At 43.4% G+C, this 142,597-nt stretch overlaps 2 protein-coding genes, 1 long non-coding RNA gene and 1 pseudogene across 10 annotated transcripts; 3 read left to right on the top strand and 1 right to left on the bottom strand.

Moving 5' to 3' along the window:
- Positions 1–2,584: 2,584 nt before the first annotated feature.
- Positions 2,585–9,841, bottom strand: LOC308057891. Its single transcript, XR_013925510.1, has 2 exons — positions 7,865–9,841; positions 2,585–4,794 (listed from the first exon to the last, which is right to left on the bottom strand). It is a non-coding gene; the product is annotated as an uncharacterized lncRNA (long non-coding RNA).
- A 41,457-nt stretch (positions 9,842–51,298) lies between these two features.
- LOC308057887 (ankyrin repeat domain-containing protein 26-like) lies at positions 51,299–55,851 on the top strand. Of its 4 annotated transcripts, XR_013925506.1 has the most exons (5): positions 51,299–51,557; positions 51,981–52,115; positions 53,184–53,322; positions 53,702–53,843; positions 55,348–55,851. XR_013925506.1 is itself a non-coding variant. In XM_080411911.1 (3 exons), exons 1-3 carry the CDS (start codon positions 51,405–51,407, stop codon positions 53,316–53,318), a joined length of 423 nt encoding a protein of 140 aa, XP_080268037.1. In that variant the 5' UTR covers positions 51,299–51,404; the 3' UTR covers positions 53,319–53,614. The 4 variants fall into 4 exon arrangements, 1 of the variants encoding a protein (XP_080268037.1); XR_013925504.1 differs by lacking the exon at positions 53,184–53,322 and having other exon boundaries at positions 53,714–53,843; XR_013925505.1 differs by lacking the exon at positions 53,184–53,322.
- Positions 55,852–57,126: 1,275 nt separating this feature from the next.
- On the top strand, positions 57,127–123,587 carry LOC308057883 (ankyrin repeat domain-containing protein 26-like; annotated as a pseudogene). The gene is made up of 12 exons: positions 57,127–57,332; positions 61,356–61,470; positions 61,698–61,871; positions 61,983–62,089; positions 71,248–71,832; positions 75,393–75,495; positions 115,394–116,383; positions 118,270–118,404; positions 119,483–119,595; positions 120,013–120,142; positions 121,986–122,267; positions 122,947–123,587. The product of its transcript is annotated as an ankyrin repeat domain-containing protein 26-like (transcript).
- Positions 95,911–109,800, top strand: LOC308057885 (uncharacterized protein). 4 transcript variants are annotated; one of them, XM_080411908.1, is made up of 4 exons: positions 95,911–97,473; positions 103,003–103,127; positions 106,512–106,738; positions 107,584–109,800. In XM_080411908.1, the coding sequence occupies exons 1-4, from the start codon at positions 97,434–97,436 to the stop codon at positions 107,753–107,755; spliced, it is 564 nt and encodes a 187-aa protein (XP_080268034.1). In that variant the 5' UTR covers positions 95,911–97,433; the 3' UTR covers positions 107,756–109,800. The 4 variants fall into 4 exon arrangements, with proteins under 4 accessions (XP_080268034.1, XP_080268035.1, XP_080268033.1 ...); XM_080411909.1 differs by having other exon boundaries at positions 95,917–97,473; positions 103,003–103,088; XM_080411907.1 differs by lacking the exon at positions 95,911–97,473 and adding an exon at positions 97,906–102,311 and having other exon boundaries at positions 103,003–103,088.
- Positions 123,588–142,597: the final 19,010 nt, after the last annotated feature.

Here is a 142,597-nt window from a genome sequence, read left to right as displayed (position 1 = left end):
GAAAAAGAAGGGCGAGTTAGACGAAACCCTTCTAACCCCCCCTCCTTACATTCCTCCTCCTGCTCCTGCAGAGGTCCCCAGAGCGCCCATTCCCCCACCAGAGTCGGAACAAGGGTCTCTCCCCCTCTTCCTAGACGCGTAACTGGAAGTCAAAAAGGGGCAGCTCAAATATACCCCCTAAGAGAAAAGCCCATGGGGGGGGACCTCAACCTGTGATCGGATATATTTCTGTGCCTCTAAATTCGGCTGACCTACGAGATTTTAAAAGGACCGAGATGGGAAACTTAATTGAGGACCCACTCGGAGTGGCAGAAAGATTAGATCAATTTCTGGGGCCAAACCTTTATACTTGGGATAAGATGCAATCTATCCTTTGTCAATTATTTGCTACCGAGGAAACCCAGGGACCCCAAGCAGATATTAAATGGCCACTCCAAAGACCTAACTGGGATAATCAGGATCCGGCGCATAGAACTCATATGCAGGACCTGAGAACTATAGTAATTCAGGGGATTAGAGAAGCAGTACCCTAATTGTTACTGTGATTTTGGCTATATTTTTTATAATAATAGTGAGCTCTTGGTGTTGCTGTAGAAAGATACCTGTGTGTTGCATTTTGTAAGTAGTAATTCTGTAAGTGATAAGTGTGTTCTGTGAGTGTAAGCTGGAATGTGGAGAAAAGTGGCCTTTTAATTAATAATTACAAGGTTATTAATAATTGTTATATTCTAAAGACCCCGGCCCACAATTTTTGGAAGAATCTGCACAAGCGTGAAAGACTGATAAGCTAATTAGCATACGAAGCGAGGGTAGGCGGGTTCAGGTAATGAATATGTATAGGCGTTAATGGAATATTCATTGTTTCAAGCTTATTTGCTGCAGTGTTGCTTATTTTGGTTACCGGATTTATGGAATGTGGAATTTGACTTTGATAATTGTTACTGTGATTTTGGCTATATTTTTGATAATAATAGTGAGCTCTTGGTGTTGTTGTAAAAAGATACCTGTGTGTTGCATTTTGTAAGTAGAAATTCTGTAAGTGATAAGTGTGTTCTGTGAGTGTAAGCTGGAAAAATGGGAAGAAAACAGAGTGGTGGGATTTTAAAGAAAAGCCCGTTAGGATGTGTTTTGAGTCACTGGAGGGATATTGGAGGATCCGCTGGTGGAAATGTGAATAGAAAAACATTGATAAAATATTGTAAAATGGTGGCCGCTTTATAAGTTGGAATGTGGAGAAAAGTGGCCTTTTAATTAATAATTACAAGGTTATTAATAATTGTTATACTCATTTATGCTGGAAATGTGAGAACATTTCTGTATTCAGTATATTACAAATGTTGGTATGTGGTTATTGTCTTGAACATCCGAGGGGTGAATGTGAACCTCTGTATGTTTTAAAGTGTATATGGTGTAAAGAATTATTATATGTATGGTGGCGACAAGAAATTGAATGCCCTGACTGTAAGGTTTGGACGCCTTGGGATAAGAGAGAGAGCTATGTAATGTGTTATAAATTGAGACCACAATTGATCATAATCCAATTAAAATTTTATTAATTATAGCAAGCAGAATATGAGCAAAGACAGCGCTGGACGGCAGGGGAGTCTGCGCTCCGCCAACTGCCGCCCTGAGCAGTTTAAACAGTCCTTTTTTATACTTTACTTTCGTGTTCATGAAGTAGTGGAGGTGTTAACCCCTTACTCATATATCTTTATATGGGGTCGTCTGTCTTGTTTCTGTCTGGCGGTTATCTTCTCTTTTACAAGCAGCATCCTGGATGTAGTGGAGGTGTTAACCCCTTACTCCTATATCTTTATATGGGGTCGTCTGTCTTGTTTCTGTCTGGCGGTTATCTTCTCTTTTACAAGCAACATCTGGCGGTTATCTTATTTTTCACAAGAGGCATTCTGGATATCTGGCGCCTAGTCTTTACATTATGCTTAACATAAATCTTAATAAACAATATCTTAGTCCATAGTTTCTTACAATCCCCCCTTTTTCTTTTTATCCTATTATTGTTTATTAGACACTACTTTCATTCTCGGCACTGCAAATAAACCTTTTTCCACAATCCCAACATTTATCATAACACTCACAAGGTAATACCTCACAATTACAATAGGCACAATTTTCACGTGGCATAACACATTCGCAACAATCTTCATCCTCATTAATAGATACACTCTTATATTTTTCCCTAGACTTCATAGTTAAAATAAGCAATTTAGCTATGTCAAATCGTTCTCTAATAAAGTGTAAAATATAGCGTAATATACAAGGCCCAAATATAAGTCCCAGAATCAATATAATAAGCGGTCCTGCTAAAGCAGACAACAAAGTAGTTAGCCAAGGTGAAACATTAAACCAGTTTTCATACCATGACCTGCTCACCTCACGATCTTTCTTACGTTGATCTAACCTTTTCCGGAGTTCAGACATGGTGTCCTGGACTACTCCCGTATGGTCAGCAAAAGAACAACATTCTTCATTAAGAGCTACACATAACCCTCCTTCCTTTAAAAACAATAGATCTAATCCTCTTCTATTTTGCAGCACTACTTCTGATAAAGACTTTACTGAAGTGGCTAAATTTTGGATAGATTGTTCTATTTTTGCTAAATCCTCATCTACAGCCATCTGCAAACTTTGTAATTCCTGACCTTTTACTAGGGAGGCTATGCCTGTACCTGCTCCAACTCCGCCCGCTATCAGCAGTGTAGCTAGGGTTACCACTGTAATTGGCTCTCGTTTTTGTCTATTCAGGACTCCTTCAAAGTGGCGTAACACCTCCTCAGAGGTGTGATAGATCAGACGAGGAACAATAATCACCTGTACACAAAACTGAGATTGATTAAACACGTTTAGGGATAGGCAAGGCGTTACTCCGATGTCTGAACAAACCCATTTAGCTCCTGGTGTTGGGATAGCCCATTTGTCATTTTGATTCTTATGTTTCTTTATGTTAACTTTAGTGATTGTTTGATTACACAAAGACTGATATTTTTCGGGCACTGTACCTATACATTTTCCTTGACCTGTTACTAATTGAATAGTAATTCCTTGCGTATGGTTCTTCTGGTCATCCCATGGACATTCTTGTGGGTTTGAACCACTAGACCATTGAATCCTATCTGGTATTCCGATTGCCTCAAAATATGGTGGTCTAACATTGTAACATAACCAGCATTCCTTAGTTAAATTTGGTTTGCTTTCATTAAGGGTACGATAAGAGGCTTGCATTAAATCCCATAAGGGGTCTTTGGATTCTGACACTCCTGAATCCCTAACTAAAGAGGACTCAGTCACTGTGTCATTAGTTGTTCTATCTGTTACTGATAGGGAATTTGGACGAGTGGTTGTAACACTTGTGGGGACAATCTTTTTCTTAGGAAAAGTGGGTGAATTCAATACTTTATTCGGCCCAACAGGGAGTGAATCATGTGGTATTTTAATTTTTCTTATGAGAAAATGCCCTCCCCAATCTTTAGGAATTCCTGCATAGACACGTATTCCCCATGTTCGTCCTACCAACCATTCGTCTTCTAGGGGATGCAATACTTGAAATTTGATGTGAGTACAGACTTTCTTGTTACGTGGAGCTACATAATCCACGTCACGCAGACCTGTAAGATCTACACCTGTTTGTTCAGGTACACATCCGTTAGGAGTCCAGGTTGCTTTTATATATTTATCAGGAGCCTTTACTGTCCAGCCCGAGGCTATTGTCTCACATCCCCAATAACCACAATAATAGTGTCCGGGATAATGACAGTAAGGCTGTCCAGAGGCCGGGCATAAATAAAATGGAGGTCCTTTTTCACAAGGTATTGGTACTAAATCACAAAGTTTCACTACGAATTCAGGTGGCCCTGGGTTGCTAAAAGTGGCTATTGTTTTCGTTCCTTCCCAAGATATTAGTTCCCACTTAAATGGTTCATGTGGGTTTCCCCCTTTTGCTTTGGTTATTATCAATAACAAAACTAACAGTATACCAGGAAAAAAGGTGTCTATCAATTTTGCCAATTTAAGTATATTTTTACCAGTCCTGGGGAAGTTCGGCCATTGTTGCTTTAGTGTCCCATTGTTCTGGTTCTTTTCTCCACAGTTTGTTCCTCCTCTGCCTTGCCCGTCGACTCGGTTGCTTCGAGCCACGGGGTGTATCATCTTCACGGCAGCAAGGGAATTCTTCAGGAGAACAGCTGCTTCAGGCTGTCTGCCTGTTTATATAGGCTTCCCACTTTGCAGCTTTTAACTAATGGGGCAAAGCAAAACACGGTTTGTACTTCCCTTCTGCATTTTATAGCCAAGATTTCAGCTATAAAGGGGAACTGGTTGGAGTGGTAACAATAATATTGAGGGTTTATTCCTTTAGCAAAAATTTCCCACCACTCTTGGGATTCCCGAATAATTTTTTTTTTTTTTTTTTTTTTTTAGACTCTAATTGTTTTAGTCTCCACTTAGTGAGAGCTCTTTGAATTTTTTCCAACACTGTGTGCAAACTCCTGCCGGAGAGTATCCGAATTCACAGTGTGTCCACCATTTACCCTGGCATACCTTACATTTAAAATAAGCAAATGGATAACAATTGCAGTTCAAATTATTACACCTAATTCGTATATCCAAAATGCATATATCATGTGGCTCCATGAGCTTAGCAATTACACTTCTTACATTTCCATATATAATAGATAAAAAGCGAGATAACTATAGCAAATATAAACAACAATACACACTTTATACCAAAAGGTAATGCGTCAAAATAATCAAGTAAAATCTCTATCATAACTTTATCTTCTCAATGTTATCTTGGTGTCACCTGGTGTACTAATTACTTTCCAGTGGGGTCTCGTCACTGGGCCTTTAATGTGACTGGCATGAGTCCATCCACGCTCAGCAGTCCGGACAGCTGTTTCTGTTGTAAGTAAAACAAGATAAGGTCCCTCCCAATTGGGTTTTAGGGTTTCTTCTTTCCACGTTTTAACCAATACCCAGTCCCCAGGTTTAAGATTATGAATTTTTAAGTCCAACGGGGGTCGTTGCACAATCAGTCCGCGTTCCCAAAGCTTGTTACGATGTTCTGCTAATTGTAAAACATATTCATTAATCACACGATCACGAATTAAAATATTTGTTTGTGGGCTTTCAATTCTATAGGGCATTCCATACACCATTTCGAATGCTGATATTCCCACATCCGCTCGGGGTCTAGTTCTGAGAATTAATAGTGCCATGGGTAGGCACTTAATCCATGATAATTTGGTTTCTATCATTAATTTAGTTAGAATAGTTTTGATTTCCCCATTCATCCTTTCAACTTTTCCCGAACTTTGTGGATGCCATGGCGTATGGTATTCCCACTTAATACCCAAGCTTTCTGTTAGATCTTTAACAATTTTTGACACAAAGTGTTTTCCTCTGTCTGAGTCGATTACCTCAGGTACTCCATATCGAGGTATAATGTGTTCAAGTAACACTTTAGTAACTTGGTTAGCTGTTGTCCTGGAGGTAGAAAAAGCCTCAACATAATGGGTTAAATGATCTACCAGTACTAAGAGATATTTGTAACGCCCTACCCTAGGTAATTCAGTAAAATCCACCTGCATGTGTGAAAAGGGTCTGTATGCTGGGGAACGTCCTCCAAGAGGTTTTTGCCTCATGTTGTTTCGGTTTACTTTTTGACAGGTCTCACAGGCTGCTGTAACTGCTTTTGCTACATTATATACACCTATACAGGCAAACAGTTGATTAAAATGATCAACTAACGCCTGGGTTCCCCAGTGTGTTTTACTGTGTATTTTTGAAAATATTTCGAGTGCTATACCCTTTGGTAAAACTTCTCTCCCATCTGGCAATATATACTTACCATCCTGTTCCTTAGCTCCCATTTGTTCTAGTTTTTCCTTTTCTGCAGACTCAAACCTCAAATTTTTACTAACAGGTATTTGTTGTATAGTTAAAATCGTACTATAATTGCCTGCCACTCGTTTTGCTTCTGTATCAGCTGCATTATTTCCCCTAACTTGGTAACTTGTACCTCGCTGGTGTCCCTTTATATGTACAACTGCTATTTTATTTGGCATTTTTAATGCCGCAGAACTCGCCGAATTAATTCTGGGTGTATCAGTTCTTTTCCCTGTGAGTTAACGAATCCTCTTTCCTCCCATATTTTCCCAAAAGTGTGTACTACTCCGTACGCATAGCGTGAGTCTGTATATATAGTTCCATCCTTTCCCTTCAGTGACTCTAATGCTTTCCACAATGCATACAGCTCACAGGCTTGAGCCGACCAGCTGGCACTTAGGGGGCCCGATTCTATTGTCTTAAATTCTCCTTTCTCTGATTTAATGATGGCATATCCAGACAATCGTTTACCTTCCACTATTCGTGATGACCCATCTATAAATAGTACTTCTCCACATTGTAGTTCTTCTTCTTCTAAGTCTGGTCTAATGCGTGTCTGTTGTTCAATTGTTTGAAGACAATTATGTACTAACTCAGTACTTTCCCCTGGGTATAAAAATTCTGCAGGGTTAACCGCTTTGATAGTCCTTAGGGATAGTTTTGGAGATTCTATGAGTATTCCCTCATACTTTAGCAGTCGGCTATCTGTAAGCCATTTTTCTGCTTTTTGTTGAAGCACCCCCCTTATATTATGAGGTGCATATAGGACAACTTCTCCATTAAAGGTAATACGATTCGTTTCTTCAAGTAATAAGGCAGCAGCAACAATAATTTGTAAACAACTCGGCCAACCCCTGCTCACAGGGTCTAACAGCTTTGATAAGTATGCCACCGGTTTCTTTTGTCCTGCCCATTTCTGAGTTAATACTCCGAATGCCGTTCCTTCATGTATGTTAACGAATAAATGGAATGGCCGCTTTAAATCTGGGAGGCTTAAAACCGGTGCTTGACTTAGCTCCCTTTTGAGACTGGCAAACTGCTCTTTATCCTGAGGGGTCCACTTGGGTATTTTGTCTTTAGACAGTTGTTCATATAAGAATTTAACTTTAAAGCTGTAGTTTTCTATCCATTGCCTACAATACCCAAATAGCCCTAATGCCTGCCGAATTTGCCTCTTAGTGACAGGCATAGGTAATTCCAGAATTCCTTTAATGCGCTCTGGATCTAATATCTTCTTGCCGTTAAACAAATAATGCCCCAAATATTTCACTTTTTCCTCCACAAATTGTAACTTTTCTTGCGATACCCGTAGGCCCTTTTGTGCAAGAAAATTTAGGAGTCGAATGCTTTCTTTTCTTACATCCTCCTTATTATTTCCTGCTATAAGCAGATCATCTACATACTGTAACAGCACGTTTCCCGTTTGTACCTGGTATTCTTTTAAGAGCTCTTCCAGGGCCTGTCCAAACAGATTAGGGGACTCAGTGAACCCTTGGGGGAGCACGGTCCATCTCAATTGCTGTCTACGGCCTGTCTCTATGTCTTCCCATTCAAAGGCAAAATAATCACGGCATTCTTCTGCCAGTGGACAGGCCCAAAAGGCATCCTTTAAATCAGCCACACTATACCAGGATTTATGGGGTCCTAGCTTACTTAGTAGGGTGTATGGATTTGCTACTACAGGGAACCGGGTGATAGTTCTTTTGTTTATTTCCCTTAAATCATGTACGAGCCGATAGTTCCCATTTGGTTTCTTTACAGGCAGAATGGGAGTGTTAAAGGGTGACATACAAGGCTCTAAGATTCCGTGTGCTAACAATCGATCAATTTCTGGTTTTAATCCCCTCCGTCCTTCTAGGGATATGGGATATTGCTTTACCCTCACAGGTATGTGGGGTTCGGAAATTTGGATTTTAATCGGTGGGATTTCCAGTCTACTAATTGTGTCCGGAGAGTACCAGACATCAGGGTTAATTTGTTTTTGATCATCCACTGTCAAAGGATAAGCAGATACTGTTAGCTCTTGATTTTTTACTTTAATTTCTAATTGCAATTCAACAATTAAATCTCGTCCTAACAGATTAAATTCTGCTTCAGGGACGAGCAAGAGTTCACCCATTCCAAATTTATTTTCAGTTTCGAATACCACATTTTTGATTTTGTTTACTTTAAAGGGTTCTCCTTTTGTCCCAATTACTTGTACTTTTTCAGGGGAAACTTTACATCCCTCAGGTATTTGCTTAATAGTTGATTTCTCAGCTCCAGTGTCTACTAAAAAGGTGAACTCTTGTTTATGGGGTCCTATTTTTAATTTTATCAAGGGCTCATGATGACTCCGGTCCCCTAAAATATAAAGCCCCTGACTCTCCTATTCCGTTTTCAATATTTCCTCATCCCTGATCCTTTCTCTGCAATTCTTTTTTATATGTCCCTTCTTTCCACAGTAGAAACAATATCTCTGTTCCTTTTTTACTATTACGTTCCCTTGTTTTGTTCCAGCGGATCTGTGTTCACCAGTTCGCCCTTTGTGATCCTCTCTGACTGCTGCTACTATCATTTTTATTTGTCGCTTGCTGCTCTCTTCTTCCCGCCTTACGTAGACTTTCTGAGCTTCCCTCAATAATTCATCCAACCCTCTATTCTGCCAGTCTTCTAACTTTTCAATCTTCTTTCTGATATCTTCCCATGATTTTGCCACAAACTGAGTTTTGAGGAGTGCTTGCCCTAAAGGGTCGTCTGGATTTACCCCAGAGTACAGCTGAAGGGCTTTCCTCAGTCGTTCCAGCCACTCAGTGGGGCTCTCATCTTTCTTTTGCATTTCATTAAATGCTTTATTGATATTTTGGCCATGGGGTACTGCTTCTCTAATCCCCTGAATTACTATAGTTCTCAGGTCCTGCATATGAGTTCTATGCGCCGGATCCTGGTTATCCCAATTAGGTTTTTGAAGTGGCCATTTAATATCTGCTTGGGGTCCCTGGGCATGCTGAGCATCCCACAGTCTCATTCCTGCTCGTCTAATCATATCTCTTTCCTCAGTAGTAAATAATTGACCAAGGATAGATTGCATCTCATCCCAAGTATAAAGATTTGGTCCCAAAAATTGATTTAATCTTTCTGCCACTCCGAGTGGGTCCTCAATTAAGTTTCCCATCTCGGTCCTTTTAAAATCTCGTAGGTCAGCCGAATTTAGAGGCACAGAAATATATCCGATCACAGGTTGAGGTCCCCCCATGGGCATTTCCCTTAGGGGGTACATCTGAGCTGCCCCTTTTTGACTTCCAGTTACGCGTCTAGGAAGAGGGGGAGACTCTTGTTCTGACTCTGGTGGGGGAGTGGGTGCTCTGGGGACCTCTGCAGGAGCAGGAGGAGGAATGTAAGGAGGGGGGGTTAGAAGGGTTTCGTCTAACTCTCCCTTCTTTTTCTTTTGTTTAGTTTTTATTTCATTCAGCGGGTAAAGTCTAGCTCCCGGTCTTTCTAGCCACACCTCCGCATATTGACTCTCCTCCGGGTTAAGGGGTTTTTTATTATTAACCCAGAGGTTTAATTGCTGTCTTATCCAATCTTCTTCTGACCCATAGACTGGCCAAAAGACATTTTTAGAAATCTTCTTCCCTCCCCATATCTTAGTACAATATTCTATCATTTTCTGCTTATCTTTCCCTAGGGTTCCAGGGAAATATCTCCAATTGTCTAAGATATATGCCAGAGGGGTATTCTTAGGTACAGTGGGTACCCTTCCCATGGGAGTCGAAGGCTTGCTGCCCTTCGCCCCCATCTTCTGGAATATCCACAAACACACACTCACTCGCTCCCCTTGTTCCTGGCCCAGTCCCTCGCGGGAGATGGGAAACGCAGTACTTAAGAGTCCACACTCGCTTGGTTCAGTATATCGAACCTCTCATTCGTTATATTCCAGGAAACCCAATCCCGCCCGAACGGCAAAACCCGCGAACAAATTCGCAATATACTTACGCGTCCTGCGTCTTCGTCCGGACTCCCGTGCACAGAATTTTTATGGGATTTTACCGGTTTCTCCTTTGCTCATTATTCTAGAATTTAGGTTCGTCGGTAAGGTTGGAGTAAGCTGTTGGTCGCGGGGCCGCGAAATGCCGCGGGGCGCCCCCCCGGAGGACCAAAGCCCACTGTTCCTTATCCGAGTCACGGCACCAGAAATTGTTATAAATTGAGACCACAATTGATCATAATCCAATTAAAATTTTATTAATTATAGCAAGTAGAATATGAGCAAAGACAGCGCTGGACGGCAGGGGAGTCTGCGCTCCGCCAACTGCCGCCCTGAGCAGTTTAAACAGTCCTTTTTTATACTTTACTTTCGTGTTCATGAAGTAGTGGAGGTGTTAACCCCTTACTCATATATCTTTATATGGGGTCTTCTGTCTTGTTTCTGTCTGGCGGTTATCTTCTCTTTTACAAGCAACATCTGGCGGTTATCTTATTTTTCACAAGAGGCATTCTGGATATCTGGCGCCTAGTCTTTACATTATGCTTAACATAAATCTTAATAAACAATATCCTAGTCCATAGTTTCTTACATAATGTATGCTGGTATGTTTTTCACTCTGAGGAATCACCCAGAGTGGCAAAAGAGTGTGGTATTAACCTAGCTCCACAAGATCCCTTAATATTAGCAATGGAAAAGGATCAGAGGGGAGGTTGTGGTTCCTTCTATGGAGCAACCAGAATGAAACACGTTGTAAGATAAAAAAACTTGTGCTAATGTATGTAAGATCTGAAGCCGGGGGGGGGGGGGTGGGGGGTGGGGGGGGGGGGTGTGTGGGGTGTGGAGAGTAAAAAAACCCTGTGAAAGTGTTAAAGTATTGGGGTGAGTTTGTACAAAGCCCCGTATCCCCTCGAAGGTGCGGCTGAGTCACGCTGGACGCATGGCAGGGTGTTTGCTGTTTGCCTGCGAAGGCTGATATGTAATAACACAGACTTAAAGCAACAAGTAACAGATTTGCATTCAGGGTAAGAAAGAGTTAAAACAGAAGTGCTGCTGCAGAGGCAGGCTTGTGTAACCTGCAGAGCAGGAACAGCATCTCCTGCCCCGAACCCTTCTGCTGGTGGGGAGGAGGGGGTTGCTGTTGCTGACGATTGAGCAGAAGGACCTGACAATGTCACCCCGATTGCTGCAGCATTTGCAGCACAACAGGACCGGTAACGGCCCCTCTAGGGCAGGCAGCGGGTCTGAGGAGAGTAAAGGTGAATCTCTGATGGGGAAATTTAGATGTTTGAAAGTCAGTTGTGAATAGGACTGGATAAAGGTTCGAGTTGATTTTTACTAAGGTAATCGTGATGTAGAAAAGTTGGTGAATACAAAACCAACTTATTTGGTGTTAAACTACAGTGAAAAGAATTTGTTACAGTTGTGGGAGCTGCTGGCCGCCAGGAAAATATCCTGAAACCTTTAAAGTACAAACTAAGAAAACAAATAAGAATGCCAAATTCACCAAAATCTTTGTTGAGAAGAGATTTATTAGAACATCTAGACGTTTAAAGAAGGGGAAATGAATCCAAAAGTTAAAATGATCAATTAACTAAAATGTTGAGCTTATCTTTAATTCAACAGAAAAGTGGAAGAGAAGACCTCCCTGAAGTAAAAGAAATCTTTAACCAAGTATATCTGAAAGTAAATTCCAAGTAAAGGGAAAAATGCTTTCCCTGTTACAGTAAAAATGATAAACAGGAGGCCTGCCTAGTTCAGGTAAAACAATATCCCTTGGTCAGCAAGGCTGTGGGGAATACTGCATAAAAAAAACTAAAATAAAATACACTCTGTAGTAGTTCTACTAATGTAAATCTGTGTTTTACCATGACTGTGACTTGTTATGGGATGTGCAAATGAAGCTTTGCATTGACAACAAAGTACAAAGAATAAGGCTGGTCAAGTGCCTCCTACCACAATCAAGGGCAAGACTGGGTTGGTCTCTGTGTTTGCCACCAAGAAGGATCTTGAGCTCTGCTGCTGGCTGCAACCCAGTAGGCGTTGAGCGGTGGGGACATATGCCATGCCAGACCTTGATGTGAGGAAGGGCCCCCTCTGTTATAAGAGGGTCGTCCAGGAAGGAAGAACATAAGATGGCCCATTAAGGCACTGATTTGGAAATTGGAAACCGCCTGGCCGACCATGAAGCCATACAAGTAGCAGAGGAGGTAGGAAAAGAGGAATTATCCTTAATACCAGGCGGTAAAATCCAAACTGTAAGTACAGATCAGGAGCCAAATTATTCTAACTTATTTGAGGGATGGTCGTATAGTGGTACCATCCAATTTAATATGGACCACAGCCGTAATAGAACATAATAAGATGCATTGGGGAGCTGATAATTTATATCAAAGTCTAAATCAGAAATTGATAGGGCAGAAATTGTTTACTGTAATAAAATAGGTGACTCAGCAATGTGAAATGTGTTTGAAAATTAGCCAGGGCAACAGTGGCAAGTTGATTTTTCCAGACTCCCAAGAATTGAGGGGGTACCAATATTTATTAAATGAATGGACACCCCAACGTATCATACAGTATTATGGACCTGCAACTTGGAATCCTAATGAACTTATTAACGGCGCTCGAGAACCTATCTACAATCTGAATCATATCATTCGTCTACAGGCTGTCTTGGAAATTATTATTAATCAAACAGCTAAAGCTTTTGATGTTAAATGCAATTTATCAACACAGGATGGTTCTGGACTACCTGCTAGCCAAAGAAAGAGGTGTTTGTGGTAAAGTAAATGTCTCCAATTGTTGTTTGAAAAGCGATGACAATGGTGAGGTAGTTAAACAAATCACATCAGAGACAGGGAAGTTAGCCCATGTTCCCGTCTGAACTTGGAAAGACGAATATTGACTTGTTTTCCTGCCTTCTCGGGAGTCCCTGGGTAAAACGAATCCTATTTTATTTGTTATGTGGATTAGCCACCTTATTGTTTTTGCCATGTGTTGTTCCATGTTTATAAGATTAATTCAACACGTTATAACTAACATGCAATTTGCTATTATGGTTTCACCCGATGGCGTTAAACAAATGCGAGTAGTATGACAAAATGTACACACAAAATAACATTTTAATAGCCAACAAGAATTTGGAAACAATTAACTCTTAACAATTCAGATAATAATGTAAGCTGAGTAAAAAAAAAAATAGAATAGCAATAAAAACAAGCGCCAGGAACACAAAGACGACGATATGGAAACGCCTTTTATACTTTTTCACCTCCACCATAAGTTCTTGACGTGAGACAACAGAAAAACGCACCCTCTGCCTAAACAGCAACAGGGAAAAAAAAAAAAAAAAAAGATATATATATAAAATTTTGATCTTCTTTCTAATGAACCATATAGGTTAAACGTTTTGAGAACACTCACCTTACAGAATGTTCAGAGGGCGAAATGTCCACTCTAGACCTTTCTTCTCTGGCAGGTGACGTGGTGGTCTGGTGGTGAAAAAAACCTTACATTGAAAACTGGGACCTGTCATTTGGCCATAGTGCCATGAATGTTACCATTAACAGACTTACCGGAGTGGTAAGCTCGGGAAAGGGGTTTGGGACTTCATCTGGGCACGCAGTAGCCATTGTTGATCACGCGAATGGTCCGTGTATACCTTTGAACATGCGCATGCGCGATTTTAAAGCCCCACAGAATGTGCTGGAAAAATCTGGAAAGACCGCGCATGCGAAATCCCTATAGTCTAGCCATGATAGTGACGCATTAAAAAAAAAAAAAAAAAAAAAAAAAAAGAACGTGTTAAGAAAAAGTGTTATTTTTAAGTTTTGGTTTTGTATGTTATTATTATATGTATTACCCAACTACGCCTATTGTAATTGTGACGTATTACCTTGTAAGTGTTATGATAAATGTTGGGATTGTGGAAAAAGGTTTATTTGCAGTGCCGAGAATGAAAGTAGCGTCTAATAAACAATAATAGGATAAAAAAGAAAAAGGGGGGATTGTAAGAAACTATGGACTAGGATATTGTTTATTAAGATTTATGTTAAGCATAATGTAAAGACTAGGCGCCAGATATCCAGGATGCCTCTTGTGAAAAATAAGATAACCGCCAGATGTCCAGGATGCTGCTTGTAAAAGAGAAGATAACCGCCAGACAGAAACAAGACAGACGACCCCATATAAAGATATAGGAGTAAGGGGTTAACACCTCCACTACATCCAGGATGCTGCTTGTAAAAGAGAAGATAACCGCCAGACAGAAACAAGACAGACAACCCCATATAAAGATATATGAGTAAGGGGTTAACACCTCCACTACTTCATAAACACGAAAGTAAAAAGTATAAAAAAGGACTGTTTAAACTGCTCAGGGCGGCAGTTGGCGGAGCGCAGACTCCCCTGCCGTCCAGCGCTGTCTTTGCTCATATTCTGCTTGCTATAATTAATAAAATTTTAATTGGATTATGATCAATTGTGGTCTCAATTTATAACAAACAGTATTTCCAAATTTCTACCTTCTGTAGAACGCAGCTTTTGAAGTTTTCGCCTTATGTCCCCTGCAGATTGACCCAGGAATAAAGAAACTAATTGCTGGATCCCTACCTCAGACCCAGGGTCCAGCGGCGTGTTACGGCGCATCACATCCCTCAGCCGATCCAGGAACTCAGACGGGGACTCAGAAGGAGTTTGCTTAACTCCATATAAAGCTGACCAGTTTATAGTTTTGGGAATTGCTCTCTCCATTCCCTTCGAAATCCATTCCTGATATTCCTGTAATCTTTGCATATGTGCCGATCTATTAGCATCCTACTTTGGGTCTTGGAGGGGGAAATGTTCCTTAACATCCCCTCCTGTAATTTTATAATGATCTTCGGCCAAATTTCCTGCTGTTTTCAAAACTAGCTGTTTTTCAGTTTCAGTCAAATATTCCAATACTAATTGTATATCATTCCAATCGGGATTGTGTTGTTTTACGATAAATTGGAAATGCCTGGCTACACTTATCAGGTCACTTCTATAATCCTTTGCAATCTTTCTCCACTCTCCCAAATCAGCAGTGGAGAAAGGCACTTTAATTAGCATTGTTCCACCATCTGGCCCCACCGCCTCTCGGAGGGGTGCTTGTAAAATAGTCAGGGCAAACTTCTGCCGAGTGTGGGAAGATACAGGGCTATCAGGAGGATTTGAAGCTCCTTCCGAGTCCGCATCCTGGTCCCGTGCCCGGGGGGGAGGTTTAAACAAGTCATTTAAGTCTTGTTCTGGGGCTTGGTGGACTTTGTCTGCCTTTGTACACCTCTGCTTAATGCTGCAGGAAGAACAGCATCTTTTTAGTTTACTTCTACCCCCTTTATTTTCTCTCTCCAATGCGAGTACCATAGGGTCCTGTGGGGGTGTTATCCCACAGTCCCTTTGCCACTCTGGATGGTTTCGCAGCGTGAAAAACATATCTGCATATGACACTTCATCCCATTTCCCTTCTCTTCTCAAGAACAGCATAAGCTGTAACTGCGGCGAATGAAGAGACGGGACGCAGCTTGATGCAAGCAAATGTCAATTTATTGTACAGAAGCACGAGGTTTTATAGACTTTCAGAAGCTGCGCGTTTTAAACTAATTGGTTTTGAAGCTAAGCATTGCATACTAGGCAATCCCTGATTGGTGGTTAACTGCCAGCAATTAACAGCAAGGTGTTACCTTTCCTTGGCGCCATCCATCTCCCACTCCCCTGTGCTCTGCAAACATGCCTCATCATGTTAATTGTTGTCTAGACAAGCTCGAGCACATTCCCCTCAGCTAACTGATTGCCACGCATGGTCCTAGTTTCCAGACCGCTCCTGCATCTCCCCCTTCCTGTTGCATAAAAAGAACCTTTGAAACCGAATGAGTAAAAACAAGGTATAAGTAATAGAACAAATAAAAAAGCAACTAAGACATATTATCAATGTCAAAATAACCCGCTGTCTCTGTTCTGTACAATTTTACAATTTCCCCTTTTTGTTTTTGAACAGCTAGGACCAGGTTTGCCATGTTCTGCAGGGCCCTTGCAAACATGACAGCAACCAAGGTAACAGCCAAGACTGCCAATTGAGTGAATGGATGCCAAAAAAGGCTGACATCTTCTCAGATTTTGATAACATGTTGCTGCAATAGGGCGCCTAAAATCCACCGCAGCACATACCATCAAAATCCTCACAGCCATGTCCTTGAACCAACAACAAAAAGCAGTGGCAATTTTGACTCACATGCTTAACTGCCTACCAAACAAGGTGATTTAACTCTTTAATGCTTTCCCTGCTGTTATTCCGGATAAGAGAAAAACCGCTGCGACACGTTCCCATCATAGCCTCCTACTAGATATAGCATCTACAGAAAGACAATGATCGACATTCAAAGTGTAAACAGTGTTATAAATTGAGACCACAATTGATCATAATCCAATTAAAATTTTATTAATTATAGCAAGCAGAATATGAGCAAAGACAGCGCTGGACGGCAGGGGAGTCTGCGCTCCGCCAACTGCCGCCCTGAGCAGTTTAAACAGTCCTTTTTTATACTTTTTACTTTCGTGTTTATGAAGTAGTGGAGGTGTTAACCCCTTACTCATATATCTTTATATGGGGTTGTCTGTCTTGTTTCTGTCTGGCGGTTATCTTCTCTTTTACAAGCAGCATCCTGGATGTAGTGGAGGTGTTAACCCCTTACTCCTATATCTTTATATGGGGTCGTCTGTCTTGTTTCTGTCTGGCGGTTATCTTCTCTTTTACAAGCAGCATCCTGGACATCTGGCGGTTATCTTATTTTTCACAAGAGGCATCCTGGATATCTGGCGCCTAGTCTTTACATTATGCTTAACATAAATCTTAATAAACAATATCCTAGTCCATAGTTTCTTACAATCCCCCCTTTTTCTTTTTTATCCTATTATTGTTTATTAGACGCTACTTTCATTCTCGGCACTGCAAATAAACCTTTTTTCCACAATCCCAACATTTATCATAACACTTACAAGGTAATACGTCACAATTACAATAGGCGTAGTTGGGTAATACATATAATAATAACATACAAAACCAAAACTTAAAAATAACACTTTTTCTTAACACGTTCTTTTTTTTTTTTTTTTTTTTTTTTTTTAATGCGTCACTATCATGGCTAGACTATAGGGATTTCGCATGCGCGGTCTTTCCAGATTTTTCCAGCACATTCTGTGGGGCTTTAAAATCGCGCATGCGCATGTTCAAAGGTATACACGGACCATTCGCGTGATCAACAATGGCTACTGCGTGCCCAGATGAAGTCCCAAACCCCTTTCCCGAGCTTACCACTCCGGTAAGTCTGTTAATGGTAACATTCATGGCACTATGGCCAAATGACAGGTCCCAGTTTTCAATGTAAGGTTTTTTTCACCACCAGACCACCACGTCACCTGCCAGAGAAGAAAGGTCTAGAGTGGACATTTCGCCCTCTGAACATTCTGTAAGGTGAGTGTTCTCAAAACGTTTAACCTATATGGTTCATTAGAAAGAAGATCAAAATTTTATATATATATCTTTTTTTTTTTTTTTTTTCCCTGTTGCTGTTTAGGCAGAGGGTGCGTTTTTCTGTTGTCTCACGTCAAGAACTTATGGTGGAGGTGAAAAAGTATAAAAGGCGTTTCCATATCGTCGTCTTTGTGTTCCTGGCGCTTGTTTTTATTGCTATTCTATTTTTTTTTTTACTCAGCTTACATTATTATCTGAATTGTTAAGAGTTAATTGTTTCCAAATTCTTGTTGGCTATTAAAATGTTATTTTGTGTGTACATTTTGTCATACTACTCGCATTTGTTTAACGCCATCGGGTGAAACCATAATAGCAAATTGCATGTTAGTTATAACGTGTTGAATTAATCTTATAAACATGGAACAACACATGGCAAAAACAATAAGGTGGCTAATCCACATAACAAATAAAATAGGATTCGTTTTACCCAGGGACTCCCGAGAAGGCAGGAAAACAAGTCAATATTCGTCTTTCCAAGTTCAGACGGGAACATGGGCTAACTTCCCTGTCTCTGATGTGATTTGTTTAACTACCTCACCATTGTCATCGCTTTTCAAACAACAATTGGAGACATTTACTTTACCACAAACACCTCTTTCTTTGGCTAGCAGGTAGTCCAGAACCATCCTGTGTTGATAAATTGCATTTAACATCAAAAGCTTTAGCTGTTTGATTAATAATAATTTCCAAGACAGCCTGTAGACGAATGATATGATTCAGATTGTAGATAGGTTCTCGAGCGCCGTTAATAAGTTCATTAGGATTCCAAGTTGCAGGTCCATAATACTGTATGATACGTTGGGGTGTCCATTCATTTAATAAATATTGGTACCCCCTCAATTCTTGGGAGTCTGGAAAAATCAACTTGCCACTGTTGCCCTGGCTAATTTTCAAACACATTTCACATTGCTGAGTCACCTATTTTATTACAGTAAACAATTTCTGCCCTATCAATTTCTGATTTAGACTTTGATATAAATTATCAGCTCCCCAATGCATCTTATTATGTTCTATTACGGCTGTGGTCCATATTAAATTGGATGGTACCACTATACGACCATCCCTCAAATAAGTTAGAATAATTTGGCTCCTGATCTGTACTTACAGTTTGGATTTTACCGCCTGGTATTAAGGATAATTCCTCTTTTCCTACCTCCTCTGCTACTTGTATGGCTTCATGGTCGGCCAGGCGGTTTCCAATTTCCAAATCAGTGCCTTAATGGGCCATCTTATGTTCTTCCTTCCTGGACGACCCTCTTATAACAGAGGGGGCCCTTCCTCACATCAAGGTCTGGCATGGCATATGTCCCCACCGCTCAACGCCTACTGGGTTGCAGCCAGCAGCAGAGCTCAAGATCCTTCTTGGTGGCAAACACAGAGACCAACCCAGTCTTGCCCTTGATTGTGGTAGGAGGCACTTGACCAGCCTTATTCTTTGTACTTTGTTGTCAATGCAAAGCTTCATTTGCACATCCCATAACAAGTCACAGTCATGGTAAAACACAGATTTACATTAGTAGAACTACTACAGAGTGTATTTTATTTTAGTTTTTTTTATGCAGTATTCCCCACAGCCTTGCTGACCAAGGGATATTGTTTTACCTGAACTAGGCAGGCCTCCTGTTTATCATTTTTACTGTAACAGGGAAAGCATTTTTCCCTTTACTTGGAATTTACTTTCAGATATACTTGGTTAAAGATTTCTTTTACTTCAGGGAGGTCTTCTCTTCCACTTTTCTGTTGAATTAAAGATAAGCTCAACATTTTAGTTAATTGATCATTTTAACTTTTGGATTCATTTCCCCTTCTTTAAACGTCTAGATGTTCTAATAAATCTCTTCTCAACAAAGATTTTGGTGAATTTGGCATTCTTATTTGTTTTCTTAGTTTGTACTTTAAAGGTTTCAGGATATTTTCCTGGCGGCCAGCAGCTCCCACAACTGTAACAAATTCTTTTCACTGTAGTTTAACACCAAATAAGTTGGTTTTGTATTCACCAACTTTTCTACATCACGATTACCTTAGTAAAAATCAACTCGAACCTTTATCCAGTCCTATTCACAACTGACTTTCAAACATCTAAATTTCCCCATCAGAGATTCACCTTTACTCTCCTCAGACCCGCTGCCTGCCCTAGAGGGGCCGTTACCGGTCCTGTTGTGCTGCAAATGCTGCAGCAATCGGGGTGACATTGTCAGGTCCTTCTGCTCAATCGTCAGCAACAGCAACCCCCTCCTCCCCACCAGCAGAAGGGTTCGGGGCAGGAGATGCTGTTCCTGCTCTGCAGGTTACACAAGCCTGCCTCTGCAGCAGCACTTCTGTTTTAACTCTTTCTTACCCTGAATGCAAATCTGTTACTTGTTGCTTTAAGTCTGTGTTATTACATATCAGCCTTCGCAGGCAAACAGCAAACACCCTGCCATGCGTCCAGCGTGACTCAGCCGCACCTTCGAGGGGATACGGGGCTTTGTACAAACTCACCCCAATACTTTAACACTTTCACAGGGTTTTTTTACTCTCCACACCCCACACACCCCCCCCCCCACCCCCCACCCCCCCCCCCCCGGCTTCAGATCTTACATACATTAGCACAAGTTTTTTTATCTTACAACGTGTTTCATTCTGGTTGCTCCATAGAAGGAACCACAACCTCCCCTCTGATCCTTTTCCATTGCTAATATTAAGGGATCTTGTGGAGCTAGGTTAATACCACACTCTTTTGCCACTCTGGGTGATTCCTCAGAGTGAAAAACATACCAGCATACATTATGTAAGAAACTATGGACTAGGATATTGTTTATTAAGATTTATGTTAAGCATAATGTAAAGACTAGGCGCCAGATATCCAGAATGCCTCTTGTGAAAAATAAGATAACCGCCAGATGTTGCTTGTAAAAGAGAAGATAACCGCCAGACAGAAACAAGACAGAAGACCCCATATAAAGATATATGAGTAAGGGGTTAACACCTCCACTACTTCATGAACACGAAAGTAAAGTATAAAAAAGGACTGTTTAAACTGCTCAGGGCGGCAGTTGGCGGAGCGCAGACTCCCCTGCCGTCCAGCGCTGTCTTTGCTCATATTCTACTTGCTATAATTAATAAAATTTTAATTGGATTATGATCAATTGTGGTCTCAATTTATAACAATTTCTGGTGCCGTGACTCGGATAAGGAACAGTGGGCTTTGGTCCTCCGGGGGGGCGCCCCGCGGCATTTCGCGGCCCCGCGACCAACAGCTTACTCCAACCTTACCGACGAACCTAAATTCTAGAATAATGAGCAAAGGAGAAACCGGTAAAATCCCATAAAAATTCTGTGCACGGGAGTCCGGACGAAGACGCAGGACGCGTAAGTATATTGCGAATTTGTTCGCGGGTTTTGCCGTTCGGGCGGGATTGGGTTTCCTGGAATATAACGAATGAGAGGTTCGATATACTGAACCAAGCGAGTGTGGACTCTTAAGTACTGCGTTTCCCATCTCCCGCGAGGGACTGGGCCAGGAACAAGGGGAGCGAGTGAGTGTGTGTTTGTGGATATTCCAGAAGATGGGGGCGAAGGGCAGCAAGCCTTCGACTCCCATGGGAAGGGTACCCACTGTACCTAAGAATACCCCTCTGGCATATATCTTAGACAATTGGAGATATTTCCCTGGAACCCTAGGGAAAGATAAGCAGAAAATGATAGAATATTGTACTAAGATATGGGGAGGGAAGAAGATTTCTAAAAATGTCTTTTGGCCAGTCTATGGGTCAGAAGAAGATTGGATAAGACAGCAATTAAACCTCTGGGTTAATAATAAAAAACCCCTTAACCCGGAGGAGAGTCAATATGCGGAGGTGTGGCTAGAAAGACCGGGAGCTAGACTTTACCCGCTGAATGAAATAAAAACTAAACAAAAGAAAAAGAAGGGAGAGTTAGACGAAACCCTTCTAACCCCCCCTCCTTACATTCCTCCTCCTGCTCCTGCAGAGGTCCCCAGAGCACCCACTCCCCCACCAGAGTCAGAACAAGAGTCTCCCCCTCTTCCTAGACGCGTAACTGGAAGTCAAAAAGGGGCAGCTCAGATGTACCCCCTAAGGGAAATGCCCATGGGGGGACCTCAACCTGTGATCGGATATATTTCTGTGCCTCTAAATTCGGCTGACCTACGAGATTTTAAAAGGACCGAGATGGGAAACTTAATTGAGGACCCACTCGGAGTGGCAGAAAGATTAAATCAATTTTTGGGACCAAATCTTTATACTTGGGATGAGATGCAATCTATCCTTGGTCAATTATTTACTACTGAGGAAAGAGATATGATTAGACGAGCAGGAATGAGACTGTGGGATGCTCAGCATGCCCAGGGACCCCAAGCAGATATTAAATGGCCACTTCAAAAACCTAATTGGGATAACCAGGATCCGGCGCATAGAACTCATATGCAGGACCTGAGAACTATAGTAATTCAGGGGATTAGAGAAGCAGTACCCCATGGCCAAAATATCAATAAAGCATTTAATGAAATGCAAAAGAAAGATGAGAGCCCCACTGAGTGGCTGGAACGACTGAGGAAAGCCCTTCAGCTGTACTCTGGGGTAAATCCAGACGACCCTTTAGGGCAAGCACTCCTCAAAACTCAGTTTGTGGCAAAATCATGGGAAGATATCAGAAAGAAGATTGAAAAGTTAGAAGACTGGCAGAATAGAGGGTTGGATGAATTATTGAGGGAAGCTCAGAAAGTCTACGTAAGGCGGGAAGAAGAGAGCAGCAAGCGACAAATAAAAATGATAGTAGCAGCAGTCAGAGAGGATCACAAAGGGCGAACTGGTGAACACAGATCCGCTGGAACAAAACAAGGGAACGTAATAGTAAAAAAGGAACAGAGATATTGTTTCTACTGTGGAAAGAAGGGACATATAAAAAAGAATTGCAGAGAAAGGATCAGGGATGAGGAAATATTGAAAACGGAATAGGAGAGTCAGGGGCTTTATATTTTAGGGGACCGGAGTCATCATGAGCCCTTGATAAAATTAAAAATAGGACCCCATAAACAAGAGTTCACCTTTTTAGTAGACACTGGAGCTGAGAAATCAACTATTAAGCAAATACCTGAGGGATGTAAAGTTTCCCCTGAAAAAGTACAAGTAATTGGGACAAAAGGAGAACCCTTTAAAGTAAACAAAATCAAAAATGTGGTATTCGAAACTGAAAATAAATTTGGAATGGGTGAACTCTTGCTCGTCCCTGAAGCAGAATTTAATCTGTTAGGACGAGATTTAATTGTTGAATTGCAATTAGAAATTAAAGTAAAAAATCAAGAGCTAACAGTATCTGCTTATCCTTTGACAGTGGATGATCAAAAACAAATTAACCCTGATGTCTGGTACTCTCCGGACACAATTAGTAGACTGGAAATCCCACCGATTAAAATCCAAATTTCCGAACCCCACATACCTGTGAGGGTAAAGCAATATCCCATATCCCTAGAAGGACGGAGGGGATTAAAACCAGAAATTGATCGATTGTTAGCACACGGAATCTTAGAGCCTTGTATGTCACCCTTTAACACTCCCATTCTGCCTGTAAAGAAACCAAATGGGAACTATCGGCTCGTACATGATTTAAGGGAAATAAACAAAAGAACTATCACCCGGTTCCCTGTAGTAGCAAATCCATACACCCTACTAAGTAAGCTAGGACCCCATAAATCCTGGTATAGTGTGGCTGATTTAAAGGATGCCTTTTGGGCCTGTCCACTGGCAGAAGAATGCCGTGATTATTTTGCCTTTGAATGGGAAGACATAGAGACAGGCCGTAGACAGCAATTGAGATGGACCGTGCTCCCCCAAGGGTTCACTGAGTCCCCTAATCTGTTTGGACAGGCCCTGGAAGAGCTCTTAAAAGAATACCAGGTACAAACGGGAAACGTGCTGTTACAGTATGTAGATGATCTGCTTATAGCAGGAAATAATAAGGAGGATGTAAGAAAAGAAAGCATTCGACTCCTAAATTTTCTTGCACAAAAGGGCCTACGGGTATCGCAAGAAAAGTTACAATTTGTGGAGGAAAAAGTGAAATATTTGGGGCATTATTTGTTTAACGGCAAGAAGATATTAGATCCAGAGCGCATTAAAGGAATTCTGGAATTACCTATGCCTGTCACTAAGAGGCAAATTCGGCAGGCATTAGGGCTATTTGGGTATTGTAGGCAATGGATAGAAAACTACAGCTTTAAAGTTAAATTCTTATATGAACAACTGTCTAAAGACAAAATACCCAAGTGGACCCCTCAGGATAAAGAGCAGTTTGCCAGTCTCAAAAGGGAGCTAAGTCAAGCACCGGTTTTAAGCCTCCCAGATTTAAAGCGGCCATTCCATTTATTCGTTAACATACATGAAGGAACGGCATTCGGAGTATTAACTCAGAAATGGGCAGGACAAAAGAAACCGGTGGCATACTTATCAAAGCTGTTAGACCCTGTGAGCAGGGGTTGGCCGAGTTGTTTACAAATTATTGTTGCTGCTGCCTTATTACTTGAAGAAACGAATCGTATTACCTTTAATGGAGAAGTTGTCCTATATGCACCTCATAATATAAGGGGGGTGCTTCAACAAAAAGCAGAAAAATGGCTTACAGATAGCCGACTGCTAAAGTATGAGGGAATACTCATAGAATCTCCAAAACTATCCCTAAGGACTATCAAAGCGGTTAACCCTGCAGAATTTTTATACCCAGGGGAAAGTACTGAGTTAGTACATAATTGTCTTCAAACAATTGAACAACAGACACGCATTAGACCAGACTTAGAAGAAGAAGAACTACAATGTGGAGAAGTACTATTTATAGATGGGTCATCACGAATAGTGGAAGGTAAACGATTGTCTGGATATGCCATCATTAAATCAGAGAAAGGAGAATTTAAGACAATAGAATCGGGCCCCCTAAGTGCCAGCTGGTCGGCTCAAGCCTGTGAGCTGTATGCATTGTGGAAAGCATTAGAGTCACTGAAGGGAAAGGATGGAACTATATATACAGACTCACGCTATGCGTACGGAGTAGTACACACTTTTGGGAAAATATGGGAGGAAAGAGGATTCGTTAACTCACAGGGAAAAGAACTGATACACCCAGAATTAATTCGGCGAGTTCTGCGGCATTAAAAATGCCAAATAAAATAGCAGTTGTACATATAAAGGGACACCAGCGAGGTACAAGTTACCAAGTTAGGGGAAATAATGCAGCTGATACAGAAGCAAAACGAGTGGCAGGCAATTATAGTACGATTTTAACTATACAACAAATACCTGTTAGTAAAAATTTGAGGTTTGAGTCTGCAGAAAAGGAAAAACTAGAACAAATGGGAGCTAAGGAACAGGATGGTAAGTATATATTGCCAGATGGGAGAGAAGTTTTACCAAAGGGTATAGCACTCGAAATATTTTCAAAAATACACAGTAAAACACACTGGGGAACCCAGGCGTTAGTTGATCATTTTAATCAACTGTTTGCCTGTATAGGTGTATATAATGTAGCAAAAGCAGTTACAGCAGCCTGTGAGACCTGTCAAAAAGTAAACCGAAACAACATGAGGCAAAAACCTCTTGGAGGACGTTCCCCAGCATACAGACCCTTTTCACACATGCAGGTGGATTTTACTGAATTACCTAGGGTAGGGCGTTACAAATATCTCTTAGTACTGGTAGATCATTTAACCCATTATGTTGAGGCTTTTTCTACCTCCAGGACAACAGCTAACCAAGTTACTAAAGTGTTACTTGAACACATTATACCTCGATATGGAGTACCTGAGGTAATCGACTCAGACAGAGGAAAACACTTTGTGTCAAAAATTGTTAAAGATCTAACAGAAAGCTTGGGTATTAAGTGGGAATACCATACGCCATGGCATCCACAAAGTTCGGGAAAAGTTGAAAGGATGAATGGGGAAATCAAAACTATTCTAACTAAATTAATGATAGAAACCAAATTATCATGGATTAAGTGCCTACCCATGGCACTATTAATTCTCAGAACTAGACCCCGAGCGGATGTGGGAATATCAGCATTCGAAATGGTGTATGGAATGCCCTATAGAATTGAAAGCCCACAAACAAATATTTTAATTCGTGATCGTGTGATTAATGAATATGTTTTACAATTAGCAGAACATCGTAACAAGCTTTGGGAACGCGGACTGATTGTGCAACGACCCCCGTTGGACTTAAAAATTCATAATCTTAAACCTGGGGACTGGGTATTGGTTAAAACGTGGAAAGAAGAAACCCTAAAACCCAATTGGGAGGGACCTTATCTTGTTTTACTTACAACAGAAACAGCTGTCCGGACTGCTGAGCGTGGATGGACTCATGCCAGTCGCATTAAAGGCCCAGTGACGAGACCCCACTGGAAAGTAATTAGTACACCAGGTGACACCAAGATAACATTGAGAAGATAAAGTTATGATAGAGATTTTACTTGATTATTTTGACGCATTACCTTTTGGTATAAAGTGTGTATTGTTGTTTATATTTGCTATAGTTATCTCGCTTTTTATCTATTATATATGGAAATGTAAGAAGTGTAATTGCTAAGCTCATGGAGCCACATGATATATGCATTTTGGATATACGAATTAGGTGTAATAATTTGAACTGCAATTGTTATCCATTTGCTTATTTTAAATGTAAGGTATGCCAGGGTAAATGGTGGACACACTGTGAATTCGGATACTCTCCGGCAGGAGTTTGCACACAGTGTTGGAAAAAATTCAAAGAGCTCTCACTAAGTGGAGACTAAAACAATTAGAGTCTAAAAAAAAAAAAAAAAAAAAAAATTATTCGGGAATCCCAAGAGTGGTGGGAAATTTTTGCTAAAGGAATAAACCCTCAATATTATTGTTACCACTCCAACCAGTTCCCCTTTATAGCTGAAATCTTGGCTATAAAATGCAGAAGGGAAGTACAAACCGTGTTTTGCTTTGCCCCATTAGTTAAAAGCTGCAAAGTGGGAAGCCTATATAAACAGGCAGACAGCCTGAAGCAGCTGTTCTCCTGAAGAATTCCCTTGCTGCCGTGAAGATGATACACCCCGTGGCTCGAAGCAACCGAGTCGACGGGCAAGGCAGAGGAGGAACAAACTGTGGAGAAAAGAACCAGAACAATGGGACACTAAAGCAACAATGGCCGAACTTCCCCAGGACTGGTAAAAATATACTTAAATTGGCAAAATTGATAGACACCTTTTTTCCTGGTATACTGTTAGTTTTGTTATTGATAATAACCAAAGCAAAAGGGGGAAACCCACATGAACCATTTAAGTGGGAACTAATATCTTGGGAAGGAACGAAAACAATAGCCACTTTTAGCAACCCAGGGCCACCTGAATTCGTAGTGAAACTTTGTGATTTAGTACCAATACCTTGTGAAAAAGGACCTCCATTTTATTTATGCCCGGCCTCTGGACAGCCTTACTGTCATTATCCCGGACACTATTATTGTGGTTATTGGGGATGTGAGACAATAGCCTCGGGCTGGACAGTAAAGGCTCCTGATAAATATATAAAAGCAACCTGGACTCCTAACGGATGTGTACCTGAACAAACAGGTGTAGATCTTACAGGTCTGCGTGACGTGGATTATGTAGCTCCACGTAACAAGAAAGTCTGTACTCACATCAAATTTCAAGTATTGCATCCCCTAGAAGACGAATGGTTGGTAGGACGAACATGGGGAATACGTGTCTATGCAGGAATTCCTAAAGATTGGGGAGGGCATTTTCTCATAAGAAAAATTAAAATACCACATGATTCACTCCCTGTTGGGCCGAATAAAGTATTGAATTCACCCACTTTTCCTAAGAAAAAGATTGTCCCCACAAGTGTTACAACCACTCGTCCAAATTCCCTATCAGTAACAGATAGAACAACTAATGACACAGTGACTGAGTCCTCTTTAGTTAGGGATTCAGGAGTGTCAGAATCCAAAGACCCCTTATGGGATTTAATGCAAGCCTCTTATCGTACCCTTAATGAAAGCAAACCAAATTTAACTAAGGAATGCTGGTTATGTTACAATGTTAGACCACCATATTTTGAGGCAATCGGAATACCAGATAGGATTCAATGGTCTAGTGGTTCAAACCCACAAGAATGTCCATGGGATGACCAGAAGAACCATACGCAAGGAATTACTATTCAATTAGTAACAGGTCAAGGAAAATGTATAGGTACAGTGCCCGAAAAATATCAGTCTTTGTGTAATCAAACAATCACTAAAGTTAACATAAAGAAACATAAGAATCAAAATGACAAATGGGCTATCCCAACACCAGGAGCTAAATGGGTTTGTTCAGACATCGGAGTAACGCCTTGCCTATCCCTAAACGTGTTTAATCAATCTCAGTTTTGTGTACAGGTGATTATTGTTCCTCGTCTGATCTATCACACCTCTGAGGAGGTGTTACGCCACTTTGAAGGAGTCCTGAATAGACAAAAACGAGAGCCAATTACAGTGGTAACCCTAGCTACACTGCTGATAGCGGGCGGAGTTGGAGCAGGTACAGGCATAGCCTCCCTAGTAAAAGGTCAGGAATTACAAAGTTTGCAGATGGCTGTAGATGAGGATTTAGCAAAAATAGAACAATCTATCCAAAATTTAGCCACTTCAGTAAAGTCTTTATCAGAAGTAGTGCTGCAAAATAGAAGAGGATTAGATCTATTGTTTTTAAAGGAAGGAGGGTTATGTGTAGCTCTTAATGAAGAATGTTGTTCTTTTGCTGACCATACGGGAGTAGTCCAGGACACCATGTCTGAACTCCGGAAAAGGTTAGATCAACGTAAGAAAGATCGTGAGGTGAGCAGGTCATGGTATGAAAACTGGTTTAATGTTTCACCTTGGCTAACTACTTTGTTGTCTGCTTTAGCAGGACCGCTTATTATATTGATTCTGGGACTTATATTTGGGCCTTGTATATTACGCTATATTTTACACTTTATTAGAGAACGATTTGACATAGCTAAATTGCTTATTTTAACTATGAAGTCTAGGGAAAAATATAAGAGTGTATCTATTAATGAGGATGAAGATTGTTGCGAATGTGTTATGCCACGTGAAAATTGTGCCTATTGTAATTGTGAGGTATTACCTTGTGAGTGTTATGATAAATGTTGGGATTGTGGAAAAAGGTTTATTTGCAGTGCCGAGAATGAAAGTAGTGTCTAATAAACAATAATAGGATAAAAAGAAAAAGGGGGGATTGTAAGAAACTATGGACTAAGATATTGTTTATTAAGATTTATGTTAAGCATAATGTAAAGACTAGGCGCCAGATATCCAGAATGCCTCTTGTGAAAAATAAGATAACCGCCAGATGTCCAGGATGCTGCTTGTAAAAGAGAAGATAACCGCCAGACAGAAACAAGACAGACGACCCCATATAAAGATATAGGAGTAAGGGGTTAACACCTCCACTACATCCAGGATGCTGCTTGTAAAAGAGAAGATAACCGCCAGACAGAAACAAGACAGACGACCCCATATAAAGATATATGAGTAAGGGGTTAACACCTCCACTACTTCATGAACACGAAAGTAAAGTATAAAAAAGGACTGTTTAAACTGCTCAGGGCGGCAGTTGGCGGAGCGCAGACTCCCCTGCCGTCCAGCGCTGTCTTTGCTCATATTCTGCTTGCTATAATTAATAAAATTTTAATTGGATTATGATCAATTGTGGTCTCAATTTATAACACATTACATAGCTCTCTCTCTTATCCCAAGGCGTCCAAACCTTACAGTCAGGGCATTCAATTTCTTGTCGCCACCATACATATAATAATTCTTTACACCATATACACTTTAAAACATACAGAGGTTCACATTCACCCCTCGGATGTTCAAGACAATAACCACATACCAACATTTGTAATATACTGAATACAGAAATGTTCTCACATTTCCAGCATAAATGAGTATAACAATTATTAATAACCTTGTAATTATTAATTAAAAGGCCACTTTTCTCCACATTCCAACTTATAAAGCGGCCACCATTTTACAATATTTTATCAATGTTTTTCTATTCACATTTCCACCAGCGGATCCTCCAATATCCCTCCAGTGACTCAAAACACATCCTAACGGGCTTTTCTTTAAAATCCCACCACTCTGTTTTCTTCCCATTTTTCCAGCTTACACTCACAGAACACACTTATCACTTACAGAATTTCTACTTACAAAATGCAACACACAGGTATCTTTTTACAACAACACCAAGAGCTCACTATTATTATCAAAAATATAGCCAAAATCACAGTAACAATTATCAAAGTCAAATTCCACATTCCATAAATCCGGTAACCAAAATAAGCAACACTGCAGCAAATAAGCTTGAAACAATGAATATTCCATTAACGCCTATACATATTCATTACCTGAACCCGCCTACCCTCGCTTCGTATGCTAATTAGCTTATCAGTCTTTCACGCTTGTGCAGATTCTTCCAAAAATTGTGGGCCGGGGTCTTTAGAATATAACAATTATTAATAACCTTGTAATTATTAATTAAAAGGCCACTTTTCTCCACATTCCAGCTTACACTCACAGAACACACTTATCACTTACAGAATTACTACTTACAAAATGCAACACACAGGTATCTTTCTACAGCAACACCAAGAGCTCACTATTATTATAAAAAATATAGCCAAAATCACAGTAACAATTAGGGTACTGCTTCTCTAATCCCCTGAATTACTATAGTTCTCAGGTCCTGCATATGAGTTCTATGCGCCGGATCCTGATTATCCCAGTTAGGTCTTTGGAGTGGCCATTTAATATCTGCTTGGGGTCCCTGGGTTTCCTCGGTAGTAAATAATTGACAAAGGATAGATTGCATCTTATCCCAAGTATAAAGGTTTGGCCCCAGAAATTGATCTAATCTTTCTGCCACTCCGAGTGGGTCCTCAATTAAGTTTCCCATCTCGGTCCTTTTAAAATCTCGTAGGTCAGCCGAATTTAGAGGCACAGAAATATATCCGATCACAGGTTGAGGTCCCCCCCCATGGGCTTTTCTCTTAGGGGGTATATTTGAGCTGCCCCTTTTTGACTTCCAGTTACGCGTCTAGGAAGAGGGGGAGAGACCCTTGTTCCGACTCTGGTGGGGGAATGGGCGCTCTGGGGACCTCTGCAGGAGCAGGAGGAGGAATGTAAGGAGGGGGGGTTAGAAGGGTTTCGTCTAACTCGCCCTTCTTTTTCTTTTGTTTAGTTTTTTTATTTCATTCAGCGGGTAAAGTCTAGCTCCCGGTTTTTTAGCCACACCTCCACATATTGACTCTCCTCCGGGTTAAGGGGTTTTTTTATTATTAACCCAGAGGTTTAATTGCTGTCTTACCCAATCTTCTTCTGACCCATAGACTGGCCAAAAGACATTTTTTGAAATCTTCTTCCCTCCCCATATCTTAGTACAATATTCTATCACTTTCTGCTTATCTTTCCCTAGGGTTCCAGGGAAATATCTCCAATTGTCCAAGATATATGCCAGAGGGGTATTCTTAGGTACAGTGGGTACCCTTCCCATGGGAGTCGAAGGCTTGCTGCCCTTCGCCCCCATCTTCTGGAATATCCACAAACATACACTCACTCGCTCCCCTTTTTCCTGGCCCAGTCCCTCGCGGGAGATGGGAGACGCAGTACTTAAGAGTCCACACTCGCTTGGTTCAGTATATCGAACCTCTCATTCGTTATATTCCAGGAAACCCAATCCCGCCCGAACGGCAAACCTTGCGAACAAATTCGCAATATACTTACGCGTCCTGCGTCTTCGTCCAGACTCCCGTGCACAGAATTTTTATGGGATTTTACCGGTTTCTCCTTTGCTCATTATTCTAGAATTTAGGTTCGTCGGTAAGGTTGGAGTAAGCTGTTGGTCGCGGGGCCGCGAAATGTCGCGGGGCGCCTCCCCGGAGGACCAAAGCCCACTGTTCCTTATCCGAGTCACGGCACCAGAAATTGTTATAAATTGAGACCACAACGGATCATAATCCAATTAAAATTTTATTAATTATAGCAAGTAGAATATGAGCAAAGACAGCGCTGGACGGCAGGGGAGTCTGCGCTCCGCCAACTGCCGCCCTGAGCAGTTTAAACAGTCCTTTTTTATACTTTTTACTTTCGTGTTTATGAAGTAGTGGAGGTGTTAACCCCTTACTCATATATCTTTATATGGGGTTGTCTGTCTTGTTTCTGTCTGGCGGTTATCTTCTCTTTTACAAGCAGCATGTAGTGGAGGTGTTAACCCCTTACTCCTATATCTTTATATGGGGTCGTCTGTCTTGTTTCTGTCTGGCGGTTATCTTCTCTTTTACAAGCAGCATCCTGGACATCTGGCGGTTATCTTATTTTTCACAAGAGGCATCCTGGATATCTGGCGCCTAGTCTTTACATTATGCTTAACATAAATCTTAATTAACAATATCCTAGTCCATAGTTTCTTACAAACAGTATCGTCTTCTTTTGGATTAACATTATACATAGGTGGAAGGGCACACCAAACAAGAACTGGTTCAGTCAAAAAGTTCGAAACATAGCATGCCTTCTCTGAACATACCTCTGGGGTCATTCCCTTCATTCCCTCTTTTTTTATGCAAAGAGAAACACTTTTACCATAACAGAGAAGCCCCTAGAAGCCCCTATTTACATCTCTGAGCCCGGACACAAACCGCAGCTGTGTGCTCCACCATGCTCAAGGCAGGAATCATTTATGCCGTTACACAGCTATGTATCTCTACAAGCGTGCAGACACCTATTAAACACTAGATAACCATGTTTATCTTTCCTATTCTCCTTCACAATACCTAGCTGTTCTCTCATCTCTTGTTAGGTCAAAATATTCTCCAGTTTCCTCTCCTAGCTCTCTCTTCAGACATTCTCTAACCTCTTTTTTGCTTGTTAATTGCGAGGAGGCAAAGGGGGTGTGTAGCTGGGTGACCATGACCTGCTTTATGTTACAGTCAACTAAACACTGAATACAGAAAAAAAAACCCCGTATGGGAGACATAAGGCAAACATCAATAAGGTGGTTAAAGATAATTATAATAAATCCTGTAATACTTTTGAGTCATGACCCAAAGTTTCCCAGCCGTGAGAAGAGACCAAAGGCATCCCGCCCCTGGCTCTGTTGCAGATCTTTGTTTTAAGGCTTTTGAGTTTTGTATACTTTTGTAAATTAATTCACAGTGATCACTCAGATTCACGTAACACATCCTATCAAAGTCTTCACACTTGTGTCCCTGTGCTAATAATAAAAATCAATAGCAACTCGGTTCTGTAGCAACGTATGATGGACAGAATCAACATCTGTTAATAAGCCAGAAAAAAAAAAAAGTATTTGTAGTATTACTTTGTTTAGCAAGCTAGCAGCCTAATTTACTAAGCAAGTTAAAAGCGTGTACTATTCTTACAGAAGAGATTAGAGAAGCAAAAATCTGTTATGCTGCATTCCAGAACTCAGCCTGAGAATTACAGTCTGCTGTGAGCTCTGCGTTACAACCATTTGACACATGTTGGGGTTGCGGTTGTGAAAGTTGCCTGTTTACAATTTTCATTGACATTATCACAGCTAGTTGTTTTAAAAGCAACCCTTGAGCTTCCTGATGTTCAACTTGCTGCAAAATATTCTGAAGCCAATCAATCAAGTTAGTATTAAAGTTAGTGACTCTCTAGGACCCGGCAAGACTGTGGCAAGACTCCCGCATCCGGACTGCCTTAATAGCCATTCCTTCATTTGCAAACAGTTGTCCCTGGGATACCTTGCCTGAGTCACAGAATCGGCACAATTAATTTCTCCAGCCAACTGCTCATAGTTAACAGCAATTCCCCGATTAAGGTTTTCAGTCAAGGCCACTACACATAGCTCACAAAAATCAGATAACCACATCATATACTGTATCAGTTAGTACCATACAAAGCAATGACTTCCAATCATGCAGTGTGAGTGTATAAGGCTCTGCCATCACTTCAAGAAGGAACATAGCAAATGTATTATGAATCCTCCCTTCCCGCACTGCTTTGCTTAACTCTTTAACAGCCTCGTATTGCACAGGCTGCCACTCTGCAGGTTGATTTGTCTGACAAAATACTGAACATGCCATAGCGACTCCCAAAACCCATCACTGAAGTGTTTCCCACTTGCATTCCTGTCACCAATCCCTCAGACTCCCTTTCACCCTCCCCAAAAATACAATCAATGCATCAGGAGAGACAAGGGGGTGGGGGAAAGGTCTAGCTCCTTTTCCAGATCTATAGGACCTGGATCAAAAGGTTTATCAGTGTCAATGGAATCATTGTCCGAGTTGTCCTGTTCCCGTGCTTGGTCCTGTGTTGTGAGGGTCACTGCAATCAGTGACAGAAGCTTTGGGGGCAGAGGAGGTGTGGACGGAATCGCCATCACTGACGGTGTCTTGAGAAGAGTCGCGCTGTCGGTGGAATTTACAGCTTCCTCTGGTTTAGCACCGTTAGTAGAATTAGTCCACACTTGGCAAAGAGTAGTCAGAATTTGCCACCAAGATGCTAAATGCATTCCCGACACGGAGCTCCCCTCCGCGGCAGCATCATACAATCGGCTGCTGTATGTACACACTTTCATTCTTTCAAAGTCTCTAAAGTTTCTTGGCTGCTCACCTGTCTCGATGAATACAGGTGTTATCCTCGGGGTTTAGGTTGCCCGCCTGGTCCAGCCAGCCAGACGACCGTTCAGCCAAGCCGTCTCCTCCGGAACACAGCCCTCTTCACGAGCTGTCTTTTTTATCGACCAGCTCCGTCCTTATTCTTCCAAGGCTTCGGAACACCACCATAGGGGTCACCATTTGAGGAGACTGAGGCACGGACTCCCTGATCTGACTAGAAGACCCTTCATGAGTCCATATACGTCTCTTTCTGGGGACGAAGCCTGATTCCCCATTACGGATTTCCCACAGCTCACCTCTCAGCTCCGGAGGGATTTCAGGCCGGCTCCTGCTTCCTTTCAGCAGATCATTCAAAGTTCTGTGGGATTTGCTGCATGTCGCTCAGATAGGCGATTCGAGAGCCCTTCACGTCAGATCCTTAAACGCATCACGTCGGGGTCACCAATTTGCGGCGAATGAAGAGACGGGACGCAGCTTGATGCAAGCAAATGTCAATTTATTGTACAGAAGCACGAGGTTTTATAGACTTTCAGAAGCTGCGCGTTTGAAACAGATTGGTTCTTGAAGCTAAGCCTTGCAGACTAGGCAATCCCTGATTGGTGGTTAACTGCCATCAATTAACAGCAAGGTGTTACCTTTCCTTGGCGCCATCCATCTCCCACTCCCCTGTGCTCTGCAAACATGCCTCATCATGTTAATTGTTGTCTAGACAAGCTCGAGCACATTCCCCTCAGCTAACCGATTGCCACGCATGGTCCTAGTTTCCGGACCGCTCCTGCATGTAACAAAGTATTATAATCCAATGTTCCATTAAATGGCCACTTAACTTCGCCCTCTAACTTATACAATGGCCACCACTGATTACAATATTTAATGAGGGTCTTTTTACTTTCTGTGCTTCCCTTCCCAACAATATCCTTCCAATGGGCGAGTATACAACCCAGAGGACTCTTTTTTAGTATCCCTCCTTGGGTGTTACCCATTTTCAATATACTCTTAAGGAATTTAAACTGACTTTTAAATTCTCTTTTCACGCCTGTCAGCCACACTCTCACTTATTCTCACTCAATTCCACTCTCACGGACGTCCATGCACTCAGAGAAAATCACACACACATCACTTCACACAAACACTATGGTTCGACAAATTCAAATCGGTAGTCTATTCCAAATGCCTTATTGCCATAACCAAAATCAATACCAAAAGAAATCTAACATAGCATCGCTCCAGTTAACAACTTTTAGCAGCTGGAAATATTTTGTGAATTACCAGAGGTCCGCTTACCCCTCTCCTGCTTCTCCTGGTTACCTCGAACTCAGTCGATCTATCCCCGAGATTGCTACCGGCCGCTCTATCGGCCAGCGAGTTTCCCAATTGCAGTCCCAAACCCTATAGGTACCCAACCCACGGGCACTATGCTGCATGCCAGACGTCTCTGCGCGATTTATCAGCAGCCCCGAATGTGCGTACGCTTAAGTCCCTTCGTTAAACATACCGTTAAATCTGCAGCTTCAAGAGGCTGTTGTCCACTCCCGCGGTGATCGGCCGGCAGCGGAGACTCCTCCGAGTAAAATGCTCGGGGCGCGCCTAGGAGCATCCGCTCCGCAGTCGGTCCCGCAGCCGAGTGGAGATCCTCCTGGCTGGCTCGCCAGAACTGACGTGCGGAAAGCAGACTCCACAATCAGTAAGATTGTGAAGTAGGTATGATTATTCAGCGCTGGGCAGCACGGGGGGTAGTCCCGCCAAAACCGTGTGCGCCTGACATGAAAACTTGCTCTGTTTTTATAAGGCATCTCATTACATATTCATAATGTGTTGCAATGCGCCTATACATATGCATTACCTATCCCCGCTTCGTATTAAAATTAGTTCTGCGAGCCATTTCCGTATTTTTTTCTCGACTGAGTTTGCGCAGTGTTCCCTGGTGGTGGTCGTCAGGGGTCCTGAGGATGAAGGCAGGCGAGTCTTCCTCATGACCTCCCACATCTGGCGCAGGCTCAGTAACGTCCTGGTTTTTGTCCAAACCGCAGAACTGGCTTTGGCTTGTTCTTGCAAGGTTTTTTTGCTTGTTCTTTTGACTTATATGGTCATAAAGCTGGACTTATAAGGTCATAAGGCTCTTTACTCCCGTATACCTTATCACAACACCCAAATAAACCATGTAAGATCTGGCAAACAGCTAAGCAGACTATTATAATCGTTAAAACTTTACCCTAAACGGCCAAGCAGACTATCATTACCCTAAACAGCTAAGCAGACTATCATAATAATCGTTAAACTTTACTCTGTCTCTTAACCCCCTTCTCTCTCAGACAGGTCGAGGAAAGGAGCACTTGTTCTTTACAGAGGATGAAGTAGCAGAAATAAATGTGTAAATAGGCATGACCATTAGGCCATTAGGGGTGTTTCTATGGGTATGTCTGCTATGCCCAGAATGGTGTAAGAACAGTAATCCGCTTTGCAAATTTGGCTGTATGACCATATCACTATGTTTAGAGGTGCAGGCATCAATAGATGCAAGTGTTTTCACAGAATTAAGAAAACCATCTTGTCCATGCAGTCCAGCCATAAATGATGCACAGAACAACAAATGATAGAAAAAAAATGTATTTTCAGATGCATATGAGTAAATAGAGTATTCTGTGCTGTCCTGCACACGCATGTGTGTACATGTATTCGTAGCCAGTGAGTCGTGGCTCCTAAGCCTGATTTAAAAACTGAATGAGTTCATTATAATCCCCTCCCCCCCTCAAAAAAAAAATAAAATATCTGAGGAATCAATCTAATCTGCTTTACTAAATAAACGTATGAAAATGCTTACCAGGGATAAACCTGGGGACTCTACATATTTCTCTCTTTTTCCTCCAACAGAATGAAATCACCTTTGAGACAATAAAGGAGTTGGAAGAGGAGCCAGTGTGTCCCATTCAGTGTTCTCTGTGTATCTGCGTGCACCGCTTCCCCTGTTTGGTTTCTGATCTAGACGGGAAGGACAGGGAGGGTGTAAGGACACTGCAACTCTCTCTCCAGAAGATTGGCTTTTGTGCTGGCTTCAGGCAGTTCTGAGCTCTTTGGGGCTTAAATCTCCCAGAATGGGTGTGATGTTGAGTTGTCTACTCCAGGGCAAATGGAGAGGAGGAGGGGCGCCTGGAGGGAGGACCACTGGCTCAGGGGACACCCTGAGCATCAGAAGTTGTTGGAACCACTGATGACTAGAGCTGTGACCAGGGGGGACCTCTCAGATTTCTCTGCATGTGGTACCCCAGTTGCTGGGACATACATTAAGCAGAGATTGTGCGGTGTGGTGGGAGGGTGACTTGGTTTGCAAAGGGGGAGCTCAGGCCAAACCCCTGCCAGGCAGGTAGAACTGCAGATCCTCCCTGTGCTTCGTGTTCACCTTGCCTATGACAACGTGCCACAGAAAAGCTGAGCACAGCCCTTTGCTGACGCCCAGCAGCTTGTGCTCCCTGCTGTGCCCCTCTGAAATGTTTTGGTTGATCGTCATTTCATGGAGAGCTTTATTGTCCCCGCAGCCAGGGCTACTGCAGCAGTAGCAAACCAGGGCTTCTAGTTACTCCCCGACACCTGCCTTCCTCCCCCTCTGCATCTCCCCAGCTCTCACAGAGGAGGGGTTGCCAGTGGTGCCTTCTTCAGGCAGGGCATGTCTGCAGCTTCCATTGAATACCCTCCTTTCCTTTGAAAGCCCTGCCTCCTTCTGGCAGGTGGGGTTTGCTCATTTCCATGGGCGCTTTTGCAGGTGGTGGTGACATGGGAAGGAAAGGGACATACAGTGCTGGAGGTAAAGAGCCTCTGCGCGTCTGTTTACACTGTGTTTGTACAGCTGAGGTGGATACAAATCGGGGGTGGCTTTGCTGGAGAACTTTGCCAGGGATATAACTGACTGCCTGTTTGGGAGTCCCAGAGCAGCACGTTCGGTACCAGGAGACCGCTGCACTGCCTGCCCTTGCCGTTGCTCTTGCGCATGCGGCAGTAAATACCTCCTCTGCACAAAACTGAGTCCGGGTAGAGTCCACGGAGACAGTTTTGGTAAGAATCCCAGGTGCTGCAGAAAAGCAGTCTGAGGTCTCAGCTGAGCTGTACTGCTTCAGAAGGGAGATTAGCCATAGATAGGTACGTGCTTTCTTTCTCAAAGAGGGGAAGGATGGTGTGGGATAGTCCTTTGCTCGGTGGTCCTGTGGGCATGTGTACTGGAGAGGAGCCATCACAGGCCACCTCTTCCTGAGCAAGCCACCACTGTGGGAGGCACTGAGATGCTCAGCAGAGGCAGTTTAGGAGCGACAGGGGTGGTCTGTCCTGCTGCTTGGAGGTAATCCCCTCCATACAACCCTGAGATGCAACGTACCCAGCTAGAAGGAATCCCAGTAGAGGTGGACAAAAAGATGAACACGTGCAGGTATTGCTCCCCAGCAACATGCGAAAAAATTCATCAGCAGTACATATCCTGGCATGTATCCGTTCATATGGAAGGTGAATATTTATGGTTTTTAGTGTAAGTCAAAAGTTGTTGGACAGTCTGGTTTGCCTTGGAACGAAACCATACAACTAAATTTCGCGAAGCAACCCGTGTTTCAAATCCGTGGACAAGGTGAAATGCCATGTGCATGAGAGCGTTTCTCATCAGCGCGGATCTTTGCTGTCTCTAAAGCAGTGCAGGCTGGGGCTGTGGGTGCTACTGGAGATACACAGCCCGCCTGCACTGCAGGAAGGTCATCCTGGTCTGACTGTCAGATGGAGCTGTATGTTGTACAATATTGTACGTGTTGTGCCAAGCTTTCTGCAGGTAAAGAAAGAAGCAGTCATGTGTTTGACAACAGCAATCATAGGTGATGCTGTGAAGAAATTCAGGGAAAATCTGCGGTGCATGGGATTTTGACTACAACCAAGCTGTAGTTCTGACTTGTCTTGGTCACTTTAATTAGTAATGTGTCATTAATTTAAAAATAACCGGTGCAGTTAAAGAGCATGGGTGTTGGTCAGAAATGCCTGGTTTCTCATGTGTAAATTCAGCAAGTCAGACGCACTGATGCAAGTGCCTGGATGAATCGGTAAAACAGGGCTGGGCTAGCCAGGGTTGGCACGGGCAGCGTGTGCAACATGTAGTTGTTTAGGCAATAGCTCTAATTCAGAGTTATGATGGAGGTGCTGAATGTGCTTGGTTTTGAAAGCACACAGTGTTCGTTAGCTTCAATGGAAACTGCAGGATCCTGCTGTCCAAATCAATGAAACTGTGAGATACAATCCACTGTTCAGGAAAGTCAGAATATGTTTTTAAGGAAGTCTCTGTTGGTAGGTAAAACCGCTGCTGAAGCGATAGCAGCGATGGAGCGTGTGTAAAAGAGCCTAGGGAGACCTGCAGCCTTCTGGAGCCAGGCAGAGTATTTCCTGTTCACTTTAGCTATTGGTCACGAAGGGAAGATGCTTCCTACAAATTAGGGTTTGTTCTAATGGAAATAGGTGACTTGTGAATAAAGAGGGCAGTGCAGAGTTGTCTTTTTTCCCCATTTTTGGAAAACAGAATGCATTATTGTTCCAGTTTAACAATAGGTTAAATGGTTCCAGTGCAAGTAGTTATCTCTTCATTGCCATAAAAAGAAATCCATAGAACTCTATCGGTTCTGATTCTGAATCAAAGAATGAAAATAGCTTCTGAACAGGGTCCTGACTAATAATTCATGTGCTGTGATATCTGCATGGTGTTTCTTCATTGCCTTTCACTAAAATTCCTCTTTCCTGTGAAACCAGTTGTGTTTGTGGGTTTGGGATCTTTTTTTCTTTCCTCCCCTTGTTCGCGAACTGCTTGATTTTTTTCTGGTGGTGTTACAACGAACATTGTGCAGTCCTCCTAACGCTTTGTCCATCAGTACTGTTTTCACTTTTTTCTTGTTCATGTTTTAAGAGACACTATTGTTTTCTTTCTAAGGGCTGTATTTTTGTTATGTCTTGCATCATGAGTGAATTCAAAGTACTTTCAATGGCATAATACACTTTGTAGTGTAGTTTTGTGAAAATGCTTCTCTATGAATTAAAAAAAAGATCATTTTATATTATTTCAGGGGTAAACCCTGAATTAATCAATCTTGGATGTGGTGTTTCTGTCTTCTAGAAATACGTGAAGCTTAACTTTATTTTTATAGGTTAAGAAGGAAAAAAGCAAACAAAGATGTTCAAAAGTGCAGGCCGTGGCAAAACAGGAATGTGTGGATAAATTAAATAACATCACTAATCGGCAAATGAAACAAAAGATTACTGTAAGGAAGAATGACTGTTTGAAAATGGAGAATGAAAACACGATAGAAGAAAAAGACAAAAAGATTTTTTCATCTGGGGAGAGCTCAAAATTGATTAAAATGCCAATGAAAGGGTAAGCTAAGGAAATAATCTCTAGCTCTTATTTGTAGTACTATGTAAGTGTCTTAGGTTTTCTGATACTGTGGTAGTTGAAGTAGTTTCCTCAGTGGTGAAAGCCATAGTGAGTAGTCCACTGCTTCTCAAAAAATGAAGAAAAATTCTTTTTAGACAAAATGAAGCGCACGATGGAGGTTCAAATTTATTGCCTGCTCTAAAAAAAGAAAAGGGGAAAACAAAAGAAAACGCCCACCTAAATTCCTGTGATTTCCATGTCAACACTGAGGTAAAATGCATCTTCAAAACCAGAACTGAAGACTGGAAAAAGCAGTTATTTTTGTAGGAAATGGCCACCTAGAAAAGAAAAGTAGGAACTTGGGGTTTGCTACTACTCCCTTTTCTAGGTGATTTTAGTGATCTCCGTGCAGTTGGTGTTTTCCTTTTCATTAAGTTAATATGCCCTTTGTCGGGAGAGGGGAAAAGATGATATTACCAAACCAATCTCAAAAGTCTAAAGAAGGCACACGTATTTTTATGCAGACCTAAGCAGGAGCTTTTTCTGTCTGTCCTTCAAAGGAATCTCTGCTCTAGATGCTTTCTGTAACGTGGCTGTTGGATATAGTCCAGCTTAACCTGGATCCAGCTCAGATTCCACGTGTCCCCCTCACTCTAGGGGAAGGGTTTTAAATACTTGGGCATATTCCACGATCTTTACAGTCAAGTCTGTGATTTTATCATAGCTATTTTTTGTCTCGGTTGTTTCTGGACATCATCTTAAGTATGTCTGTTTCACAGAAATATTTTTTTATAAACCTACTCACTTGGTGTTTTGTTTTTTTTCTTTCTTTCTGTGTAATGCAGTAAAATTGCCCTGAATGCCAAAGGTGCAAAGGAAAGTAAAAGACAGCCTTCAAAGCAGAAGGCTCATCAGCAGATGAGCTCTTCCAGTGGCAATCATGGTCAAGTACCGGATGATAGCACTTCCAGTGAAACATCTGAGGATGAAGGAAGGTATGCATATAAGGAATGTTGAAAATAAAACTCACTTAATGATAAAAATTGGCCTGAGAGCTAGAGGCAAGTTTGGGGTTTTGTTGTGTGTTTAAGGTTTTTTGTAAACCTGATGCATATGAAGATTCTTGTTCTTTCGTGTGACCACCTGATGTTCTTTCTTGTTCTTTCTTGTTCTTTCCTGTGACTACCTGATGCGCTTTGTGTTGACAAACACTTCACTTCTGTTTAGAGTGCTTTTGAACATGCTGGCCAAGTCAACAATAAGGTCACGTGCACGAATTCTGATTAATTACATGAGTGTGTGTGCACAGGCATAGAAGTATTTCATGTGTTTAAAAAGGGTGAGGTATCTCAGTTTTTTCACTGCAGGTATCTCAGGATTTTTTGCCCTGCTCCCTGCTCCACCTTTTCTCTTGCAGCTGTGTACCCTCCTGACTTCTTGCCCACCCTGAACTTACTTGTGTGGGTTGTGGCAAAGTGAGAAAGAGAAGTTGTTGACACTGTTCAGCCCTAGCTAAAAATCTGGTGTGTTATCAACACTGTTTTGGTCAGAAATCTAACACACAGCCCTGTGTGGGCTGCTGTGAAGAAAATAAACTGCGTCCCAGCCAGACCCAGGACACCAGAGAATCCAAAATTACAGTTCATTGACCTGTAGGAGAAGGATTCTCGGTACTGAAGAGAGCTAAACCCCTGGTATTAAACAGGGAATGCACGTAAGCGTATAGCTACATGTCTGTAGCTGTAAGATTTCTGTCACTTTGCGTGAAGTTTAGGGAACAGTTATTTCAACTATTTGCTTAATATCTTGCGGAAAAATTAGCCTTCCAGTAGACATTAATAGCACACAATAATTGTTTCAGTCTTGAACTATATCTAGCAAAGTTACTATACCAGATTTTAGTTTAATTCAGTTCTGCAATTAAGTTTTCAAAGCAACTGTAGGTATTATTCATAATGCAAAGTAAGCATTTCAGTACTGAAATATATTTCTTGTTTTCTAGACCTGCAGCAACAACCAGGAGTGAAAGGAACGAGGTACTGTAAAACTAGTTTCTTGATAAACAGTCTCTATCAGCTTTTAATCACTTAGGTGGGAGCAGTGTTTATGTAGTGATCAACCAGATGTACAAATTGCTGCTGGTATGCAGCTTTATTGTATTTGAGACAAATCTGTGGGCTGTGAAGGAGAGAATGAATCATTCCTGCATTTGTAATGGTCTGTAATACTAGACAGTGGAATTACAGAAAGTACTGTATTTTTTGTAGGTCAGCATACCAGTGGAAGTAACTGATGACCCTGGTTTAACTCACTCATCTGACCCACCTTCAGAGGATGTCCGGTTACAAGCTTCAACCTACAAGGAGACTATGCTGCTGTTGGAAGAGCTTAGTGTGGTTCATATGGGTATGTTTTCAAGTCTCTGTCTTCAGCTGTTACAAGTTCCCCTTAAAACATGATTTCTTTGTATGCACTCCAAAGTATGTTAATTTCATATTTTGATATAGTATCTCTTTGTGACTAGAGATCCCCCTCAAAAGCTGTGAAACTGTCACTTAACCTGAGATGTTGCCTGCATTGCCAGCCGACGTGCCTTACGTTATCATTGGTTCTCTGTCTAGTCAGAGCTGGAGAAGCAGTTTCTTGCAAAGTACAGTTCAGCTCCTTCTAATGCGGTCATCAAAAGTCAGCAAGAGCTTTTTCTTCTTTATATCCCCTTGATGTGGTTTAAGCCCAGCCACACCTAAACACCTAAGCACCACACAGCCACTCACTTGTTCCACCCCAGTGGGGTGGGGGAGAGCATCGGAAAGGGAAAAGTGAGAAAACTCATGGGTCGGCATGAAAACAGTTTAATAGCAAAAGCCACGCACGCAAGCAAAGCAAAGCAAGGAATTCATCCAGCACGTCCCATGGGCAGGCGGGTGTTCAGCCATCTCCAGGACAGCAGGGCTCCGTCACGCATAACAAATACTTGGGAAGACAAAGTGCCATCACTCTGGATGTCCCTCCCTTCCTTCGTCCTCCCCCAGCTTTATATGCTGAGCATGATGCCGTGTGGCATGGCACGTCCCTTGGGTCAGCTGGGGTCAGCTGTCCCAGCTGTGTCCCGGCCCGGCTCCTTGCGTACCCCCAGCCTGCTGGCTGGTGGGGTGGGGTGAGGAGCAGAAAAGGCCTTGGCTCTGAGCGCTGCTGGGCCATAAGGAACACATCCCCGTGCTACCAACCCTGTTTGCGGCACAGCTGTAAAACATGGCCCTGTACCAGCGACTGTGAAGAAAATTAACACTATCCCAGCCACAACCAGCACACCCCTCAACAGCTAATGAGAAAGAGTACAGCAAAATAATGGCTTTGCTTAAAAATAATAAGTACATATATATAACAAATTTCAACTGTCATAAGATGCTTGCATATATGCACAAGGCATTATATAAACATAAGCATCACTTACTAGGGCTCTTAAACTATGCTAAAATTTCATTAGGCAAGTGTTAACCTTGGCTGAAGGCCAAACTCCCCGCCCAGTGCTGCCACTGCCCCTCATTGACGAAACGGGGTGAAAAAGCCTGTGGGTCAGTGTGAAGGCAGGGCTGTCACTTCCCAGTGACTGTCACTGGCAAAACGGACTCCACCGATTAAAATACATTTGGATAGTGAGAAACAAAGACCCCAAACCTGAGAAGGACACGTCGGCACCCCCCCTGCTCAAGCTCTGCTGCGCTCCTTCCCTGCCACCTCCCCAGGCAGCACGGGGAGGCTGCGGTCTGCAGTCGGGACGTAGCAGTTTCTCTCTGCTGCTCCTTCCTCGTCCCTTTTCCCTGCTCCAGTGTGAGTCCTCCCCCAGGCTGCAGTCCTTTGGGGAAAATCTCCTCCAGCCTGGGCCCTCCATGGGTCGCAGGTCCTTCGGGAAGGATCCGCCTGCTCTGGCACGGGGTCCTGCGCAGCACTGCGCTGTGGGTATCTGCTCCAGCATGGTTCTCTCAGGGGCTGCAGGGGAATCTCTGCTCTGGCACCTGGAGCAGCACCTCTCCCTCCTCCTTTGCTGACCTGGGTGTTCGTTTGCGGGGCTGGTTTTCACATGCTTTTCCCCTTCTCTGCCCGTGTGGTGGTTTCACCCTTTCCTACATTTGTTTTTCCTGAGGAGCTGCCAGCACGGCTGAGAGGCTCAGCTGTGCCCTGCGGTGGGTCCATCGAAACCGTCCATGTCCAGCACGGAACGACCCCTGGCTCCTTCTCACAGGGACCTTCCCGCTACCGAGACCTGCCACCTGCACCTAATGCAGCAAAGCATTGAACAGCTTATACATTGGGCAGTATTTGTGCAGCTTTGTGTCTTTTCTGTCTCAAAACAGGTTCTGCTACTTTGCTGAAAATGCAAAACATACTTCTTGAATATGAACAGAGAATAGAACGTCAGAAAAATCAGTATAAAGCGCTCTCAAGAGAAGTAAGGAAATTGGAAGATGAAAGGGAGGAGTCACAGTTCAGAGCGGAGAAGACTCAAGATTTGAAATCCGTATTGGCTCACCAAGCAGCAGAATGGAAAAGGGATATCCAAAGCCTTAAGTATGTAAATTGTGGTCTGATAATGTATTATCTTGTCAGTGGTTTTGTTCCGAAAGACACTGATGGTGCAGGCAACAGGATGAGAAGTTTCCAGTCTTTTGGGTTTGGGTTTTTTGAATCCCGTGGGCCAGTTATGCTATGAAGTAGATAATGGGAGAGGGGAAAAACGTCCGGATACCAGCTCCATGTACAGTCTTCTGGATGTTGTTCTAACTTTGTTTTCTAGCAAGAAAAGAGCAAGAGAGTGTGTATGGGGAAATCAGATTTATAAGAGAGATTTGAGAGATGGTTGGGTGGTGTTTTTTTTTTTTTCATTTTGTCCTTGCGGCTTCAGTTGGCCTATAATACTAGGGTTTCTGGTTACTCCACCCAGTGCAAGTCAAACCAGAGCTTAGAGCATTTGTTTGCTTACCTGTTTGTTTGTTGGAAAGGTCAAGTTTGGGATTGCCCCTTTCCCCACACTCCTGAGCTAGACCCGGAGGTGTGAGGTTTCTCATCGCTGTTGACATCACGTCAGACAGGGGTGGCCAGCAGGCACCGTAGGCAGTTCAGCAAGGACAACTGCAGAGCCCTGGCCTGGGAGGGGAGATCTCCTTGTGGTGATCCCCGGTGGGACGGCGTGGCTGGGGAGCGGCCCAGGCAGAGAGCGAGCTCAGCAGGAGCCACCGTGAGCTGGCAGCTGGGGCGGCCCGCAGCGGCCTGGGCTGTATGGAGGGCAGCAGTGCCAGGGCCCTGGGGGCAGTGAGTGCCCACCCCTCCGCAGGGCTTGCTGAGCTGTGTCTCGAGCCCGGGGCCCGGTGTTTGGCCGCCCAGCCCAGGAGATCTTGCCCAGTCCGTGTGAGGTCGGCAGGGAGATGCCGGGCTGGCCCGGGGGCAGGAGCACCAGCCCTGTGAGGGGAGGCTGCGGGAGCTGGGCCTGGGGGAGTTGGGCCTCCCAGCGCGGGGGAGGGGGGTACGAGGAAGAGAGGCCGGTCCCAGCTTGGCCTGGGTTTGACTTCAGCAGGTGTTCAAAATCCTCAAACATCTGTCAAGTATAAAGAAGTAGTATTTTCATTCTAAGTGAATTCTCCAAGCAGCGTTAAATTTATACTTTCAAAAGTTACACTTTTTGCGAAATTACACTAGAAATTACATGTAAAGCTTTCTCCTTGCAATATACGCCATTCAAATACAAATGTTTCTGTCAGTCTTTCAAGTGATTTTAGTGGTGGTTGATTCTTGTTTTGCGGAATTTCTAAAGCAGGCTTTCAATTGGCAGTTCTTCCCTTAGGTTGACACTTGATTTTTTTTAATTTTTTTTTTTTTGTCCACTATTGTGAGTATATGGGAAAAAATAGTCAAAATAATGATCAAACACAAAGCTGCTTTCTTGTTTGGGTACCGTGGGCACACCATGGACCGTTTTTTACCATGTCAGTGCTCATTGCTGATTGTTTCAGTTGGTAAAGAAGCTGACCTTCCATAAGGCTTTCCTTGTAAGTCAGCTTCAAAATGAAATTGCTGTAGTTTCTCCCAGAGGTAGATCCAACTGAGGTTTAAAACTGTTTTTAATCGTATTCAGCTTAAACCCCATGCATTTCTGAATCTGGTTTTGAACACTGACATCCTTCTTGAGTAAACAGAAGCTGCTTGTTCTGCCTGTGGTCAGCAGTTGTTTTAGACTTACAGAAGGCTGCTGAAAAATTGTCGGGTCTGCCATAGGTAAGTGGCGTGCTGATTCACCAGTATTACTTCTGGTCACTGAATCCGTAATATGTAGGCAATGCTAAGTATACTAAGAAAATGTATACTAACCATAGTAAGTTTACGATGCTTTGATCTGATGAGACAACAAACTCCTTTTTCAACAAAATGGCTGTAATATGAAGATGGGTTTTTTTAATTTTATTTTTCTAGTGTGCACACTGGTGTGTGTTTCCCTATACAAACTTACAAATAACGGATAAATCACCCAAAGTTTTTTTTCTCTATCTTGTACAACTGATACCATGCACAACGGAATGAAGTTAGAATTCTTTAAAAAGTTGAAAAGTACAGTAAAAATATGAACTCTGAAAACATTTAACATTTTTTATGGTTTGAGTTGTCTCTGCAAGTTCATCATGTTGGAATATCTACTTTTATATCAGTGCTTTTGTTTCTCAAATCCTCCGTTAAATCCCAGATGTTCTTTGAAACAACAAGAAGAAAAGAGGCTCAGAGTAGAAGTGCTGTGTGAGAAAATGAGAGAAGACCTCCGAAGGAAAGAAGATCAATATTGTAAAGAGATGGAGGAGAAACAGAAACTTGAGTTACACTCTAGGAATTTAGAAATGGCGTTAAGAACACTGAGAAAGCTCTTGAAACAGGTATATTAAATAATGAATTAAAGTCTTTGTCTTATTTTCTGCTTCTTTTCAATTGTATTCCAGTATGCCTAGAGAAGGAGGCGCTTTGTTCACGGAAGAGGCGTTGGATAACAATTGTCAGGTTTTGAGAACAGTAGGGTACAGTTGGTTCACAATTGGGCTGGTTTTTTTTTTTTTTTGCTTTGCAGTTTATTATTCCTTTTTTCCTTTTTCAAAATTGAGGTTTCATTTGTATTTCAGGCAAAGCCTTACGTTTTTTTGAATTACTACAAAACATCCTGTATTTCGCCTTCTTAAATTTTCATAAGAAAATTTAAATTTATTTATTTATAGGTGGATTATCATAACGGTGGGGAATCAAAAATGTTTTCAAGTATGCAAGGGAGAATGGGAAGATGTATTGCTAGCTCTGTTTTTTCTTCAGATGCAAGCAGTTTTATTGTATTACTGTAGGTTGAAGAGGAACGTGATGAAACACAGAGACAGCTCTCTCAGGAAAAGAGGGCCAGAGCCCTTCAAGAAGGAATTTTGAACAACCACCTTGGGAGACAAATGGAACTAGAAGAAGGGACAAGAAGATCTATAGGAAAAAAATCAGAGGTAAGCAGATTTTTTTTTCTAATAATAAATTAAATTTCACCATGTTTGTTTTAAAGTCATAATAAATCTTACATAACTTTTTCTGTTTCTTGATGGTTTATTTACTGTTTACCAGTGTAACTTATCTGGGTAAATACCTTTCTTGTTTTCTCTTATGTCTAAAAGTTCTGGAAAGCAGCATCACTCCTGTATGTACCTGAATTACTTGTGCAAGTAGGAAACTAATAGAAGACACTGTTTACACCGTTTCTTAACCTATCTGTTATTTGTCATTTCACAGACATTTCGTCATCACTTTTTAGGCTTTCTAGCAGTGAAACACCTAGCTACCTATGGCAAGGTTGACCAGGAAGAAAGTTGTTTGACAGTGTTTGTGTTTCCATTGCTTTTTTTTTTTTTTTTTAAATTAGTTATTCCCTTATTGAACTTACTTCAAGTATGCCTTTCTTTTCCACCTCCACATAACTAAAATTTTATGATCGAATATCAGCAATGAATTCAACTCTCTGTAAGAGTTAGAGTAACTGGAGGAGAAAAAGCAATCATAAACACTGTATTAAAAAAGATCTTGAAAAGAGTTTACTGAATTTCCTAAAGAATGTGCAGTGCCTGGAAGCCTTTTTGTTCTTGGCTGTGCTGCCCAGTAAATGTAGGGTGAATGTGTTTAAGTGGAAAAAAGTTATACATACAATAAAGAGGAAATATACAGGACTATTGCATTCCGGGGGTGATTGAGTTTTATAGCTAACTTCCAGTAACACAAAAGGATAAGTGTTCAGAAGACATTTGAGAAGGAAAATACCCTTTCTGGCCTTGTGTTTACCAGATCTGTAGCACAACTAATTCAACCTTAAAGGCAGTATTATAAAGGCATGCACATACAAGAAAGCGCTGTCATTTTAAAAGCTTTGGTTGCTGGTTTAAGGGGGGAAAAAAACGTAACTGTATATTTGGGATGTTCATTTAGGTTTTAAGGATATGTTGCACTTCCGTTGTGTACGTACGTTGTACATGTGCATGGGTTCACAGAGTAGCTTATTGCCTGAAACTTCATCTTTGAAGTCATGCTTTAGTACTAGAAATGTTAAAATGCAGTTTATTGCTGCAGGTTTTTTGTAGATTCATTTCCCAATTGGCTCTTTATTCATGTTCCCTGTCCTTCAGGAATCCAGCACTGACAGAGAACAGGATCTGTTGTACAAGAATCAGTTACTACAAGATGAGATTGCTATGCTAAGGCTAGAACTCACTCAAGTAAGACTTAGGCACCAGGAGGAAGAAGGAAAATATTTAAAGGAAAATGAGACCTTGAAAGAAAAAAATGAAGCTCTCAAAAAGGAACTTAAACTGAACAAGGAAGCGTTAAGACAAATGTTTTTTCAGTTCAACACGGAGCTGGACTTACTAAAGACAGAATCTGCAGTGCTGACTTCCAAACTTGAGCAGACAAACAAAAGCAAAGACAGACTAGAGACAGAAATTGAATCATTTCGTTCCTCCCTGAACGCTGCAGTTCAAGAACTTGAACTTCATTTGTCATCAAAAAGCAATGCTGAACGAAGATTTCACAGAGAACGTGATGAATGCCTTTGCTTGCAAGTCGAGCTCCATCGTGACCTCTCTGGCGTGCAAGAAACCAACAAGAGCTTGTCTCTGCAGCTGTGTAAAGCTAAAAGCAAAGCTAATAGGCTAGAAAATGAGCTTCACCAGTTGAAGCAAATGCTCAGAGAAAAAGCTTTGCTTTTAGAAATGGCAAAAAAGAATTAAGTCAAGGCCAGTGTCGGGCAAAGGAATGTGATCATGCTCGACAACTTGAGAAAGATCCAGTAAGCAAACCTGTAATAAAACAGGAGTCCTTGCAGGAGCGATTGGCCCAGCTCCAGAGTGAAAACCTTTTTACTCCATCAGCAATGGGAAGAGATGCAGAACAAGAGGATCATGAAAGAAAAAATAGTGGATTATGTGCAGCACTGTTTTAATGACATTTTCAGCAAACTTAGAGCTGATACAGAAAAGCAAGTTTATCTAATAGAAGAGCGAAACAAGGATTTAAATGCCAAGTGCACTGATTTAAGGGAACAAGTCTTTAAATATGAGACTGACGTAGTAGAAAGACAGGTAAAGTATATGCGTAGAAAGAACAATTTAAAGTTTGTCCATTCTTGAAATTAGTTTGTTCCTACAATGTATCCGGTGTAAGTTATATGCATGGGACCAAAGAATACTGATTTGTTCTGGTTTGTTATGTTTCTCTCGGAATTGCGGAAAGTTTTGGCAACGGGGATATTAGTCCTCAGATCTAAGCAGAGAACAGAAAAAAGGTATCCAAGTCTAAGCTTTGATCAAGAAAGGTGATTCTTCTCTAGAACTTTTTTTCATCTATTTTCCTTAGTCCATGTTATGCCCTATAGAATAGTCTTAAGTATTTGATGGTGTTGATGTAAGTATTGCACTGATGACATGAATGAGAGTGGTATAAAAGGAGGAACCATCCAATACACGAGGGCTGAGAAATGAAGGTACAGAGAAGTGAAGTGGTTGGGGATAGATTTATATGAAGCTTCTATAGAGGGGAAAAAATAGGTTCTCTGTAAGCTGCTATCAAGATTGAAGAGTATTAGTAATGTCCAGCTGTTGATTTCTGTATGTGTTTTGAGGGTTCTGAGGGGCCTACCTGTTCCTCAAAGTTCATGTCAGACGGTGACCTTAAGCTTTCCCTTTTATGATGTGTAGCCACACTCCAGCAGTACTGTCAATCATTGTAAACTGTGACTTGCTTTGTATTCTTACTACCAAAATAATGGGTTCCTTTTGAAGATCATGTGAGAGAGTGTGTGTATATGTATATAGCTATATATATATATGAGCTATGCAGATTTTTGTAAACCTAATCTATCAGTACTTCTAAAACGAGCTGAGTAAGAAGACTACAAGAGGATGTGATTCAACATACCCTTAAAGTGTATCTCAAAGGAGCTTTCAGATATTTGTATTCATTTAATTGTATTTGTATAGTGAAGAAACAGAAGAAAGAACAATCTAACACAAAGTCCTGCCTTCAGTCACCAGAGTAATATTTGCAGTCAAACTGTGGCTCTTAGATCACAACAGATTTCTTTGGGTTTTGTCAGGAAAAAAATACCTGATTGCAGTGTGTTCCTGTGTATTGTTCAAGGAAGAACGATACCTGAGCCTTTTTTATGTGTTAGGAAACAGAAATCCTCGTGAACAGCTGCTGATAGTCAAAGGTTCTCAGCTGAGAAAGATGACGAGAGGTCATCATCCATGCAGATGCCTGCTGCTGGCAGGCAAAATGTCATACTTTTGGGTTCAATCTAGACAGGTCTAATTGTATAATAAAATAAGTTAAAGGCGTATTTCATGTTCTTAGAACTTTCTTCATGCTAATTTAACTGTTTTGTTAGGGCATGTTTGGACAACTGCAGCAGGAGCTTGCTGATGCACCTAAAAAGCAATCTATGCCAGAAGCTTCACTTGAAGTTACTACACGCTACCACAGTGACCTGGAGAGAGACAAGCTGCGCTTGCAAAAGGAGTTGGAAAGAAAGTTGAAAACTAAGGTACTTAATGTCTGTAACTATATGAATAAATCTGAGTGTAGCTGTTGAAAGTAGGAGCGAATGTTGTCCTTTTGCACCACCTTTTGCAGTGTTCTTACGAAAACTGAAGTATAGAGGGAACCAGAGGAGCTTTGCAGGAAAGCTGTAGGGTGATTTTGTGTGTGTGTGTGCATGTCATCTTATCCCCCAAAGTTGTAACCTCATCCTGTCGCTTCTAGAGTATTCCTTCTTCCCACCAGCTCCAGCTGCTGTTCTTGGTTATGGTTCCTAAGGTGTGTTTTACACTCCACATCAACCTTGGCCATAGGTCTTGGATGGGTGGAGGAGAGCTTAGGCCTGTTTCTGTGTAAGTTACTGCATTCTCCTGCGCTCTTGTCTTTTCCGGCCACCTTACTTTTTCTTCTGCCACTGTTGCCTTCACAGACGCAGAAGCAGAACATGCTGGCTCTGACATCCAAGGACTTGCACAGCACGTGGGAGGAGCACTTGAAGTCAAGATCCCACCTTGAAGAGCGCGTTGCTCAGCTGGACGAGGAGAAGGCTGAACTGTTGCAACAGGTGAGCCCAGAAAATTCTCCGGGCACCGGGCCAATACCCAGGAGAACCACATGCACCTTCTGGTCAGGTTCTTACATATCATTGCTTTCTGTTATCCCTGCCATTCAGGCTGTGAGTACCTTATCGTTTGGGGGTCACGGAGGAAGCAAATAAAAGCTAGATGGGTATCTTTGTGTAAGTTCTGGAGTGGCTCTGTTGGGAAGAGTTCCCAGTGTGGTTTGCTATCAGTTGAGCACATCGAGCAAGGCCACAGTTCCCAGTTCTTCCTTGGATTTTGTGTGGTCATCTTCTGACCCCTTGGTTTCTAGGCAGGTTTATGTTTCCAGTGCGTGTATGGAGGAGCTGCTGTATGTTTTCAGCGTAGCGGGAGCTTAAAAGCCTTGCAGAAAAACATACTGAAGGAATGCTGGGTAAATGAACGAGTGCTTGGGAAACAAGCAGCGCCTGCCAGTTGCCAAGGGGCAGCCTTCCCCTTTTCTCCTTTTCTGTAGAGGGAAAATGGAAGAACAAAGTCAAAACAGCTGCCAGCTCTCCTCTGGTGTGGCTGAGAAAACACCAAGAGGAGGAAAACCAGCATGTGGCTAAGTAAATGCCCACACAGAAGAGGTGGAGGTAATGGCCGAGGGGAATAAAATGTTGAAGAACTCCAAAAGATCAGATTCCTCCACAAGCCCCTGCCTGCTGGTTGGTGGAAGATCCCATGAAAGCTTTGGATGGATTGATGTTCTCCCATGAAGTGCATACCTACATAATCCCTACTATGAGCAGAGGCACTGCCAAAAGTGTTCTCCAGCATCTTTTCCACCTGTTATGTCTAGAAGAGGATGGCCTTTGCTTCAGGCGAGGGCATCTGTTTCTGTAGTTACATATTGGTCTGTTTGATGTGAAACCTGAAGTGATGGATGGAATAGCCTCGGGAATTCCGTCCCATGGCATTCTGTGGAACGTGGCTAACGGATAGAGATGTCCAGCAGCTTCTCTGTGGAGAGCGCTAGATGCACAGACTGTACGTAGGTATTTTTCCTGTGCTCTGTGTGCGTGATACATCTTTCTTTTCTCTTTTGAAAGTGCGAGAGTGAAAGAAAGGAAGTGAAGAAGCTGGTAGAGTTGAAACGCCCAGTTGAACTACGTCTGGCCCAAGAAATGAAAAGAAACCTCGATCTGCAGAAAGACTGTAAGAGGTACGGCTTTTTAGCGTGGTGAAGAGGTATCCCTGCGTAGGAGTCATGTTTTATTAAACTTTAGTGTAAAAATAGGTGTACCTAACTGTGAGCAGATGCCAGCCTCGTGTTAGTTCTTGCAAGGTACTTCTGTACACCAGCCCCTGGTTTTCAATAGCTGCCAAAACAACTGCAGATGCAGGTTGCCCTGCAGTTCTCCTGGGAAAAAGGGAGTCTTTCATTCCTCTTTTCAGGTGAAATCTGGACTCTCCAAGTGTATGTGGCACAGGAATACTGTTTTTTCCTGGTAATTCCTGGTGCGTCAAGTACATTAAAGATAAAGCAAGCTGTGTCTGTGCTGTTTACATGAGAGTATGTGAAAAAGTCCAGTTTTGTTTCTTTTTGCTTCATTGTTTTCATGACTAGTTTGCTGTGCAGGTTGAAGAGGCTGCTGAGCAGAGCTACGAAGGAACTAAGGGTGTATGAGGCGAGAGGGGGACTGTCCCAGCTTAATTTGCAGGGAGAAGTGAAGAAAATGGTCAATGAAATTGGCAGATTAAGAACAAAGGTGAGCTTTATTTTGTTTGGGTTATTGTGGTGGTTTTTCTTTTGTAACCTTTATTCTTTCTTTATACTTCTTTTCATGTTGTTGATTTTGACTACTTTTTTCTTGGCTGTATTTCTGAAATTATTTGGCTGGTTTTTGATGTTCCTTCTATGGTCACAGTAGTAGGCGACTGTAATACTGATGTAGCTCTTAGGGGTAAAGATGGAAGTGTTACGTACACAGCAGTATCTGCGAGGGCGCATCAGGGGTAGGCTGTCCTGCAGAGGAAGGGCAAAGCAAGAGCCACAGCAAGGCTGGCAGGGTCTGTGACCACACAGGCCAGGGATCAGCCCCACAGGCCCTCACCAAGAAGAGCAGAAGAGTTCTGGGGACAGTTCTGGGGACAGTAAGCAGAGTCCTCCAAGAGTGCAGATCACCAGGCCGGTCCATAGGGATGGGCAGGTCTGCAGTCCTACTGGGACGTCACGTCCATGGGTGAGGGCCAGGGCTGAGAGCAGTGAAGGCCCAGCACAGGCCTGGCTGCAGCTTGAGGCCGTGGCAGCATCGTCGGGCTCCGACGGATGCATTCCCTCTCGGAAGAGAGGGGAGTAACGCCACCATCACTCGGAACAACTCTGTGCAGTTGGCCTTGCCCAAGGTCACCCCCTGAAGCCTGTCTCGGGCACGAGTTGAGCAGGAGGCAGGTGGGGGTTTGCTTTTCGGAATGGTGTCTTTGCTTCCCAGGGCACGATGCAGTGTGAGGTGATGCGGAAAAAACCCTGTAACTTGTTGCTTACTAGTAGCTGACTCAGTCCGTCTTTCCCTTGTCATGGAGACCCAGAAGTAGAGTTCCCAGAAGTGGTTCTGAGGTTGCTCTGCGTAATAGATTCTAGTTTTTAATTTTGCATCCTTTCTGTCTAATAATAAACAAACAGTTCCTGTTGTGCCCATAACACTATATCCACAGGACCCATCAGCACTCTCTTACCTTCCAAGCCTGAAACTGAATTTCAGCCCAGCCAGCTACCAAAGTCCCTACCAACTAAAACTGGGTAATCACAGGGGGGTTTAATACCATTCTGAAACATTTGACATTGCACAGGAACTGTAGGGTCTCCTGGTCTTGGCTGGGGAGTGACCTGTAAAAAACCCAAGTTTTTGTGGCTGAGCATGCGTGCACTTGGAAAAGGACTGGAGAAGAAATACTTCCTCCTGGAAAGAGCACAGAGATGGATTGTGTTTACTCTGTATTGCCACCTTGTATATAAATTCCTGCCTTTCTTCTAATGTTTGGAAGAAAACAAATACACCCAATTAAAAAGTGCATTTTGCTCTCCATTCCCCCATTAAATGGTCAGACTGATTACAGAAGTGCTCTTGAAATGGCTGCTGCTCATAGCCATTTCCCAAAACTCATACAATTCAGGTTTTGCAACCTGAATTTACTTGGCTGTGTTTTCAACAAAAGTCTTTTTTCTGTCTTTTTAAAATTATTATTATTATTTATTATAGCTTTTCCTTCTAGAGATCACGTCTACAATAACAGATCGCTGCTAATACATTGAGGATCAGCTAAGGAAAGTGACTGTACATCAGCCACTTTGGTCGGGAGAACACTGCCAGAGTGAACAGGCTTGATAAAGCTGTGAAGGCTCATTCCAGAAAGGAAAATGAAGGTTTTAGGAGCTGTACCATTATTAGCAATGAAGAAAAAGAAGGTATTTCAAAGGGCTGAATCTTCTCCCTAAAAAGTGGTACCAGATTCCTGTCCTGTTGTAATCAATATTTTCAGCGCTAATCACAGTGAAGTGTGTCCCTCTCTCTGATTTAGGATTTCTTTCCCATCTCTCTGTTTTTCACAAACTCATTGGCAAGAGACAGTTTCTAAGAGGAAGTAGTGTGCTGGCAAGGTGTTCCATCAGTCAAACCATCTAGGGTATACTGGACTGTGACATCACCCCAAAACCTTATGGTACTTATAATAAGGTTTCACCACGCTGAACTACCTAGCGGCATCACCGCAGCAGTACAAAAGTTGGGAACCATCCTCCTAATCTATACCAAAGGCATGACCTGTCTTTTGATTTCTGGACCACGTTTCCATACCCTCAGTGCGCGTTTGTGTTCTTTTGTGGCAGTGCCAGCTCAGCCACATTTACTGGAAAGTAACTTTCTGACCCTGTCCTGGCAAGGCAGGTAACTAGATGATGCCTACAGCCCCCCCCCAGCCCCCCTCCCGCTATATTAACCCTTGCTGTTCGTTCCTTTGGCATCCATTTGCCCAGGGCTAACGATGGCACACAAGCAGGACTGCTCAACAAACTAGGAGGCGAATTGCTCGCAGAGCTGTTTTGGCCATAACTCCCTGACGAGATGCCCTTGCCCTGAACGACAAGCGCTTTCCCAGTTTGAGCCATTTTCTTTTAAAACCAACTAGACCGAGCCCCCCAGCGTGCTCGCAGCGCGGGCCCCGCCGGGGGCCAGCGGGGAGCTGTTGCTGCCCGGTACGCCGGCACCCCCCCGGGCTTCCCGACAGCGGCCCGAGTGCTCTGCGGGGGGCGCAGCGCCGCCGCCACCCGCCGGGCCTCTCGCTGCCCCCGGCCCCGCTCGGCAGCGCCGCGGCCGGGCACCGCGGGGCAGGAAGTGACGTCACTCGCGCTGGACTCGCGCTGGACACGCGCCGGAGCAGACCCCGCCCCCGCCAGCAGAGCCCGCCGGCCGTTTAACCGCCGCGCTCGCCGCTGAGGGAGGCGCTGTCCGCCGCTGCCGCGCTGAGGAGCAGCCTGTGCGCTCGGCTTCCCGCCCTCTGGTGGTTCGCTCTGTAGACAGCCGTACCGGGCCGCTGCCCGGGGCCCCGATCCCCCTGCCCCGGGGGCCCCCCGATCCCCCGTCCCTGCCCCGGGGGCCCCCCGATCCCCCGTCCCTGCCCCGGGGCCCCCCGATCCCCCGTCCCTGCCCCGGGGCCCCCCGATCCCCCCCATCCCCCGTCCCTGCCCCGGGGGCCCCCCGATCCCCCGATCCCCCGTCCCTGCCCCGGGGGTCCCCCGATCCCCCGTCCCTGCCCCGGGGCCCCCCCATCCCCCGATCCCCCGTCCCTGCCCCGGGGCCCCCCGATCCCCCGTCCCTGCCCCGGGGCCCCCCCGATCCCCCGTCCCTGCCCCGGGGCCCCCCCGATCCCCCGTCCCTGCCCCGGGGCCCCCCCGATCCCCCGTCCCTGCCCCGGGGCCCCCCGATCCCCCGTCCCTGCCCCGGCCCACCGGCTGCCTCCCGCCGTCGCTTCGCTGAGGCGGGACCGTGCCGCGGGATGAAGAGGTTTTTCAGGTTCTGGAGGAAGAAGAAGGGGCGGCCGGCAGCGTCCGGCAGCTCCGCCAAGCCCTTCCCCACCGGTGCCTACGAGCTCCGGCTGAAGGACCTGGGCAAGCTGCACCGTGCGGCCGCCCGTGGCGACCTGGGTCAGGTGCGGCAGAGACTGAAGAAATACGGCATCGACGAGCGGGACACGGCGGAGCGGTAAGCGGCGGGGGGCAGCAGCGCCGGGCGGTGCTGGGGCGGGGTGTGGGGGGGTTGCGGGCAGCGCCGGCACCCGCAGGTGCAGCTGCAGCCACCGGCAGCTCAAGGGCACTGGGAGCGAACGGCAGCATCGCTGCGGGGAGCCTCAGCCTGGGCGGGGAGCCAGGGCTGTGCTGCCAGGAGCCCTTGGAGTCGGCCGAGCATCCCCCGTCTTGTCCCGGTCTTGCCCCGGCCCCCTCCGTGCCCTCGTTCCCGGGGGTGTTGCCTTGCCTGGGGGCTCAGGAGCTGCAGGGGGCCGGCAGCAGCCTGGCCAGGGCGGGTTGCAGAAGGAGCCTCACGGCCATTCTCCAGGCACACTTGGAAGGCAGAGTGCAATTGCATTACCCCTCTGAGGCCTCAGCATGGGGGGTTAGTAGTTGAGCTGAGCAAGCTGCACTGCCTCAGCTGGGAGTAAAAGAGGGGTAAGCACTGCGTTTAGGAAAGGGTAAATGTGCTGTGTATTGGTGCTGTGTGGACGGTTGCCCGATGTGCCTTTTGTGACTCTGATGTTGCAGCCAAAGCAACATCAGTCTGATTTTAGGTGGCAGTTACTTTGCTGTTTGCTCTGTGGCCTTGGTACAGCTAATTAGTGCCTTGGTTTGGAAGATCTGGGCAGTGCCATGCAGAGGAAGCTGCTGCTTCTGGCAGGTGTTAGGATATGTGCTTTTGAGTCGAGCACAGCAAGTACTTGGCAGTTGTATCTTAAGGAGAAGCCCTGGGCTGCAGCATAGCTCCTCATGATCCACCGTAAGCCTAAGGGAATCAGCTGAAGGTTTTGGGTCTTGTATGTGTTGAGCTGTTAATGCCTTTTCTGAAAAGACTGAGTCAAAACATCCATGACATTCAGAGGAGATGCTGGTTTAATCAGAGTACTTCAGCATCCTGGGCTGTCTTTTCTGAAGACTGGACTTTTGCCAGCCAGCTAGCTTATTGCCCTGAAAACACCTGGAACTGTCTAGATTTGTAGGAAAAGCAATGAAGAATGCAGTCCGTCAGCACGTGGGCTGTGTGCCTGAGTGTTGCCAGCCAGTATTAGTTTATGCAGCTGGAGGGTGGGTGATGCTGGCTAAGGTGGCTCGAGTGCACTTTTGTGCATACTTAAGCTGCCAGAGTCAAGGTGCTCGATGGCATTTATGGAAATAGTTCTGAAAGTCTCTCTCTTTTTCTTCTTACTGCCTTCCCATTCACTGTGGCTGATTCAGTCATCAGTCAGTCACCAGCTCTTAGCAGACCCTGGTATGAAATTGAGCTAGTTTTTGTGTTTCAAGCTCATCTTGTCTAGAAAGCTTTGTTTCCTCTGGAAAGGTTTCCTTCTGTGTGCCAGGCTATTGTCAGTGTTATAACAGGACAAATAAAGTCACAAACGGTAAAAAAAAACAAGCCAGGGCCGGGGGGGGGGGGGGGGGGGGAGGGGAGAAAAGGCAGTGTACTATGATGAGCACTGTGGTGGTTTTGCCATGATAATGCCCAGTGCTGAAAAGCTGCTGAAAAGCGCGGCTGAGAGCAATTCAGTGGACAGAGCCTGCCTGCTTGCTGCAGCCACTGCCCTCTGTACCAGCCATGGGGGTTGCAAGGCCACCTGTGCCCTCTTAGTGCTTGTGGGTGTGATGTGTGTTGTGAGTGACCACTGGATACAGCTGCATTTCAGGGCTTCATCGTGTTGGAAGACTTGATATCATTGGAAGTAGAGGTGAAGAATAGGAAATAATGCAAAGTAACGGCAAAAATGTGTGCATTGGTTGTATGACTATCTCAGGTTTGCTCCTCAGGATTTCCAAAAGCAAAATCTTGCACCAGGAACATGGCAAGTATCACACATACAAGTTCCTTCCATAAAGTGGGTCCTGTAGCCCATAAGACCTCCCGAAAGTGTGCTTGATGCAGCATCAGTTAGGAGCAGGCAGCTTTCAGAGGTGGTCTAGCAAAACCTTCAGCCTCACTGACAAAGATGGGCAAAAGTCAGCACAGAGTTGGAAGCACTGCAGGCACAATGCCAGCTAGTCATGGATCCTGGGTCAGAGCTCATCGCTAAGGGAGATTTACCCTGTCAGCTGCCTGTCAGACTGAACTCCAGCGCTTTCATTGCTTGGCTTGTAGCTGCTGGGTTGTCGGCTCAAGGGCCATTCAAAGTGTGTACTGCCAACCTGCTGTTTCCCAGTGGGGTTGTTTCGTGGCTGCTCAGCATCAGCAGTTCTCTTCTACTCTGTAGGTGATCAGCATAGCAGCAGCAGGAGCAGGAACAGAATCTGGGCAGTGTCCCCAGGGTTGGGTGGCAAAAGAAGTTCGGTGTTACTGGAGGCCTCTTGCAGGGACAGGCAACCCTGAACACCGGTGTTCTCTGCCAGCCTGTTCCCTGAAGTGGATTTTCTGTGGAGCACAGCAGGCCTTGCTCCAAGCAGAGCCGTCTCCTGTTGACAGACTGAGAGGCTTGGTTGAGGAGGACAGCAACAAGTCCACAAGTTTTCTGAAGGCTTTTCTGTTTGCAGAGCTGATAGTGACTACTTCACGTCTGTCATGCTTCCTAGTGGTTGGTAGTAGCAGCTTTCAGATGATTGTGGACTCCTTCATAACCAGTCCTGGTTAGCTTTCAGATAATCTCAGCCAGTCATTTCTTCAGAGATGAAGGATCCTGCATGTTTACATGGGAATTTCTCAAAAGTGGTGGTAGTTGCTCTTGAGCTACTCCTCTGTCAGTGCTCCAGTCTGTTCCCTGTCTGTAGCAAGACATTACAAGTGCTTTGAAGTTTTATGTATTTCTCTCATCCTCATCTTTGTTGCAGTGGAGGAGGCTTTTCAGCTGCCCTGTAACAAGTATCTGTGTTACAGATTACTGTGTTTCTGCATCACCTGCCACTGCATTTGTGTACCTCTCCCTTTCCATTCCCCCGTAGCCAGGGAGCTGTTGTGCTTCTGCCTCAGCAAGGTTGGTTGAGCTTTCCTAAATACAAGAAGGACCTACCCACAGTGATGTGGTTCAGAGCCAGTGCTGGTGTTCCCCTCAGTTCTTGAGGAACTGTGGGATTGTTACTGCATCACCTTCAAGGGAGGAAGGTCCCAGCTGTTTTCTAGCTTGTCTTCTGCTCTGTTGGGACAGGTGTCCTGCAGAGCAGCAGGTGCTTTGCCTTTGCACAGAGTGAAGCTTGTGCTGATTTGTGCCTCTGACTTAGGGGGAAACACATGCAAGGACTTTCTGGGCAATTTCTTTCAATATAAGTAGGCTGGTTAATTGACATCAGACCCAAGGTGTTCTGTGGTTTGAAGGAGTCCTTTTCTTTCTGGCAAGGCTTTAACTTGAAGAAAAGAGTTTCATTTTCTTATGCTGGTCATGTATTATGGAAACACAGTATTCCCTCCCTGGAGAGGACTTCCTCTGTAGTAGGCTTATTATGACTATTGTAGTTATACATATCTGAAGGATCAGGTATTACTTTCCTGTACTCAGGATTACAGTGTTCTGTCTGGTTTGCTGCATGTTATGGGGGGCACTTTGGTGCAAGTGAGTACTTGGTTTTGTTGCAGTAGTAAGCAAGCTAGAGAAAAAGCAGAAATTCTTGAAGTGCAGGGAAACGCTAATACTCTTTATATAAAGCCCATCTACATCTCTGATACTTCTGGCACATGAATAATTACAGAACTTAGAGGGTTGCTTGCCATAGTTCTCAGATTCCCAAACTTTGGTCTTTTTTGCTGCACCACAGGTGTAGTCCTGCTGGAGGCAGTGACCAACACCTGGGCACAGGAATCTGTGCAGATTAAGTTCTAGAGTGAAGGAAATGGCACCTTACTAAGCAGATGCTGCGGAGGGGTTTTGCTGGCCAGTCTCGGGTGTTTGGTGCGCAACTGCTGTTACTGGTAACGGAATGAGAAATCATTTCTTAAGCTTGCTTTGTGCAAAGTGAAACTTGTGGTCATATCAATTTATCAGAGCCTGAAATTATTTCTCTAGTTGTCTGTTTGTGCTAATTTAATATGTTTAATTTTTAGGACACCTCTGCATCTTGCTTCTGCAAATGGCCATGTGAATGTTGTTACATATCTCGTAGAAAACAAGTGTAAACTAAATCTTACTGACAGTGATAACAGATCGCCGCTGATGAAGGTATTTGGAATATGTTATGCTCTTTCAAGTGGGGCTTGCCAACTAAATGAGAGGTGGCTGGTAGGATTCTTTACACAGCTCAGCGTAGAAGCATGCATCTGGTAATCAGTGTGGAATAGGCATATGTTAGCTCAGCTTTGTAGGTGCTCTTATTTTCCAGCATTGGGAAGCTGGGGCAATTGTAACAGAGTGCTGGCAGTTCTTCCTTTTTTGCGTGTTGTTCCCAGGCAGTACAGTGCCAGCAAGAAGAATGTGTAGCTATTCTGCTAGAGCACGGTGCCAACCCACATCTGGCAGATGCTGACGGCAACACTGCCCTTCACCTTGCTGTCCGATCTCCTAATACAGCTGTAGTGGGGCTGTTACTTGAGCATAATGCCAATATTGATGCTCGGAATAAGGTAAATTTTTGTATTTGTTGAAGAAGTTCTTTCAAAAAGTTGTACTAGTATTTCTCTTGTAGGGTTGTTTTTTTTACTTTTATTTTTAAATGTATTTATCTGTCCTTTCAGGAGGGAAACACTCCGCTTATTCTTGCTATCTCTGAACGTCATGAAGATATAGCAGAGTTTCTTCTGCAGAGAGGAGCTGATGTGCATGCTCGAGATCACTGTGAAAGGTGAGTGGTTTGTCAAAACTCTGCATGGGTCTCTTCAGTATTCTTTAGGTTGGATTAATCGGAGGCCTGAGAATGAGCTCTGAAAAAAAAAACAACCCAGGGAGCCACATAGCAGCTATTTCTGTGTGACTTGTGAAAGAACATCTGCACTTGGCTGTTGTCATACCTCGGTGGGTGCTTTCCTCGTAGAGGATTACAAGAAGGCATTGTCTGTGGTGGCCCTTCTGGCAGGAAACATGCTGTTAACTCAGCAGCACTGCCTCGGTTTGAAAAGACATCTCCTGCATAGTGGCATAGTTTGTATGTGAGTGTTGTCTATGTGGAAGCTTTGTCTGAAGATTGAACGTTTGGTTGTTTTGACTCCCTCTTGCATTTTATGGTTGCTGTTAATATTTAATGAAAACTGCGTTTTCTTTTGCTCATTCAGTAATGAGGACAGTAGTTTTTGAGAGCAAATAGGAATAAAAATAATTACAGTGTCTGTGTCAAATGATCTACTTCATAACATATTTTTGGTGTTTCAGAACCCCACTTATGACTGCAGCATCTAGTGGACAGCTTAATTTAATAAAAGTTCTTCTTCGATATGGTGCTGATCTTTTCCATAAAGACACTAATGGATGGACAGCTGAGGATTATGCTGTTATTCATGGATATTCTAGGTAAATTTTTGACTTTATTGTTAGAATAGGTTGTCAGTTGTCAGTGTGGCTTTTGAATGTTTTCGGTAATAGCAGCACGGTTTAATGGTGTGTTGAAAGCTGTCCTGAAGCTGTGCTCAGTGGCGTCTTCTGATACATATCGTTCCCTGTGTCTAGTATTAATCTGGATGTTGAAGAAAATTTCCGCCCTGAATTGTCTGTAGATTTTAAGTTTTGACGCTAAGCTTGCACCTGCCCAATACAAACTCTAAAACATGTCTGTATCCTACAGTTACCCAGAGGTAGAACGTGGCAAACTGAAATGCATGTCAGTCCTCTCCTCAGACCAGCACCATTGTCCTTACTGACTTCCACTACAATGAGCAGGAACTACCAGCCTTTTGTTTCAGAGATCTAACATATCCCTTTTGTTAAAGTCTTAAGCAGTTTCACCCCTCTTATGGATAGCTTTGTACCTGTGCGTATCCCTTCTCTAAGGTGGTTATGTGTGCTTAACAGCTAAGCTGAAAATACTGTGCCGAGCGGGAGCTAATAGCTTCGTAGGTGTGGATATGCACCTCTAGAGTGAACATGACTGTAGTGAATATTGAAGTATGTAGTAGTCGTGCAGTAAGTTCTGTGTGTATTACTCTCAGTGAATGCATACAAGTATATGAATTCATACGGCTATGAATATGTGTAGGGTGGATAAGTGGCTGTTAACTGTTCTATTAAACTGTGTAAGCAAGTATGTGGTTGTTTTTACCAAATATGTTTCTTCTCTTTCCCTATATAGTCTTTGTAAACAACTGGTGGAATACGCATTCTGGGGAGACAGAGACGAAGGTGGTGCACAAGGCGACACAGTACCTGGCATTCCTCACCGGGCCAGAGCTGCTGGCTTGACGTTGGGTGCACCTGCTGTGGACAGAGGAGGTAGGATCTTTAATCACGCAGGAGCTCACGAGGAAAATCACTGTGGCCTTTCCTTTAGGGGGTTTGTGTTGTCAGCGCTCACTGTGTTTGCCGTTGACTTTAGTGGAGGCATCAGGTGGGGTAGCGCAAGAAGCTTTGTGAATATGCTGACTTGTTGCTGGTTGGAGGTGCTTCTTGTCAGGGGTGAAGGCAGCTGCGGTTTGTGTGCTACGGGCCCACTTACCGGGTTGTTGCGTTCTGCCTGCCAGATTGCCCATCTGTATAGGTTTTCATACAGAGAGAGAAGGGGGACAGGGAAGGAACTAGGTGAGAGTGGTTTTGGTTTTGGGGTGTGTACTTGTACCTGTAGATGGCCATTCAGATTGTGAAAATGAATTGCAAAAGCAGTAGGTTCGTCCTGAGTAGTTGTTCATCTTCCTGTAGCTGGGAAGCAACAGATGAGTTAGCAGGGCCGTACATGTCTTGTTGATTTCCACTGAGTTTGTGCGATGGTGTTTTAATATTAATAGTTTCACCTGCACTAAGCTGCCTTTAGTGAGTTGTCTTATTTCTCAGCATCAGTTACGATTGTTGCTGTGTAGGTGCTGTAGAGACATACTTAGGAAAAATCGTCTTGGAAAAGTCACTTTGTTAGAAACAATAATGCAACTTCTGTGTGTACTGTATCTTCATGGACATAGTTTGATTCCAGTAAAAATAAAAACCACTTCTACTTCCAGTAATTTTATGAAATAAACATTAAAAAGTCCATATTAACTTGTGATCCAGAAAAACAATTGAATTGCCTTGTTATCAAAAAATTAGCTCCTTCAGTGAGTTCATTTTAAATTAAAAAAACCAACTCCTTAATTTTTAAGATCCAGTCTATGCTTACGAGCTCATATAGCCCTAGAGGAATCTTAGAAAACTAATCTTTTAATATAGTACAAGACAGTTTGATCTTTACCTCTCAGGCCCTACAGTGGGAAGTTCTATCCTTTCTGGTTTTTTTAAGGGTGTTACATCAGAACTTTGTGGCAAATGGGCAGCAGACAGTGTTCAAACACAGTTTATTACTCCTTTTTTAAATATGTCATGAAATATGAGCAAAACATGGGATATTTTTTCCGAATTCACTTTTCCCAGATAGGGGAGTTTAATTTAGAGCCAATCTTTGTTCCTTTGACTTGGAATAGTTGCTTTGATCTAGTCAGAGATTTGTAAAGTTTCTTGATAGATTGAAGGAAGATGTAGAGGTTTTTATTTTTTTTTTTATTTTGTTTTTGGAAAGCGCATGGTACAGGTAGTTTAATCAAGAAAATGTTGCTTTTACCCAAACAGCACTCTGTGGCTGCCTCCTGTGCACATAGATAATTGCTGTGGTACCACATTGTGATGACTGACAGGCCTGGGTTATGTTAAAGTATGTGGCTTGAAGAATAATACTGTTGTATATTCATTTTGGAATCACACCCTCAGGGAAATATGGCTTCTTGAACCAAGTAATTTGCTCGGTTCCTTGAAAACAGTAATACTACTAGCATAAGTCAACAATGTTACGGGAAATCCTCACTTGAAGAGGCCTAGTAAGTGTGAAGAGCATATTTATGTGGGTTAAGGACTTGGGAGGAGAAAGAGTGCGCTGTGGTCTCAGACTGTTTATAGTAGGGCTTGTTTTTCTTGAGTAGTACGAATCTTTTTCTCCTTGTGCTCAGTCTCCTAGAAAATGACCCCGGCCTGTTGAGTGAGAGGGATTAGTAGCATGCAGGGAACACTTGGTGGCATTGATTCTGCAGTCTTTTGCTTGGACACACAAAGTACAGGTCCTGCATCCTGAGTCCCTTTGATAGGCTGCAGTAAAAGCTTTGAAGCCCCTGTTAGAGGAGAAGCTAGACTGATCTTGAGACAACGCAGGAATACCCACTTTGAATTCTTTGTTTTAATCTTGCTCTTCATTCCTGTTTTTCTGGGATCTTCAATGTAGTCCTTATTCCTTTTGCACTTGTTGAACATTCTTCAAAATACTCGCTTCTAGTGAGCAAGTCGGTATATTTAAGAGGTTGGCTCATGCTTATTTGAGTGTTTACTTTTTGTCAGAACATGAACCTTTTTGTTGATTACAGACAGACTTGCAAAAACCTCCAAATGAATGGCTTCCACCTCTAGCATATCGAATGACAGACTTTTCAGATTTGAAGCTGGAATTTCTTTGGCAAAAAGTAATTATGCATTTTTTCTAAAAGCGAAGGTTCAGATTTCTAGTATGTCTTCAGTGGCAGCTTTTTTTAGCTGCCACACTGCATATTGGTGTATTGTTCCTTCAGCGTTTCCCTGAGTCCCTACAGAAACCATTGGTTTTTCATCATAGAGCTCTTGGAAAAGAAACAAGTGCTTCAGTGTGTTTCACATTGCTTCTTCATTTCTCGATTTTTGTAAAAAGTGATACAGGAGATATAAATCAATCTTGAGGTCCTTTTTTTAACTCTTACATGTGTATTTTCGATAGGAGTCCTCTTGCCACATCCATTCCATGTATTTGTGGTAACATCAATATAAGCAGGACTCCCTGTTGCTCTGAGGCAAATGTTATGGCCTTGTCACAAAGACATTTGGGTTGGGTAGCTGCAATAACAGAACCACACCATTCATTGACATAAAAAATAAAATTTTACTAAGTAGGATGGGTAGAGCAGGTGCATGGTGATTTATATTCTAAAGCTTCTGTTCCACAACATAGACACGCGTACACACACAAGCACACATGCATGACACTCACACCAGTCAGTGCACCCGTTCTGGCCCAGTTGTGGCCTGCCCTATAGCCCTGGGGGAACAGGATATTCACTCTGACTGCTTGTCATGCCTGCGTTCTGGCTGGTGGCATAGCTTCTCTATGTGAACAGTTCAGCATGGTCAAATCAATATATGCAGGGCTTTTACCTTCAGACTGAGGTAGGAGGGGGCTGTGTTTGCTTCAGGCACCATCTGACACAACTGGCTAGCATATCTCCAAAGTTTGTTGGCACCTACAGATTTTTGGGATGCTTAGAGGGATTTTAAGTGTGCCGTATGTATAAAACACTCTACAAATACGAAGGAATTGCATTGGCAGTCAGTGCTGGGCAAGGACCAGTCAAGCTGAGAGAAATTCAAAGTTGACAGTACAGTAAACTGCCAAGAATCTGTTTCAGTGTTTCAAAATATTGGAATATAGGTATTCTACAATGGAGTAAGTAAATTAAGTTACACTGTTTGACACTGTCCCTTAAGAGTAGAGTTCTGTAGGTTGTGATAGGTTTGGCTTCTACTTCTTGTAACTGTAGAGTAGGCTGATGGTCACAGTACATTCTCCCATTGCTACAGCTTTGTTAGTGTACTGGTTAGGTTTTCCAAATTTTTGGGAATTCACATTTATTCTGGTGTCCTTGTTTGGTCTGTCCTTGACACGCCTTTCCCTAAACGGATATAGGAATGCCACAATCTCCTAGCCAGACATCAAGAACAGGAAAACCAAAGAAAGGTATTCTATACAGTAGCATTTCAACTGTGAAACATGTTATGTGATGTACAAATACTAACACACCTGTGATGTTTATTATCTTGGAGGTCTCTATTCTGATGGTTTTGGTTTTATAAATCAGGTTTGAGAGCAGGGTTTGGGCGCTTTTTGTTTGCGTGTTTTGCACGGGTCCTTTACTACTGAATTGAGTGATTGCTTTGTGTCATTAGTGATAGTAAATAATATTATTTAAAAAAAAAAAGCTCTTCTGTTACTCCAAAATTAAAATGGACTTCAATTAAAGTAGAAACAAGTGATCCCCAGATACTGCTTTTCTAGATACCATTTCTACTGTAGGGCATCAAGATCTGTCTGAAAACTATCTCATAGACTTTCTCTCTTGCTTTCCAAAGAACAATGGGAACTGTTTTTGGTCATTGCTTAAAGTTACTATACATGGAAAGCAAAAGTTCAGGTAACTTACTCAACATGATATGCCCTTTGTTTTCTTTTCCTTTTAATGATTTTGTCCAAGACCTCGGTTTGGCTGTCATCATACAAATTTATGGAAGGCCACCAATCTCCTATTTATAAGCAAGTTCGTTTTGTGATGATAGTTAACGAGAACTAATTATCGAGGAATTGAGGAATGCTGAAATGGATACGATGTGGAGGTTCTATTTGTTGTTTTTTTTCCTTTCTGTCCTGGGAATTGAAGAGGCCTTTTATTTCATCTTAGTTGTTGGTAATTGAGAGGTTTTCGCACTCTTCAGGCTGGATTCCTAGAGTTCAGGTTTCTTTAGTACATCAGTGGTGTGCTAGAGTGCGCTGTCGTTGAGTTTGCAACATGTGCATCTGGGCCACGCTGCCATTCAGAGGGATCTTGACAAGCTGGGTAAATGGACTGTCAGGCCTGTCTTAACAGAATTCAACAAGGGCAGATGCGAAGTCCTGCACATGGAAAGGAACAACCGTTTGCTACAGCACGTGCTGGAGCTGCCTGGCTGGAGAGCTGCTTTGCTGGGAATAGCCAGAGGGTCTTGGCAGAAAGTGAGCTGAGAATGAGCCAGCAGGGTGCCCTGCCGGCTGAGAAGGTTAACGGTGTCCTGGGCTGTATGAAGAGCAGCATAGCCAGGGGACTGAGGAAGGGGATTGTACGCTGCTACCTGGCAGTCCCTGGGTTGTGTCCAGCTCCCTGGGTATAATTTTGAGGCCCCAGTGCAAGAGAGAGTGGTCTTTCATCCGTGAGCGAGTTCAGTGGAGGGCCATCAAACTTTGCCAGGAGCAGGACTACTTGCCTTTTGGGGAGAGACTGGGGGAACTGGGCTTGTTCAGTGTAGAGAGGAGATGACTTTGAAGGGGACCCAGTGGCAGCTTCTAGCACGTATAAGGAGAAGACAGAGACAGGTGCCTCCCAGTGGTGGGTGACAGGAAGCAAAGGTACAAGAGGCATAAATGGAAACAAGAGGATTTCTAATGGAATGTGGGCAGCTTCACCATGGTGAGAACAGTAAAACAGAGGTTGTGCAGTCTCCCTCCTTGAATGGTTCAAGATCAGAGTGGAAAAAGCCCTGTGCAGCCTCATCTGACCTCAGAGCTGAGTCCGCTTTGAGGAGGCGGTTGGCTGAGAGACTTGCTGAGGTCCCTTGTGACCTGATTTATCCTGTGATCCTGTGTGCAAGTTGCTTTCTTAATTGATGAAAGCTTGGAGCGTAGTATAGATTGTCCTGGTTACGCCTGTCTTGCCTGTTGAATACCCTTTTTGGTGCAGCATAGAGAACTGCTGGGGATTTTTCTGCCTGAGGATAGGCATTAGATCTTGGTTATGCTTTTTGATGTTTTTTACCTTTTCAGGATAACCTGTAAGTGGGTAGAGCACCAGCTAGTATAGTATATAAACCAGTAAAATCTCTGTCAACAGTGTGTGCTTGTGTGTGCAGTATGAGTACTTCAGCAGTTCATTTATTTACTGTCTTGCTAAAGCACCAGTATTTTGTTAACTGTTTATTAACGTAGCATATTCATGCTATGCTGGGCTTTTTTTAGTTTAGAGATAGTTCTTAAACTTTTAGGTATAAAAGTTCAAAGGAGATATAACTCTAGTCTTTTTTGTTTTGTCAATTCAGTGTGACTTGAAAAAGCAGTTGTTTGGAAATGCATGCGTTCATTCATGCTGTCTTACATAAAGTTGACTCCCCAAAGTTTCATTCTGCTATGACATGTAGAGTTGTCCAGGTTAAATGTTTGTATGTGCTGGTTGATTTTTAGCATGCCAAATCTAATTTCAACATGTCAATTAATGTTTGAACAGCAATAGACGACTTGTCGCAAGGAGACTCAATCAGGTAAGACTTTAAACATACCCAGCACATACCTGAGGAATGATTGGAGAGACACAGTACTCATTTTGCTTTACTTTTTAAGAAGCTTGGAGAAGGAGGGGAGCGATGTCAGTTGGCATGCTTCTGAGGAAGAACTCGATTTTTCTCCCAAGGTATGGTGTACTTACAGTAAACGTCCTGTAAAAATAAGTGATCTGAAGGCAAGTTTTCTGGGGGGTTGAAAGAAACTACAGTTCTAGCCAATATTGTTTTCTCCTTAGAAGCAGTCTCTGACCTGCCAGCCTTTTTTTGTGCTGTGAGTTTTTCCTAAAAGACCTGTAGCTGTGGCAGATCATGCAGTAGATTTGTGGTTTGAGGCAAAAGAGCCATAGGCAACGAGATAAACCACCACAGTTTTGTTTGTTCTTGGTCATTTGAGTCAGTTTTTCAGTTTATAAGTTACTGATATAACCTGTTCTGTTCTTCCCCAAACACTGTTAATGTTTCCTGTAGATTTCGTGATAGAATCCTAACTGATAACGGGCACTTTTTAATGAAGATGTACTGAAAGCCTTCATCACCTCGTTCTCCTTTCCTCCTCATCAGGTTACTCAAGAGTGCTCAGCGGATGAGTTACTCAAATGGGTCATCTTTTTTTCTTCTATTGAGATGGCATTCTGTGCTTGCACGTAATCTCACACTGCATGTTTTCCCTCTTTTTTTTTTTTTTCTTTTTTTTTTTAATGCTTAGGCAGTATTCTTTTTGTCAGCTACAAGCTCTCAGGCCTGCTTTTTTTGCTAGTGTTCTGAAGAACTATTAACTTCTGCAGTGATGTCTGGAGCATCTGTTCTGTTGCTCTGGGATTCTGCAGCGATGAGGAACCGGTGTTCTAGTTCAACCTACTCTGCAATACTGGAGATGCAAGCATGTTTAGTTTTAACATGATTTCATTTTCTTGCACTGATTTAAATTATGCATTTTTTGGCATGTTTTTGAAATGTAAGGATATTCTGGTAAGTGTACTTGCAGGGACTAATTAATGCATTAAGTCTAGGGTTCTTAACAGTTACTTCCCTTGTGCACACTTGCAAGTAAGCATCCAGAAGCTGCGATCTTAAATATAACTGAATTTTACTGAAGTACTGCAAATACTAAACCCAGATTTTTAAAACTGCTATGCATGTAACCATAGTTTTGGAAACAATTTTCAGAAGGGTGCCTGCACAGTATTTTGGGGGTGAAATACTCACTGAATTGCATACGTGAGGAGTGTTTTTGTACTTAGAAGTACGGGATGGAGCCAGCACCTGACCATTATCAAAAGGACAGCCTGATTACATTTAGCGTTCAAGATTTGATGTGAACAAAAGATTTGTTGTTGTCGTTAGTGTTTTTTTTTTAAAAAGTAATCGTTTTTGGCTTCTTTATTTACAGAAGCTGCAGAAGCCAAACTTGACATTCTTAATGAATGTTTCCCAGCAGTTCAGGAAAAACAGTAAGCTATTTGGAAAAGATTGCATAGTATACTAATATATAAATAAGATGATTTGCTAAGTAGTTTTTTTAACATTTCTTTTCCTATAGTAAATGAGAAAAGTAGCATTTTGAAAACACAGCACTTGGTCACTTCAGAAAACATAAGTCATGTTGTTAAAATGAAGCTATTAATCCCCTCCTAAGCCTTTGTCCCTGGCCAAGTCCTTCCTCCATCCTGCCCATCCTTGACTTGGTTCCTTTTCCAGACGTTCCCAGATTACTCCATTAATCTGGTAACATGCCTGTTGCCATTTACATAACTCCTTTTGTTGTTTTGACATAACTGCCATGTCTCCAAAGACGGTGAATAATGAAGTATCTTGCAAGTCGGTACCAAAGCAAACTGTCTTTCAAAATCTAAATAATTTGCAAGATAAACAAGAAAGTTGGAACAAGAAAAGCATGATTGGGGTGAAGTTTCACAGAAATGATGACTCCCTTTTTGCAGAATCTAAGATGACAAACTGGAAAAAAGAGACACCTCAGCTTCTCTCAGATAGTTGTGGTCTTAAGGAGAAAAAGTCAAGCTTCAGTAATGGCTTTGAAAGTGATAATAGTTCTTTGTCAGCAGGAAAAAACCCAAGGCTTGAAAGTCAAAGACCAAACTTTGACTTTCTTGAACATGTGGATGATGAAGATACAGAAGAAGAGCAATATGAAGTAGATAATAAAGTCTGTGAAGCACTGAAACAAGAAGGTGAAAACTTGTGCTTGAATAGGCATGAAGAAAATGTAAGAGCAGCATTTCACTCAAGCACCAAAGTAAGTTATATAAGGATGATTCAATCACAAAGGTATTTTCTAAGGGTAATAAAGGTAAGAACCAAAAGGTAAACTGGATTTCTGTTAATACTTCACGTATATCCATCTTTTGATCTTCCTTTTTTTATATTAGAAAATGCCTTTACTCCTAGCCAAAGCAGTTTCTTAGATATAAGAATAGAGTTGGGCAGTATTTTCAATATTTTTTTTTATTGGTTACAGTGGTTTTGCAGGAAAACAAATAGGCAGTATAATTTTTCTGAAATAAATTCATTTTTTCTCAGTTGTATGTACAGTTTTTATCTGTCAAGATTTATTGCCATTTAGTAAAATACATGGTGTGATGGCTGAAAGTGAGGAACCAAAAAGTTTGAGTAAGATTGAGAGCAGGAAGTTAGTGATTTTCCTGGAGCAAAGTAGAGGAAGAAGAGCGTGTTCCGGTACGATGTACTGAAATGAAAGCTAGAGTTAGGCTGACATGAAGAATTGCTTCTCCGGAGCTTTGCAGAACCAGGGGTGAGACTTAGGGCTAATGTCATTGCTGTCTACTCATAGAGTCCCATGGAAAAACTGAAGGCATTGTAAAACAAAGCTCAACAAAGTTTCCCTGTTGTCTTACACAGGAAAAGCATTTTTAAAGTTGTGGATGGATGGCTAAGAAGGTGCTTGTTTCTGCTATTTCCAGCTGTTTGGTCAATATCTTCTAGGAAAAATCACCTGAACGGGAAGAAGAGGAGAAGGAGCAGGAAAAGGAAAACACTGGTGAAGAGCTACGAACTGCAGTTGTTGAGGGTGTGAAAAACTCTATTTGTAATGATAGCCATCAAATCCACAGTGCTTCCAAAGACAACACTGGTGAGAGAAGTGAGTTAGTGAATACTGATCCCAGTTCTTCCTCTATAAATATTAATGCACAGTAAATGAACTGAAACGGTGATTGACTTCTGAAACAGTAAGTTTTTCCCTTGCCTGTGAACCTTAGTGAGCATTGGCAAGGAGGAAAGTAGCTTTTGTTCCTTTTCATTCATTCCTGAAGAACAAATTGTGGCCTTGGATTCCAAACGATGCTACATGGAGCAGGTGTCATTCTTGGTTTTGTTGCTGTGTTCTCCCTGAAGCGATCAGAACAAAACGCACAGTTGAAAAAGAGGAGGATTAGAGAGTCTTGGGTGTGACAGTAGTATTCCCCTTTCTGGCCTGTACTGTCAGACTGAAAAGTTGTGATTGCTCTTGGCTGAAGCCTGGGAAAGATTTGAGTCCATCTGAGAGAAAGCTGTTCTGTTCCAGTGCCTCACCTTGTCCAGTTTTAAAACGTAGAAAGTCTCTCCAGTGCCACGCTTGAGTGTGCTCGAAAGCATTGCCATGTCAGTCAGGGCTGAGCACTCTGGTACTCACCTCAGGTCTTGGAGCAGGAGGAGAAGGCACACTTTCCACTGTGTGTCTCCAGAGAGTAGAGTGGTGTGGTAGATGTTACCAGAGCGTGTGTAGCTGCTGATCAAATGCTACAGAGCGGGCCTGGCAGAACCTGCTGTATTCCAGGTGTTGTGCCTATACATGCTCTTCTGTCTGTGCATTTTGCCATAAGCCTGCATTTGGCACAGTGTGAGTAGTCCTAGCTGAGGCTGGAACCAGCAGTTCCCCTCTGCTAGGACGGGTGCCCTCACTGGTCTCTAGCTCCTTTCCCGGTTTTTGTGTGCATGTCTCCACAAGAGCAAATCCTGAATCAGTTTTACCTAACGGACTAGCTTAAAAGAGAGAAATGAAGATAGTTTAATCTGGCCAGGAACCTACTGAGACTGAGCCTTGCGTGTGCCTAGTAGAGAAGAGATTCGGATGTTAGCCCCCTGAGATAGAGACAAGTTGTGTGTTTGGGGTGAGATTTTGGGCGGTGAGCCTCTCCTCTTTTTCAATGGCAAAGCTTAGGTGTCTACCTTCTGGGAAGGTGCAGGGTAAAAACTGCTAGTCAAGGAAGATCTTTTCTGGTAGTGCTACAAAAGGAGCATTGTTTCTTGGTGATTTTAGCGTGAAGATGTGTCGGGTGGTGTTTCTATGGTACTTCTTGTACAGTGGATAGTGGTAGTCAGTGGAAAATTCTGGAGCTGTGGATTGGAGAGCAGGTGACCTAGAACACTATGCCACAGGGCTGCAGCATGCTGGAGCCTCTTCCTGAGCGTGACACAAACCCGTGTTCAGTGCTGCTTGTAGCTGTGTCAGCTGTTGTGCATAGCCATCTCCTGCTGGAGAGGAGGCAAGAGAGGTGGCGATCCAAAGGAAGTACCGTGGTCTGTTGTGTGCTGGGTGTGAAGAAACCCTTGAATTCAACACTCACTGCTTAGTTTGTCCTCAGCAACAGAACCGCTGTGCATCTTTTGGGCGCAGGGGTGATGGGGAAAAGCAGAGTGAAATAGAAGGGCTCAGTGTCTCACCTCTTACTGCCTTTGTAGGTGCCCTGACTGCGGTGGGAGCAGAGGAAGAGGAAGGTGCTGAATCTCCCTGGGATTCTGAGGTATTTCCTGTGAAGGACACCGGGGTTCCCAGTGGGGCGGGGGTGGGGAGCGAGATCCAGAAGCACTCGGAGCTTGGGCCCTGCCGCGGCTGAGGCTTATTTCCCCTTCTCCTGGTTCTGCTGTATGTTTGTAACTGGGGGCCCTTGAAATACTTGTGCTGTGTGCTAGCTGTTCAGCGAGGCTTGGGGCGAAGGTAGGTCGAGCTAATGATTTGGGTCTCATGGCAGCTGGCCCTTGGAGTTGGGTTTCTGGTACAGTATTGCGGCAGTGAAGTTTCTTGCTGCTTAAAATAGTCTGAGCTTCTCAGCGGGGCTGGCGGGATTGTTGCTTTTTCACCACACAACTCTATTCCGCTGACGTGTTCAGTGGTTGCCCTTAGGGTCTGCAGCCTAGATGATGAGCTGCTTTGGGAAAGAGCCTTTCTACCGTTTTGGCCCTTTTTGAGAGTAGCGTTCAACAGAAATACCACACGTGCTGGCTGTGTTTGCCCTTTTAGTTCTTCCTGTCTGTGGGAATGGGTTAGAAGAAAGCGGGCAGAGTCTGTAGCTTACGCCCTCTGACTTCTCTTGTGAGGAAGAAGGAACTCTTCCCCACCCGCTTCTTAAAAATACAAGGCTAAAACGCTGCTGGGTTGTTTTGGGTTTTTTTTTTTTTGTAGCCTTGGTTTCTGTAAGCTTTGTCTTGCTCGTCTTTGTTCAACCCTTGCAACTGGGAGTAGCAATGTGTTCGCTCCCCACTGCAGGACGTGTGCCTGGGGAACGTCAGCACAAATTTGAGTATCGGGTACCAGTTCAGTCCGAAAGTTGGGTCCCCCCCAGACCTGCAGTTACGGGTTGGCAACCCACAGCTCGAGTTACCGTGTTAATTCTCCCTTGCGGCTGTGCAGTTTGCCAGCGTGACAGACTAGTTTAGATGAGTTGTGAGGTTTTTGCCTAAGATCTGAAAACACACAAGTCTGCTGTGATTTTCCAATATACTGTGTCTTGACGTGCCCTTTCCAAGGGGCTGATCAAAGGCTTTTGTGATTCCATGCTGTGCAAGTTGGCTTAGCAGGAACATTTTGCGTAGAAATGAGTTGAGAATTTGTACCGATGCTCACGCCCGTGTTTTATGCTCTACAGACGGATTCTGAAAGTCCGGAAGAAGGATCACCTGGTGTGTTGCTTCCAGCTGCAGACAGACACGGAGCGCGCTCACGGATTGTTTCAGGGGAGCGCCACACCGGTAACTTCCTGGTGGACTAAATGTTTGTCTGTAAACACGTACAGGCTGAAGTGAGCTTTTATCGATGTCTGCCTTAGGAATGCACTTACGGTGTGGGTGCGCGCTATAGCAATGAAGTGCTTAGTATTTGTTAATTAACACCAGCTGTCACGGCGCTTGCTGGCAAGTTGTAAAGGAAGTTACCTTGTTTGCGTTACGTGTGCCCTTTGGATGTGTTTGTATCTCTTTGGGTTCGGGTTCTTGTGGCATAGTGCTGAAAGTGTATGTGGTTTAGGGCTGACCTGCCTGAACACCTGGACATTCTTGGATGATAACGTAGCAGAAGAAAGCTATGATCTGGCCAAGCACTTTTCCCCCCGTCTTAATTTTTGATACCTTACTGTTACGCTTTGCCTAGGAGCTAAAACGTGACTGAAAGTTCAGGGTTTGTTGTGAAGGGCTTCTGCCTGTAGTTTGCGACGCTGTCTCTTGAGCATCTGGAGTGTAGAATGGCAGGGAAGTTTTGCTGTTGGCGTAGAACTCTCATCTGAAGGATTTCTCCTTTACTAAACGGTCAGTCCTGCTTGTAGTGTAAGTACAATAGAATAGCTGAAGAAGCGAATCCAGTTTTAGTTTAGTAAGCTGGAAGCAAAACTTTAAAAGCTCCTGGGAGCTTGTAAATCCCCTTGCTGAGTAGTTGTCGTGCTTTGTATGATTCTACTGAGAGAAGTTTAAAATCGGTGTAAAAAGGAGGTAAAAGGTGATTACGCTAATCTTTCTAAGGTTTTTCTATACTGCTAGACCACCAAGTTTACTGAAATCAAATGCTGTTTGCTTTTTAACCGTTTTTGTAAACATGAAAATAATGCTGTGGAGCCATTCTTAGTAACATTTCATGCACTTCTTTCATGAGAGGACTCAAACTGTAAGATGACTAAAGCAGAGGACTTGAGAAATATAGGTGGGCCAGTAGATTGTGTGGGTTTGTAAATGATTTCCATGTTGGACAAAAATTTTTTAAAAATTACATATTTGGAACTGTGCTATAAATGCAGATTACAACCAATTGTAATGGGTTGGTTTTTTTCCTTTCCACACAAGCTGGACCCGAACAACCTGATAAGAACTAGTTTGCTTCTACCTCATTGAATGATGTGTATGAGGTGTCTGTGTCTGCACCCACGTTTCCTCTGTCCCATCGATGGAAAGGAAAACACTCCTCAACATTAAACACTTGTAGGATAATCGCAGTCGTAGTGCTGCTGGACTGTTTTACGGTAGTTCGTTACAGCAGACCAGCTTTGGCTTTTGAAATGATCTTTGTAGAAGGCAGGGTTCAGCTCCTCAAAAGAAGTATTTTGATCTTGTTGTGCTAACAAGCATGTCCTTACTGCTTCCTATGGCTTGTCCTGGTTCTGTGAGTATTGTTTCTTAAATCCAAGGCGCACGATGGGAAGCGTGCATTGTCCATTTCTTGTATACTGATACAAATGCTGGATGTTGAAGTAGATTGAATGTTAAGTATCGCAGTCTCGATGGAATAAAGCTTGCGAGTAATACTTAGTTGTAGAAACTGCTGATGTTGAATGGAGTGAAAGGTGCCTTCAATTAAATGAAATAACACTTTCCAAAACATTTTTTACCTCCAGGCATTTTGGAGAACCCCGACAATTCCCAGGTAAGTATTTGCTCGTGTCAGACTGACTACTTGTCCTGCTCGTTAAATATTATGTAGTTACTTCAAGTCTGAATTTTTCTTTTCTTTTTTTTTTTTTTTTTTTTTTTTTTTTTTTTTTTTGTCATTGGATTGTCTTTCATAGCTGAAGACCCCTGAATCTGTTTTGGAAATGAATGAAACCTCTCCTAAAAAAATGCAGCAGAAATCAGGTAATGTTCACGGCATGTAGTTCTGGGTTTAGCTTTGTAATCTTTCTAGATGGGAGTATTTAATAAAGCATCTGATTGATTTGTTTTGCGGATCTGTTGGAGGAATTTGGTTTAGGACACGCAGAAGATATTGAAGGTGTTCATAACAATCTCTTTGTAGTGTTCTTTTATGAACAGACCCATTGTACTTGCAATTTTCTTTCTAATACGAAATGAATGGCTCTAGCAAGGCATCCCGGGAGCAGAAGGTGTACTGAAATAATCCTCGGTGTATGTGTTTGCTCCCTCCTCTAGTCTGCTGTTCAGCACTGTCCATACCCTTCCGTGATGTACGCTTCCTACACCGTACTTGCTGTCATCTCCCCTTTTCAGGCAGTCCTGAAGTCTGCTTTTCTTTCCGTGGCTCACACCCCCCCCCCCCCCCCCCCTCCTGATTGTCTTGGTCCTTTGAGCATGTGCTGTGGCTGATTCCAGGCTAGGGATCTGTAGGCTAGGCTGTCCAGGAGCTGCCCGTGAGCCACAAAGGGTAATTCTTGGGCTCGTGCCGTAGCTGTAGTTTTCAGGAAATATTACTTGCCTGGCTTTATCTCTACCTGCCTGGCAGTTGTTTTGAAACATGTACAAACACGTTCCTCTGAGGCTTCCCTCTCTTGTTTCATGGAAAATGACCAGCAGGCTCAGAGGCAGGGGAGGGAGGTGAGGAAGAGAGACAAGATGGGAGGAAATTAGTGTCAGCGTGTTGTCAGGAATTCTTTTTTCTTTGGAAACAAGGCTAAAGTTGAGGCGGCTAGCTGGTCGGCTATGTATTGGAGAGAGGATATGTAACCTTAATGGGGTTTTTTTGTTTCTTTGTTCTGAGGTTTATTGATTTGTATAGTTGATAATTTGTGTTGTATTTTGTATTAATCACACTTGTTAATCGGATGAGAAACAATTTGCCATTCAGGTTTTAGAGTTTCTACAACTGTCTATTGACAATATAAACCAGAGAGAGGTGAACAGATATGCAGAAAAGTAAGCGGACTTGGAACTATTTGTGTTCTATACTTAGAAGTTACAAGTTCTTTGGCATCTTTGCTTTAGGCGAAGAAAAAAACCAGTATTGTTGTTCTTTTGACAATAATAGAGATGAAACTTCTCTCTAGGAGATGTATCTTCCTCCTTCTCCTCTCGCTCTTCTCCCTCTCCTGTATTTGCAATGGGTAAGCAACAGGTCCTCTCCTGCCCTTTATTTTGCAGTGACAGTGTTCTGGTAAGACACACAAATACTTGTTAGAGGTTGTTCGGTTAAAACTTGAGTTTTGGTTATGTCTGTATTCCACGGTAACGTGAAGTGTAGCCCCACAACGGACCAGTATGTTACGATATTACAAACACAGAAAGGTTGCCTTTTCGTGGCTCATTTCATGTCGGCTGTTTTTCCTGTGTGGCTTTATTCACCTGCGTCATGCTGGTTTTTAGCCATATGTTACCTTGAAGGTCGGGTGCTAAGAAGTAGGTGTAGATGTAAAAATTTCTTTCTTTCAAACAGTTTATGTTTGGATTTGGGTTTAAGGAATTTAGGTTGCTTCAGCAAAGCATCATGATTCCTGCAGCGCAAATATTTCTGACTCTAAAAGGGTTGAAATGCCATCCTTGACAACTTGATTTCATAAATCTGGAGAACAGGTACAGTATCTTTCACAATTAAATGTTCAGTGAGAGCTGGAATTTCCCATCCTATTTACTTTGTTACTGTTGCATAGTAATACATCCTTAAAATCTATTTTTGAGGCAAAGTAGTGGTGTTCTCGTGTTTTCTGCATAGAAGAGTAGCTGCTGTCCACTGCAATCTGCCAAAAGTCATTATGTAAGACAATTTATGAGGAGGGAAGTCTCAGAATAGAGTGGAGAGGTGAGGACTAATTGGAAAGAACTAAGATGACCAGAAGTCATTTTTCAATGCTAGCTAGAGAGCAGACCAGAGTAAAAGGTGGGGGATTTGCATCTTTTTGTATGCGCTGCACTGCAGGCATCCGTTAATAAAAATGCATGGTAGCAATAAATGACAGGCAAAAATACTGGAATCTGGTTTACCCTGTGAATTTTTTATATGCGTTTTTTTGAATGGTGGGCTCTTCAGAAGCCTTGGAGTAGGGTTCTGCCAGTGTTTTAACTAAGACTTTCTCCCTGTGCTAAAAGTGAAGAACTCTTGACAGTGAGGAGTCCTCCTCTTTCACAGTGTTGACAGAAGCCAATAGAAGCCAGTGTTGGCAGAAAATAGACTCGTGAATTACTGCTCCAAGGAAAGAAGAAATTTTACTTGCAACAGCTAATGGGAGAAGTCCTTATCTTTTTAGTTTATGTTTTTGAGTTATTTTTCCAGTGGTTGGAAAAATAATTAACTGACTAGAGTTACCGACACGATGAGAACTGGAATTTTGCAGATAGAAGAACACTGTAGCCTTTCATCTTTCCTGCTTCTTCCTTGTTCTGTACCCATCATACAGAAATGTCAAGATTGATTAAACCCTGTGGAAAAGGATTCTTAGGGGCTCCAATGTTGTTAAAATCTTACCTAAAAAGGGAGACTTCAGGCTCAAATAGCTGCTGCTGAACACCTTCCTGTTGACCGTGACGGGCAAGGCTGAAGAGGAGTTAAGGGTTGCTTTTCATTCTAGCAGCATGGCGCCTAATTTTGAAGTGACTGCACTCTGAAACAGAATCCAGAAGACGAAGACACCTACGTACTCTGAACAGAGAATGTGACTTGCATCCTTAGAAGGCCCGTACAAAACAAAACCCTGGGTGCTCGCAGGTCTGCTTTTATCCAGCTTTCAGGCAGATACAGTTGACCAGAAAAGCTGGTCATTCAGCCTGTGCTGTGCACAGGGGAGGTGTCACAGCTCTCCTGCATCCACATCTAAGTCTTATCTTCTAAGCAAAATTGTGGTGTCCATGTTACATGATGGGAGTGATGGCGCGTATCAAATTGCATGGTAGGAAGCTGCCTGCATTTTTCTGTTTGTGACCTGAGTGAACATTGGTGAAGTGACAGAAGAAGTCTGGTAAGCGTACCTTCATGGAAGGAGAGTAGGAGCAGCCCCGTCTGTCTGACCGACTGACCACCCGCTGCTGTACGTGGGTGGAGAGGCTTCTAGGAGTAGCACGTAGACAATGAAAGTTTGTAAAAGGAGTCGCCTACAGGAGAAAATGCCAAAAGCGAGGCTGGCCCTGTGATTCATCAATAGTAGACCCTTTTGTATTTTTATGATGTTCCGGATTTTCTTCCTGTCTTGCTCGCTTTTCTTGTGCGAAGAATGTTGCGTCCCTCTCTAGCAGCAAAGCTTTGTGCATAGCCATCTCCTGCTGGAGAGGAGGCAAGAGAGGTGGCGATCCAAAGGAAGTACCGTGGTCTGTTGTGTGCTGGGTGTGAAGAAACCCTTGAATTCAACACTCACTGCTTAGTTTGTCCTCAGCAACAGAACCGCTGTGCATCTTTTGGGCGCAGGGGTGATGGGGAAAAGCAGAGTGAAATAGAAGGGCTCAGTGTCTCACCTCTTACTGCCTTTGTAGGTGCCCTGACTGCGGTGGGAGCAGAGGAAGAGGAAGGTGCTGAATCTCCCTGGGATTCTGAGGTATTTCCCGTGAAGGACACCGGGGTTCCCAGTGGGGCGGGGGTGGGGAGCGAGATCCAGAAGCACTCGGAGCTTGGGCCCTGCCGCGGCTGAGGCTTATTTCCCCTTCTCCTGGTTCTGCTGTATGTTTGTAACTGGGGGCCCTTGAAATACTTGTGCTGTGTGCTAGCTGTTCAGCGAGGCTTGGGGCGAAGGTAGGTCGAGCTAATGATTTGGGTCTCATGGCAGCTGGCCCTTGGAGTTGGGTTTCTGGTACAGTATTGCGGCAGTGAAGTTTCTTGCTGCTTAAAATAGTCTGAGCTTCTCAGCGGGGCTGGCGGGATTGTTGCTTTTTCACCACACAACTCTATTCCGCTGACGTGTTCAGTGGTTGCCCTTAGGGTCTGCAGCCTAGATGATGAGCTGCTTTGGGAAAGAGCCTTTCTACCGTTTTGGCCCTTTTTGAGAGTAGCGTTCAACAGAAATACCACACGTGCTGGCTGTGTTTGCCCTTTTAGTTCTTCCTGTCTGTGGGAATGGGTTAGAAGAAAGCGGGCAGAGTCTGTAGCTTACGCCCTCTGACTTCTCTTGTGAGGAAGAAGGAACTCTTCCCCACCCGCTTCTTAAAAATACAAGGCTAAAACGCTGCTGGGTTGTTTTGGGTTTTTTTTTTTTTGTAGCCTTGGTTTCTGTAAGCTTTGTCTTGCTCGTCTTTGTTCAACCCTTGCAACTGGGAGTAGCAATGTGTTCGCTCCCCACTGCAGGACGTGTGCCTGGGGAACGTCAGCACAAATTTGAGTATCGGGTACCAGTTCAGTCCGAAAGTTGGGTCCCCCCCAGACCTGCAGTTACGGGTTGGCAACCCACAGCTCGAGTTACCGTGTTAATTCTCCCTTGCGGCTGTGCAGTTTGCCAGCGTGACAGACTAGTTTAGATGAGTTGTGAGGTTTTTGCCTAAGATCTGAAAACACACAAGTCTGCTGTGATTTTCCAATATACTGTGTCTTGACGTGCCCTTTCCAAGGGGCTGATCAAAGGCTTTTGTGATTCCATGCTGTGCAAGTTGGCTTAGCAGGAACATTTTGCGTAGAAATGAGTTGAGAATTTGTACCGATGCTCACGCCCGTGTTTTATGCTCTACAGACGGATTCTGAAAGTCCGGAAGAAGGATCACCTGGTGTGTTGCTTCCAGCTGCAGACAGACACGGAGCGCGCTCACGGATTGTTTCAGGGGAGCGCCACACCGGTAACTTCCTGGTGGACTAAATGTTTGTCTGTAAACACGTACAGGCTGAAGTGAGCTTTTATCGATGTCTGCCTTAGGAATGCACTTACGGTGTGGGTGCGCGCTATAGCAATGAAGTGCTTAGTATTTGTTAATTAACACCAGCTGTCACGGCGCTTGCTGGCAAGTTGTAAAGGAAGTTACCTTGTTTGCGTTACGTGTGCCCTTTGGATGTGTTTGTATCTCTTTGGGTTCGGGTTCTTGTGGCATAGTGCTGAAAGTGTATGTGGTTTAGGGCTGACCTGCCTGAACACCTGGACATTCTTGGATGATAACGTAGCAGAAGAAAGCTATGATCTGGCCAAGCACTTTTCCCCCCGTCTTAATTTTTGATACCTTACTGTTACGCTTTGCCTAGGAGCTAAAACGTGACTGAAAGTTCAGGGTTTGTTGTGAAGGGCTTCTGCCTGTAGTTTGCGACGCTGTCTCTTGAGCATCTGGAGTGTAGAATGGCAGGGAAGTTTTGCTGTTGGCGTAGAACTCTCATCTGAAGGATTTCTCCTTTACTAAACGGTCAGTCCTGCTTGTAGTGTAAGTACAATAGAATAGCTGAAGAAGCGAATCCAGTTTTAGTTTAGTAAGCTGGAAGCAAAACTTTAAAAGCTCCTGGGAGCTTGTAAATCCCCTTGCTGAGTAGTTGTCGTGCTTTGTATGATTCTACTGAGAGAAGTTTAAAATCGGTGTAAAAAGGAGGTAAAAGGTGATTACGCTAATCTTTCTAAGGTTTTTCTATACTGCTAGACCACCAAGTTTACTGAAATCAAATGCTGTTTGCTTTTTAACCGTTTTTGTAAACATGAAAATAATGCTGTGGAGCCATTCTTAGTAACATTTCATGCACTTCTTTCATGAGAGGACTCAAACTGTAAGATGACTAAAGCAGAGGACTTGAGAAATATAGGTGGGCCAGTAGATTGTGTGGGTTTGTAAATGATTTCCATGTTGGACAAAAATTTTTTAAAAATTACATATTTGGAACTGTGCTATAAATGCAGATTACAACCAATTGTAATGGGTTGGTTTTTTTCCTTTCCACACAAGCTGGACCCGAACAACCTGATAAGAACTAGTTTGCTTCTACCTCATTGAATGATGTGTATGAGGTGTCTGTGTCTGCACCCACGTTTCCTCTGTCCCATCGATGGAAAGGAAAACACTCCTCAACATTAAACACTTGTAGGATAATCGCAGTCGTAGTGCTGCTGGACTGTTTTACGGTAGTTCGTTACAGCAGACCAGCTTTGGCTTTTGAAATGATCTTTGTAGAAGGCAGGGTTCAGCTCCTCAAAAGAAGTATTTTGATCTTGTTGTGCTAACAAGCATGTCCTTACTGCTTCCTATGGCTTGTCCTGGTTCTGTGAGTATTGTTTCTTAAATCCAAGGCGCACGATGGGAAGCGTGCATTGTCCATTTCTTGTATACTGATACAAATGCTGGATGTTGAAGTAGATTGAATGTTAAGTATCGCAGTCTCGATGGAATAAAGCTTGCGAGTAATACTTAGTTGTAGAAACTGCTGATGTTGAATGGAGTGAAAGGTGCCTTCAATTAAATGAAATAACACTTTCCAAAACATTTTTTACCTCCAGGCATTTTGGAGAACCCCGACAATTCCCAGGTAAGTATTTGCTCGTGTCAGACTGACTACTTGTCCTGCTCGTTAAATATTATGTAGTTACTTCAAGTCTGAATTTTTCTTTTCTTTTTTTTTTTTTTTTTTTTTTTTTTTTTTTTTTTTTTGTCATTGGATTGTCTTTCATAGCTGAAGACCCCTGAATCTGTTTTGGAAATGAATGAAACCTCTCCTAAAAAAATGCAGCAGAAATCAGGTAATGTTCACGGCATGTAGTTCTGGGTTTAGCTTTGTAATCTTTCTAGATGGGAGTATTTAATAAAGCATCTGATTGATTTGTTTTGCGGATCTGTTGGAGGAATTTGGTTTAGGACACGCAGAAGATATTGAAGGTGTTCGTAACAATCTCTTTGTAGTGTTCTTTTATGAACAGACCCATTGTACTTGCAATTTTCTTTCTAATACGAAATGAATGGCTCTAGCAAGGCATCCCGGGAGCAGAAGGTGTACTGAAATAATCCTCGGTGTATGTGTTTGCTCCCTCCTCTAGTCTGCTGTTCAGCACTGTCCATACCCTTCCGTGATGTACGCTTCCTACACCGTACTTGCTGTCATCTCCCCTTTTCAGGCAGTCCTGAAGTCTGCTTTTCTTTCCGTGGCTCACCCCCCCCCCCCCCCCCCCCCTCCTGATTGTCTTGGTCCTTTGAGCATGTGCTGTGGCTGATTCCAGGCTAGGGATCTGTAGGCTAGGCTGTCCAGGAGCTGCCCGTGAGCCACAAAGGGTAATTCTTGGGCTCGTGCCGTAGCTGTAGTTTTCAGGAAATATTACTTGCCTGGCTTTATCTCTACCTGCCTGGCAGTTGTTTTGAAACATGTACAAACACGTTCCTCTGAGGCTTCCCTCTCTTGTTTCATGGAAAATGACCAGCAGGCTCAGAGGCAGGGGAGGGAGGTGAGGAAGAGAGACAAGATGGGAGGAAATTAGTGTCAGCGTGTTGTCAGGAATTCTTTTTTCTTTGGAAACAAGGCTAAAGTTGAGGCGGCTAGCTGGTCGGCTATGTATTGGAGAGAGGATATGTAACCTTAATGGGGTTTTTTTGTTTCTTTGTTCTGAGGTTTATTGATTTGTATAGTTGATAATTTGTGTTGTATTTTGTATTAATCACACTTGTTAATCGGATGAGAAACAATTTGCCATTCAGGTTTTAGAGTTTCTACAACTGTCTATTGACAATATAAACCAGAGAGAGGTGAACAGATATGCAGAAAAGTAAGCGGACTTGGAACTATTTGTGTTCTATACTTAGAAGTTACAAGTTCTTTGGCATCTTTGCTTTAGGCGAAGAAAAAAACCAGTATTGTTGTTCTTTTGACAATAATAGAGATGAAACTTCTCTCTAGGAGATGTATCTTCCTCCTTCTCCTCTCGCTCTTCTCCCTCTCCTGTATTTGCAATGGGTAAGCAACAGGTCCTCTCCTGCCCTTTATTTTGCAGTGACAGTGTTCTGGTAAGACACACAAATACTTGTTAGAGGTTGTTCGGTTAAAACTTGAGTTTTGGTTATGTCTGTATTCCACGGTAACGTGAAGTGTAGCCCCACAACGGACCAGTATGTTACGATATTACAAACACAGAAAGGTTGCCTTTTCGTGGCTCATTTCATGTCGGCTGTTTTTCCTGTGTGGCTTTATTCACCTGCGTCATGCTGGTTTTTAGCCATATGTTACCTTGAAGGTCGGGTGCTAAGAAGTAGGTGTAGATGTAAAAATTTCTTTCTTTCAAACAGTTTATGTTTGGATTTGGGTTTAAGGAATTTAGGTTGCTTCAGCAAAGCATCATGATTCCTGCAGCGCAAATATTTCTGACTCTAAAAGGGTTGAAATGCCATCCTTGACAACTTGATTTCATAAATCTGGAGAACAGGTACAGTATCTTTCACAATTAAATGTTCAGTGAGAGCTGGAATTTCCCATCCTATTTACTTTGTTACTGTTGCATAGTAATACATCCTTAAAATCTATTTTTGAGGCAAAGTAGTGGTGTTCTCGTGTTTTCTGCATAGAAGAGTAGCTGCTGTCCACTGCAATCTGCCAAAAGTCATTATGTAAGACAATTTATGAGGAGGGAAGTCTCAGAATAGAGTGGAGAGGTGAGGACTAATTGGAAAGAACTAAGATGACCAGAAGTCATTTTTCAATGCTAGCTAGAGAGCAGACCAGAGTAAAAGGTGGGGGATTTGCATCTTTTTGTATGCGCTGCACTGCAGGCATCCGTTAATAAAAATGCATGGTAGCAATAAATGACAGGCAAAAATACTGGAATCTGGTTTACCCTGTGAATTTTTTATATGCGTTTTTTTGAATGGTGGGCTCTTCAGAAGCCTTGGAGTAGGGTTCTGCCAGTGTTTTAACTAAGACTTTCTCCCTGTGCTAAAAGTGAAGAACTCTTGACAGTGAGGAGTCCTCCTCTTTCACAGTGTTGACAGAAGCCAATAGAAGCCAGTGTTGGCAGAAAATAGACTCGTGAATTACTGCTCCAAGGAAAGAAGAAATTTTACTTGCAACAGCTAATGGGAGAAGTCCTTATCTTTTTAGTTTATGTTTTTGAGTTATTTTTCCAGTGGTTGGAAAAATAATTAACTGACTAGAGTTACCGACACGATGAGAACTGGAATTTTGCAGATAGAAGAACACTGTAGCCTTTCATCTTTCCTGCTTCTTCCTTGTTCTGTACCCATCATACAGAAATGTCAAGATTGATTAAACCCTGTGGAAAAGGATTCTTAGGGGCTCCAATGTTGTTAAAATCTTACCTAAAAAGGGAGACTTCAGGCTCAAATAGCTGCTGCTGAACACCTTCCTGTTGACCGTGACGGGCAAGGCTGAAGAGGAGTTAAGGGTTGCTTTTCATTCTAGCAGCATGGCGCCTAATTTTGAAGTGACTGCACTCTGAAACAGAATCCAGAAGACGAAGACACCTACGTACTCTGAACAGAGAATGTGACTTGCATCCTTAGAAGGCCCGTACAAAACAAAACCCTGGGTGCTCGCAGGTCTGCTTTTATCCAGCTTTCAGGCAGATACAGTTGACCAGAAAAGCTGGTCATTCAGCCTGTGCTGTGCACAGGGGAGGTGTCACAGCTCTCCTGCATCCACATCTAAGTCTTATCTTCTAAGCAAAATTGTGGTGTCCATGTTACATGATGGGAGTGATGGCGCGTATCAAATTGCATGGTAGGAAGCTGCCTGCATTTTTCTGTTTGTGACCTGAGTGAACATTGGTGAAGTGACAGAAGAAGTCTGGTAAGCGTACCTTCATGGAAGGAGAGTAGGAGCAGCCCCGTCTGTCTGACCGACTGACCACCCGCTGCTGTACGTGGGTGGAGAGGCTTCTAGGAGTAGCACGTAGACAATGAAAGTTTGTAAAAGGAGTCGCCTACAGGAGAAAATGCCAAAAGCGAGGCTGGCCCTGTGATTCATCAATAGTAGACCCTTTTGTATTTTTATGATGTTCCGGATTTTCTTCCTGTCTTGCTCGCTTTTCTTGTGCGAAGAATGTTGCGTCCCTCTCTAGCAGCAAAGCTTTGTGCATAGCCATCTCCTGCTGGAGAGGAGGCAAGAGAGGTGGCGATCCAAAGGAAGTACCGTGGTCTGTTGTGTGCTGGGTGTGAAGAAACCCTTGAATTCAACACTCACTGCTTAGTTTGTCCTCAGCAACAGAACCGCTGTGCATCTTTTGGGCGCAGGGGTGATGGGGAAAAGCAGAGTGAAATAGAAGGGCTCAGTGTCTCACCTCTTACTGCCTTTGTAGGTGCCCTGACTGCGGTGGGAGCAGAGGAAGAGGAAGGTGCTGAATCTCCCTGGGATTCTGAGGTATTTCCCGTGAAGGACACCGGGGTTCCCAGTGGGGCGGGGGTGGGGAGCGAGATCCAGAAGCACTCGGAGCTTGGGCCCTGCCGCGGCTGAGGCTTATTTCCCCTTCTCCTGGTTCTGCTGTATGTTTGTAACTGGGGGCCCTTGAAATACTTGTGCTGTGTGCTAGCTGTTCAGCGAGGCTTGGGGCGAAGGTAGGTCGAGCTAATGATTTGGGTCTCATGGCAGCTGGCCCTTGGAGTTGGGTTTCTGGTACAGTATTGCGGCAGTGAAGTTTCTTGCTGCTTAAAATAGTCTGAGCTTCTCAGCGGGGCTGGCGGGATTGTTGCTTTTTCACCACACAACTCTATTCCGCTGACGTGTTCAGTGGTTGCCCTTAGGGTCTGCAGCCTAGATGATGAGCTGCTTTGGGAAAGAGCCTTTCTACCGTTTTGGCCCTTTTTGAGAGTAGCGTTCAACAGAAATACCACACGTGCTGGCTGTGTTTGCCCTTTTAGTTCTTCCTGTCTGTGGGAATGGGTTAGAAGAAAGCGGGCAGAGTCTGTAGCTTACGCCCTCTGACTTCTCTTGTGAGGAAGAAGGAACTCTTCCCCACCCGCTTCTTAAAAATACAAGGCTAAAACGCTGCTGGGTTGTTTTGGGTTTTTTTTTTTTTGTAGCCTTGGTTTCTGTAAGCTTTGTCTTGCTCGTCTTTGTTCAACCCTTGCAACTGGGAGTAGCAATGTGTTCGCTCCCCACTGCAGGACGTGTGCCTGGGGAACGTCAGCACAAATTTGAGTATCGGGTACCAGTTCAGTCCGAAAGTTGGGTCCCCCCCAGACCTGCAGTTACGGGTTGGCAACCCACAGCTCGAGTTACCGTGTTAATTCTCCCTTGCGGCTGTGCAGTTTGCCAGCGTGACAGACTAGTTTAGATGAGTTGTGAGGTTTTTGCCTAAGATCTGAAAACACACAAGTCTGCTGTGATTTTCCAATATACTGTGTCTTGACGTGCCCTTTCCAAGGGGCTGATCAAAGGCTTTTGTGATTCCATGCTGTGCAAGTTGGCTTAGCAGGAACATTTTGCGTAGAAATGAGTTGAGAATTTGTACCGATGCTCACGCCCGTGTTTTATGCTCTACAGACGGATTCTGAAAGTCCGGAAGAAGGATCACCTGGTGTGTTGCTTCCAGCTGCAGACAGACACGGAGCGCGCTCACGGATTGTTTCAGGGGAGCGCCACACCGGTAACTTCCTGGTGGACTAAATGTTTGTCTGTAAACACGTACAGGCTGAAGTGAGCTTTTATCGATGTCTGCCTTAGGAATGCACTTACGGTGTGGGTGCGCGCTATAGCAATGAAGTGCTTAGTATTTGTTAATTAACACCAGCTGTCACGGCGCTTGCTGGCAAGTTGTAAAGGAAGTTACCTTGTTTGCGTTACGTGTGCCCTTTGGATGTGTTTGTATCTCTTTGGGTTCGGGTTCTTGTGGCATAGTGCTGAAAGTGTATGTGGTTTAGGGCTGACCTGCCTGAACACCTGGACATTCTTGGATGATAACGTAGCAGAAGAAAGCTATGATCTGGCCAAGCACTTTTCCCCCCGTCTTAATTTTTGATACCTTACTGTTACGCTTTGCCTAGGAGCTAAAACGTGACTGAAAGTTCAGGGTTTGTTGTGAAGGGCTTCTGCCTGTAGTTTGCGACGCTGTCTCTTGAGCATCTGGAGTGTAGAATGGCAGGGAAGTTTTGCTGTTGGCGTAGAACTCTCATCTGAAGGATTTCTCCTTTACTAAACGGTCAGTCCTGCTTGTAGTGTAAGTACAATAGAATAGCTGAAGAAGCGAATCCAGTTTTAGTTTAGTAAGCTGGAAGCAAAACTTTAAAAGCTCCTGGGAGCTTGTAAATCCCCTTGCTGAGTAGTTGTCGTGCTTTGTATGATTCTACTGAGAGAAGTTTAAAATCGGTGTAAAAAGGAGGTAAAAGGTGATTACGCTAATCTTTCTAAGGTTTTTCTATACTGCTAGACCACCAAGTTTACTGAAATCAAATGCTGTTTGCTTTTTAACCGTTTTTGTAAACATGAAAATAATGCTGTGGAGCCATTCTTAGTAACATTTCATGCACTTCTTTCATGAGAGGACTCAAACTGTAAGATGACTAAAGCAGAGGACTTGAGAAATATAGGTGGGCCAGTAGATTGTGTGGGTTTGTAAATGATTTCCATGTTGGACAAAAATTTTTTAAAAATTACATATTTGGAACTGTGCTATAAATGCAGATTACAACCAATTGTAATGGGTTGGTTTTTTTCCTTTCCACACAAGCTGGACCCGAACAACCTGATAAGAACTAGTTTGCTTCTACCTCATTGAATGATGTGTATGAGGTGTCTGTGTCTGCACCCACGTTTCCTCTGTCCCATCGATGGAAAGGAAAACACTCCTCAACATTAAACACTTGTAGGATAATCGCAGTCGTAGTGCTGCTGGACTGTTTTACGGTAGTTCGTTACAGCAGACCAGCTTTGGCTTTTGAAATGATCTTTGTAGAAGGCAGGGTTCAGCTCCTCAAAAGAAGTATTTTGATCTTGTTGTGCTAACAAGCATGTCCTTACTGCTTCCTATGGCTTGTCCTGGTTCTGTGAGTATTGTTTCTTAAATCCAAGGCGCACGATGGGAAGCGTGCATTGTCCATTTCTTGTATACTGATACAAATGCTGGATGTTGAAGTAGATTGAATGTTAAGTATCGCAGTCTCGATGGAATAAAGCTTGCGAGTAATACTTAGTTGTAGAAACTGCTGATGTTGAATGGAGTGAAAGGTGCCTTCAATTAAATGAAATAACACTTTTCAAAACATTTTTTACCTCCAGGCATTTTGGAGAACCCCGACAATTCCCAGGTAAGTATTTGTTCGTGTCAGACTGACTACTTGTCCTGCTCGTTAAATATTATGTAGTTACTTCAAGTCTGAATTTTTCTTTTCTTTTTTTTTTTTTTTTTTTTTTTTTTGTCATTGGATTGTCTTTCATAGCTGAAGACCCCTGAATCTGTTTTGGAAATGAATGAAACCTCTCCTAAAAAAATGCAGCAGAAATCAGGTAATGTTCACGGCATGTAGTTCTGGGTTTAGCTTTGTAATCTTTCTAGATGGGAGTATTTAATAAAGCATCTGATTGATTTGTTTTGCGGATCTGTTGGAGGAATTTGGTTTAGGACACGCAGAAGATATTGAAGGTGTTCGTAACAATCTCTTTGTAGTGTTCTTTTATGAACAGACCCATTGTACTTGCAATTTTCTTTCTAATACGAAATGAATGGCTCTAGCAAGGCATCCCGGGAGCAGAAGGTGTACTGAAATAATCCTCGGTGTATGTGTTTGCTCCCTCCTCTAGTCTGCTGTTCAGCACTGTCCATACCCTTCCGTGATGTACGCTTCCTACACCGTACTTGCTGTCATCTCCCCTTTTCAGGCAGTCCTGAAGTCTGCTTTTCTTTCCGTGGCTCACCCCCCCCCCCCCCCCCCTCCTGATTGTCTTGGTCCTTTGAGCATGTGCTGTGGCTGATTCCAGGCTAGGGATCTGTAGGCTAGGCTGTCCAGGAGCTGCCCGTGAGCCACAAAGGGTAATTCTTGGGCTCGTGCCGTAGCTGTAGTTTTCAGGAAATATTACTTGCCTGGCTTTATCTCTACCTGCCTGGCAGTTGTTTTGAAACATGTACAAACACGTTCCTCTGAGGCTTCCCTCTCTTGTTTCATGGAAAATGACCAGCAGGCTCAGAGGCAGGGGAGGGAGGTGAGGAAGAGAGACAAGATGGGAGGAAATTAGTGTCAGCGTGTTGTCAGGAATTCTTTTTTCTTTGGAAACAAGGCTAAAGTTGAGGCGGCTAGCTGGTCGGCTATGTATTGGAGAGAGGATATGTAACCTTAATGGGGTTTTTTTGTTTCTTTGTTCTGAGGTTTATTGATTTGTATAGTTGATAATTTGTGTTGTATTTTGTATTAATCACACTTGTTAATCGGATGAGAAACAATTTGCCATTCAGGTTTTAGAGTTTCTACAACTGTCTATTGACAATATAAACCAGAGAGAGGTGAACAGATATGCAGAAAAGTAAGCGGACTTGGAACTATTTGTGTTCTATACTTAGAAGTTACAAGTTCTTTGGCATCTTTGCTTTAGGCGAAGAAAAAAACCAGTATTGTTGTTCTTTTGACAATAATAGAGATGAAACTTCTCTCTAGGAGATGTATCTTCCTCCTTCTCCTCTCGCTCTTCTCCCTCTCCTGTATTTGCAATGGGTAAGCAACAGGTCCTCTCTTGCCCTTTATTTTGCAGTGACAGTGTTCTGGTAAGACACACAAATACTTGTTAGAGGTTGTTCGGTTAAAACTTGAGTTTTGGTTATGTCTGTATTCCACGGTAACGTGAAGTGTAGCCCCACAACGGACCAGTATGTTACGATATTACAAACACAGAAAGGTTGCCTTTTCGTGGCTCATTTCATGTCGGCTGTTTTTCCTGTGTGGCTTTATTCACCTGCGTCATGCTGGTTTTTAGCCATATGTTACCTTGAAGGTTGGGTGCTAAGAAGTAGGTGTAGATGTAAAAATTTCTTTCTTTCAAACAGTTTATGTTTGGATTTGGGTTTAAGGAATTTAGGTTGCTTCAGCAAAGCATCATGATTCCTGCAGCGCAAATATTTCTGACTCTAAAAGGGTTGAAATGCCATCCTTGACAACTTGATTTCATAAATCTGGAGAACAGGTACAGTATCTTTCACAATTAAATGTTCAGTGAGAGCTGGAATTTCCCATCCTATTTACTTTGTTACTGTTGCATAGTAATACATCCTTAAAATCTATTTTTGAGGCAAAGTAGTGGTGTTCTCGTGTTTTCTGCATAGAAGAGTAGCTGCTGTCCACTGCAATCTGCCAAAAGTCATTATGTAAGACAATTTATGAGGAGGGAAGTCTCAGAATAGAGTGGAGAGGTGAGGACTAATTGGAAAGAACTAAGATGACCAGAAGTCATTTTTCAATGCTAGCTAGAGAGCAGACCAGAGTAAAAGGTGGGGGATTTGCATCTTTTTGTATGCGCTGCACTGCAGGCATCCGTTAATAAAAATGCATGGTAGCAATAAATGACAGGCAAAAATACTGGAATCTGGTTTACCCTGTGAATTTTTTATATGCGTTTTTTTGAATGGTGGGCTCTTCAGAAGCCTTGGAGTAGGGTTCTGCCAGTGTTTTAACTAAGACTTTCTCCCTGTGCTAAAAGTGAAGAACTCTTGACAGTGAGGAGTCCTCCTCTTTCACAGTGTTGACAGAAGCCAATAGAAGCCAGTGTTGGCAGAAAATAGACTCGTGAATTACTGCTCCAAGGAAAGAAGAAATTTTACTTGCAACAGCTAATGGGAGAAGTCCTTATCTTTTTAGTTTATGTTTTTGAGTTATTTTTCCAGTGGTTGGAAAAATAATTAACTGACTAGAGTTACCGACACGATGAGAACTGGAATTTTGCAGATAGAAGAACACTGTAGCCTTTCATCTTTCCTGCTTCTTCCTTGTTCTGTACCCATCATACAGAAATGTCAAGATTGATTAAACCCTGTGGAAAAGGATTCTTAGGGGCTCCAATGTTGTTAAAATCTTACCTAAAAAGGGAGACTTCAGGCTCAAATAGCTGCTGCTGAACACCTTCCTGTTGACCGTGACGGGCAAGGCTGAAGAGGAGTTAAGGGTTGCTTTTCATTCTAGCAGCATGGCGCCTAATTTTGAAGTGACTGCACTCTGAAACAGAATCCAGAAGACGAAGACACCTACGTACTCTGAACAGAGAATGTGACTTGCATCCTTAGAAGGCCCGTACAAAACAAAACCCTGGGTGCTCGCAGGTCTGCTTTTATCCAGCTTTCAGGCAGATACAGTTGACCAGAAAAGCTGGTCATTCAGCCTGTGCTGTGCACAGGGGAGGTGTCACAGCTCTCCTGCATCCACATCTAAGTCTTATCTTCTAAGCAAAATTGTGGTGTCCATGTTACATGATGGGAGTGATGGCGCGTATCAAATTGCATGGTAGGAAGCTGCCTGCATTTTTCTGTTTGTGACCTGAGTGAACATTGGTGAAGTGACAGAAGAAGTCTGGTAAGCGTACCTTCATGGAAGGAGAGTAGGAGCAGCCCCGTCTGTCTGACCGACTGACCACCCGCTGCTGTACGTGGGTGGAGAGGCTTCTAGGAGTAGCACGTAGACAATGAAAGTTTGTAAAAGGAGTCGCCTACAGGAGAAAATGCCAAAAGCGAGGCTGGCCCTGTGATTCATCAATAGTAGACCCTTTTGTATTTTTATGATGTTCCGGATTTTCTTCCTGTCTTGCTCGCTTTTCTTGTGCGAAGAATGTTGCGTCCCTCTCTAGCAGCAAAGCTTTGTGCATAGCCATCTCCTGCTGGAGAGGAGGCAAGAGAGGTGGCGATCCAAAGGAAGTACCGTGGTCTGTTGTGTGCTGGGTGTGAAGAAACCCTTGAATTCAACACTCACTGCTTAGTTTGTCCTCAGCAACAGAACCGCTGTGCATCTTTTGGGCGCAGGGGTGATGGGGAAAAGCAGAGTGAAATAGAAGGGCTCAGTGTCTCACCTCTTACTGCCTTTGTAGGTGCCCTGACTGCGGTGGGAGCAGAGGAAGAGGAAGGTGCTGAATCTCCCTGGGATTCTGAGGTATTTCCCGTGAAGGACACCGGGGTTCCCAGTGGGGCGGGGGTGGGGAGCGAGATCCAGAAGCACTCGGAGCTTGGGCCCTGCCGCGGCTGAGGCTTATTTCCCCTTCTCCTGGTTCTGCTGTATGTTTGTAACTGGGGGCCCTTGAAATACTTGTGCTGTGTGCTAGCTGTTCAGCGAGGCTTGGGGTGAAGGTAGGTCGAGCTAATGATTTGGGTCTCATGGCAGCTGGCCCTTGGAGTTGGGTTTCTGGTACAGTATTGCGGCAGTGAAGTTTCTTGCTGCTTAAAATAGTCTGAGCTTCTCAGCGGGGCTGGCGGGATTGTTGCTTTTTCACCACACAACTCTATTCCGCTGACGTGTTCAGTGGTTGCCCTTAGGGTCTGCAGCCTAGATGATGAGCTGCTTTGGGAAAGAGCCTTTCTACCGTTTTGGCCCTTTTTGAGAGTAGCGTTCAACAGAAATACCACACGTGCTGGCTGTGTTTGCCCTTTTAGTTCTTCCTGTCTGTGGGAATGGGTTAGAAGAAAGCGGGCAGAGTCTGTAGCTTACGCCCTCTGACTTCTCTTGTGAGGAAGAAGGAACTCTTCCCCACCCGCTTCTTAAAAATACAAGGCTAAAACGCTGCTGGGTTGTTTTGGGTTTTTTTTTTTTTGTAGCCTTGGTTTCTGTAAGCTTTGTCTTGCTCGTCTTTGTTCAACCCTTGCAACTGGGAGTAGCAATGTGTTCGCTCCCCACTGCAGGACGTGTGCCTGGGGAACGTCAGCACAAATTTGAGTATCGGGTACCAGTTCAGTCCGAAAGTTGGGTCCCCCCCAGACCTGCAGTTACGGGTTGGCAACCCACAGCTCGAGTTACCGTGTTAATTCTCCCTTGCGGCTGTGCAGTTTGCCAGCGTGACAGACTAGTTTAGATGAGTTGTGAGGTTTTTGCCTAAGATCTGAAAACACACAAGTCTGCTGTGATTTTCCAATATACTGTGTCTTGACGTGCCCTTTCCAAGGGGCTGATCAAAGGCTTTTGTGATTCCATGCTGTGCAAGTTGGCTTAGCAGGAACATTTTGCGTAGAAATGAGTTGAGAATTTGTACCGATGCTCACGCCCGTGTTTTATGCTCTACAGACGGATTCTGAAAGTCCGGAAGAAGGATCACCTGGTGTGTTGCTTCCAGCTGCAGACAGACACGGAGCGCGCTCACGGATTGTTTCAGGGGAGCGCCACACCGGTAACTTCCTGGTGGACTAAATGTTTGTCTGTAAACACGTACAGGCTGAAGTGAGCTTTTATCGATGTCTGCCTTAGGAATGCACTTACGGTGTGGGTGCGCGCTATAGCAATGAAGTGCTTAGTATTTGTTAATTAACACCAGCTGTCACGGCGCTTGCTGGCAAGTTGTAAAGGAAGTTACCTTGTTTGCGTTACGTGTGCCCTTTGGATGTGTTTGTATCTCTTTGGGTTCGGGTTCTTGTGGCATAGTGCTGAAAGTGTATGTGGTTTAGGGCTGACCTGCCTGAACACCTGGACATTCTTGGATGATAACGTAGCAGAAGAAAGCTATGATCTGGCCAAGCACTTTTCCCCCCGTCTTAATTTTTGATACCTTACTGTTACGCTTTGCCTAGGAGCTAAAACGTGACTGAAAGTTCAGGGTTTGTTGTGAAGGGCTTCTGCCTGTAGTTTGCGACGCTGTCTCTTGAGCATCTGGAGTGTAGAATGGCAGGGAAGTTTTGCTGTTGGCGTAGAACTCTCATCTGAAGGATTTCTCCTTTACTAAACGGTCAGTCCTGCTTGTAGTGTAAGTACAATAGAATAGCTGAAGAAGCGAATCCAGTTTTAGTTTAGTAAGCTGGAAGCAAAACTTTAAAAGCTCCTGGGAGCTTGTAAATCCCCTTGCTGAGTAGTTGTCGTGCTTTGTATGATTCTACTGAGAGAAGTTTAAAATCGGTGTAAAAAGGAGGTAAAAGGTGATTACGCTAATCTTTCTAAGGTTTTTCTATACTGCTAGACCACCAAGTTTACTGAAATCAAATGCTGTTTGCTTTTTAACCGTTTTTGTAAACATGAAAATAATGCTGTGGAGCCATTCTTAGTAACATTTCATGCACTTCTTTCATGAGAGGACTCAAACTGTAAGATGACTAAAGCAGAGGACTTGAGAAATATAGGTGGGCCAGTAGATTGTGTGGGTTTGTAAATGATTTCCATGTTGGACAAAAATTTTTTAAAAATTACATATTTGGAACTGTGCTATAAATGCAGATTACAACCAATTGTAATGGGTTGGTTTTTTTCCTTTCCACACAAGCTGGACCCGAACAACCTGATAAGAACTAGTTTGCTTCTACCTCATTGAATGATGTGTATGAGGTGTCTGTGTCTGCACCCACGTTTCCTCTGTCCCATCGATGGAAAGGAAAACACTCCTCAACATTAAACACTTGTAGGATAATCGCAGTCGTAGTGCTGCTGGACTGTTTTACGGTAGTTCGTTACAGCAGACCAGCTTTGGCTTTTGAAATGATCTTTGTAGAAGGCAGGGTTCAGCTCCTCAAAAGAAGTATTTTGATCTTGTTGTGCTAACAAGCATGTCCTTACTGCTTCCTATGGCTTGTCCTGGTTCTGTGAGTATTGTTTCTTAAATCCAAGGCGCACGATGGGAAGCGTGCATTGTCCATTTCTTGTATACTGATACAAATGCTGGATGTTGAAGTAGATTGAATGTTAAGTATCGCAGTCTCGATGGAATAAAGCTTGCGAGTAATACTTAGTTGTAGAAACTGCTGATGTTGAATGGAGTGAAAGGTGCCTTCAATTAAATGAAATAACACTTTCCAAAACATTTTTTACCTCCAGGCATTTTGGAGAACCCCGACAATTCCCAGGTAAGTATTTGTTCGTGTCAGACTGACTACTTGTCCTGCTCGTTAAATATTATGTAGTTACTTCAAGTCTGAATTTTTCTTTTCTTTTTTTTTTTTTTTTTTTTTTTTTTTTTTTTTTTGTCATTGGATTGTCTTTCATAGCTGAAGACCCCTGAATCTGTTTTGGAAATGAATGAAACCTCTCCTAAAAAAATGCAGCAGAAATCAGGTAATGTTCACGGCATGTAGTTCTGGGTTTAGCTTTGTAATCTTTCTAGATGGGAGTATTTAATAAAGCATCTGATTGATTTGTTTTGCGGATCTGTTGGAGGAATTTGGTTTAGGACACGCAGAAGATATTGAAGGTGTTCATAACAATCTCTTTGTAGTGTTCTTTTATGAACAGACCCATTGTACTTGCAATTTTCTTTCTAATACGAAATGAATGGCTCTAGCAAGGCATCCCGGGAGCAGAAGGTGTACTGAAATAATCCTCGGTGTATGTGTTTGCTCCCTCCTCTAGTCTGCTGTTCAGCACTGTCCATACCCTTCCGTGATGTACGCTTCCTACACCGTACTTGCTGTCATCTCCCCTTTTCAGGCAGTCCTGAAGTCTGCTTTTCTTTCCGTGGCTCACCCCCTCCCCCCCCCCCCCCTGATTGTCTTGGTCCTTTGAGCATGTGCTGTGGCTGATTCCAGGCTAGGGATCTGTAGGCTAGGCTGTCCAGGAGCTGCCCGTGAGCCACAAAGGGTAATTCTTGGGCTCGTGCCGTAGCTGTAGTTTTCAGGAAATATTACTTGCCTGGCTTTATCTCTACCTGCCTGGCAGTTGTTTTGAAACATGTACAAACACGTTCCTCTGAGGCTTCCCTCTCTTGTTTCATGGAAAATGACCAGCAGGCTCAGAGGCAGGGGAGGGAGGTGAGGAAGAGAGACAAGATGGGAGGAAATTAGTGTCAGCGTGTTGTCAGGAATTCTTTTTTCTTTGGAAACAAGGCTAAAGTTGAGGCGGCTAGCTGGTCGGCTATGTATTGGAGAGAGGATATGTAACCTTAATGGGGTTTTTTTGTTTCTTTGTTCTGAGGTTTATTGATTTGTATAGTTGATAATTTGTGTTGTATTTTGTATTAATCACACTTGTTAATCGGATGAGAAACAATTTGCCATTCAGGTTTTAGAGTTTCTACAACTGTCTATTGACAATATAAACCAGAGAGAGGTGAACAGATATGCAGAAAAGTAAGCGGACTTGGAACTATTTGTGTTCTATACTTAGAAGTTACAAGTTCTTTGGCATCTTTGCTTTAGGCGAAGAAAAAAACCAGTATTGTTGTTCTTTTGACAATAATAGAGATGAAACTTCTCTCTAGGAGATGTATCTTCCTCCTTCTCCTCTCGCTCTTCTCCCTCTCCTGTATTTGCAATGGGTAAGCAACAGGTCCTCTCCTGCCCTTTATTTTGCAGTGACAGTGTTCTGGTAAGACACACAAATACTTGTTAGAGGTTGTTCGGTTAAAACTTGAGTTTTGGTTATGTCTGTATTCCACGGTAACGTGAAGTGTAGCCCCACAACGGACCAGTATGTTACGATATTACAAACACAGAAAGGTTGCCTTTTCGTGGCTCATTTCATGTCGGCTGTTTTTCCTGTGTGGCTTTATTCACCTGCGTCATGCTGGTTTTTAGCCATATGTTACCTTGAAGGTCGGGTGCTAAGAAGTAGGTGTAGATGTAAAAATTTCTTTCTTTCAAACAGTTTATGTTTGGATTTGGGTTTAAGGAATTTAGGTTGCTTCAGCAAAGCATCATGATTCCTGCAGCGCAAATATTTCTGACTCTAAAAGGGTTGAAATGCCATCCTTGACAACTTGATTTCATAAATCTGGAGAACAGGTACAGTATCTTTCACAATTAAATGTTCAGTGAGAGCTGGAATTTCCCATCCTATTTACTTTGTTACTGTTGCATAGTAATACATCCTTAAAATCTATTTTTGAGGCAAAGTAGTGGTGTTCTCGTGTTTTCTGCATAGAAGAGTAGCTGCTGTCCACTGCAATCTGCCAAAAGTCATTATGTAAGACAATTTATGAGGAGGGAAGTCTCAGAATAGAGTGGAGAGGTGAGGACTAATTGGAAAGAACTAAGATGACCAGAAGTCATTTTTCAATGCTAGCTAGAGAGCAGACCAGAGTAAAAGGTGGGGGATTTGCATCTTTTTGTATGCGCTGCACTGCAGGCATCCGTTAATAAAAATGCATGGTAGCAATAAATGACAGGCAAAAATACTGGAATCTGGTTTACCCTGTGAATTTTTTATATGCGTTTTTTTGAATGGTGGGCTCTTCAGAAGCCTTGGAGTAGGGTTCTGCCAGTGTTTTAACTAAGACTTTCTCCCTGTGCTAAAAGTGAAGAACTCTTGACAGTGAGGAGTCCTCCTCTTTCACAGTGTTGACAGAAGCCAATAGAAGCCAGTGTTGGCAGAAAATAGACTCGTGAATTACTGCTCCAAGGAAAGAAGAAATTTTACTTGCAACAGCTAATGGGAGAAGTCCTTATCTTTTTAGTTTATGTTTTTGAGTTATTTTTCCAGTGGTTGGAAAAATAATTAACTGACTAGAGTTACCGACACGATGAGAACTGGAATTTTGCAGATAGAAGAACACTGTAGCCTTTCATCTTTCCTGCTTCTTCCTTGTTCTGTACCCATCATACAGAAATGTCAAGATTGATTAAACCCTGTGGAAAAGGATTCTTAGGGGCTCCAATGTTGTTAAAATCTTACCTAAAAAGGGAGACTTCAGGCTCAAATAGCTGCTGCTGAACACCTTCCTGTTGACCGTGACGGGCAAGGCTGAAGAGGAGTTAAGGGTTGCTTTTCATTCTAGCAGCATGGCGCCTAATTTTGAAGTGACTGCACTCTGAAACAGAATCCAGAAGACGAAGACACCTACGTACTCTGAACAGAGAATGTGACTTGCATCCTTAGAAGGCCCGTACAAAACAAAACCCTGGGTGCTCGCAGGTCTGCTTTTATCCAGCTTTCAGGCAGATACAGTTGACCAGAAAAGCTGGTCATTCAGCCTGTGCTGTGCACAGGGGAGGTGTCACAGCTCTCCTGCATCCACATCTAAGTCTTATCTTCTAAGCAAAATTGTGGTGTCCATGTTACATGATGGGAGTGATGGCGCGTATCAAATTGCATGGTAGGAAGCTGCCTGCATTTTTCTGTTTGTGACCTGAGTGAACATTGGTGAAGTGACAGAAGAAGTCTGGTAAGCGTACCTTCATGGAAGGAGAGTAGGAGCAGCCCCGTCTGTCTGACCGACTGACCACCCGCTGCTGTACGTGGGTGGAGAGGCTTCTAGGAGTAGCACGTAGACAATGAAAGTTTGTAAAAGGAGTCGCCTACAGGAGAAAATGCCAAAAGCGAGGCTGGCCCTGTGATTCATCAATAGTAGACCCTTTTGTATTTTTATGATGTTCCGGATTTTCTTCCTGTCTTGCTCGCTTTTCTTGTGCGAAGAATGTTGCGTCCCTCTCTAGCAGCAAAGCTTTGTGCATAGCCATCTCCTGCTGGAGAGGAGGCAAGAGAGGTGGCGATCCAAAGGAAGTACCGTGGTCTGTTGTGTGCTGGGTGTGAAGAAACCCTTGAATTCAACACTCACTGCTTAGTTTGTCCTCAGCAACAGAACCGCTGTGCATCTTTTGGGCGCAGGGGTGATGGGGAAAAGCAGAGTGAAATAGAAGGGCTCAGTGTCTCACCTCTTACTGCCTTTGTAGGTGCCCTGACTGCGGTGGGAGCAGAGGAAGAGGAAGGTGCTGAATCTCCCTGGGATTCTGAGGTATTTCCCGTGAAGGACACCGGGGTTCCCAGTGGGGCGGGGGTGGGGAGCGAGATCCAGAAGCACTCGGAGCTTGGGCCCTGCCGCGGCTGAGGCTTATTTCCCCTTCTCCTGGTTCTGCTGTATGTTTGTAACTGGGGGCCCTTGAAATACTTGTGCTGTGTGCTAGCTGTTCAGCGAGGCTTGGGGTGAAGGTAGGTCGAGCTAATGATTTGGGTCTCATGGCAGCTGGCCCTTGGAGTTGGGTTTCTGGTACAGTATTGCGGCAGTGAAGTTTCTTGCTGCTTAAAATAGTCTGAGCTTCTCAGCGGGGCTGGCGGGATTGTTGCTTTTTCACCACACAACTCTATTCCGCTGACGTGTTCAGTGGTTGCCCTTAGGGTCTGCAGCCTAGATGATGAGCTGCTTTGGGAAAGAGCCTTTCTACCGTTTTGGCCCTTTTTGAGAGTAGCGTTCAACAGAAATACCACACGTGCTGGCTGTGTTTGCCCTTTTAGTTCTTCCTGTCTGTGGGAATGGGTTAGAAGAAAGCGGGCAGAGTCTGTAGCTTACGCCCTCTGACTTCTCTTGTGAGGAAGAAGGAACTCTTCCCCACCCGCTTCTTAAAAATACAAGGCTAAAACGCTGCTGGGTTGTTTTGGGTTTTTTTTTTTTTGTAGCCTTGGTTTCTGTAAGCTTTGTCTTGCTCGTCTTTGTTCAACCCTTGCAACTGGGAGTAGCAATGTGTTCGCTCCCCACTGCAGGACGTGTGCCTGGGGAACGTCAGCACAAATTTGAGTATCGGGTACCAGTTCAGTCCGAAAGTTGGGTCCCCCCCAGACCTGCAGTTACGGGTTGGCAACCCACAGCTCGAGTTACCGTGTTAATTCTCCCTTGCGGCTGTGCAGTTTGCCAGCGTGACAGACTAGTTTAGATGAGTTGTGAGGTTTTTGCCTAAGATCTGAAAACACACAAGTCTGCTGTGATTTTCCAATATACTGTGTCTTGACGTGCCCTTTCCAAGGGGCTGATCAAAGGCTTTTGTGATTCCATGCTGTGCAAGTTGGCTTAGCAGGAACATTTTGCGTAGAAATGAGTTGAGAATTTGTACCGATGCTCACGCCCGTGTTTTATGCTCTACAGACGGATTCTGAAAGTCCGGAAGAAGGATCACCTGGTGTGTTGCTTCCAGCTGCAGACAGACACGGAGCGCGCTCACGGATTGTTTCAGGGGAGCGCCACACCGGTAACTTCCTGGTGGACTAAATGTTTGTCTGTAAACACGTACAGGCTGAAGTGAGCTTTTATCGATGTCTGCCTTAGGAATGCACTTACGGTGTGGGTGCGCGCTATAGCAATGAAGTGCTTAGTATTTGTTAATTAACACCAGCTGTCACGGCGCTTGCTGGCAAGTTGTAAAGGAAGTTACCTTGTTTGCGTTACGTGTGCCCTTTGGATGTGTTTGTATCTCTTTGGGTTCGGGTTCTTGTGGCATAGTGCTGAAAGTGTATGTGGTTTAGGGCTGACCTGCCTGAACACCTGGACATTCTTGGATGATAACGTAGCAGAAGAAAGCTATGATCTGGCCAAGCACTTTTCCCCCCGTCTTAATTTTTGATACCTTACTGTTACGCTTTGCCTAGGAGCTAAAACGTGACTGAAAGTTCAGGGTTTGTTGTGAAGGGCTTCTGCCTGTAGTTTGCGACGCTGTCTCTTGAGCATCTGGAGTGTAGAATGGCAGGGAAGTTTTGCTGTTGGCGTAGAACTCTCATCTGAAGGATTTCTCCTTTACTAAACGGTCAGTCCTGCACGTAGTATTTTTTTTTATTTTGTGTTAAGTTTTTTGTCACAAGTAGGATGATTCAGGATGCACTCTAGGTGTAAATAAGTAATATGAAGTCTTGATGGTTATAAAAATGTGTGGTTTTTCACTGCAGGTGAGAACTCGGGATCTACCTTTCATATGTCATCATCAGCTGAAAAAGAAGACATGAAAGATGGCATTGAATATTATGGTGTGCGGGTATGTAAACCCAAATATTTTGGATTGCAGTCTGATTCAGTAGGCTGTATTATACACTAAGGTAAAGAAAACTTACCAGTCAATGAATAATGCAGAAGGGACGTCCTGTAGGTGAAGGCTGTGTTTACCGTCTGAAATAAAGTTGGATACAGTCTTCTTATGGTGGGGTTAAATCCTTGTCACTATGTCGGATGCTTGTTGTTTTCAGTTGGTTTGCTTAAATTTTGAGCGGTGTTTCTCCTCTTGTGCACTGCTGAGAAACAGTGCCACCAAATGTGGGTTTTATTGCCTGTGCAAAATGCACGTTCAAGTGAAGAGGGAGATTTGTCTATAATATGCTGATCTGTTTGATGAAACATGCCGGTCTTCCTCTTTGTAAGACAAAGATCAAAGAGAACACCTTGAAATATCGCGACCTTTCTGATGCTTCCCCAGCCTCTGCAAAATACGCTCTTGTTTGGCCACGTGAAGTGTTTGAAAAGGGTTTTCTCAGAGGGTATCCTAGAGGGGAATAAGGCAGGCGTCCTGCTTGTGGCGGGTGTGCGGGGCAGGGCTGCACAGCGGGGTCTGGCGTCCTCTGGAACGAACACCCGAAGGGACAGCGTAGCAAATGATTTCCACCCCACAGCCGGGCGTCACGAGAGAGGGACGTGCCTAATTCCAACAGGCAAAGCGCAGGACTTAAGCCTGTTGCAAGGTGGTAGTAGTTGGCCAGTGAGCTTGGGAAGGGGGAGGGTGAGACAGGTGGTGTCTGGCTGAGGTGCTCCTTCCCTCTTGTGAGCGGAGGGGTCTTTGCCGCGGGAGAACAGGGCCTGGCTGACGAGAGGAGCGTGAGGAGCGTGACGGTCTCAGCCCGCTGGGACACCAAGGCTGCAGGCCCTCTTCAGGAGGCACCACGAGGGGAAGGGGCGTGTGGGCAGGACTGTGACACGGGGCAGAAGCCGTCGGTGCTGTTGAGAAACAGAGCGTGGGGACAGGGACTTGAGGGGGCTGGGTAGGATTAAGGCGTGGTGCGGTTTTCCTGCGAGCTTGGGTTCCTGATTTCTGGGATGAGGGCAGGAGCAGGCAGGTTCCCCTAATAAATCCTTTCCTTTGCACCTTGGAGTGGAATTCATTATTTCTGAAGCTTGGGTGAAGAAATAATCCTCCCTTAGCCAGTTCTCCGTGTGGTGAACAGTAAGAAGCTTGTCATGTTCATTCCCGTTGGGTTAGCTTAGGTGGCCGGGGACTGTACAATGCCAGACGGTAGAGCGCGATGGAGGGAGGAGGGTAGGTGAGGAAAATGTTGGCAGTTTTAATGAAAAATGGTATTAAAGCAATAAACCGTGAAAAATAAACATGCTCTGTGACAAATGCCGGCAGTTACAGCAAGCAAGCAGGCTAAAAGGTAAAAGCAACCCTAATGCCTAGGCAAACCTAACCCAAGAAACCGCTGTCTCTGAGTCCTTCTCTTGTTAAGAAGATGGTGTGCAGTGAACCTTTCATTTAGTGTCCCTTGATTTTTTTAATGAAAATGGCTTTCAAAATGCCTTATTTCTATTATAGGATGAGTTTGCAACAGAAATTGCATAGATTAACTGTAGTAATTTTTCTTGATAATCTTTCTGTCTGTACCTGTTTACTTAAGGATAAATATATTTTAGAAACTACCAACTTGATAGAAAAAAACAGCACATGAAAATCACACTGGTAAGGCAGAAGTTTTACATCAGAAATTTCACAGCAGAAAATGAGGAATTGCACAGTGCTGACAAGCAGTTAAGTCCAAGACCTTGGAAAGAAAGATATGCAAGAATGTGGGTTGAAAATGAGAAAAGGGAATTGAAAACAAATTGTAAAAATGTTACAGCAGAGCTAAAGCAGCTGCTTGGTGAAATTAATGAAACTGGGAGAACTACTTCCCTTGTGGAAGAAATGTCAGAAGATGGCTTCAGTGCTGAATTGAAGAGTTCTCATGTTGTTTCATCTCATGCAACGGAATCAAGTAACAGCTTAGAAAGTAAAGTGAATTTGGAGATATTAAACTTATGCTAGGTGGAAAAGTACCCAAAATGGAAACTGTATTCCGAGTCTTGGTGTCCTTTCTGATCAAGATAACTGAAATGCAAACATGGAAGATACCTGGAGTACAGATGAAGAAGATTGCACAAACAATATCGATGATACAAAGATGCCTCTAGCAGAAGGAGGGAGAGAGAAAGAGAGAGAAAAAAATGCCTTGTATGGAAATGGAAGAGAATGAAACTGAAAGTAGTTGAAATGCAGTGGGAAGTCCTGAATACTCCCTGAGATACAGCTTTAAAACAAGTCTTTTGGATGACATTTCTAATATTATTCCTAAAATAAGACCAGTTTCTACATGTGATGAAAATGCACTTTCTGTAACAGAGGAAACTTGGAAAAGACTCTGGATTTAGTGATGATTTTCCCAGGGACTGCTTTATTAACAACAAAATAGGAGAAACAGAAATGGAAAGACTTTTTGCAAATGCTCAGCAATCATACGTCATGCTGAAAAGGAATCTTGATGAAGAACTAAAACAAGATACGGGAAGATTTAAGGGTAGGGTAGGAATGCTGCAAATAGTATTCCTGGCTTTGGAGAAAGAGAAGGTACAGCTGCTAAAAGAGGTGGTTCACCTGCTACTCTTTATTCTTTAATCTCGCTCTGGATCAACGGTCCTGTTCACTTTAGCTATTCATCATTAAAGGAGGATGCTTCCTACAAATTGGGGTTTGTTCTAATTAAATTGGTGACTGGTGAATAAAGAGAGCAGTAGAGAGTTGTCTTTTTTCCCCATTTTTGGAAAACGGAATGCATTATTGTTCCAGTTTAACAATAGGTGGCACTTGGTTCCAGTGCAAGTAGTTATCTCTTCATTGCCATAAAAAGAAATCCAGGTTCTGATTCTGAATCAAAGAATGAAAATAGCTTCTGAACAGGGTCCTGACTAATAATTCATGTGCTGTGATATCTGCGTGGTGTGTCTTCATTGCCTTTCACTAAAATTCCTCTTTCCTGTGAAACCAGTTGTGTTTGTGGGTTTGGGATCTTTTTTTCTTTCCTCCCCTTGTTCGCAGTTCCACTTGATTTTTTTCTGGTGGTGTTACAACGAACATTGTGCAGTCCTCCTAACGCTTTGTCCATCAGTACTGTTTTCACTTTTTTCTTGTTCATGTTTTAAGAGACACTATTGTTTTCTTTCTAAGGGCTGTATTTTTGTTATGTCTTGCATCATGAGTGAATTCAAAGTACTTTCAATGGCATAATACACCTTGTAGTGTAGTTTTGTGAAAATGCTTCTCTATGAATTAAAAAAAGATCATTTTATATTATTTCAGGGGTAAACTCTGAATTAATCAATCTTGGATGTGGTGTTTCTGTCTTCTAGAAATACGTGAAGCTTAACTTTGTTTTTATAGGTTAAGAAGGAAAAAAGCAAACAAAGATGTTCAAAAGTGCAGGCCGTGGCAAAACAGGAATGTGTGGATAAATTAAATAACATCACTAATCGGCAAATGAAACAAAAGATTACTGTAAGGAAGAATGACTGTTTGAAAATGGAGAATGAAAACACGATAGAAGAAAAAGACAAAAAGAGTTTTTCATCTGGGGAGAGCTCAAAATTGATTAAAATGCCAATGAAAGGGTAAGCTAAGGAAATAATCTCTAGCTCTTATTTGTAGTACTATGTAAGTGTCTTAGGTTTTCTGATACTGTGGTAGTTGAAGTAGTTTCCTCAGTGGTGAAAGCCATAGTGAGTAGTCCACTGCTTCTCAAAAAATGAAGAAAAATTCTTTTTAGACAAAATGAAGCGCACGATGGAGGTTCAAATTTATTGCCTGCTCTAAAAAAAGAAAAGGGGAAAACAAAAGAAAACGCCCACCTAAATTCCTGTGATTTCCATGTCAACACTGAGGTAAAATGCATCTTCAAAACCAGAACTGAAGACTGGAAAAAGCAGTTATTTTTGTAGGAAATGGCCACCTAGAAAAGAAAAGTAGGAACTTGGGGTTTGCTACTACTCCCTTTTCTAGGTGATTTTAGTGATCTCCGTGCAGTTGGTGTTTTCCTTTTCATTAAGTTAATATGCCCTTTGTCGGGAGAGGGGAAAAGATGATATTACCAAACCAATCTCAAAAGTCTAAAGAAGGCACACGTATTTTTATGCAGACCTAAGCAGGAGCTTTTTCTGTCTGTCCTTCAAAGGAATCTCTGCTCTAGATGCTTTCTGTAACGTGGCTGTTGGATATAGTCCAGCTTAACCTGGATCCAGCTCAGATTCCACGTGTCCCCCTCACTCTAGGGGAAGGGTTTTAAATACTTGGGCATATTCCACGATCTTTACAGTCAAGTCTGTGATTTTATCATAGCTATTTTTTGTCTCGGTTGTTTCTGGACATCATCTTAAGTATGTCTGTTTCACAGAAATATTTTTTTATAAACCTACTCACTTGGTGTTTTGTTTTTTTTCTTTCTTTCTGTGTAATGCAGTAAAATTGCCCTGAATGCCAAAGGTGCAAAGGAAAGTAAAAGACAGCCTTCAAAGCAGAAGGCTCATCAGCAGATGAGCTCTTCCAGTGGCAATCATGGTCAAGTACCGGATGATAGCACTTCCAGTGAAACATCTGAGGATGAAGGAAGGTATGCATATAAGGAATGTTGAAAATAAAACTCACTTAATGATAAAAATTGGCCTGAGAGCTAGAGGCAAGTTTGGGGTTTTGTTGTGTGTTTAAGGTTTTTTGTAAACCTGATGCATATGAAGATTCTTGTTCTTTCGTGTGACCACCTGATGTTCTTTCTTGTTCTTTCTTGTTCTTTCCTGTGACTACCTGATGCGCTTTGTGTTGACAAACACTTCACTTCTGTTTAGAGTGCTTTTGAACATGCTGGCCAAGTCAACAATAAGGTCACGTGCACGAATTCTGATTAATTACATGAGTGTGTGTGCACAGGCATAGAAGTATTTCATGTGTTTAAAAAGGGTGAGGTATCTCAGTTTTTTCACTGCAGGTATCTCAGGATTTTTTGCCCTGCTCCCTGCTCCACCTTTTCTCTTGCAGCTGTGTACCCTCCTGACTTCTTGCCCACCCTGAACTTACTTGTGTGGGTTGTGGCAAAGTGAGAAAGAGAAGTTGTTGACACTGTTCAGCCCTAGCTAAAAATCTGGTGTGTTATCAACACTGTTTTGGTCAGAAATCTAACACACAGCCCTGTGTGGGCTGCTGTGAAGAAAATAAACTGCGTCCCAGCCAGACCCAGGACACCAGAGAATCCAAAATTACAGTTCATTGACCTGTAGGAGAAGGATTCTCGGTACTGAAGAGAGCTAAACCCCTGGTATTAAACAGGGAATGCACGTAAGCGTATAGCTACATGTCTGTAGCTGTAAGATTTCTGTCACTTTGCGTGAAGTTTAGGGAACAGTTATTTCAACTATTTGCTTAATATCTTGCGGAAAAATTAGCCTTCCAGTAGACATTAATAGCACACAATAATTGTTTCAGTCTTGAACTATATCTAGCAAAGTTACTATACCAGATTTTAGTTTAATTCAGTTCTGCAATTAAGTTTTCAAAGCAACTGTAGGTATTATTCATAATGCAAAGTAAGCATTTCAGTACTGAAATATATTTCTTGTTTTCTAGACCTGCAGCAACAACCAGGAGTGAAAGGAACGAGGTACTGTAAAACTAGTTTCTTGATAAACAGTCTCTATCAGCTTTTAATCACTTAGGTGGGAGCAGTGTTTATGTAGTGATCAACCAGATGTACAAATTGCTGCTGGTATGCAGCTTTATTGTATTTGAGACAAATCTGTGGGCTGTGAAGGAGAGAATGAATCATTCCTGCATTTGTAATGGTCTGTAATACTAGACAGTGGAATTACAGAAAGTACTGTATTTTTTGTAGGTCAGCATACCAGTGGAAGTAACTGATGACCCTGGTTTAACTCACTCATCTGACCCACCTTCAGAGGATGTCCGGTTACAAGCTTCAACCTACAAGGAGACTATGCTGCTGTTGGAAGAGCTTAGTGTGGTTCATATGGGTATGTTTTCAAGTCTCTGTCTTCAGCTGTTACAAGTTCCCCTTAAAACATGATTTCTTTGTATGCACTCCAAAGTATGTTAATTTCATATTTTGATATAGTATCTCTTTGTGACTAGAGATCCCCCTCAAAAGCTGTGAAACTGTCACTTAACCTGAGATGTTGCCTGCATTGCCAGCCGACGTGCCTTACGTTATCATTGGTTCTCTGTCTAGTCAGAGCTGGAGAAGCAGTTTCTTGCAAAGTACAGTTCAGCTCCTTCTAATGCGGTCATCAAAAGTCAGCAAGAGCTTTTTCTTCTTTATAGCCCCTTGATGTGGTTTAAGCCCAGCCACACCTAAACACCTAAGCACCACACAGCCACTCACTTGTTCCACCCCAGTGGGGTGGGGGAGAGCATCGGAAAGGGAAAAGTGAGAAAACTCATGGGTCGGCATGAAAACAGTTTAATAGCAAAAGCCACGCACGCAAGCAAAGCAAAGCAAGGAATTCATCCAGCACGTCCCATGGGCAGGCGGGTGTTCAGCCATCTCCAGGACAGCAGGGCTCCGTCACGCATAACAAATACTTGGGAAGACAAAGTGCCATCACTCTGGATGTCCCTCCCTTCCTTCGTCCTCCCCCAGCTTTATATGCTGAGCATGATGCCGTGTGGCATGGCACGTCCCTTGGGTCAGCTGGGGTCAGCTGTCCCAGCTGTGTCCCGGCCCGGCTCCTTGCGTACCCCCAGCCTGCTGGCTGGTGGGGTGGGGTGAGGAGCAGAAAAGGCCTTGGCTCTGTGTGAGCGCTGCTGGGCCATAAGGAACACATCCCCGTGCTACCAACCCTGTTTGCGGCACAGCTGTAAAACATGGCCCTGTACCAGCGACTGTGAAGAAAATTAACACTATCCCAGCCACAACCAGCACACCCCTCAACAGCTAATGAGAAAGAGTACAGCAAAATAATGGCTTTGCTTAAAAATAATAAGTACATATATATAACAAATTTCAACTGTCATAAGATGCTTGCATATATGCACAAGGCATTATATAAACATAAGCATCACTTACTAGGGCTCTTAAACTATGCTAAAATTTCATCAGGCAAGTGTTAACCTTGGCTGAAGGCCAAACTCCCCGCCCAGTGCTGCCACTGCCCCTCATTGAAGAAACGGGGTGAAAAAGCCTGTGGGTCAGTGTGAAGGCAGGGCTGTCACTTCCCAGTGACTGTCACTGGCAAAACGGACTCCACCGATTAAAATACATTTGGATAGTGAGAAACAAAGACCCCAAACCTGAGAAGGACACGTCGGCACCCCCCCTGCTCAAGCTCTGCTGCGCTCCTTCCCTGCCACCTCCCCAGGCAGCACGGGGAGGCTGCGGTCTGCAGTCGGGACGTAGCAGTTTCTCTCTGCTGCTCCTTCCTCGTCCCTTTTCCCTGCTCCAGTGTGAGTCCTCCCCCAGGCTGCAGTCCTTTGGGGAAAATCTCCTCCAGCCTGGGCCCTCCATGGGTCGCAGGTCCTTCGGGAAGGATCCGCCTGCTCTGGCACGGGGTCCTGCGCAGCACTGCGCTGTGGGTATCTGCTCCAGCATGGTTCTCTCAGGGGCTGCAGGGGAATCTCTGCTCTGGCACCTGGAGCAGCACCTCTCCCTCCTCCTTTGCTGACCTGGGTGTTCGTTTGCGGGGCTGGTTTTCACATGCTTTTCCCCTTCTCTGCCCGTGTGGTGGTTTCACCCTTTCCTACATTTGTTTTTCCTGAGGAGCTGCCAGCACGGCTGAGAGGCTCAGCTGTGCCCTGCGGTGGGTCCATCGAAACCGTCCATGTCCAGCACGGAACGACCCCTGGCTCCTTCTCACAGGGACCTTCCCGCTACCGAGACCTGCCACCTGCACCTAATGCAGCAAAGCATTGAACAGCTTATACATTGGGCAGTATTTGTGCAGCTTTGTGTCTTTTCTGTCTCAAAACAGGTTCTGCTACTTTGCTGAAAATGCAAAACATACTTCTTGAATATGAACAGAGAATAGAACGTCAGAAAAATCAGTATAAAGCGCTCTCAAGAGAAGTAAGGAAATTGGAAGATGAAAGGGAGGAGTCACAGTTCAGAGCGGAGAAGACTCAAGATTTGAAATCCGTATTGGCTCACCAAGCAGCAGAATGGAAAAGGGATATCCAAAGCCTTAAGTATGTAAATTGTGGTCTGATAATGTATTATCTTGTCAGTGGTTTTGTTCCGAAAGACACTGATGGTGCAGGCAACAGGATGAGAAGTTTCCAGTCTTTTGGGTTTGGGTTTTTTGAATCCCGTGGGCCAGTTATGCTATGAAGTAGATAATGGGAGAGGGGAAAAACGTCCGGATACCAGCTCCATGTACAGTCTTCTGGATGTTGTTCTAACTTTGTTTTCTAGCAAGAAAAGAGCAAGAGAGTGTGTATGGGGAAATCAGATTTATAAGAGAGATTTGAGAGATGGTTGGGTGGTGGTTTTTTTTTTTTCATTTTGTCCTTGCGGCTTCAGTTGGCCTATAATACTAGGGTTTCTGGTTACTCCACCCAGTGCAAGTCAAACCAGAGCTTAGAGCATTTGTTTGCTTACCTGTTTGTTTGTTGGAAAGGTCAAGTTTGGGATTGCCCCTTTCCCCACACTCCTGAGCTAGACCCGGAGGTGTGAGGTTTCTCATCGCTGTTGACATCACGTCAGACAGGGGTGGCCAGCAGGCACCGTAGGCAGTTCAGCAAGGACAACTGCAGAGCCCTGGCCTGGGAGGGGAGATCTCCTTGTGGTGATCCCCGGTGGGACGGCGTGGCTGGGGAGCGGCCCAGGCAGAGAGCGAGCTCAGCAGGAGCCACCGTGAGCTGGCAGCTGGGGCGGCCCGCAGCGGCCTGGGCTGTATGGAGGGCAGCAGTGCCAGGGCCCTGGGGGCAGTGAGTGCCCACCCCTCCGCAGGGCTTGCTGAGCTGTGTCTCGAGCCCGGGGCCCGGTGTTTGGCCGCCCAGCCCAGGAGATCTTGCCCAGTCCGTGTGAGGTCGGCAGGGAGATGCCGGGCTGGCCCGGGGGCAGGAGCACCAGCCCTGTGAGGGGAGGCTGCGGGAGCTGGGCCTGGGGGAGTTGGGCCTCCCAGCGCGGGGGAGGGGGGTGCGAGGAAGAGAGGCCGGTCCCAGCTTGGCCTGGGTTTGACTTCAGCAGGTGTTCAAAATCCTCAAACATCTGTCAAGTATAAAGAAGTAGTATTTTCATTCTAAGTGAATTCTCCAAGCAGCGTTAAATTTATACTTTCAAAAGTTACACTTTTTGCGAAATTACACTAGAAATTACATGTAAAGCTTTCTCCTTGCAATATACGCCATTCAAATACAAATGTTTCTGTCAGTCTTTCAAGTGATTTTAGTGGTGGTTGATTCTTGTTTTGCGGAATTTCTAAAGCAGGCTTTCAATTGGCAGTTCTTCCCTTAGGTTGACACTTGATTTTTTTTAATTTTTTTTTTTTTGTCCACTATTGTGAGTATATGGGAAAAAATAGTCAAAATAATGATCAAACACAAAGCTGCTTTCTTGTTTGGGTACCGTGGGCACACCATGGACCGTTTTTTACCATGTCAGTGCTCATTGCTGATTGTTTCAGTTGGTAAAGAAGCTGACCTTCCATAAGGCTTTCCTTGTAAGTCAGCTTCAAAATGAAATTGCTGTAGTTTCTCCCAGAGGTAGATCCAACTGAGGTTTAAAACTGTTTTTAATCGTATTCAGCTTAAACCCCATGCATTTCTGAATCTGGTTTTGAACACTGACATCCTTCTTGAGTAAACAGAAGCTGCTTGTTCTGTCTGTGGTCAGCAGTTGTTTTAGACTTACAGAAGGCTGCTGAAAAATTGTCGGGTCTGCCATAGGTAAGTGGCGTGCTGATTCACCAGTATTACTTCTGGTCACTGAATCCGTAATATGTAGGCAATGCTCAGTATACTAAGAAAATGTATACTAACCATAGTAAAAGTTTACGATGCTTTGATCTGATGAGACAACAAACTCCTTTTTCAACAAAACGGCTGTAATATGAAGATGGGTTTTTTTAATTTTATTATTATAGTGTGCACACTGGTGTGTGTTTCCCTATACAAACTTACAAATAACGGATAAATCACTCAAAGTTTTTTTTCTCTATCTTGTACAACTGATACCATGCACAACGGAATGAAGTTAGAATTCTTTAAAAAGTTGAAAAGTACAGTAAAAATATGAACTCTGAAAACATTTAACATTTTTTATGGTTTGAGTTGTCTCTGCAAGTTCATCATGTGGAATATCTACTTTTATATCAGTGCTTTTGTTTCTCAAATCCTCCGTTAAATCCCAGATGTTCTTTGAAACAACAAGAAGAAAAGAGGCTCAGAGTAGAAGTGCTGTGTGAGAAAATGAGAGAAGACCTCCGAAGGAAAGAAGATCAATATTGTAAAGAGATGGAGGAGAAACAGAAACTTGAGTTACACTCTAGGAATTTAGAAATGGAGTTAAGAACACTGAGAAAGCTCTTGAAACAGGTATATTAAATAATGAATTAAAGTCTTTGTCTTATTTTCTGCTTCTTTTCAATTGTATTCCAGTATGCCTAGAGAAGGAGGCGCTTTGTTCACGGAAGAGGCGTTGGATAACAATTGTCAGATTTTGAGAACAGTAGAGTACAGTTGGTTCACAATTGGGCTGTTCCTTTTTTTTTTTTTTTTTCCTTTTCAGTTTATTATTCCTTTTTTCTTTTTTCAAAATTGAGGTTTCATTTGTGTTTCAGGCAAAGCCTTACGTTTTTTTGAATTACTACAAAACATCCTGTATTTCGCCTTCTTAAATTTTCATAAGAAAATTTAAATTTATTTATTTATAGGTGGATTATCATAACGGTGGGGAATCAAAAATGTTTTCAAGTATGCAAGGGAGAATGGGAAGATGTATTGCTAGCTCTGTTTTTTCTTCAGATGCAAGCAGTTTTATTGTATTACTGTAGGTTGAAGAGGAACGTGATGAAACACAGAGACAGCTCTCTCAGGAAAAGAGGGCCAGAGCCCTTCAAGAAGGAATTTTGAACAACCACCTTGGGAGACAAATGGAACTAGAAGAAGGGACAAGAAGATCTATAGGAAAAAAATCAGAGGTAAGCAGATTTTTTTTTCTAATAATAAATTAAATTTCACCATGTTTGTTTTAAAGTCATAATAAATCTTACATAACTTTTTCTGTTTCTTGATGGTTTATTTACTGTTTACCAGTGTAACTTATCTGGGTAAATACCTTTCTTGTTTTCTCTTATGTCTAAAAGTTCTGGAAAGCAGCATCACTCCTGTATGTACCTGAATTACTTGTGCAAGTAGGAAACTAATAGAAGACACTGTTTACACCGTTTCTTAACCTATCTGTTATTTGTCATTTCACAGACATTTCGTCATCACTTTTTAGGCTTTCTAGCAGTGAAACACCTAGCTACCTATGGCAAGGTTGACCAGGAAGAAAGTTGTTTGACAGTGTTTGTGTTTCCATTGCTTTTTTTTTTTTTTTTTAAATTAGTTATTCCCTTATTGAACTTACTTCAAGTATGCCTTTCTTTTCCACCTCCACATAACTAAAATTTTATGATCGAATATCAGCAATGAATTCAACTCTCTGTAAGAGTTAGAGTAACTGGAGGAGAAAAAGCAATCATAAACACTGTATTAAAAAAGATCTTGAAAAGAGTTTACTGAATTTCCTAAAGAATGTGCAGTGCCTGGAAGCCTTTTTGTTCTTGGCTGTGCTGCCCAGTAAATGTAGGGTGAATGTGTTTAAGTGGAAAAAAGTTATACATACAATAAAGAGGAAATATACAGGACTATTGCATTCCGGGGGTGATTGAGTTTTATAGCTAACTTCCAGTAACACAAAAGGATAAGTGTTCAGAAGACATTTGAGAAGGAAAATACCCTTTCTGGCCTTGTGTTTACCAGATCTGTAGCACAACTAATTCAACCTTAAAGGCAGTATTATAAAGGCATGCACATACAAGAAAGCGCTGTCATTTTAAAAGCTTTGGTTGCTGGTTTAAGGGGGGAAAAAAACGTAACTGTATATTTGGGATGTTCATTTAGGTTTTAAGGATATGTTGCACTTCCGTTGTGTACGTACGTTGTACATGTGCATGGGTTCACAGAGTAGCTTATTGCCTGAAACTTCATCTTTGAAGTCATGCTTTAGTACTAGAAATGTTAAAATGCAGTTTATTGCTGCAGGTTTTTTGTAGATTCATTTCCCAATTGGCTCTTTATTCATGTTCCCTGTCCTTCAGGAATCCAGCACTGACAGAGAACAGGATCTGTTGTACAAGAATCAGTTACTACAAGATGAGATTGCTATGCTAAGGCTAGAACTCACTCAAGTAAGACTTAGGCACCAGGAGGAAGAAGGAAAATATTTAAAGGAAAATGAGACCTTGAAAGAAAAAAATGAAGCTCTCAAAAAGGAACTTAAACTGAACAAGGAAGCGTTAAGACAAATGTTTTTTCAGTTCAACACGGAGCTGGACTTACTAAAGACAGAATCTGCAGTGCTGACTTCCAAACTTGAGCAGACAAACAAAAGCAAAGACAGACTAGAGACAGAAATTGAATCATTTCGTTCCTCCCTGAACGCTGCAGTTCAAGAACTTGAACTTCATTTGTCATCAAAAAGCAATGCTGAACGAAGATTTCACAGAGAACGTGATGAATGCCTTTGCTTGCAAGTCGAGCTCCATCGTGACCTCTCTGGCGTGCAAGAAACCAACAAGAGCTTGTCTCTGCAGCTGTGTAAAGCTAAAAGCAAAGCTAATAGGCTAGAAAATGAGCTTCACCAGTTGAAGCAAATGCTCAGAGAAAAAGCTTTGCTTTTAGAAATGGCAAAAAAGAATTAAGTCAAGGCCAGTGTCGGGCAAAGGAATGTGATCATGCTCGACAACTTGAGAAAGATCCAGTAAGCAAACCTGTAATAAAACAGGAGTCCTTGCAGGAGCGATTGGCCCAGCTCCAGAGTGAAAACCTTTTTACTCCATCAGCAATGGGAAGAGATGCAGAACAAGAGGATCATGAAAGAAAAAATAGTGGATTATGTGCAGCACTGTTTTAATGACATTTTCAGCAAACTTAGAGCTGATACAGAAAAGCAAGTTTATCTAATAGAAGAGCGAAACAAGGATTTAAATGCCAAGTGCACTGATTTAAGGGAACAAGTCTTTAAATATGAGACTGACGTAGTAGAAAGACAGGTAAAGTATATGCGTAGAAAGAACAATTTAAAGTTTGTCCATTCTTGAAATTAGTTTGTTCCTACAATGTATCCGGTGTAAGTTATATGCATGGGACCAAAGAATACTGATTTGTTCTGGTTTGTTATGTTTCTCTCGGAATTGCGGAAAGTTTTGGCAACGGGGATATTAGTCCTCAGATCTAAGCAGAGAACAGAAAAAAGGTATACAAGTCTAAGCTTTGATCAAGAAAGGTGATTCTTCTCTAGAACTTTTTTTCATCTATTTTCCTTAGTCCATGTTATGCCCTATAGAATAGTCTTAAGTATTTGATGGTGTTGATGTAAGTATTGCACTGATGACATGAATGAGAGTGGTATAAAAGGAGGAACCATCCAATACACGAGGGCTGAGAAATGAAGGTACAGAGAAGTGAAGTGGTTGGGGATAGATTTATATGAAGCTTCTATAGAGGGGAAAAAATAGGTTCTCTGTAAGCTGCTATCAAGATTGAAGAGTATTAGTAATGTCCAGCTGTTGATTTCTGTATGTGTTTTGAGGGTTCTGAGGGGCCTGCCTGTTCCTCAAAGTTCATGTCAGACGGTGACCTTAAGCTTTCTCTTTTATGATGTGTAGCCACACTCCAGCAGTACTGTCAATCATTGTAAACTGTGACTTGCTTTGTATTCTTACTACCAAAATAATGGGTTCCTTTTGAAGATCATGTGAGAGAGTGTGTGTATATGTATATAGCTATATATATATATGAGCTATGCAGATTTTTGTAAACCTAATCTATCAGTACTTCTAAAACGAGCTGAGTAAGAAGACTACAAGAGGATGTGATTCAACATACCCTTAAAGTGTATCTCAAAGGAGCTTTCAGATATTTGTATTCATTTAATTGTATTTGTATAGTGAAGAAACAGAAGAAAGAACAATCTAACACAAAGTCCTGCCTTCAGTCACCAGAGTAATATTTGCAGTCAAACTGTGGCTCTCAGATCACAACAGATTTCTTTGGGTTTTGTTAGGAAAAAAATACCTGATTGCAGTGTGTTCCTGTGTATTGTTCAAGGAAGAACGATACCTGAGCCTTTTTTATGTGTTAGGAAACAGAAATCCTCGTGAACAGCTGCTGATAGTCAAAGGTTCTCAGCTGAGAAAGATGACGAGAGATCATCATCCATGCAGATGCCTGCTGCTGGCAGGCAAAATTTCATACTTTTGGGTTCAATCTAGACAGGTCTAATTGTATAATAAAATAAGTTAAAGGCGTATTTCATGTTCTTAGAACTTTCTTCATGCTAATTTAACTGTTTTGTTAGGGCATGTTTGGACAACTGCAGCAGGAGCTTGCTGATGCACCTAAAAAGCAATCTATGCCAGAAGCTTCACTTGAAGTTACTACACGCTACCACAGTGACCTGGAGAGAGACAAGCTGCGCTTGCAAAAGGAGTTGGAAAGAAAGTTGAAAATTAAGGTACTTAATGTATTTAACTATATGAATAAATCTGAGTGTAGCTGTTGAAAGTAGGAGCGAATGTTGTCCTTTTGCACCACCTTTTGCAGTGTTCTTACGAAAACTGAAGTATAGAGGGAACCAGAGGAGCTTTGCAGGAAAGCTGTAGGGTGATTTTGTGTGTGTGTGTGCATGTCATCTTATCCCCCAAAGTTGTAACCTCATCCTGTCGCTTCTAGAGTATTCCTTCTTCCCACCAGCTCCAGCTGCTGTTCTTGGTTATGGTTCCTAAGGTGTGTTTTACACTCCACATCAACCTTGGCCATAGGTCTTGGATGGGTGGAGGAGAGCTTAGGCCTGTTTCTGTGTAAGTTACTGCATTCTCCTGCGCTCTTGTCTTTTCCGGCCACCTTACTTTTTCTTCTGCCACTGTTGCCTTCACAGACGCAGAAGCAGAACATGCTGGCTCTGACATCCAAGGACTTGCACAGCACGTGGGAGGAGCACTTGAAGTCAAGATCCCACCTTGAAGAGCGCGTTGCTCAGCTGGACGAGGAGAAGGCTGAACTGTTGCAACAGGTGAGCCCAGAAAATTCTCCGGGCACCGAGGCAATACCCAGGAGAACCACATGCACCTTCTGGTCAGGTTCTTACATATCATTGCTTTCTGTTATCCCTGCCATTCAGGCTGCGAGTACCTTATCGTTTGGGGGTCACGGAGGAAGCAAATAAAAGCTAGATGGGTATCTTTGTGTAAGCTCTGGAGTGGCTCTGTTGGGAAGAGTTCCCAGTTTGGTTTGCTATCAGTTGAGCACATTGAGCAAGGCCACAGTTCCCAGTTCTTTCTTGGATTTTGTGTGGTCATCTTCTGACCCCTTGGTTTCTAGGCAGGTTTAAAATGCTTGATGTTTCCAGTGCGTGTATGGAGGAGCTGCTGTATGTTTTCAGCGTAGCGGGAGCTTAAAAGCCTTGCAGAAAAACATACTGAAGGAATGCTGGGTAAATGAACGAGTGCTTGGGAAACAAGCAGCGCCTGCCAGTTGCCAAGGGGCAGCCTTCCCCTTTTCTCCTTTTCTGTAGAGGGAAAATGGAAGAACAAAGTCAAAACAGCTGCCAGCTCTCCTCTGGTGTGGCTGAGAAAACACCAAGAGGAGGAAAACCAGCATGTGGCTAAGTAAATGCCCACACAGAAGAGGTGGAGGTAATGGCCGAGGGGAATAAAATGTTGAAGAACTCCAAAAGATCAGATTCCTCCACAAGCCCCTGCCTGCTGGTTGGTGGAAGATCCCATGAAAGCTTTGGATGGATCGATGTTCTCCCATGAAGTGCATACCTACATAATCCCTACTATGAGCAGAGGCACTGCCAAAAGTGTTCTCCAGCATCTTTTCCACCTGTTATGTCTAGAAGAGGATGGCCTTTGCTTCAGGCGAGGGCATCTGTTTCTGTAGTTACATATTGGTCTGTTTGATGTGAAACCTGAAGGGATGGATGGAATAGCCTCGGGAATTCCGTCCCATGGCATTCTGTGGAACGTGGCTAACGGATAGAGACGTCCGGCAGCTTCTCTGTGGACAGCGCTAGATGCACAGACTGTACGTAGGTATTTTTCCTGTGCTCTGTGTGCGTGATACATCTTTCTTTTCTCTTTTGAAAGTGCGAGAGTGAAAGAAAGGAAGTGAAGAAGCTGGTAGAGTTGAAACGCCCAGTTGAACTACGTCTGGCCCAAGAAATGAAAAGAAACCTCGATCTGCAGAAAGACTGTAAGAGGTACGGCTTTTTAGCGTGGTGAAGAGGTATCCCTGCGTAGGAGTCATGTTTTATTAAACTTTAGTGTAAAAATAGGTGTACCTAACTGTGAGCAGATGCCAGCCTCGTGTTAGTTCTTGCAAGGTACTTCTGTACACCAGCCCCTGGTTTTCAATAGCTGCCAAAACAACTGCAGATGCAGGTTGCCCTGCAGTTCTCCTGGGAAAAAGGGAGTCTTTCATTCCTCTTTTCAGGTGAAATCTGGACTCTCCAAGTGTATGTGGCACAGGAATACTGTTTTTTCCTGGTAATTCCTGGTGCGTCAAGTACATTAAAGATAAAGCAAGCTGTGTCTGTGCTGTTTACATGAGAGTATGTGAAAAAGTCCAGTTTTGTTTCTTTTTGCTTCATTGTTTTCATGACTAGTTTGCTGTGCAGGTTGAAGAGGCTGCTGAGCAGAGCTACGAAGGAACTAAGGGTGTATGAGGCGAGAGGGGGACTGTCCCAGCTTAATTTGCAGGGAGAAGTGAAGAAAATGGTCAATGAAATTGGCAGATTAAGAACAAAGGTGAGCTTTATTTTGTTTGGGTTATTGTGGTGGTTTTTCTTTTGTAACCTTTGTTCTTTCTTTATACTTCTTTTCATGTTGTTGATTTTGACTACTTTTTTCTTGGCTGTATTTCTGAAATTATTTGGCTGGTTTTTGATGTTCCTTCTATGGTCACAGTAGTAGGCGACTGTAATACTGATGTAGCTCTTAGGGGTAAAGATGGAAGTGTTACGTACACAGCAGTATCTGCGAGGGCGCATCAGGGGTAGGCTGTCCTGCAGAGGAAGGGCAAAGCAAGAGCCACAGCAAGGCTGGCAGGGTCTGTGACCACACAGGCCAGGGACCAGCCCCACAGGCCCTCACCAAGAAGAGCAGAAGAGTTCTGGGGACAGTAAGCAGAGTCCTCCAAGAGTGCAGATCACCAGGCCGGTCCATAGGGATGGGCAGGTCTGCAGTCCTACTGGGACGTCACGTCCATGGGTGAGGGCCAGGGCTGAGAGCAGTGAAGGCCCAGCACAGGCCTGGCTGCAGCTTGAGGCCGTGGCAGCATCGTCGGGCTCCGACGGATGCATTCCCTCTCGGAAGAGAGGGGAGTAACGCCACCATCACTCGGAACAACTCTGTGCAGTTGGCCTTGCCCAAGGTCACCCCCTGAAGCCTGTCTCGGGCACGAGTTGAGCAGGAGGCAGGTGGGGGTTTGCTTTTCGGAATGGTGTCTTTGCTTCCCAGGGCACGATGCAGTGTGAGGTGATGCGGAAAAAACCCTGTAACTTGTTGCTTACTAGTAGCTGACTCAGTCCGTCTTTCCCTTGTCATGGAGACCCACAAATGCTTTTGAGGTTGCTCTGGCTGTTCGGTAGCATGGAACCTTTTAGCTGCTTCTCCGCTCATTACTGAGATAGCTGTGTTTCAAAGTTATGCTCCTTTTTAGAAGATATTATTGTAGAACGAGTCAACTGCCTTGACAGTGGCTCACTTGTAGTTCACAGGTTAGCAGCATATTTGTGTTCCTGTTGGAAGAGCTATTTTGAATGACAGGGAATGGAATTACGTTTGGGCAATTTTAAATAAGTGTAAAGTTTCTACGTATTTTAGAGACTTTCAAGTGTTGACTCTGGTGGTTTCCCCCTCTTTTTTAAAAATAAAAGATGATGGGATATCATGTTTTATGGTTAATAGGTATAGACGATGGATGTTTCTGGAGGGGGAAAGAAGGGGATAGAAGCTGTAGTTGACCATTGGGACCTATGGGAACTCTGATATTTCCTGGAAATCTTTTGAAAACAAACTGTAGCTTTGACCTAAAGAGACTGTCTTCTGCCACCAGTGCTGTAAAAGCGGTGTTCTGAACCACTATTTCCAGATCTGTTAGCGTAATGGAAGGAAAGGGTATCCGTTTCTTGCCTTGTCAGTTCTGTGACGAAGCTTTGACCGTGTGACAGCATGTGAGAGTTCCTCTGAAGCATGATACATGGGTTTTTTTCTGATGAAACCAGAATGTGGCTGTGATGTAACTGGGTATGGGTGTGTTTGATTTCCTATGATCGTATGAACATCTCGCAGAAGAATAGCCCTAGTGCTTTTCAGCCTAGCCCTGCGGGTGTAATGCCGCTGGTTTGGTACCTCTTGGTCTGTGACCCACTGCAGAACTGAGGAAGGATGGGAACCTGAGGAATGCTGTCAGAAATGATGTGAAAGCTGTTCTTGTTTTAAAAGAAGAGCCTGGTTTCACTTTTGTTTTAACACTGAATCAGCAGATGATAAATAGTCTTGATGGCCAACTCCTTTACCAATTTTCACAGATTTGACTAATTTTAGATCCCTCTGAGTTCCCTGTTTTTTTCCCCTTTCCTGTCTACAGGTTGATGAACTTTCCCAGCAGCTGGAGATAGAGTCTAAAAAAGGCATGCAGCTAGAAGCACAAAATCATGATTTGCGAGAGGAGTTGTCCACCATGCGTGGGAGCCATGAAAAACTGGAAAAGAGCAAAAGCCAGCTGAAAGAAGAGGTGGCTAATCTCAAACACCATATGGAGACTAACATGGTGGATCGCAGCCAAATAGAACAATACAAAAGAGAGGTGGAAGAGTGAGCTGAACAAGAAATAAGACAAAAACTGCAAGAAGTCAATCTGATTTTGCAGGTAAGTTAATTTCTTATGTGTGTCTGTTATAGACTTCTGTTTTGGTTGTCATTTTATAGGGGCGGGGGGTGGTGCCTGATTCCATGTGTTACGCTGTACTTCTGTTTTTCCTGAAGGGCAGTGGGAGAAGGGAATATGGTTGGGCAAGATGCTTTCATGTGCGTGCAGTGTGCCTGCAGGCCCTGAATCAAAAACTTGCCAAGGTAGGTTTTCATTTTGCAGTTCTTGGAGGGGTATCACTGTCCACTGGTCTGTTCTCATTGTTTATCCTTGAATGGGTATTGCAACTTAGAGTTGTCACAGCCAGGCATACACATCTTCCTTAGTCATTGCACAAGGGGCAACGCTCAGAAAAGAAGTCACCAAAGCTGCAGGGTGGGGGCTGGGGGTGTGGCATCTCCATGATTTCTTTGAGGAATGCTATGCCCTGTCCTACAGAGATAGTGTTCCTTCATCAGTAGCTTTGATGAGTAATAGTGCTAAGATGGGGGTTCTTTCTGAATGAAAAGAATCATTTAGTGTGGTAGTTCCAGGGTTCTGCCCTGGTCGCTGATGGCAGTGAGGAGGCACAGTTGCCTCGCTGAATAGAGCTGGGCCCTTGAAATTGGGTGCACGCAATTGACTGGCGAGGAGAGTTCTCTTTTTCTTTGCGGTGGTTGAAGGCGTGTATCTACTTCAGATGCAGGCAGCCTCCCAGGACAGATTAGAACAAATCAGAGCCAGTCGTCATGCTTTGCTGACAAACCAGCTAGACCACAGAATTGGAGACCTCGAACGTGAATTGGACAGGATAAAAAATACCCAACGAGACAGTATTTTTCAAAAAGAATCTGTACAGGCAGAAGCGGAAAAGTACAAAGACCTGTACCTGGAGGAAGTTAAAAATGGAAGATGCCTAGGAAATAAACTAGAAGGGTAAGTCCATGCATTTTTGGGGTGATAATAAGATACTACTTCTTCCTCAAGCAGTTTTCTTCGTTAAATACCTTTTCTACATCTGGTCAGCATTATGCATAAGATAGCATATTTGTGATGAAAGTACCTTAAGGGTCCCCCCTGTTCATTGGAACTATCTTCATTTCTCTTCAGTGTTCCAGCAGTAACACCACCGATCATGGGCATTAATAGGATATTTTTGAAGTTGAGTTTGTTTTAACAGGCAGCCTTTTTGCCAGTCTCTAATCTCCTCTTCTTACTCTAAGTATGGCAGAAAAGATAATGTCATGTCCTTTACTGCTTGAATAAGGATAGGCCCTTCAGAGAACAGCATTTGGTGCTGTGAAGAAGAACAACAAAAATCTTTTGGCTTCCATTTTAGCCGCATGTCATAGGTTTCAGCTTTCTTTGGGAAAGGAAGCGTAGCCCAGAGTTCTTATGCAGGTGATGTACCTTTCAGGAAGAGCTATGTAAACACACGGTGTGCACAGACTGCTTTGAGGCCTTAATGCTGAGAAGTCCAAAGTATTGGTTAACTTGCTGCTTCTTGCAGGTAGTGTGGCTACCTAGAAATAGGCTCTTCAAAAAAACTCAGATCAAATTATGGACGTTTTTTTTGGACTCTCTTAATCCCTTCCACTTTGAGAAGTCAAATAATAGTCAAAGACCTGGAGGGTAACTTTGCGGAGGTGTTATTACCAAAGATAATTCTTTGTATGCTTCTGAATGTTTCAGAGCTAATGAGAGACGAGCAGAAGCCAATGCTAAGCTCCTTCAGGAGTGCCATAGAAGCAAACCTTTAATTGCAAGCAGCGCTGTCAGTGGTCCAGTTCTGTATTCAACTGAACTGGGACATACTAGCAACGATCTGGCACTGAATAGAAGTCTAAATCTAGGAGGAAGCTTCCTAACCCCAACCGTGAATACGTTACCATCAAGAAACAGAGTTGAAGCCTATGTGGCTAAGGTAAGCGTTTTTAAATACTGTTCTCAACTAGTGTTGAAGAGTATCTGTAAGCAAGGTTGTGCTTTTCAGTCTAAAGTCAGAATCCATTTCTAGTTCCAAACCATATGCTCTAATATGCTAAACCAAATTGCTCATCAAACCAGTATACAACTAGGTGGTAGAAATGAAGACTTCTGGTCATTAGGGTTATAAAATTTCCAGAAGCGCTCAAAGACCAAAAAATACTGAGTTCTAAATGATGAACTGCATAACAGGTTTTTTTTGCAAGTTCTCTTTTGCAAGAGAAACTGTGATGAAGAATACTGTGGCATAGGAAGCTGCCAAAGAAGCTCTTCAGTAAAATTTAGTGCCGATGCCCCATCCCTGGCAGTGCTCAAGGCCAGGCTGGGTGGGGCTTGGAGCAACCCGGTCTAGTGGAAGGTGTCCCTGCCCATGGCAGGGGGGGTGGAACTGGATGATCTTTAAGGTCCCTTCCAACCCAAGCCATTCTGTGGATGACCTTTTTTAAAACAGCTAACTTTATGATGAGTGCAAAATCCCATCAGACATCTTTGTTTGAGACACCTTTTCCTCCTTCACTGATGTTCATGCTAGCAGTTTCTTCACTAGAACTTGTTTTAGTACAATACCAACAAAGGGATGCTTCAAAACTAGGATGGTATGAACAGGACACGTAACTTCTCACTTGAGTGTGGGACGTATGCTGTGCATAGGAGGCATTTGATTTTTGTGGGTCCTGCTATGTGGTGTTATATGTAACTGCTCCTCAGGAAGTCTACAGAGCTTTCTGATTTTGTACAAAAGCTGCAACCTCTGCAATACCTCTGGTCAAAATGTGCCCTGTAATTAGCAGTCAGCATGATAGCACATCCCTCACAGAATGGTAAACGTGATATCATGAGACTTGGAAACAGATGTCAGTCGTTGTAATCCGTTTCCCACCTAGCATAGGACTGAGGCATGGGCAAGCTTGCCTGTTCAGTCAGTGTCTGTCCCTCGCGTATTCTGTTGTTGAATGGATGTGAGAAGCATTCGCTCACTTTTAAGCCTTACCCTGGTTCACTGGTCCCACCTACACTGGGAAGAATCCATTTAAAATAACGTGTCTACATACTGCACCTGGTTTAAGAAAAAGAAAAAACCAAACCAAACAACAAAACAAAAATAGACAAAGCGGTGTGTAGGTAATGCGTAGCAGCGGCAGTTAAGAGATGAACTTTTCTGTATCATTGTGAATGTGTTTTTTGTGTCAGAGGGGCGGACAAAACACTACCTAAAGAACGTGGGAGGCAATTAGTACTGTACCACCTGCAGGGATTATTCTGCACGCAAGCAGCAGAAAGGAGGCGAAATTCAGGGATCCACTGCAAAACTGAAGTAAGGAGAAAGCCAGGACAAGGGAACAAGAGGGACAGGGAGCAGGGAGCACGTGAGGGCAGGGGAAAATGAGAGAGAGATGGGAGCGAGATGTTACAAGAAGAAAAAGGCAAAGGAGGAAACCATCCCACTTCTAGGAAAAAAGCTGTCCTAGTTTAAAAGAAAAGGATTTAACAGTTATGGTTTCTTTTTTTGAAGAAGAAACAGGAAAAAAAGAATAACCTCCCTGTTACTAAATCCAGCTGCACATCTCTTTATGATATTTCTTCCTGTAATCACCAGTTAGGGAACAACTGAGACTAATTGTAGTGGCACTGCCTGTAGCCTCAAGTCACCTGACGTTCAGTGTATTCAGGGAAGTCTTAAAACCTGATCTTCTCTGGAGTCCTTCAGAAGAAAGGAACTGAGTTCTCAGAGGTGCAGTAGTTGCTAGAGGACTAGGTGAGTATTTCACTTAGAACTGCGGGCTTAATTGTTCTCAGTCGGGTGCAGTATGTCATGTGCATAACATGCATCTGAGAAAAGAGGATTGAATTGGAACGTAAGACTTTGAAGTCAGGAAGTAACAAAAGGGAAAAACTGCATGTATCCCTCTGCATACAATAATGGGTGGCAAATCTCAATCAGTTTCCAAATGCAAAATCACCAGATGCACAGTCTGTGCTGTCATTTCTGCAGGAGTCCCGTGCCATTCAGGAGGCAAGTTGGAGCATGAGGGAAGAAATCAGAGATTATAGTTTTAGTCTGTTTTGAAATGCTTTGCTGGTTGTGCTGCCTGGTATTCTGTCTGTTCACCAGACTGTTTCAAAACAGAAGAATTTCTCTGACTCTAAGCCTTTTCTTCACTTCACTTTACTTCAGTTATGCCTCAGCTTTGTTTTCCCACTAACCTGGTTCCCTTCTACAGAATTTGCCTTGCCTTTAAATTCAGGATGCTGCCTTGGCTGGAGATGACAAATGCTTCTGCCACTGAAGCTCTAAATGACAGGGAGTTAAGAAGCTGAAATTGCAGCGTGCCTCAGGCAGTCCTTTGAGGCTTCTTTTTTTAGTCAAAGCTCTCTGCAGATTTGGTGTTCCTTGTAGTAGCTTCCTCAAGGTGAGAAAGGCTATTGGAAGTAGGGAACATGCCAGCCATTCTGAAGAGGAAGATGTTTGTGTAAATTTCGTTTGTGCAGAAGCTTTGAAATAGCTTCAGGGGCAAAGAGGTGAAAATAGTTCACACTGCTATTATTCAAAATGATGGTAATCGTTGGTCCTGCAGCTGTTGGAAAAAACCCTGGTAAATGATGCTGACAAGAGGAAGGAGTGCTCCACTAGCAAGTGGACACAGTTTCTTCTTTAGACTTAACTAAGGAATTTGGTGTTTAAAGGCTTGAAAGATTGCACCGTTTTCCTAAACATTAAGCATGACTATCAGTGATTACACATAGAGCCGTACATGTTGAAGATGGTCATATCACAAGTTCAGCAAAAAAATGAGCGTGTTATTCTTAAAAAAGCATAAAGAAATGTGTTCCATCACAGTATAGCCCCTTCCCCTTTATCAAATATATACGCTACAGAAATGAATAACCTTGAAGTGCAAAAGGATCTTTAAAAATACAAAAAAAGTTCATATTGGCACAAGCTTATTAACCAGTAGAATCCCAATCACATGCAATGTCTTCGGGTTTTTTTGGTGGTTTTTATTTGTATTAGAGCTTCAGTAATGTGGAATAAATTACAAGTACTTGACAAATTCTGTGCATGTAATTAGACAGTGACTGTAGCAACTAGCAATTCAGTATTTCAGACCTGCTCCCTTAGTCCATAGACTAAGGCAAGGAATGTCTCCTGCAAGTGCTGCAAGGAGGTTTTGGGACTGGAGTCCTGTTGTTAGGTTTAACAAATGTCAAGCTTAAATCCTCAGAGCTGTGCAAAGGCTGGTGAAAATGAACATGGGTGTCTTGACAGACAAGAACAGTGAACTCTGCAACCAGGGTGAATCAGTGGATAAATGAAACCAGTTTAATGTGGGAAGGGAAATGTCTGCTTCCTACTTCATCTTCCAATTTCTGTTCCATTTCTGATTTGGCTTTCTGCACTCTTGTAGCAGTCTTTGTTGTTAGCTTTTTTACTTGCTTCATTTACATGTAGGCCACGTTCTTGTTTCTCACTGAAGACCTGTGAACTTCAGGCCGTTTTTCTTTCTTCTTCAGCTCCTTCATCAAAAATCTGTCCGTCTCTCTTCTCTGCAGCCAGATACATGGCAAGGTTTGCAGCCAGCATTGTTTAATGTTGGGATGGTATTTTATACTGGAAATGTTGTTTATGCTGTTAGGTTTTGATTAAAACTTACTGATGTATTCACATTTTCCTAACACTGCACATATTTTGAACTTTAGTTTGTCCAAGTGAAAGAATGACTGCTGCAGGGGACTTCTCTGCTTTATGTATTTGTAATGCAATGGCTTCTGTGGTAGTTAACCATCTGTGAGATGTAATGCAATGGCTTCTGTGGTAGTTAACCATCTGTGAGATGATAGTCTATGGATTTAATCTGTTATAATGGAACTTTGAGCTCTAGGAGTAGGCTGGTTTACCCTCCTTGCCACTTCTGATATACAAAAAGTTCTTGGTGGTCGCAGCAGTTGTGTCTAGGAACTCAACTTCAGAACAGTACTGGTACTCCAGACTCGGAGCATCATCTCACGGAGTCTTACAGGATCCAGCTTACTCTGTGCTAAAGCAGCCTGTGTGGATAAGTAGTAAGTCAACACCACTTTCTGAAAAAGAACTGTTGAGAAGGTGCCTGCTGCAAATGAACACCTGGTGTGTTACCGTCTGAAGAGATGTGCAGTGAGGTGAGAAGTACCTGCTCAGGAGGTTTGGGACACTCAGCTGTGATGCCTTTCCCAGGGGTTTGGGGGGAAGGAGAAAAGTGGAGGCAAGTTAAGGTCCTCGGAGGTGTATTTTGCCTGGCTCTTCATTCATTCCCTTTTCAGAAATCAGTGTGTTGGCTTTATTTCCACCTATTTCTCTTCCCTCAGACATGGATGAGAATCACAAAGACATTGATGGAATGGATAAGAGGAAAACAAGACCTTTTTCTTCTCTTGATTGATTTGTACATGTTGCAGAGGGTCCTGTGGACCTTCTAGTCATTGTGAAGACTCAGGAAACCAGGGAAAGTGGTTTCTTCTAACACCTCAACTGCTACTTATTTGCTTGGGATTGGTCCTGGGTTTGGGCCGTATTTTGGTCTAGGCATTAGTTTTCCTGCTTTTTTCTGTTACCTGTGTCTCGTCTCAGGAGTTAGGGGGTCCTTTCTCCCTGGAATTTTGCTTCTGCTTGTACCTGCTGGAAAACAATTAGAGATTTGGGGGGTCCTTTTCCATTGTTCATGCAGCTCTGTTGGCACAGAGTATTTCAATGAAGTATCACAGAGTGGTGCTTCTCCTGCAGGATCTGGTGAATTTGGTCCCAGCTATCCCTGTGTTCCTGGAGAGAGAGCCCTTCCCTCCGCTTTGCTGGTTTACAGCCCCGCTCCTTTGACCCTTGCAGTTACTGCCTGTTACTGCTCCTCTTGTGAGGGTAAGCGGAGTGGTTTCCTTCCTGAGGCTCTTGCTCTCTGTGTCCTGTTGAGTACCCTGTGCAGTGTTTCCGTTCTTCTTGTTGTTGTTATGCTGCTAGGTGGGTCTGCTCATTTCATAAAATAAATGCTCCTTCCCCCAGGAATTCAGTACTAAAATCAAGAGAGTTGCAGAATGAGTGAGGGGAAGGGGCCTCTAGAGATGGTCTAGTCCAGCATCACCCCTGCTCAAAGCAGGGTCAGCCGTAGCAGGTTTTGTCACTGTTCTGTCAGCCAGGTGTTATACATCTCCAAGGATGGACACTCCACAACCTTTTCTGGCAACTTGTTCCAGTGTCTGTCCATGCTTACAATTTTTTTAAAAATAATAATTGTAAAAATCCTTGTGTTAAAATTTCCTCTATCTGGATTTGTGCCTATTCCTCTTGTTCTTTTGCGTGGCACTGCTGAGAAGAGTCTGGCTCCATCTTCTGTACTCCCCCCACCAGGTATTTATACACATAGATAAGGTCCCTCTGAGTTTTCCTGTTCTCCAGTAAAGAAACAGTTGCAGCTCTCAGCCTCTCCATATAGCTCACGAGGTCCAAGCCCTGCAGCATCTTCATGGCCATCGTAGCCCTGGAAGCTGTATGATATCTGTTTGGAAATTCACTTCTGCGTGTCACAAATTTAATGGAAAAAATGTAGGAGTAGCAGGTATCATCAAATGTAAACAGCAGCATATAGCGCTTGGACTGTGACTCTTAAATTAAGAGATGTGATTCCTTCTTGTGAAGGCTTCTGAAGGCAGAATCATAAGTGAGAATAACTTAATTGGTAACAATACCCACTTTCTAGGGGAGAAGAGGCGTAAGTGCTCCTTTGTAGTGATCCAGGCTGATTCCAGCTACATAATAAACCCCACAGCACTCGCTGCGTAGAAGCTGTAGCTGTGGTTATCTTTTCTTAGTACACAGTTTGCAAGAAAAAATTGTGTGTGCTTTTATGTTTTTATAAATGCGTGTCGTGGTATTTGCAATAACAATAAAGAAGTTTTGGCATCATCTGTAGGAGCTCTTTCAATTTCCCATCTTAAGGTGGAGAAAAGAAGAATATTGGCACACGCTTTTTTCTATACAAATGGTGTATGTCAATCCTGCAGCAGCTGCTGGTGCAGCTCTTCTCTCTGTGAAGTTGCAGAAGCCAGCCTCAACTGGCTGATTTGTCCCTGTGGGTGGCATTTGTACCTATCTCGGCATGTAGCTGACATTCTGTTCGTGTGTTTGATGATAAACTTCAGCCATACCTTCACTGCAATAACTGCGCTAGGCTTTCTTGCTTTCTTCCTGTGTATTTTGTTAAATGCCCAGTAATAATCCAGCTGGTGAGTTACAAATTGTTTTGTTAACGTTGCTGAGCAATGAGGCAGCTGCAGCCCGACGGACCAAAAGTTTCTCTTCAGTAGAAATCAAACCCCAAACCAAGATGTGTCTACTTGGAATTATATTTTTAGGTTTTCTCTCATTATGTGTGGATTTTAAGAATGTTTTAGAAGTTTAATATTAGAAAAACGTAACTGTTAAAATATTAACTGTATTTTCTGTATAATTCTAGGTATGGCAGGAACTAGATGAAAAAATCGCTAAAGAACTTAAACAAGGTAATGTGTCACTATGTTAGGGGCATTTTTAAGGAAAAAGAGGAGTGTTCCTACTCTTGAACATAATGGCTTGAAAGCTGTGAAGTTCCTGTGCTAAGCACAGGGAGGTTTTTCTGCTAGCTTTCCAGTTTAGACTTGAATGTGAAAACTTCCAGCTTACCAAAAGATTGTGTAGAATGTTATGCAGTTGCCTGAAAAAGACAAGTGCAGAGAAAACTAACCCACTTCCTCTACAGGGGTGCACTTGGCTTAAGCTGAAGTCACGTTTTTCTAGAGTGAATCCTTGAGCACAAACGTCAAACGTAAAAGAAGCCCCGAGAGAAGATGTTTATAGACTTCAGCCATCACTGCTTCTTCCATGTGCATCAGTTGCATTCCGCACTAAATCATACCGTGCACATTCTCTGCTGTTGGACCTTGGTTTTTTGCTATTTCTTATTCATTGCTTGTATTTGTAGCTTATGTTGCAGTCTTTTTTGAATAAGCAAGAAAAATATAATCAGTGATGAAAGATACCCTTTCTTTGGGAAAAAATGATTTAGTAGCACTTAGGCAAACATAAGATGAGTTGAATGCTTTTAACACATAGCATGAAACATGCTCTATAATATGAGGCCAGGTGTCCAAAGAGGAATTCCACCTGTTTCAGGGTAGTCGTTCCTCCAGAGTCACTGCTTTGCTTTGCAGTGACTGGTGCTATTTCAAAGCAGGTGGCCCCTGCGAGAATTTCCTTCTGTTCCTGCATGCTTTTGGTAATACAGAGAGTGTTCAGCTGTAGCTTCACAGCTCGTTCCGTGTGTCCGAATGGACACAAAGCCGTTGCATTTCATCCGTGTGCCTTTTGAACCTGACTGTGCATCTGCTAGGTGTCATAGAGTGCGTTTGGTTTCAGGACCTTGTCTGAAAAATGTGGCTGGAGAAGAACAGTAAAGGTGGGCTTGCTGTCATTGAGTATGTGTTTTTGTGGAGGAAAGAGGGTTTTGCCAGGGTGAGTTACAAAGACGCCCCTCAAAGAAAGTGCCAGGCTAGGAGACTTGTCCTGGCCTGACTGCACTGCAAAGGTGTTTGCGTTTTCACCGGCGGATTCTTTTTAAGTTTGTCACAGAGAAGGCAGAAGCTGGTTTTTAGGAGTAGAGTTCCAATAAATCACTGCTTTGAACATTCAAGGAAAACAGATACTGGAGGTTCGAGAGATCTGCAGGGGGGCTCAGTTTAGCACTGGTGTAAGCAGGAGTCATTTGTGGATTCCCTGAAGACGTTCGCTGTGTAGCCTATAGAATTTCTTTCACTGGCTTTAGAAATACTGTTGACTGGTAAGCAAATGTGGAAAAAGATTGTTTCTTCCTTTGTGCGTAGCCCTTTGATTGTTACAATCCCTTGGAAGTTTTTAAATCTCTTTCTGGATTATAGTCTCTCCAGTTATCCATGATGTTTTCATAGTGACTGATTTGGCCCTGTCTAGTGTAAAAGCAACACCGGAATCTTGTTTCTCTTCTCCCTAGCCACTGCTGAACTTGAAGCTGGATCTGCTGGAGCTTCTCCCATGGTATTTTCTGATGGATCTTCAAAAAGTATCCACGTTGACCAGGATCCCCTTTGCAGGGCAGTACAGGAGTACCGCGATGTTTTAACCAAAAATTACCTGATTTGAACAAAATGCTAGGAAAAAAGCTCCGGAAAGGATTTTGTTTACATAGCGCGTCTATAGTTTCTCATCCCACAGTTCAGATGTGCATATGTGTTTATTGCAGTCCAAATGTGAATTCTATTAAATGGATGTCAAGCACATTGCACTTGCCTGTTGGTTTATTGATGCATAGGTGTTTTATTTTGCACTCACTCTAAGAAGCACACCTGTTTTTTTCTGACTAGCAGAATGACTCACCTTGATTCTTGAGCGTGACAGAATTGTCAGAATGTTTCTTATTAAGGTAGAAGCATTATTTTTTCTCCACTGATGTTCTGTGTTTTAACGAAAGCATTCCCTTTGTTCTGCTTAATCCTTTCACCCTATGTGTTTTTAATGTTTCCAGTGTTACTTTAATGCTTAGGACATTGTTTGATGTGATTTGAGCCTGCTGCTTCAGTCCAGATGCCGTGATTGTTTCTGCCGATAAAGTGAAATCTTTACCAGTGGTCATGCTGGAGGACAGGGCACTTTACGTTGCTGTCACCTTATGCGCCTTAGGTTTACCATTACTGTGAGTGTGTAGCAGTGCCAAGAGAGTTATGTGGTGGGTTTGGTATGTTTGTTTTGGATCACAGAACCACAGAGCGGGTGAGGTTGGAAGGGACCTCTGGAGGTCATCCGTTCTAGCTCCCCTGCTCAGGGAAGACCACCCAGAGCTGGTTGCCCAGGACCGTGCTGGCTTTTGAGCATCTCCCAGGATGGAGCCTCCATGGGCAGCCTGTGCCAGTGCCCAGTCACCCTGATCGGAAAGAAGCATTTCCTGATGTTCAGCCCCGACCCTCTGTGTTTCAGTTTGTGCCCATGGCCCCTCACGGTATTCATCTTGGGGTTCGTATTAAAGGTCGCTGCAGCTGTAGACATTCCCAGTTACTACATCAGCAGCTGCGCTGTACCTGAAACACTTCATGTGCGGGAAAAATGAATGTTAAAATATTAACTTCCAGTCTCCTCAGTACTTTCCAAACCTTGTATGATAGGACAGCCAATCTTTTTGTTGCTGCTAGCAGCTGATGATGTGGTGGCTGTAGCCCAGATGGTAGCCAGTGTTCTGGGACATTCGTGTCAATAAAAGAAGCAGGTTTTCTTATTTCAGGGAGTTACCTGTTACTGAAGATCTACATTGTCATTTCCTGTCCACAGAAGTCAGTAGTGATCAGAAGATGATAGAACAAAGTCCCAGTTCTGGGAAAGGAAGAATGGTTGTTCCAAGATCAATTAAGACTGGAAAAATTTGGGGGTTTTACCCACTAATTCAAGGACTTGAGTTAACAGGCAGTGAGGAAAGCAATGAATGTTGCTGTGACGCTGTTCCTTTTTATATGAATACATATTTTTGAAGGTAATATACTGTATTTAATTCCAGATATTCTGTTTGAAATTTAATAAACTTTGTCATCTAATATATGTCTTTGTTTTATCGTTTCCCTTCTTGACATCGCTTTCTACCCCTTTCCCTAACCGTACAGCTCTCCAGAGCGCTCTGCTCCTTTCAGCTCTGTTCACCGCTGCACCTTCAGCCTGTCCTGGAGGCCAGGCAAAAGGCCAGCATGTGTGTATGTCCTTTTCCACAATTGTGTTAAGATCAGTTCCCAGACTTTCCCTGTATTTTAGAGCAATCCTCCTTGTGGTTTGGGCAGAAGGTAGCAGGTGAGCTTCTGGTGGCCGCGAAACGCTGGGAAATCCCACAGGTTTTGATCCCCTGCAAAGGAAAAAGGTGTAACGAAATTTCTCCAGCCTGCACCAGAGTGGTCAAAGAGAAGTTCAGCTTTTGCTACTTTCTAGTGTCTCTGCACAGAGGAAGCAGGGACAGAACATCTTGACATTCACGTTGTGTTGTCAGTCACGGTGATAAACTCAGACGTGACCTGTGCTCAAGTTTCCTCACCGCTCTCTGCCGCCAGCTCTTAGTGAGAGGGGAGAGCTCTTGGCTGGTGGAGCAGCAGAACAGAAATTCGGTGTTGGCATCTGCCATAACCGGCATTGATAGCAGTTATGATGAGGTGTGAGGGGGGTACAGAGAAGTCCAGGCAATTCCTGCGCTCGAAAGTCCATCCCCAGTGTCACTGTGGGGACACTCCTGATGAAGCAGGAGAGGGCATGGCACTTGGGGGAGGCTCTGAGGCCTGGAAGACAGGGAATGTCTGTCCCATCTTCAAGAAGGGCAAGACCGAGGAGCTGGGAACTGCAGCCTCACCGTGCTGCCTGGGAAGGTGGCGGAGCACGTACTCTGGGAGCCGTTTCCAAAGATGCTGGGGACAAGAAGTTGGTAGGGAGGAGTCAGCATGGGTTTGCAAAGGGTGAAATCATGCCGCACTGACCTGGTACCTTTCTAGCGATGTGTGAGTAACTGAGTGGACAGAGGAAGAGCAGTGCGTGTTGCTTACCTTGACTTTAGCAAGGCTTTCTCTGGCTTGTGCCCGAACAGTCAAGTTCAGGTTCAGGAACTTCCTGATCTCTTTCCAAAGAAGAAAGCAAGCGTGTTTCTTGATTTCTTTGCTCAGGTACATTAGAAACCCTTTGGGGTCAGTAGCTACAAGCAGGTTGCAGATCTTTGCAATCAGTTGTATGGAATAAACAACTCTGTTTCAGAAAATCTTATTATGCCAGTTGCTTTTTCCTCATGAGCAAATGTGTCAGGAGTTTCCCAGGTTTTGCTGTCTTCAAAATACCATGTTGAATTGTTGCTACAAAACATTAGTTTTTCAGTTACTCATTGGCAGAGTAGTGGTTGAGTAGTGCTGCTGCAGCACTAGTATGTCTTCCCAGTGAGTCCTGACCTCTGAAACATCCAGGCTTTTGCTTATAATTCATTGCTGATCGCTGCGACTCCGCTCCACTGATGCTCTGCAGAGGGAACATAACTCTGGTACCCTATAAGCACGCTGACCGCCTGTGTCCTGTTTTCATCCTGCCTTTACCTCAGAGGTACCCCTCGCCACACTTCCCTGGGTATAGAGATAAAGCACTTGTGACTAAAAACAAAGCAGCTGCACGTTCTGTGTGCCTAGAAAAGCCAGTGGTAAATGCTGCTTTACCGCTGGCTCCCAGCGAGAAGCGGAGGTTACTGGCTGCTGGGCAAACCAGCGTTAACATCGAGCACAGCAGCGAGGGAAAGCCCGGTCCAGTCATTCACTGCAGCGATGACGTGTCTGTTTTCTGGTTGCCAGTGAGAAACCTGCTCTCAAATGTGGGTGGCTGCTCCTTGCTGCTTGTTGGAAACAGCCCCCGCTACCCTGCAAGTGGTGCGGTGTCGTGGTTTAACCCCGGCTGGTAACCCAGTGCCACGCAGCCGCTCGCTCGCTCCCCCCTCAGCCAGAGGGATGGGGAGAGCTGGAAAGGAACGCAAAACTCAAAGGCTGAGGTAAGAACGATTTAATAATTGAAACAGAATAAAAATGGAAGAATAGCCACAACAGTGACAATAATAGTTATAATGAAAAGGGAGAGGGAAAGGAAGAAAGGAGCACGTGGTGCACAACGCAGCTGCTGGCCGCCCACCGGCTGATGCCCAGCCAGTCCCCAGGCAACAAGCCCCCTGCCCAGCCAGCCCCCAGGTACACAGAGAGCAGGCGTGCCATCCCATGGCATGGAACACCTCTTCGGTTGGTTCAGGTCAGCGGACCTGGCAGTCTCCCCTCCCCAGCCCTTGCGCCCCTCCAGCCTTTTTGCTAGCGAGGCCTGAGGAACTGCAGTGCCTCACACCAAAGCCAAAAGACAGCACTGCGCTAGCCCCTAAGAAGGTAATTAACGCCATCCCAGCTGAAACCAGGACGTGCTGCTAACACATCTGGCAATACTCGAGCTCACTATGCTGAAGCAGAGCTGTATCCTGTTCCATAAAACAGGGAACTGATCTTCTGTGCAGGTGTCTATCTTCCATAATTTCTGTCTAAGCGTCTGGACCAGTTACCTAGCGTCGTAGTACCCGACCACGCGCTATTCGCACACAGCGAGGGCATGCTGAGGGCTGGTTGTTTTGGGTTTTTTTTCATTTTGTCTGTACAATGCAAACAGTGCAGGCAAATCGCATGTGACCAAGGGAATTTCAGCTTCTTCCTGCACCCCACTGCCAGTGTTCCTTGCACTCCAGAGCAAGGAGTTCAGACAAAGGATGCCTTTCTTAAGCAAGGCAGAAATGTATGAGACTTTGAACAACCAGCATGCCAAGAGATGTTTCCCACTACCAAACCACATCTCTTCAACTATGCCTATTAGTGGAGCTTTTTCTCTAACGTGAGCTTTGGTTTCTTTCCTATCCATCACACTGGTTACATATTGCCAGTAGCAGATGGTGTTGGCTCTTTGCACCTGCAAATGAAGTTGATTTTATAATTATCTTTCTTGACACAGTCAACCTTGAATTTGCAAATTGCTTTTCATTGGTAGTACCGCCTCTCCCTAAGCATAAGCGCTACTTTAACTGAGGTTACTGTGATAGCTGATCATTGTACTACCTATTAACTATGATGAATTAATAATGATTAGTTATTACTATTAATCACTGCTATAAGCACAGCAAGGACAGTGACTGTTAGGAAGACAAGCAGCACAGTCCATGTTTTATTCAGGATAATCTGGACCACACACTAGTTGGGCCTTTTGAGCACAGCTGTGTATCACAAACAACAAGGACAATATTCACTTTTATCTTCCTTGCAAATTCTGTTCTATTTGTAGAAACTGAGTACAAGTTCTGCTCCCACCTCACAGGCCCACCCCCAGATGTCTACAGCAATACCTTCATGTAGAATGGAGCTCCAGGCACCTTTACAAACAAACAAACAAGCAAGCTTCCTTCACATCTATAAACACGCGTGGCATCTACACGAATACTACTGCCAGTCACCTTCTTGCTGGTGAAGTGCCAATTGGCCATAGCCTTAGAGAGAGTTCACTTTTAACCTCCGGCTGTATTATCAAAATCCTGTGCATAAACCTGCGTTCCCTGTTGCAGGAATGAATAGACAGTTATTACCCAGCTCAAATGCTCCTCTTTAATGGCTCTTCATGAAACAGCATCATGCTTACCTATTTCTGGAGCATCCAGGCAAAAATAACCCTGTACAAAGCTAACAGTCCTCTCACAGCAACTAGGTAGCCACAGTAGAAATTATTTACCAAGGAATCCTAAATCGCACAGGCCCATTCCAGCTCCCTTTTCCACATAATTCTTCAGAGCAATCTCATCAACAATGTGTCTTTGTATTTACTGTTCATAAACTCTTTTGTGCTGCCCTCTAATTTTCAGGAGTTGCAGGGCTACTTCCCAGAAATACATCAATATCTCAGAGAAGCTGGGATTTAAAACCTGGTTTGGTTCTTGGCATCCACAATGGCGCTGAGCTTTCTCCCATCAAGAAAAGGACATACGTGGGGGATTTTTTGGCTCATCTATTTGGGGGCAAGGAAAAAATTGCTTTGAACATGGGCTGAATTTAATCTTCGCCTTATAAATGACTGGCTGTATTACATTCCAGCTTCATCCCTGCAACAAAATCCTGCACCTGTATTTTGCCATCTGTCCTATGAGGGGCCCGAGCCACTGTGAGAAAGACCAGCTTTCATTTTGCACATGGAAGACAAGATGTGTCGATGTTACAGGCATACAGACAGGAGCAAACAAGAGAAAAGTATGCACCAGAAGTGCAGGGGGAAAACGATGGATCACTGGCCTTTGCAATTTACCTAAACGTCCTTATGTCTAGATTATCTTCACTGATTAAGCCTTTCTTGGTGCTGTAGTAGAACCTTTGTCATTCTAGAAGTTTTTCACTTTAATAAGTTACTATGGCTCAGATGGTACATGGAAGAGTGCAGGGAAACTTCAGTGCTTTCATAAATAACGCTCAGCTGCTCAAAGGCCCAGGGTGATGAAGGGCATTGCCCTGGGTACATCTGTGTGTTGAAGCATGGCATTAGCAGTAGGGTAGCCTGGCAATTCCCTTTCAGCTATGAGCAATTCTGCTGGCACGTGCACTTTGCAGAAAAGCAAAACTGCTGACATACACAATGTGATTGTAGAGCATCATACACATCTTACCAAAAAAAAAAGTAAGGGCTCCCAGGTTGAAGTTTGTCTTTCTTACTGCTTTCTACACTGACCGGACTTCTAAAAAATGGTGGAATCAGAAGTTAGATAACACTCAAAATTACTGAATGGATACTACAAACTACGCCAGATGTTAACCTCTAGATAAAAAGGAAGCTGTCCCCTTCACCCATATAACAATCATCACTTACATTATAACAATAGCTAACTCTACCAAATATTTGAATTCTGTTCCATTTCTCATCAGAGACACTTTCCACTCAGATCCTGGCAATTTTAATTGAATGCGAGCTGATGACTTTTCGGGGAAGCGACCTTGAAAATCAGAAGCACAATTCTTCACAATGCTTCCCCAGTATAGTTACACAGAAGAATCTTAAGCCTTTTCAAAGGCCTCTTTGCACTTGTTAGACGTAAGCTGCCCTTACGCCTGACTCTTGTATCCAGGATGAATTAGAACAAGCAGGAGAAGAAACATGGCAAAAAGCAAGGCCGTTTTCGCTCAGCGTTGATGAGCACGCACTTCCATGCATTTTGCACTTGCAGTTTAATCATGGAAATCATTCTGCACACTCCTACTGCTAATGACCTGATTGTTAGGAGAAAGGTGGGCCCCAGTCCTATTGACTGTTTACATCTTAATGTGCCCTGGTTTTGAAATCTATGTCCAGACTAGCTGAGGTTCTAGGGTGTTACATTTCCTCTGCAGCATCACACACTTTCAATCAGCATCGGCTCTTTAGCCATAATCGCTTCCTGCCCTGGCTTCTGCTCGGCACTGCAACTTGCTGCAGAACAGAACCCCCCCAAACCTGGTCTGTGTGCATGAAATGGTATAGATGAAGTGGTATTTAAGTGGCACTTGGCAAGAACCGGTTATATTCATTGGAAATGCTGTGAATGGGTTTGAAATGGTTGTAAATAGGTTTTCACTGTTGCATGTTTTTTACTGGTCTTCTGCATGCATGTTGTTTTAAATGCAATTTTGACAATCTGTCCCCTGTATCTGAGGGCACTACGTCACCTGCATGTTCCATCAGTGCAAATACTGCAGATTCTTGCCATATGCCACCTGCAACTCTGGCCGCTTCACAGAAACGTCACAGCATTCATCTGCACACAGGTAGGTTTCTGTCGCGACGGAGGGAAGACACAGTCACTCAATATGAGTGATCAGCAGACTTCGTTTATTGTCCCTTACAGTCACCTTTTATGCCTTCCTATAATTAGCTCATACATATTACAAAAGTTAAGCTCATTATTGGTTAGTTGCCTAAATACCAAGCCCGCCCCTAGTTTCTCTTCTGTAGTTATCTGTTCCCACCTGCAACATTCTTTTCCCACCGCGATCTTCCTGATATTGTGTAACAAGAACAGCCAAGGATAGTGTATTTTTGCTTTACTTCAGATAAGCTGAGAGCGATGTGCATTTTTGTCCAGCCAGCTGGACTATGTCTATGAGACCTTTTTCAGCTAGCCAGTTATCCGCAGGTTTCCATCTGCATCATAAGCAGAGCTGAAGTCTGAAATTATACAAGTGAGAGTTCCGAAAGACTTAAGCGCAAAAATCCAAAGCAAGAACCAACATTTTAAAATAACATTTTATGATAGAAAGCTTCCATATGAAATTCTAGTGCCCTAAAATATTTCTTGGTAGGGAATGTTTTCTCACAATTACTCAGTATTTCTTGTAATATGAATGGCATGCACAATAATTGTATCTGTGTTAGAGAAAACTTCCCTATAATGGGCACTGCTCTAAAACCTGACTTTGTCCACATTCAACAGGTTTGTGTTCTGCTTGCTTCTGCTTTTTGTGGATTTCACTACTTCAAATCCAGCTTCTTTCATTTCTCCGCCTGTATAATCTCCGCTTGTTTCTATGCAGAGCACTGTAATCACTGCTGAGAAAATTGGCACTAAAGATAAAACTAAAGTACAAAACAAAAAGATGATGGTGGGACAACCAGTAAAGCTGTTTTGGTGGACAAAACCAGCGTATGCACATGCCCTTGTGCTCCCTTGAGTAATGAACACCTTTTATCAAAAAGTGCAAGTAGCAGACAAGGAGTTCAGCACTGAGTGAAATTTCTTGGCGTTCAGCAGCACCGTGCCTGATGTAAAGCTGAACGGCAGCAGCACGTTGTTCCACTCAAGTTCCAGAGTTTCTGGAACGTTCTGCAAGGCTCCAGGAAGGGAGGTATTACCGCCTGGGTGAGGTCAGGCCCTTAGTGCTAGCAAGTAATTCTTGGCAAAAGTCTGAATGCTATTGTGTTTTCAGCTTTGATTTCCACCTTTGTCAGTGAAGCTTTTATTTTCTTCAGGGACAACATTGCTACCGGAAGAAATGTCAGCATTTCTGCCATAACTAAACACTACTATAAAAAAAAAGGCCCCAGAAAAGGTCCCCAAGACAGAATATAGCACACTGGAAGAGGCTGTTAGAACAGGACTTCCAGGACAAATGCCCGGCTCTTTGCTCTCTTCTGTCATATGTTTTTAACCTAAGCCTGGTACAAGTTTTCCCTCCCTCCCTCAAGGCTTGGCCCACACAGATAGCACCTTCTGGCACATCTAGGTTTTGCGGTTTGTCTGTGCACACCCGATATATGAAGTATGTCTTATTATTTAAGCAACAGGGAAGCAAAGACTGATTTACGTGACACAGCTTTACTGGATCTTTACCGTGACTGAAGAACTCTCTTCCACTTAAAATTAGAACAATCCACAGATTTACTTTTGCGATTCTAATCAAGGAACTGCCGTTTCCCCAGAAAGCAGAAATAAGGACACAATTAGTAAAAATTAGTGGAGTTGCATGCACAGGTGCCAAAATGCACCACAGACCAAATATAACTGGCAAGCACAAACCGTCCTGACGTTTCACTGGCGCGACTCACATTCGTAGTTTCCAAGTCTCTTCAATCAAGGCTTCTACCTTCTTCAGAAGTGCCTTCATCGTTGTTGTCATTTAATTCCTGAAGGAACAACAGCTCATGGCTTGGTATTTGTCATATTAACTGTGGAATTAATTAAATTCTTTCTTAACAATGCACAGAGAACTCAACCCTGGCATTTAGGATCATTTCTGTGTGAATCTGCAGAATAAAATTCTTAGCAGAGCGCAGATTCCTGCAGGAGAGACTGAGAGGTGGAATTATGTTACCACATTTGCTATGAAAGTAGTACAGCAGTGGCCATGAGAAATCATACGAACCACCTGTACTGTACCTTCAGCTCTAGCACAGTGTGTTTAATGTGTCTCTCAGCTGCTTTACTTATAAAACGGATTGAAGAATAAATGCTCCAGGAACTAAGGATGACGGGCTATAGTTGATAGCAAAGGCTGAGTCATACAGAAATTCTCCACTGTTGGAGTAAGTCCTCAAAACAGAATCCATGTTCTTTCAATCCAACAGGCCATGCAGTATTTGAAGAACTTTGGTTGCAAATACGTGGACATGGAGGCACTTCACATGGACTGCAACTAGGGACGTTGCCCTTGGACCACAGGAGATGGCTCCTGCATTGCTTCATGCACAACAAATGAATGTAACTCATCTTTTTATAAGACAAGTCAGTCATTTCGCTGGAGGCATCCTTTTCCAGTACTCATCAAGACTTGTCCTTTCACTCCATGATCTCTATTAAACAAACAAAAGGAGGAAGTGACCAGCCTAGGGCAATGCAGGAAATTTAATGGAATATGACAATTACCTCCAATTCAGCATTACCTCTTCTTGTCCTTAGCATCACCTTTCTCTGCCCTACTCATTTTGGGAAAATTGGTTTATGACTCTGCAAGGACTCACTGGGTTTTAGGGAACATCGCCTGTTATTTATTGAATCTTTAATCTAGGCTTTTTGCAGGAAAAGACAGTTTCCAAGAGCACTATGGACTATGATGACCCTTTTCCTATCTCAGCAGGGCTCTTCACGTGCCGCAAGGAACCAGCTCAGCCATCCAGCCACAGTGGGCAGAACCACTGTAAATGCCTTCAAGACTGAAAAGGGAGTTACTTTTTTTTTTGTTGAGGGTACTTTTCCATCAGAAAGAGTAAAGCACAGGCTTTTTGTAGACAATACTACTCCTCATCTCCC

The sequence above is a fragment of the Falco punctatus genome (genome assembly GCF_963210335.1).
Source record: "Falco punctatus genome assembly, contig: scaffold_31, whole genome shotgun sequence".
NCBI lineage: Eukaryota > Metazoa > Chordata > Aves > Falconiformes > Falconidae > Falco > Falco punctatus.
The sequence above is the reverse complement of the archived record's forward strand: the minus strand, read 5'-3'. Positions and strand labels throughout refer to the sequence as shown.

What these genes read in the sequence shown, in the direction of transcription:
- LOC308057887 (XM_080411911.1), top strand. Translation starts at nt 51,405, where the DNA reads ATGTTTGGACAACTGCAGCAGGAGCTTGCTGATGCACCTAAAAAGCAA. An exon ending in AAAGAAAGTTGAAAACTAAG is followed by an intron (nt 51,558 to 51,980) that starts GTACTTAATGTC and finishes TTGCCTTCACAG; the next exon opens with ACGCAGAAGCAGAACATGCT. An exon ending in AGGCTGAACTGTTGCAACAG is followed by an intron (nt 52,116 to 53,183) that starts GTGAGCCCAGAA and finishes CTCTTTTGAAAG; the next exon opens with TGCGAGAGTGAAAGAAAGGA.
- LOC308057885 (XM_080411906.1), top strand. Translation starts at nt 102,179, where the DNA reads ATGCTCACGCCCGTGTTTTATGCTCTACAGACGGATTCTGAAAGTCCG. An exon ending in TTCAGGGGAGCGCCACACCG is followed by an intron (nt 102,312 to 103,002) that starts GTAACTTCCTGG and finishes TTTTCACTGCAG; the next exon opens with GTGAGAACTCGGGATCTACC. An exon ending in ATTAAAATGCCAATGAAAGG is followed by an intron (nt 106,739 to 107,583) that starts GTAAGCTAAGGA and finishes TGTGTAATGCAG; the next exon opens with TAAAATTGCCCTGAATGCCA.